The sequence below is a fragment of the Dipodomys spectabilis genome, unplaced genomic scaffold (assembly GCF_019054845.1).
Source record: "Dipodomys spectabilis isolate Male_0828 unplaced genomic scaffold, ASM1905484v1 ptg000026l, whole genome shotgun sequence".
Lineage (NCBI taxonomy): Eukaryota > Metazoa > Chordata > Mammalia > Rodentia > Heteromyidae > Dipodomys > Dipodomys spectabilis.
The window spans coordinates 5,268,374-5,412,552 of record NW_024870703.1 but is presented as its reverse complement, the minus strand read 5'-3'; the positions used below and the strand labels follow the sequence as shown (position 1 = coordinate 5,412,552).

Genomic DNA, 144,179 nt, shown 5'->3' with positions numbered 1-144,179 from the left:
GAAAGCCTGGGCAGGTCACAGCTCCAGGGTCTCACTTCCTGCCTGGGCAGGCACCTGGATGCCAATCTACTTATTTTAGGCTTCCTGTCGGAGCTGGGATGACAGGCATGTACCACCATGCCCAGCTCCTTCTTTTTATTAAGATGGCATCTTGCGAACTTTTCTGTCTGGGCTGGTCTGGGAGGCTGTTAGCCTCCCAAATAGCTAGGATTACAGGTGTGAACCACCTGAGCCCAGCTTCAGTGCATCTTTTTCATGTACCCACACCCTTGTCTAGGAATGTACTGTGCTTTCTTACAACACCCATGCTTTGCCCACGAGACATGTCTGTTCTTTTTGCTTTACTTGCTAAATAAGCCTCTATCTCTTGCCCCGGGCCTCTGCCTGGAAATTCATGTTCTACATTTGGAGAACTGAAAGGGTCAAGGATCCTTATGTTCTTGCTTTAGAGATCTCCTTGCAACCTTCACCCACACCTGTGACAGGAGCAGTCATGGTCATGCAATCTCCATGCTGCCTGTTACCACTACAAAAACACCAGACTGAACATTCTGTAATACTTGTTTTTGTTTCCCTTGTGCTATATGTGAAAATGCCTGTTACACAAATCACTGTCTGTGTTGCATCATCAAGCACCACTGGCCCAGGGGCCTGGACAAGAAGCAATAATGAACACGGAACAATTTTCTTTACTTTGGTGGCTGATCTACCCCCCAGCCAGACTCTCATCTCTTGGAGTGCAGAAGCTCTGCACATCCTTCCCTTAACATCTGTGGCTGCAGAGGTGGAAGAGCCTCTCAGGACTTCATCACAGCCCACCCCCACACCCTCCTGCCACATGCTCCTGAGGAGGACTGAAGCTGAATGCTCTGCTTGTCTGTTCCTGGGATCTGTGGGCGGCTCAGCTGTCACGCCAACCTCCTTAATTCAACTCTTACCAACGCTTTTGGAGGAGCTACCTTTCTCTTTAGTCACCATTGCCTCCCTCCTCTAGAGGCCTCTCCCCTTCAGCTTTTTGTTGGTGTTGTTACTGTTGCTTTTAAAGTTGAGGAGGGTCTCTCCTGACCTTCAATTTAAAGACCCTTTCTCTTCAGTCAACCTCGTACCTGGCTCCCCTGGTTCTGCTAGACCACTATTCACACACTTTGGCTGCCTGGGACATTTCTATTTACACTGCACCACAATGCAGTTGGAGTTCATCATGTCTATGGAGCAAGGTGGGAACTAATTTTAGTTTTGTTTAGTGTTACTGGGGGGGAGGGGATCCTAGGGCTTGAACCAGGGCCTGGGCGCTGTTCCTGAGCTTTTCTTTTTCAAGGCTAGTGCTCTATCACTTGAGCTACAGCTTCAGTTCTGGCTTTTTTGATAGTTAATTGGAGATGAGAGTTTTTTTGGTGAACTTTCCTGCCCAGGTTGGATTAAAATGGTGATCCTCAGATCTCAGTCTGCTGAGTAGTTAGGATTGCAGATGCCATCAACACCGGGCTTGTTTAATGTGATTTTTAAAGGCAGGAAGGAAAAAAATATTGCGTGAAGGAAGAAGTAAGCATTTATTGAACCCAGAGTTCTTGAGATATATGCCTCATACATACACCTACTCGTCCTCACAGCCTTGTTGGAGGGGATGTTAACTACCTCTAGTTGACAGAGGAGGAAAGGGAAGTTAAATAGCTTAAACAAAATTTCAGAGAAGCTAATTGCTAATGTTCTTTTCTTTCAAGTTAATGTGAAAAATTAATGAAACAATTTTGAATTGCTTTAGTCCTTAACAAAAGGAAACATCAGTTTCACGATGCAGGCCAAATGAGCAGAATTCCCTAGAGCATGTCATTGAATCTCTCTGGGATACAGTCTGAACATATGCTCTGGAAGGTGTTCTAGAGAGTTCTATGAGCTTTTGACCCAGGGTGAAGAAAAAAGACAGTTCTAAATTGGCCCCATTTTGAACAAAAAAATGTTTCCAGTCCAAATTGCTAAAGAACACAAAACATACTACCTGGATAAAATTGATTGGTACTGGATATAAATAATAGGTACTCAGTAGCTCAGCAATGACCCTGCTTTTCCTTGTCAAGCTGCAACTCTCCCACACCAGGACCTGGGGGTTAGGCAGGATGACAGAAGATAGTGCTAAGGAGACCTGGGTTACTGTATCACCACACCCCAGTCCCAGGCACCGTAGCCATGTATGCACCCTGGCACTCACCCTGGTTAATCCATTCACCTCTGCAGCAAGCTGCCACCACCGGGGAGGGGCTGACACTCTTACCATGCATTGTCCCTGAGCAAGTCCCACTAAGACAAGCAGGCTGGACTTGCATGTCTTCGTCTGCAACCTGAGAAAGCTTTGCCCATACGGAGAAAAGAAGGTAATACTTATAGGAAACAACAAAACCTACAGAAGCTCATTCAGAGGCCATAAAAGGGGAGGCTATGTCCTTACTCCCCATGCAATTTGTACATGTATACGCATATGCATATATATGTATACTGACTATCTCCTTGGGATCTACTAAGCTTCATACATGAAACTTCACCAGCCTAAAACTTCACTTACAAACTCTTCTAATTCCACTGGAGCTTGCCAGCATTCCAAGGTCAAGTTGAGATGTTCAATAGCTGTGGACTATCTTCTGACCTCAGAACACAGAATAAGAAGCAGCCAGGAAAACTGGGTTAGGAAGGAAGCTAAAGCCTGTCCTTCTCAGCATCTATCATTTTCTTCCCTTCCCAGCAACCCTACCCCACTCATAAAAAAAAAAAAAAAAAAAAAAGGATCTTGTCCCAGGATGAGCAAGAACACAAGAGAATCAGTCACACCTGAAACTTTGTGTGCCTGAGCCTCAGCCTTGCTCTAGGGATGGCCACTAGGGGCAGTATTAGAGCTCAGGTCAAGTTCTTTGGCTCTCAGCATCTTACCCTCTTGTTCCTATCCCAACTCTCCTTGGGGACTCAGCCAAGCAGCTTTGTGCAATTCAACTAAATTTATAGAGTACTACATTGCTTGGCACTGTGTTAGGAATAGAGTCATTCTGGTATCAGGTCGGTTGCAAGCTCTGTGACCTTGGGCTTCTTCAGTGATCAAAGAAAGATGATGGCTTGGGCTTTCATCCAAAGACTGGCAAAGAAATGCACACCTGTGTATTTTAAGTTTGTTTGTTCCACTTGTTTGATTTGAATTTTTGAGATAAGATCTCAGTACTGTAGCCTAAATTGGCCTTGAATTCTTGATGTTCCTACCTCAGTCTCTTGAATGCTAGGATTATAGGCCTGTCCCACCACACTCCGCTGTGTTAAGTAATATGCTGAAGGCAGGTATCTTTCCTTTCCATTCCCTTTGTTCTTCCCCCCCCCCCCTCATTTTTCCTTCCTCCCCTCCTTTCTTCCTTCCTTCCCTTCTCTTCTCCTCCCTTCCCTTTTTCCTTCCTCCCCCTCTCCCCACTCTTCCCTTCTCCTCTCCTTTCTTTCCTCTCTCATTTCTTCCCCTTTCCTTCCCTTCCCTTCCATTTTTTTCTTTTTCTAGACAGGGGGTGGGCTATTAGTAATTACTATAGTCTGCACTACTTTTTCAATTAAAAATACAGTAATCCCTTTTAGCTGTAGTTTAGCTTTTCTCTGTTTTAATTGCCAGACATCAACTACAGTCTAAAAATATTAAAGGGAAAATTCCAGAAATAAACAATCTATAAGTATTATTGTAACTGTGTTATTTTATTGTTTGTAGATGTTATTTTTTGTGTCTACAAATTAAATGATATTACAGGTATGTATACATAGGAAAAGAACATTCTTATTTACAAGGTGTATTATACATGATCTTATCCACTAGGATAAGGAACTACTATAGTTCCAATTACATTTAGTGAGAAATTCTGTGATAATATTTTATTTTTATTGGTCATGGGCTTGAACGTGGGGCCTAGACACTGTATCTGAGCTCTTTTGCTCAAGGCTAGTGCTCTACTACTTTGAGCCACAGTTCTACTTCTAGTTTTCTGGTGGTTAATTAGAGATAAGATTCTCACATAATTTCCAGCCCAGGCTGGCTCTGAACTGAAATCCTCAGATCTCAGCCTCTTGAGTAGCCAGGACTAAGGCTTTAATTCCTATTTTTATTAGCATCATTGTACAATTACTTAAAATAATATATTTTTAAAATTAAAAAATTTCAAGGACCTACTCAGACATTGTGCTGAGCATCCTAGAGTGGTGGAGCTTAGGCCAGGCAGGTTAACATTTGGAAGGACCAGGCCTGGGCTCCTGTCTAGATGAAGAACCAAGTAAGGTAAGGTTGTCAGAACATAGAAACTGGCAAACGAATAAACAAGAAGACATAGTACTAAATAGATAGAAAAGAAGAAAGGAACTTTGTCTTTGCCTTAGCTAGTGTACCACATGATTCTATATCCTGTACATAATTTCTGTTAACCATAACAACCATCTGGGGAGAGTATAATTATCTTGATTTTCAATCAGGATCAAACCTGTGAAAGGATACCAGTGCAGCAACACTCAAGATAGAGCTGGTAGCAGAATTGCTACCAGGTTAAAGGTCATGCCTTCTCTTCTCTGTACCAGGAAAGCCTGGTTGTTTTCCTATACTGATACCAATTAATACTCACATCAATAGGGTTCAAGAAATACAGTTGCTTCATGTTTTTCCCAGCATTTGTTATCAGACATAATTTTTGCCAATCTGGAAAGTATGAAAAAAGCATCTCATTGTAGACTCTCATTTTGCTTATTACTGACAAGCACTATTTTAGTTACTTATTGATTATGTGTGAATACCTTTTTTTTTTAAAGAGCTGGTGCTAGAACTTGAACTCAGAGCCTAGGCACGATCCCCGACTGTTTTGCTCAAGGCAAATACTCTACCACTTGAGCCACTGCTCCATTTCTTTTGTGGTAATTAATTGGACAAGACTCTCACAGACTTCCCTGCCTGGACTGGCGCTGAACTGCAATCCTCAGATCTCAGCCTCCGGAGTAGTTTAGATTATAGGCATGAACCACTGGTGTCCAGCTCTGTTGATATCTTTTGTCCACTTTCCTACTAGGCTACTTCTGTTTTCTTATTGATTCATTGGTCTCCAGATATTTTGAATATATCTTAATATATTTTTCATATATTTTGAATACTAGTCTTTAACGGTTCCATATGTTGTAAATATTTTTCCCAGATTGTGGCAGATCTTTTCACTAACTTCATGATAAATTCTGATGAGTATGTTTAAAATTTTAGTACAGAAAAGTACACAAATCATTTGGTGTATGGCTCATGTAATTATCCAAGACATTCATCCTTAGGAGTTTATGAAGTTACTCTGCAGGGTTTTTTTTTTAAAGAAATTCATTTAAAATTAGGCATTTCAAATTTTGCTTTATTAGCTTATGATAGGAATTCATTCTAGTTTCCATCTTCATGGAAACCAAGGTTCTCGGGCCACTTACTGAATGGACTATTGTTCTCATTGGCTATTCTCAGTATCTTCTCTGTTTAAGTAGTATAGTTTGTTCCTGTGTCGACTCTTCTATCACTGTGTATATTTATATATATTAATATATCCCTTCCCTATTAACAGTTCTAATTTCTATCACTAAATATGCAGTATTGTTATCTGAAGAGATCCTTTATCAGTATCTGTGTATTTTTTGTTCTTAGCCCTTTCCTATGAAATGTTCTCAATTCTTAGATTCCAAAAACATAAGTGTCACAGGGAAACTGAAGGCTGGCGATGAACACCAAATGCAGAACAATGACACTGGTGAAGGATGGGTTCTAAACCACAACTACTGCTCTCAGAGACCACTTTTCAGGAGATTTTAGGGCCCAGGCCCAAATTCCTGTGTTTCAAAGGTCAAGTCCAGCCACTCACCCCAACTTGCCAAATAAAAGATGGTGAAGGGTGGAGAAATAAGGTCTATTAAAGATACTGGGCACTCATGGGAAGTAACTGCTTGAGCTCATCTACATTCTTCCCTGCACAGACACTTCCCTTAGGTTAAATGGAGAGAATGGGGGGCAGGAGGTGAGAGGCATGCATAAACAGTCCCAGGCACAGATGTGTTCTGGTGGTCATTTTCTTAAGCCTTGAATTGGGAGGGGTTGCAAAAAGAGTTGTCACTTCATCATTTGTGGGTAGCAGCCTGGAGAGGATAAATAAGTCATGGACAACTGGCAGGTAGTCTGGTCCTTCCTTGGTTCCAGGATGGCTATAAGGTTACAAAAACAAAACAATTAAAAAGGCTCAGAACTCTGAGACAAAATGGAAGCAGCGAAGACACCTAGCTCCCTTCCTGCTTTTAGTTAATTTGTGAGCACAAACAAGTAAAGAGTCCCAGTGTTTCTCAGAAAATGCAGTTTTTAAGCACTTGCTACAACCAGGCATTTTTGAGGCCCAGGAACCAATGTCTCCAGGAGCCATAATATGGCCATCCTCTACAGGAAAGCAGAGCCAGTGTCAAAGAATGGTTGTCACTGTCTCTACTTGCAGTGGAGCCCAGGGGTCCAAGGATATCACAAAAGTACTAAGCTTCCTTTGGAGATGTTTATTAAGAAACTGAAATTATTTGCTCTGAAAGAAACAAAACAAAACAAAAAGCAGGAATGATTTGTCAAATACTGCTCTAAGTTAAGGAGATATGAAAATGGACTTAAGACTCAGCACCATAAGGAGAAAGGCCTAGGTAGGTCACAATACCAACCCCTTTTCTCCCAAAGAGTATATATAAGTGTTTCTAGTCCAAATACATGTCTTTTACTGGGGTGTATTGTATTTATTTAAGGTAATGATTATCAAGAATTTACTTAAGCCTGGCTCTCTTTTATGCCTGAAACATATTATCTAACGTAAATACTATTCCAACTGCAATCACCTCTAGTTATGTATCCAACTTATTTACTGAAGAATTCACTGAGTAGAGCTTAATGAATTCCTTTCATATAGACCTTTGACAACCACTCCTCAAACTGTATATTGAGGCACTTTCCTTTTGACTTGTTTATTTGACCCAAATAAAAAAATATAAAGCCAGGAGCCCAGTTGTGCCATTTAAAAACAAAAGCACAGAGGATCAGAATCGTGGTGACTACATTTTCCCCATGGAGACAGGGGGAAGAGAGATACAGGAAGATGGATATTCTGAAACAGAACAGCCTAGAGTACTGCAGAGGCCTTGTGAACCAAGACTTGGCCCCTTGCTCTGGGCTAGGAAGTACATGGTCTCATATGCCAAGTATTAGCATCAACGATTTTCCAACAAGGAAAGCGGCCGCTGAAATCCTTTGTGGAGCAAGGTTATAAATAGATCTATAAATTTTTTTTAAGCAGAAGGCAACAGGCTTAGCACAGCTATTCTTCTCCTTTGGTTCTCCTCCCTGCATCGCCTTGCCTATTAAATCCCTGCTACCAGGCAGAGCCATCTGCCTACTCACCAATCCACTGCCACAGCCTCAGGAGACTGGGGTGGTAACTGGCTTCTATGACGACTTCAGGTTGTGACCTTACTTGTGGAGAGAAAGTAAATCTTCCTATCTTACCTCTGGCTAATTGGGCAGGAGGCAAAGGAGACATGAATTTATTGTACAATTTGCCACCTGCTGAGTAGAACATTAATGTATCCCTTGCAGAGGCAACTGTGGTTTTAGTGACAAGCTGGGGAGAAAGAAGCTGTGTCTTAGGGCTCTGGAATACTACTGACTTGCTCAAGGAAGCTTTGAACTATGAAAGAGAAGTGGGCTGTTTTTTACCAGCATACAGAATGTGTGTGTGTGTGTGTGTGTGTGTGAGAGAGAGAGAGAGAGAGAGAGAGAGAGGGAGGGAGAGAGGAGGGGGGAGGAGAAAGAGGGAGACAGACACAGAGAGACACAGACAAAAGATAGACACAGCAGACACAGATACACACACATGCACGCGCGTGTGCACACACATGCACGCGCATGTGCACACACATGCACATGTGCACACACACACAGTCTTTTCTTCTAGTAAATCAAAAGGCATGTAAGCATTCAAAGACTTAGAAATGATTTAGCCCTTGCTTTTCAGACTTATTTTCCATCAGAAACACCTGGAAGCTTGTGAGAGCACACACTTCTGGGCTCTACTCCCAGTGATTGATTCAGTAGAGCCAGGGTAGGGCCTAAGAATTTGTATTTCTTGTAAGCCATTGATGATACTGATGCTGCCAGTCTTAGGACCACATTTTGAAATTATGAATTTAGCCCCACCTCTTGATTTCACAAATAACTGACCTGAAAATACATATCCAAATAGCCACATCTGGTTACTGGCTACAGCCAGACTAGACCAGAGTCTCCTAGACTCAAGTTCTGGTGTTTTCACTCATACTTCAGTCTGGCACAAGACCAGGATGCCAGGGAGGTGCTATTCTAATAATAAACATGCTCTTCTTGTAACTGAGGAGGACCTGTCACCATGCTGTTTCCGCTTCCTCTGCCTTCCCTAGTCCAACATAACTGGTCTGGCTCCCTTAATACTTAAATAGCCCAACCCAGTCCATTAACCCACCACTCAGTGGGGCTTAGAATCAGATCATGTTTGCACAGCTGGGTACTCATTCCAAAGAGCCTTGTGTCTACTTTACTGCCCTAGTATCTTTGCTGGATTCTGGGGCTTCAGATCTGAGGGCTAAATCGGGGGCTAGATCTGAGGCTTCTGCAGAGACCACTGGGCATGCATACTGGCCCCGAGTTATAATTATTTCTATATCCTCCATGTTCACTGGAGACTTTGGACTTGTTTGGCATTTCATTTCAATGTGCTGCCTCTTATGAAGACAACACTCCACTTTGAAGGAGCACCCATGGTGTAGACTATACTTCTATGGTTCTTATTTCTAACTGGAGTGTTCACCTAGATTCAAACCTGGTGCTAGGTCCTACAACCCACAGACAATCTCCCACATAAAGTCTTTCCTCAGGGGGATCTTCTGAACCCTGGGCTGCCTCTTGAATTCTCTGGAGTTATGTTCTGCCTACCATATTGGAAACCTCAGGCTCAACTTGGTATTAAGCTTCTTGTCTACCTGGCATGGACACTTCCAGGGTCAGTTTCTGCACTGGATCTGTCCCCAGCCCCATCTCATCCTAGCCACACTCTTTTATTTTTCCAGGGACATCTGGCTTAAGATGTCCTACAGAGGGTAAGTTGCTTCAAGTGATTTTCCCTAGAGGAAGGAAGAGATAAGCTGGACCCACCTACAGTAATTCCTTGCCCGACTCTCCTGAAATGGAAAGTGGTGGTCTGAAAGAAGACAGAATCACCTAAATCATTTTGTATCCCAAACTCATAGATATTAGAGATAACAGAGTGGATCCTAGAGAAGGTAGAGAAGTTCATAGTAGCGTGGAGGGACACAGAGGTGAGGAAGGGAGACAATAGGAGATTATAAGGAGTGGCTAGAAGACTATCCCTGTTAAATTGTCTGCTAGGGGACTAGATAGACTCTTCCTTCTCCACATCTGGATATACCCAAACAGTTTTTGTGAAGGTGGCAGTGGGTAAGAGAACAAGGTAGCATACAAAAATGTGACCTGCTCCGCTCACCTCTGCTGAGACTTGTGTGTAGCTACTAGTGTTGTATCTGTTCTAGGCCAGCTAGCTAGCATGCTAGCTAACTAGTGTGCTAGTTCCATATAGTAAACATCAGCACAGTGACCAGTGGTTCAAAGTGCTGTGGGAAAATTCAGAGTGGAGCACTTGATACAACTACCTGCTAAGCTGACTTGGGTGAGGATATGGAACATACCGATTTGCCATGAATACTGGAGGCTTCAAAGGCAACTCAGAGATGATAGTATTGGGTGATTCTGAGACTCACCACTACTCTAGAAAGAACTAGTCTGACAGGAGACACAGTAGGTTCTCATTAATTTAGATACCACTAACTTGGAATCTGTTCCCTTGGTTAGGAATTGGGGCAAGGGGAATTATCTTTTTTTTTTCTTGCCTATTAACAAAATGTAGAGTAGCAACAAGAAGGTAGAAAAAATGTTTAAACTTTCTAAGGAAACAATTTAGGACTTTCTGCATACTCACAAAGTGTTTATCACCATAGAGAAACTAATTTACAGTAAACATACTGACCATTTTTTAGGGCTTATAGTTTTAAAGGGGAAAAATTTAAGCCTTCAATCCTTCTCTTTTTACAATTTGATTTTAGAATAGCTCTAAAATCTCTTCCCAATCTCTTCTTCCTCCTAGATTTTATTCCTTATTTCTCCCAAGCAGACTCACATAATGTGGAAAGAAGATGGAAGGCCAGGTTGCCATTTCTAAGACTCCCCAAAGCATCCTGGACTGGGATATGTTTTCTGTCTCTTTTCCAAGGAGGTGTCGATCATGGTGGCTGGAGTAGCGGTCAGTTGGGATGTTGCAGTGGAAATAAAGGGAGGTGAGGAGAGGCTCCTGCCGAAACCATTCTCTTCTTCATTTGTTCCTAGGCCAAGAGCTATGCACAAGTGTCTCTCGAAGTACACCTTGGTCTTTTTCCTGAGAAAGCCAAGTTTGGAAGTGACTAGCAGATCTAATTGTGCCTCTGTGGAATCCAAATTCTGGAAAGAGTCAAAGAGAAGTCTGGAGGCCTCTGTCTGGAGTGGCCTAATGGACTGAATCCAAGCCTCACATGGACCCAAGAAGCTGTCAGGGTGCCTGGGCAGTGCAGAGCCAGTTTGGACAATACATTCCAGATGGTTTGCTGCCTGAGTTGGATTTGAGGCCAGTTGGAGCTCCCAGGCAGTCTCCCAAGGTAGCCCCCCAGAGGGCTCAAGGCAGCTGTCCAGATGGGAGGGACCAGGCTAAGGATCTCAGTGGCAGGCTTTACAGTTAGAGGGAAGGGCCTCCTTCTTTGTGTTGAGCATCTGGATATCATTTTTCAAGCTATTAAAAACATTAACTCTACTCTGCTAAATAGAGCCAATTCATTTAAAAACAAAACAAAGAAGCACTTGGGGGACAATTCCAGGCCAAGCAGTTGCCCCCAAATGGATCCAAAATAATTTGGGGCTATATGATATGGTAAAAGCTCAGAAAAGGGGCTTTAAAACCACCTAATAGGAATCCAGTCATTTCCCCTACTCCCCAGCTTCACATGCTAGCAATGACGCCACTAAGAACAGAGACTCCAGGGCAATGCCAGGACTTTGCAATGTATTTTGCTGTTTGGTTTTATTTTAGCCTGTGCAAAATATACAAGGCAGATGTGGAAGATTTTCTTCCATGTTCAAGGCTGGCAGACTAGGTTATAAAAAAAAAATAGCATGTATCAAAAAAGGGACAAGAATATGTGAGAAAGAAGAGAGAAGAAACAGATTCCTGAGCCACTTGGAAATCCCCGGTAGACACTTGTGTGAATTTCCTCTTGTCATGATTTAAAAACAACAACAAATGAACAAACAAAAAACAGTGAACACGGGCTGGGAAGGTGGCTCAGTGATAGAGTGCTTGCCTTGAATGCATGAGGCCCTGGGTTCGATTCCTCAGCACCACGTAAGCCGGAAAAAAAAAAAAAAGCCGGAAGTGGCACTGTGGCTCAAATGGTAGAGCGCTAGCCTTGAGCTGAAGAGCTGAGGGACAGTGCCCAGGCCCAGAGTTCAGGCCCCACGACCAGACCCCACCCCCCCCAAAAAAAAAAAAAAAAAAAAAAAAAACAGTGAACAGTGGGCCTACTTGCCCAAAGTCCCTTTCACTACCAGTTGGCTAGATGACAACCTGAGTTCAGTCAGCTCACAGTGGCCTCTTCTCCAGGCACGTATGTTGGGAGATGCAGGAGGAGCCTCTCCCCCATCAGTTTCCATGTTTGAATGGGAAAGAAATCTTCTCTGCTCTTTAAAAAATAAATTGTGGCTGATGAGGCAGCAGGTCCCAGTGCTGGGAGCATCTGGCTCACCCGGAAAGGCATAATCACAACACAGCAGGTGCTAAGCAATTTCAAGGTAGAAGAGTCCATAAATATGGAAGGCACACAGTGAAGGAGTGAATGTATCAGGTTGGGGTCATTTGGAAGGGAAAAAAAAGGTTCCTAAATGAGAAAATGCTTTCCTTCCCAAAAGTCAATACAAAGGAAATCCAGGCCTATCCAAATCTATCCGAATTTCAATTCTGCTGCTTTTGAACTGTACTTTAATGAAATGTTATTGGACACACATCTAAAAATGGCATATTAGAGCCACTGAAAGGTACGAGAGCAAGTATCAGAACACTAAAATCTTTTATTTTATTTTTATTTTTTATTGTGAACATACTGTACAGAGGGGTTACAATTACATGGGCAAGATAATGAGTATATTTCTTATCAAGTATTGTAGCTTCCTCCTTTGTTTACCCTTTACATTCCTTCCCAGCCTCCCCCCCTCCCCGCTCCCCCACCCAAGCCTCCCCCCCCACCAAAGTTGTAAAGTTCGTTTTCGACATGACAACTTGTACTTCTCATTGTTGCAACGGGTCCACCTGTATCCTTATTTAAACGACTTGTTTTTCCCCTTCCCCTCCACAAATTATACCGACATCAAATACAGTGAAAGCAGGGGTTATACTGTGGGGGAAGGACATACAAAGCAACAAAGAAATAATCTTATAAATGCGTTAGAAACAAATGCATGAGAGAAAAAACATTTAAATACATATCTAAGGATTCATTTTCCTAACATCACCTTATCTGACCTTTTTTGCTTGATTCATACATATACTAGATATTGCAAATAAGGGAAACCATGGGACCTATGTTTCTTTGGGCTTGGCTTACTTCACTTAATATAATTTTTTCCAAGTCTTTCCATTTCCTAACAAATGGGGCAATGTCATTCTTTCTGATGGAGGCATAGAATTCCATTTTCTTGGTCCATTCATCTACTGAGGGACATCTGGGTTGGTTAAAATCTTATGTATCCTATTATTCTCCCAAAGCTAAAGTTATCTTACATATGTCATAGTCCCTTCTTCTCTAAGGTTGCTTTCCATGGTTTCAGTTCTCCATGGTCAACTAAGGTCTAAAAATGACAAAATTCAGAAACAACTCTTGATTCTGCAATGAAATATAGTGCCATCCATTCCAGGATATAAAGCTCTGCTGTCCCCAGTACATCTATGAATATATATATGAATATGAAATATTAACATATATATATATCCTGAAGATAAGTGTGGATGACTGAGCATATTCCAACTTCATGAACTACCAGCGATAGTATAAAATGTATTTCCTGAAATTGTTATACTGGTCCATACTAAGAGGAAATAATGACATTTAGTATATAAATGTCTGGTGTGTTTTATCTGATGTTGGTGTAATTTGGGGAGGGGAAGGAAAAAAAAAACAAATTGTTTAAATAGGGATACAGGTTGAGATGCACAAGACACTATGTCAAAAAACAAACTTTACAATTTAGATGGGGGGGTAGTGGAGTTGTGGAGTTGTGGAGATGGGAGGGAAGGGATAGTAGGGGAAAAACAAAGGAGGAGGCAACAATGCTTGATAAGAAATGTACTCATTACCTTGCTCATGTAACTGTAACCCCTGCTCTGTACAGTATTTTCACAATAAAAAACTTACTTAAAAATAAAAAATAAATGTCTGGTGTAAATATCATTATTCAGAAACAATCCATGAATATAAAAAGTATACATCAGCATACTGCAAACAATAGTAACATATCCCTATGCAGCATATCTGTTTACCCTGTCCTAACTACTTAATGTCTTCAGACTCATAAGATTACATGGTTATCCTCATTACTCAGAGACCTAAATTAGCCCAGTCTTCCTGTATATCTCACCATGCTATCTGTAAGTTCAAGGCTCAGATCCTCACCCCTCTTGATAAAGTCTTGTCTTCACTTCCAAACAACTCCTTTAACTCCCGGCTGTAAACCAGGGTAGTATTGATCTATGTTGATCTTGATTGTGGCAGCTCTGCAGTCATGTTCATAGTTCAACCTTGGGTTTTCTTCTGAACTAACCTCTACTATCATTTACTATAATAGATCATGAACTGACTTTCAGAAACTATGAATAATGCTCTTCTGAAACTCATCCACCTTGTGGTAGCAGAAACATGTCTTGAACACCCACCAATCCTTCTGAAATAATATTGTTTAAGTCACAGGCACTCAAGGAAATGGCAGGTATGTTTTTTTTTAATTGTAAAGATACTATACAGAGGGTTACAGTTACATGAGTAAGGCAATGAGCACACTTCCTATTGAGCAGTTACCCCCTCCATTGTTTTCCCCCTACCATCCCTTCCCTCCCTACCTTCCCCGAGGTTCTTTTTTTTTTTTTTATTGTGATTAAGTGATTACATAATTTCCTGAATTTCACAGTATTGTGGAATAATAATGCTCATTTAAAGTCACAAGTTCATTCTAACTTTCCTGCAGCAAATTGTCTATCACAGTCTATAACATAACGGTGTACACATGTTATACACCATACATATGATCAGCAGCATGGGGATATTTAGTAGTGGTTCGACCAGATGAGTGGAAGTTATTTGTTTCTTAAGTCCTGTTAGTTTTGTCGTTTCACCTAACATTTTCGATTTAGCATCCACTTATCAGGGAGACCATGTACCATTTGTCTCTTCGCTCTTGGCTTACCTCGCTCAACATGATTCCTTCTAGCTCCATCCATTTCCCTGCAAATGCCATTATTTTGTCATTTCTAATGGCTGCATAATATTCCATTGTGTATAGATACCACAATTTTTGGATCCATTCATCTGTGGTGGGGCATCTGGTTTGTTTCCATATCCTAGCTATTGCGAACAGTGCTGCAATAAACATGGAGGTGCACGTGTCCTTGTATATTGGTTCCTGTTGTTCAGGGTAGATGCCTAGAAGTGGTATGACTGGGTCGTAGGGGAGGTCAATCTTTAGCTTTCTAAGGACCCTCCAGACTGCTTTCCAAAGTGGTTGTATAAGTGTACATTCCCACCAGCAGTGTAATTGGGTTCCTCTTTCTCCACATCCCCTCCAGTATTTGTCATTGGCTGATTTGTGGATGTGGGACATTCTGACTGGGATAAGGTGGCAGGTATGTTTTTAAATAAGTTTTTTATTATGAAAATACTGTACAGAGGGGTTACAACCACACGAGCAAGGTAATGAGTACATTTCTTATCAAACATTGTTGCCTTCTCCTTTGTTTTTCCCCTACCATCCCTTCCCTCCAATCATGGCAAGTATTTTTGACTTACAGATTAAAATGAAGGTGTTTTAATAGTGCTTTCCAATCCTGGAGACTTGTATGGTAGAGAATTTTCCTTAACTTGATGTTTCTTTCTCATCTGAATTTTTAGGGATCCAGTAAAAGGATCTAGATAAGTGTTGCTCTGCTATAGTCTCCATTCTGTCTCTGCCTCTCTCTCCACTTTGACAAAGGTTCTTACTATGCAGCCTCAAGAATTACAGGCATGTGCTACCATATGTGGGACAATAGTTTTTTTTTTTTCTCCCAATGGAGCAATTCTTGCTGTCCTTATCTTGTCTATACCTGGGGAACAGCAGCACTGTTCCTCTACATGATACTAGTTACCTCCCCACTATGGATGGACGTTTCCTCTGACTCTTGCTTTCCTAAAAAATGGCCTAGCTCAGTTGAGGAATCACAGGATCTCCAGGAGACACCTGAGACTGCCCCCGAATGCCTTGCCTAATTAGAACAGAGCCTGTTGTGACATATAGTGTAGAAAGATGCATCTCTGCCTAGCCCCAAATTCCATGACCACTTCCTTTCCTACAACTGTCCATGAACTCTACCTAAAATGGAGACTCTAGTGTTTGCTTAGAAAACAGATGCCAGAAAACCAAAGAAAAAAAGAAAACAGAAGCCAGGGGAACTACTCTGTGACAGAATCAAGAGTTTTGGAGGCTTTGCCTCCCAGGGTTTGGCCCTAATTTTCTAGGAAAACTCATTGAACAAGTTTATGTGGTCACTGGCTTGACAGATGGCAGTGACTCTGATCAGGAGTGTTAAAGCAAAATCCTAGAAAACTGCTATGCCTCCCTGTGGGTTTGGTGGTTGTGCCTCATGGACAGATCTGTCTACCTGGTAGCCTATTCATACCCATCGACTGATGAAAACCAAAAGAAGTCAGTCTCTAGAATCTGCACAGGGATGTTTCAGCAGTCATCTGACCTGATTATGTCAGCAAAGGAGATTCTGTGAAACCAATTTTTGCTAGGAAAATGAAGAGCTGTTCTGGAAGAATCCACCCTGGAATCTAAGACATGAGGGAAAGTTACCTGAAAAATAGCAAGATTTATCCAAGAAGTCATGGGGGAAGCACACCCTTCCTGCCATGGTGGCCAGATGCCAAGACTGGCTTTAGGTAAGTCTTGACAGGGCTTCCCCCTGATCTACATGGGCAACCTGTGCTGCTCATAAGCTGGTGGAGCTAGGGGACTGTGTCAAACTGGAAGGACACCACGAGGCTTCTACGTGAGGACTGCAATTCTTATGACATCAAATTCCCTTCAAGTGGCAATGGAAGACAATTCAAACTCCTAGCAACATGTCTAAAAGAGAATTGGTGACAAAGGTGACATCTGGGCTCCTTTTTCAGCATTCTTGAGTACTCGCTATCAATCTTCCTGATTTTCCATTTATCCAATGCAGAAAGTAAAGTTTAAGGTCCCTACTACAGTCCCTATAGAAGAGACGGGCTTCTAATCTTATCTCCTACAGCCTCCTACAACAAGCCATCTGTCTAGCCATTCCATGATAGCACTGTGTTGTCCAGCTATGCACTTTGCTCCTGCACTTTTACTTACTTGAGCCAAGCTTACCCAAGAAATTTAATCATTCTTTAATCCTAAACTCAGCTGTCCTCTCTTCTACATGGTCTTCCTGATTATTGTAGCAGGAAGTAATTTATCTTGCTCAGAGGCGGTTAAGGGAGAAAAAAAGAGTAACTATGATGCCATCGCCATCATGCTTTGTCTTGGATAATAGTGTTTCATAGATGAAGAAGGCAATAATGTGTTTTGGGTGTTTTAGAGTTCTCCAGAGCCTTGCATTTGTTATAAATATAATGTTATTAAATCGGTAAATGAAACATGGAGAAGGTAAGTAGTTTCTTCAAAGTTGCATGCTATTGAGACTTGAATTCAGAACTCCAGATTCTGACCTCCATGTTCTTCCACCAGGCTGTGCCAAGAGCAACCCAGCTTCCATATGATGAGGTTCTCTGGAGGCTCAACATGGATGAACGCAGGCTATTTAAATGTAACCCAATGCAGACTGAGCCTTCAGAAAGAAAAGAACAGTTTCAACGGTTGGACTTGAAAAACTAAATTTCTGTCCATGTTGTTGTCTACCCTGAAATGAGTAGTCCCCTTCCAACCATAGTGTGTTATCTTCTTTCAACCACTTTTCTAATCATTCCCATAAGCACTGTCTGTCCACGCTGAGCTAGAAGACAAGGGTATGGAAGTAACACAAAATCTCTACCCTTGCAGTGCCAACCTAGAGACCATTCCTGCCAAAAGAACAATTTAAGAAAAAAACTCAAATTTAGAGAAAAAAAATTTCCCACTTTTTGTTTTAGCTAAAGAACTAAGTTAAGGGTAGAACTCCAAGTTTTAATTCTGTAAATGTATACACTGAAGCTGTAGTTACTGACTCAGTCAATATAATGAAATGTGATGAAAGAGACAAACAGGCTTCCTAGGAACATCTTAGGAAGCTGAGTGGGGATGCAGGGGGAGACTGAGGGTCCCCAGGGGCTTCAAGCAACAAAAGCCTTTCGCTCACCTACCTTTTAAAGAGGGTTAGGTATGGTTAACTACAGAGGTCTTGTTCTGATGACAGAGGGTCCAAGTTTGTATCAGAGCCAGCCTGTTCAAGCTAGCAGAGAAGGGACTGATCCTATCTTCCTTCCCTCAGGCTATTCAGGATATCTTTAAGTAAATAATGGACACATATTTAAATAATACAGGTTTGAAGTAATACCAAATTGGCCTATTAAGACATCTGTCTTTGTCCAACTTTCTCCATTTGTGTCCATTTACCTATCAAAGGGAATGAACCATTCACTGGTTGGTAGCAGAAGCTGTAATAGAACCCAAGATTTTTAACCCAATTTCTTATACTATATGTTAATATCCCATTGCTAATAGCATTCGTTCCATGTGTTTAATAATGAGAATTATACATGATGTTCAAAAACTTCCTCATCCAAATTAAGTATTAGATATTAGGTCAATAATATCAAAATTTTGGAAGGCAATACTTCTTAACAAAAGGAACTCAATAAATCAAGTAAAGCCTAAAAGCCTACTTCCCACCACATACTATGCTAGGGTGTCACAATATGAGATTTGTATGTTTCTTTCAGAAGACTACTCTGAAATGTCTGGTGGCAGAGTAAAATTAATATTCAGTACATCTGCCTGATGAAGTATGGGAGTATCCTAAATAGCTCTAATTCCCTTTAACAACTCATTGTGAGTAGTTTATCCATGCAATTATCAAAATTCCTGAAGCATTTATTTTGATCATGGCTTTTTGGTGATGTACTTATAACTCAAGAGTAAAGTAGAATATATTTTTATGTTTTAAAATTACTTCTTTCAAAGTTCAAGGACTCCTTCTTCTCTTTAGTTTCAACATTGTCTTAGCAAACTTAATGGTGTTCCTGCTCAATCTTCCATCTACAGTGCTTTATCTGCTACAGTAAGTCTAAGTCTATGAGTCATGTCTAAGGCTGGTATGGGACTTTTCTAGTTCTATTTTCATTGATATATTTAGTTATCAGAAGAGTGGACAATAAAAATGCAAGACATAGAATACTATGATCTATAGCATCTAGGTTGATGCCTATGTAATCTTCTAAGAAATCATAAGTCAGGATTTCTTTCACCTATGTTTCTTTTACTCTTTCTGTATGATGCTCTTTATTGGAAAAACAAAACAGCCCTCCTACAGCAAGTGTCTAGCTAGAGCATTCCTTTAAAACCTCTTCTCACTGGGCACCAGTGACTCATGCCTACAATTCTAGCTACTCAGGAGGCTGAGAAGTCAGCCTGAACAGAAAAAAATCTAAGAGATGTTTATCTTTAATTAGCCAGTTAAAAAGGTAGGAGACTGGCTCACGTGACATTTATTTTTTATTTAGTAAAATAAAAAATAAAACCCCCAGTCTACTGTTGCACTTTCTTAAGTTTGCCTCTCTCTATTCTTAATCATAGTGGTGACCAAAACCAAAACCAAAACAAACAACAGCAAAACACAGAAAGCAAAGTACAATATATTATTTCATCCTGCAAAGCTGAAAACAACAAATCTTCTCCTTATACTCTATATTTCTGTATCTTCTCTTTACCCTATTTCTACTAATCCTCATTTAATTTTCTAACCTCTTTAGGCTCTCACTCTCTGTCTCTTTCCTCTCTGCTCCCTCTCTCTGGTATATGTTAAAATATGACAATAAGAATACAAGTCCCATTGTCCAACTAATATGTAGCTAATGCAATGTGGAGTAAATAGATCTCTTACACAAAATAAACTTCAACAATAACAGTATCTCTTTTAGGGAACTTTGACATGTTGGTTTTTGTTTTTGTTTTTTATTGACATTTCATACTCTACAAATGGTAGTTACAAAACTTGTATTTAGCAATAATTACTTTAAACTATATTCTACAATGTTGGTCGTGATTTATCATGCTATCTTATGTGGAGGAAATATATGGTAAATGCTTGATATATAGTAAAGATGTTTTAAACTTTACTATGTTTCACTGTCCTTTACGTTGGGCTTAGTACAGATGTCTTGCAGGAGTTTGCTTAGCTCTATAGATGTTTTCAATGGATGAATGAGTTTAGAGAAATGTGACAGAGGGTATACACTTTAAATTTTTATGAGGTAATAGTCCTTTTAGAGCCACTTAGATTATATGCTAGTATTATGCTGAATTCATTTGAATCTAAAAACAATATATATTTGATTGAGTTCTCTAAAAAATGATGCTTTTGTGGTACTCAGTAGAAACTATGTTGAAAATTAACTATGTAACTTGTGAGTAGGGATGGAAGGGAAAAACTGGAAGACAGCAAGAGAAGGACTAACATTGTTCAAAAAGAAATGTACTCATTGCCTAATTTATGTAACTATAATCCCTCTGTACATCACTTTTATAACAATAATAAAATAATACTTTTTAGGGTTTCATTGGTGTATCTTCAAAATAAGCGCCATCATACTAATTCACTCAGAAGAAGCTAACAACAACAACAAAAAGATGAAAACTGATAGCGGGTGGGTACTGCAGAGGGTCTTCAATCTTTTACTAAATTGGTCCACTCTACACTCTGTCAATCTAAGCTAGAAAATCATCACTGACCTAGAACTTCCCAGAAAAAGTCTCTGGGATTTCTTTTGTCCTGAGTTTTCTACTGACAGATTCAATGTCAGAAGGGATGAATGGAGAGGTAGATGGGAACCTTGCCTTTATGTGATTTGGCCATTGAGTAGGTGGGATCACTTTTTAGTGAACACGAAATTCACAAGGATAAATATTGACTCAAAGAAGAAGACTTCTGAAAGCTAATACTCTAAAACACACAATTAGACAATGATTAGGGCTTGGTCTATATCCCAGTATGGAAAGATAAGTCAAATACGTAACTTTTCCTTTTTCTACCTTAGGTATCAACAACTGACTGGATATAGTGCTATGCCAGTTACTAATTTTAGAGGCCTTGAATTCATTTTTAATATATAAGCATAAACTAAACATGAGATCTGAAAACAAAGCAAATGTTTTTAGAACACATGTAGACGTCCCTATTAGAAGCTGCTTGTTGTTAACAAGAAGCCTGTTGAAAGAGAGAAGTAAATAAAGACCTACTGTCCTTCCTAGATGACTTGATTTTTGAGGAAATCTGAAGAAACACAGACATGTGACCTGTGGTTTGAGAAATGCTCAAATAAACTCTCCCAGAATATTTGGATCCAAACCGGGCCCAACAGAGGTCTGCAGTTTCTGTTTCAAAGATGCTATGACTTAGAGGATTCAGATGAATCTGTATTCTAATTGGACATGCAAAGTCACGGTGTTTTGCTGTTCTCCAACTGCATTAACCATTTCAGAGCAGCCTGTAAAGATTCTACAGAATTTTAGATCTCACTAATTCTCATTTACAAGACACTTTGATACCTGCTAATTGACTTTTGATTCAGACCAAGAATGCATAAGATATGCAACCTCTTCTGTTGTCCTTTTGCTGTTTAGAAATAGGAAGTCTATCCATTTAAAGAAAAGGCCTTTGAGAGCCATATCAGCCTCAAAGAAATTTGGCAATGCTTTTCAATTTCTTTTACTTGTCAAAAATGTATTAAATGATAAACGGTTATTTAAAATTTTTGTAAAATACAAAATTAGATTTAGTTATCTAATATTTGCATATTTGCATATGTCATAGAATCATTTTCATATTACTTAAAGACACAGTGGTGGTTGAAAAGAATGAATTGTAAAATGGACCCCGACAACTTTCAGTCTCCTACCTTCACCGAATCCAGTACCAAACATGCTCTTTTATGTTCCTCAGCTTCTTCCAAGTCGCTGAAGATCCGTCTATGCAGTTTCTAACCTGAACTGGAAATGTGAAATCTTCATGTGGGACTCTTGCAGGATTTGTGTGTGTGCACATGTGTGCACACTAGTCCTGGGGCTTGAATTTGGGACTTGGGTGCTGCCCCTCAGTTTTTTTTCTCAAGGCTCCACTTTTTGTTTTGTTTTGCGGACCAGTCCTGGGGCTTGAACTCTGGGCCAGGGAGCCGTCCCTGAGCTTCTTTTGGTTAAGGCTAGTGCTCTTACCATTTGAGTCATGGTGCCACTGCCAGCTTTTTTTTTTTTTTTGTAATTTATTGAGATAAGAGTCTCATGGCCTTTCCTGCAGATGGCTCTGAAACACAATCCTTCAGATCTCAGCCTCCTGAATAGCTAGGATTATAGGCATGAGCCACCCACGCCTGACCCACTTGTCTTTTTGCTGGATGAGATCAAAATTTCATGGACTTTTCTATCCAAGCTAGCTTCAAACTGAGATCCTCAAATCTTAGCCTCTAGGATTACAAACATGAGCCACCAATGCCCAGGCTCTGCCTGCTTCTTAATGGCATAATTCTCACCATGTTCAGCTTTCATCTTTTCAGTCTTCTTGCTCTTTTTGCCTCTTTTTCATACATGACTTTTCTTTGACCAATCTGCTAAATCTGTACTTGCATGAAGGCAGAATTAGGTAATATTCACTCTACATTGTTCACATTCACACACTGGAGGCACTACTATAACTGCTTCACTCTTGATCTTGATATACCTCATACAAGGGTTAACCATGGTCTCTGGAGTATGTGGGAATGCATACCTATCAAATTTTAAAATGAAAAGAAGATTTTGAACGTGGCAGAAGAAGCATTGTTTGAAATGTGCTGAGAATTCTTCACAAAAGAATAACTGAATATAAGAAAGCCAGACTTTCTGGGAAATACTTATGATAAAAATAGGTAACAATGTATATCGAGGATCTTCCAAACACTAGGAGGAGAAAGGCACAAGACATAAGTGTTACCGATGCCCATACAGGAAGAAGCAAAGGGAAGGAAGAACGTATTTAGTTGATCTGGGAACAGGAAAGCCCCCAGAGAGCCAAGATATTTAGCACACTGGCCAATGTGACAAGAGTAGTTTAATCTGGAAGAATTTTGGCCTTTTCTATAGTAGGCCAGTACATGCAGCCTACAGTAAGGACTGAGAGGTTCAGACAGTCTAATCCCTTTGAACTCAGGAAGCTGAGAAGCTTGGCACTTTTTTAAGGACAGGACCCAAGCTGGTGCTAAGGAAAAATTTTTGGCAGTAGACTCAAAACTGAGCTAGACTAGAGCAATAGAAAGAGGAATTTCAAATAAAGGTAGAGGGCAGAGCTAGGAAATGTCACAAAGCTAGCCACCACATCTTTAAACACTTCACAAAAATCTTAAAACAGAGACCTCTATGCCTCATCAAAGAGAAGAGACAACCACATATGTTGAACCTCTTACGTACTATCCATCGTGGTTGTGCCGAAAGGATCAAAGCTTAGTTTCACCAAACCTCCAAATACAGCTGCCAGTATGCAGGAAATATGGAGGACAGCAGAACATGTTGAGTGAGTCAGGAATAAGCAATCTGCCAAATCCAGACTGAAGAAAACTATAGGTCAAACACTCTGACTTCAACAGACGAGATGTATAGAAAAGTTTGGAAGGAAAATGTAAATTTAAAGAGATTTAAAAGTCATATTAATGGTGTTTTGTTGTTGTTGGTTTTTTTTTTTTTTTTTTTTTTTTTTTTTGTCGGTCATGGGGCTTGAACTCTGGGCCTGGGTGCTGTCCCTCAGCTCTTCAGCTCAAGGCGAGCGCTCTACCACTTGAGCTACCACGCCACTTCCTGTTGTTGGTTTTGATGCCAGTCCTGAGGTCTGAACTTAGGACCTGGACATTGTCTCTAAGCTTTTTTGCTCAAGGCTAGCACTCTACACTTGAAGCCATGGCTCCACTTCCAGTTTTCTGGAGATAAGAGTCTCATGGATTTTCCTGCCCAAGCTGGCTTTGAACCTTGAACTTCAGGTCTCATCCTCCTGGGTAGGAGGATTACAAGCATGAGCCACCAGTACCATTATTTTAGGAACCCTAATTGGAGCAAAGCCACAAGGAGTCTTTCTTAAGTCTGTATAGTGGTTACTTCCTGGCAGAGAGGAACAGTTGTGATCTCCACAGAGCTCATGGAAGGCTTCTGATCTAGTTTCAAAAGTTCTGTCTTGATCTGGCTGATGATTAAAATGGTGTTTTGTTTTCTGCATTTGTGTTTTATTTTATAATACAAAGACTCTTTAAAAGAAATAATGTGTATATTCTTTGACCCACCAATTCCACAACTGGGATTTGTCTATTAGACAGATTCATTAAAATACTCAAAATAGGCATGCCCATTGTAGCAATGCTTTTAATAGCTAAGGAATTGGCAAGGGATGGAAAAAGTGTCTATTAGATGATGACAACTATGTAGATCATGGTATACCTGTAGAATAGAAAATAATGCAACCACAGAAAATTAGAATAGGTCTACATATTATTAAATGATAATTATAAAAAGAACAAGGTATATACTGTTATAATACCAAATGTGTAAAGAAAAACTATATTTTGGGGGGGGGGGAAGGAGAAGGATTGGGACTAGGGGGGGAGGGGGGAGGCTGGGAAGGGATGTGAAGGATAAACAAAGGAGGAGGCTGCAATGCTTGGTAAGAAATGTACGCATTATCCTGCCCATGTAACTGTAACTCCTCTGTACAGTATGTTCACAAATAAAATTAAATTAAATTAAAAAAAAACTATATTTTGTATTTGTATAGAAAATATCTTAAAAGCTACCTAAGAAAGTGTTCAACTAGGCTGGGCACTGGTGGCTCACGTCTGTAATCCTACTGAGGAGGCTGAGATCTGAGGATTATGGTCAAAAGCCAGCCTGGGCAGGAAAGCCCATGAAACTCTTATCTTCAATAAACTACTCAAAAACAGGAAGTGGCACTGTGGCTCAAGTGGTAGAGCGCTAGCCTTGAGCTGAAGAGCTGAGGGATAGTACTCAGGCCGAGTTCAAGCCCTACGACTGACAAAAAAAAAAAAAAAGTGTTAAACTACCTTTGGAGTAAAATAGTACTTGGGACGAAGGCAAAGGGTGAGAATTGTCTGATTTTATACTTTTTTAAAGTATATTTTCATTTTTATAATTTCTTAAATGCAGGTTTAAATTTTATTTTTAATTTATGGTCCTTTACAGGCATTTTAGTCAATGAATGATAGGCCACAGGAAGTAAGATCTGCAAGGACAACAGGCCATTATCCCATTATGAGAAAATGGAGTTAGCACTTCTTTTATTAGAATCCCTGAGTTGTTACAAAATTGGTAACTGGCTGGGTTTGCTTTTGGAACCCTCAAGTCCCAAACATGTCTTTCTTCCCCAGCTATTTCTGATGCTCTATTTTTAAGGGCATGTAGTCAAATACACAGCATATAGTAGATCTACAATAATTATAGTTGAAGCAATTCATTTAATTTAAAATAAACTGGTTGAATATCTACTATATATGAAACCTTTTGTCAAGTACTGAAGAGAACAGAAAATGACAAAAATAAAGCTCCTGTCCTCATACAGCAGGTGAGAATAACCTTTTCAAATATTTGTTTTCAAATATTTTGTTCAGAGTTAGGATGCTCTGAACTTTTCACTGATGTCTGACTCATATAAGTAAACAAAGCCACTTGATAATGAAAATAGGAGATATATTTTGTTTTGTTTTATGGTACTGGAGTTTGAACTTAGGGCCCTGCGCTTGCTAGGCAAGTACTCTATCATTTGAGCTAGGCCTCCAGCCTTCAAAGATAATTTTGATCTTGTGACAGAAGTTTATTATTTCTGAGCTATAAAACTACGGTTGATATGACAGGATGTCTTGCCAATTGTTCCCAATGACCACTTCCTGGTATTTATTTCCCTATAAACTCCGCTCTCCTTGAGTGTGAATTTTTCTTAGTAATTTAATTCTAATAAAACAGTGAAAGTGATGGCATGACAATTTGGAGATAAGGTTACAAAAAGACTAAGACTTCTACCAGCCTTCTACTCTCTCTTGGTTTTCTCTCTCAGGCTTGCCTGGAGAGAAGCCAGTTGCAATATACCTGGAAGCTGGGGTGTGGCCTTCATGGCAGTAGACACAGAACTGCGGCAGCCTCTGGCCAATAGCCAATAAGAATTGAGAAATTAAGCTCACAGGCTAAGGGGGACTGAAAACCTTATGGGAGCTGGGTAATGGATTCAACTGACCCTTAAGGCAACTTACTGATTTATAACCCTAAGAAAGAGCTCAATACTCAGTGGGAGGGGCCAGCCAAGCGGCACCTGGCAGAAAGAACAATGAAAGCTGTTGTATGAAGCACTGAATTCTGGGTTTTGTTACACAGCAGTTTATAAGTAACTGTAATACGGGTGACTGAGCCATCATTCTCCTTTGGAAGTAGACCATACAAAGCAAGCTATGTACTTTGGGAGCATATCTGCAATGGAGTAGATTACTCATCTGTGTCACTTTGCTTTTCTCAATTTCTTCCACAAAGTGTAGACCTTGATGCAGAAGGCTCTTAGTTCAGAATAGATTCTTAAATATGAGTTTTTCACATTTTCAAAAAAAGGGAAAGATTGAGGATACCATTTTACATTGTTTGCAAGTTTTCAGGAAGCCTGTTCGGCATGAAATACAAAGTGACCCAAAGATTTTGACTGAATCAAGACAATCTTTTTTTTTTTTTTTGGGGGGGGGGGTCTGGTCGTGAGGCCTGAACTCTGGGCCGAGGGGCTGTCCCTCAGCTCTTCAGCTCAAGGCTAGCGCTCTATCACTTGTTGAGCCACAGCGCCACTTCCGGCTTTTTTTCTTTTTGCTTATGTGGTGCTGGGGAATCGAACTCAGGGCCTCATGCATGCAAGACAAGCGCTCTACCACTGAGCCAGCTTCCCAGCCCTTGACTGAATCAAGAATACAGGCTTTCACAATAAAGAGGTGTATGGGATAGGTTAAGAGAGCAATTGAGAGGATTATTCTGATATTGTGTGTGTGTGTGTGTGTGTGTGTGTGTGTGTGTGTGTGTGTGTGTGTGTGTGTGTGTGTGTGTGTGTGTGTGTAATACCATAGTGAAGCCATTGGTACTTAAAAAAAAGAACAGGGGAGTAAAACACTCTGTTGGGGGGATGGGAGGAAGGTAAATGGAGAGGTAAATGAGGGTGAATATGATACTTGAAATGCATCTGTAGGTGCATAACATGAAACTGAGCTGAATTTGTTTTAAGAAGGGGAAAGGGATGGGAAAATGACAGGGAGTAAGTTTGATGGGATATATTAGATATATATATAGAAAAGTTACAGTGAAATCCCCCTTATACAACTAATGCATTCTAATTTAAAATTTTTAAGAGCAAGAGGGAGGGAGGAAGAGAAGGAGGAAAGAAAAGGAGGAGGGAGGGCAAGAGGGAAAATGAGTAACATAGTAGCTGATGATCAAAAAAATCCCAGCTTCTATAACATGAACAGGAAACTTGTTTTGTACACAGAAGATACTAGAATATTGTGCTAGCAAGACCAAAAGTCTGAATCTTTGAAGTGGTTTGTGTACATGTATAAAAATGTCACAGTGAAACCTACCTTGAACAATTAACATATGCTAGTAAAATAAATCTTTTTTTTTTTATTGGTCATAGGGCCGGAACTCTTGGCCTGTGTGCTGTCCCTTTAGCTCTTCAGCTCAAGGCTAGTGCACTACCACTTTGAGCCACAGTGCCACTTCTGGCCTTTTCTACTTATGTGGTGCTGAGGAATCAAACTTCATGAATGCAAGGCAAGCACTCTACCGCTGAGTCCACCTTCCTAGCCCTAAAATAAATTTTTTATAAAAAGAATTAGGAGCTAGAGGCCCATGGCTCATACCTATAATCCTAGCTACTCAGGAGGCCGAGAGCTGAGGATGGTGGTTCAAAGCCAGCCTGGGCAGCAAAGTCTGAGAATTCGTGTCTCTGGTTAACCAAGACAGAAATGGAGCTGCTATCCTTGAGCAAAAAAGTTTAAGGACAGTGCCCAGGCCCTGAGTTCAAACCATAGGACTAGCAAAAATAAATAAATAAATAAAAAGGAATAACAGAACAAACTATACATTTTTTTTTGTCCTAAAAAAAACGGAGAGGGGCTGGGAAGGTGGCTCAGTGGTAGAGCGCTTGCCTTGCATGCCTGAAGCCCTGGGTTCGATTCTTCAGCACCACATAAGCAAAAAGAAAAAAGCAGGAAGTGGCGCTGTGGCTCAAGTGGTAGAGAGCTAGCCTTAAGCAAAAGAGCTGAGGGACAGTGCCCAAGCCCAGAGTTCAGGCCCCACGACGGGACCAAAAAAACAGAGAGAGAGATTTGTGAAGTTGAGCTACAAGCCTTTCCTGCAGCACTTGAGTCAGCTAGAATGGAAAAAGGAAAGGGGAGAGAGAACATAAGTCCATATCTCAGTTTTTTTGTTTGTTTTGTTTTTGTTATCAGTTGTGGGGCCTGCTCTCTGGGTCTGGGCACTGTCTCTCAGCTCTTCAGCTCAAGGTTAGCATTCTACCACTTGCTTGAGCCACAATGCCACTTTTGGCTTTTTCTGCTTATGTGGTGCTGAAGAATCGAACCCAGGGCCTCATGCATGCAAGGCAAGCACTCTACTACTGAGCCACCTTCCCAGCTCTTTCAAACGGTTTTCTACTACATCTTTTCTAAAATGAAATTCCTTTCATTGTAGTGCCCATTTTAGAGTTGACACAACTAAAATGTGGTCACTCAAAAGCACACAAGTAGTTAGATAGGCTGGTTCTTTCTACTTTTTTCTTTTTAAGTTTCCAACCTGTTATAGTTAATTAAGACTTAACTCTCTGCACCTTGAGTTTTGGATTATATTTGGAAATACATTTTAAACATGTTGATAAAAAAAGGATTACTCTACCCTGGAACATGTCCAGCATGACAAGATTCAAGAATAACTCATACCGTGTTTTATCTTTCTTTTTTTTTGAGGGGGGGGAGGAGGTCCTGGGGCTTGAACTCTGGACTTGAGCTCTTTTGCTAAAGGCTAGCACTCTTATCACTTGAGTCACAGCTCTACTTCCTACTTTTTGGTGGTTAATTAGACGAAAGTGTCTCAGGGACTTTTCTGCCCAGTTGGATTTCAACAGTGATCCTCAGCTCTCAGCCTCCTTAGTAGTCAGGATTAAAAGTATGATCTACCAGTGCCCAGCCTGTTTCCTTTTTTTTGTTGGTCATGGGGTTTGAACTCTGGGCCTGGACACTATCCCTCAGTTCTTCAGCTCAAGGCGAGCGCTCTACCACTTGAGCTACAGCACCAATTCTGGTTTTCTGAGTGGTTTATTGAAGAGTCTCATGGACTTTCCTGCCTGGGCTGGCTTTGAACGACCCTCAGCTCTCAGCTTCCTGAGTAGCTAGGATTACAGGCGTGCCACCGACGCCCAGTGCCTGTTTCATTCTTAATCATAATACTTTGACACAGGAGAAATCAGATTTCTGGGGATGCACAGGCTCCAAAAGGCCATGCCCATGAGGGTCCAAAGCAAAGTTCCAGAAGTCTAGCTGCTCTCCACAGAAATCCCCATGATGGCCTTTGGGAAACTGACTCTTCCTGTGGTGATGATACACATGGACTATGGCATTTGGGGAAAAGAAGGTTAAATGAACTATTTGAGTGTATTTGAGTCTCTGTTCTTTTTCAGCATCAGCTGACAAGGCCATGTCCTTCTAAGATCTCCAGGAGGGGAAGAAGGAGTATTATTGCATCTAACTTTTTTGTGTATGTCGGTTGTAGGGCTTGAACTCTGGGCCTGGGCACTGTCCCTCAGCTCTTCAGCTCAAGGCTAGCACTCTACCATTTGAGCCACAGTGTCACTGCTGGTTTTCTGATGGTTTATTGGAGTTAAGAATCTCACAAACTTTCCTGCCCTGGCTAGCTTTGAACCACAACGCTCAGATCTCAGCCTCCTGAGTAGCTAGGATTACAGGCGTGAGCCACTGGAGCCTGGCTTGCATCTAACTTTGAAAATAATTAATGACATGTTCAAATGTCTAATTCAGAGAATGCTGGGCTGTCTAATTTTTTTTTGTACAATATAAGCATGACCTAGTATTTTCTCATACTCATTCTTCTAGTAAGGAGCCACAAGAGAACAGGATGTACCATTGTTTTATAATTCAATCCAAAATGATAACACAAGAATTATCTAATTTGATCTGACATAATTAGCTGCTTTTGTCTTTTTTTGGTCACTAGCCAATCTGGCAGCAAAGTGTTGGACTATTGTAGAAGTTGCATGAGCAACTTGAGCAACTTTTCCAACACTTTTCCATCCATTCCACTAACAGCAGAATAACCAATGGACCCATGTTGCTTCACTGTAGCACAAAAAGATCTGTGGTTGTGAATGTGCACAAAGTCCTATCATTCCAACACTGATGGATTAGTGCTGAAGTCATTGCTAGCTAATTAATGACCACTAGTCCTCAAATCCACCAATGATTCAGTGGATAAAGCCTAAGTTAAATTCAGGCTTCTATACACAGACCTCTCGTACAGTGAAGCACAGAGGTATGGCAATGATGGAGGAGGTGAAAGAAGTGAAGTCGCACAGTGCAAGTCCTCACAGTGCCATGGGTGCTGTTCTTCCTTGTGCTGCTGCTCCTGACTCTGCAATCACTATCTCTATGTGGTCACACTACCTCTGCAAGTTGCCACTCTCTTCTGTCATCATGGCTGCTCGCAGATTCCACTGCCTTTATAAGTGATTTCAATCTCTTTCTTCAAGGCGTTCTTATTCCGTCTCCAATGCCCCACTGCCCCCTTTACCTGTACACTCTACATTATTCTCTTTGTCTTTTTCTCTCTGCTGCCTTTTTTAAAAAAATAACTTCCTTTGTCTAGGTATGCACCTGTGTAGAGAGACAACATTCTAGATGAACTTTTTAAGAATATTTTAGTATATTCCCACAAATTCCCAACACAGGGTAGGTTGACTATTAAAGTCACAAGAATGTTTGGACAGCATCAAATTTAAATATTGCTTTTTTGTTTGTGATTCTTTGAGACTTATCCAAACAACTAATGGAAAATATTTTTAAGTGAGCTCTGGTTGCTCTGCTGTCAGCAAACATTGAATGCTGCCTCTTGCCAGCTTTCCATTTGGTAGAAGATACTTCCTTAAGATGTACTTTTGTGAAGCCTCCACAGAACCAGCATAAACTGGGCCAAATCAGGATTAAAATTCTTGCCGGTGGCTCTCTTTGCCAGTATAGTCCTGTGCTTTTACTTGTTGGAAATATAACAGTTTGTCAATTTGGAGAATGCCAGCACCTTTCTGATATTACAAATTCACAATGTCCCACTTCAAGAATGTCAGTGTTCATAAATTTTTAAACCTCAAATTTTCAAGAAATGGAAACAAGTGGATTTCACTGCTTTTTAAAGAAGAAATAATATTATATAGCTAGAAATTTCTATAAAGACTGTGAATAACACTATGCTTTTAAGATGGGGTTCCAAATTTATGCCTGTGTAGTAATCTCAAACTATGTTTCTAATACATTCTCTAACTTGAAACCACTGTGGGTTTTGTCCCAGAATTTTGGAATGATTGCTATGATGAAGAAATTTACAGAAGTTCAAACTGAAACAAAATATTTCAAAACTCAGGTAGCCATAAATTATATTTATTACTCTGAGGAAACCACTCTTGGTTGCAACATTTCTTACAGGAAAGACTTCTGATATTCTAGATATGACTAATAAAGGTTTATTAAGTATAATTTCACAAGAAAAAAATAAACATTTTGGCAAAAACCTTTTGATTTGGAGTTATCATAAAGAACAAAAAAGTAAATAGATGAACTTCTGTAGACGTTAGTAGATAAGTTATTTAAATTAGTGGAACAAATAAGATCCATTAAACTTTTGAAATTCAAACGTAGGATTATTATGTTTTCTAATATTGAGATTTTATGGTGTTTTTTTTTACAGAGCTGTATGTGGAATCTATTCTTTTAAAAACATATTATTTTAATATGGGCTATAAATTATTTGGTCCTGGTAAAAAGAAAGGTGGTGTGTAGCAACCAGATGGCCTAGGTTTTATTGTGACACTGCTACCAGGTTCGTGGTAATGGTTAAGTTTCTAACACTTTAGACCTCTGTTATCTGGTCAAGGAGGAATAGAAAAATACCTAATCTCTTTGCCTCTTAACAAGGTTGTGAGGCTCAAGTAAGGAACTCGTTGCTAAATCATTGTGAAACTATAAAGTGCTATATAAGACATTCTATTCATTATTATCTTGTAATTCCTCTCAGATTACATTGTCTCAAATGCATTATTTTGGAAAAGTACAAGCTTGAATGCCATATGGAGTCCTTGTTGACACTGCAGATGTTGGTTAATTTTAGATCTTAAAAGAACAAAAGAACAGAAGCACTACCAGGCAGATTAGCCTCTCTTTAGCTTTTTCTTCGAAGTCTCCTATTATCCAAATACTAAACTAAAAATGGCAGGCTAAATATTATAGAAAATTACATCATTTTGAGCATTGAAATTCTGTATATCCAAGCTCTTTTGCAGAACATGAATTTATTTCCTCCAAAGCATATTTGCCAATGATTTTGATCCTATTAAGATTATTTTTTTTTTGCAGAGAGCAAGTAAAGAATTTATATCTTAAATGTTAGCTTTGAATAGTAGAGTCAGAGAAATATTAAAGTCTTAGGCAGAATGCTGGTGACTAACTCTATAATTCTGGCTACTCAGGAGGCTGAGACCAGGCAGAAAAGTTCTCCAGGCTGGAGGTGTGGCTCATTGTGATAGAGCGCCAGTCATGAGTAAAAAAACTGAACAAAAGCACAAGATCCTGAGTTCAAGCCTCAGCACAACACAGACACAAACACTCAAAAAAGTCTCTGAAGAAGCACAGGTGGCTCTAGTTTCTCTTAAAACTAAATCTAGTCTCTCTTAAATGGAAATGGAAAATTGAAATGAGCTTATTGAACCTCAGGATCTGATTCTGAAGATCTGGACACATTAACAAGTAGGAATTTCTTTGCAGAAGAAAAGATACAATGGTTATATATGATGTTCATGACAATGCTTTCATGACTCAATCAATTTGGAAGATTTGTCCTGTTCACATGTGCCACCTGTATAAGACTTCTCTTTTCATCCTTCCATATGCATCCGACTCTGCTTAAACATGCCTAAGCTAGAGGTGTTGTTATACAACACAGATGACATCTGTCACTCTATCTTTGTTTGCATACAACCTACACACGAAAAATATCCTAGAACAAGCTGAGCATTTTGTCTTGAAATGAAAAAATTGTACAAGCATGGAACAAATAATATTCATATCAGAGCATATCCATTAGTTCACTCAAAGAATTTTTAAAATGGTCCAGTTGCTATTCTTATTTTGAGCATATTATATACATATATACATACACACATGTATGTATAAATTTACATGTATATATACTTGTGTGTGTGTGTGTGTGTGTGTGTGTGTGTGTGTATTGGGAGAGCAGGTCCTGGGGTTTGAATGTAGGGCCTTTCCATGAGCTTTTGTGTTCAAAGCTAGTACTGTAAAACTTGAGCCACAGCTCCACTTCCAGCTTCTTTTGGTGGTGAATTGGAGTAAGAGTCTCAAGGGCTTTCCTGCCTGGGCTGGTTTTGAACTGTAATCCTCAGATCTCAGCCTTCTGAGTAGCTAGGATTACAGCCATGAGCCATGAGTGCCTATCCTGAGCTTGTCATTTTCCAGAGGATAATTTGGTTCTAAGAGCAATCGCTTTAGTCTTAAGGCCTTAAGATATTACTAGAATACCACTCTAATGGGAAATAATTTTCAAATAGAGGTCATAAAGGTTTTGCCTACAAAAGGACTTGTTTTAAAAGAGGTAAAAATTACATCATATTAACCTATATTTTAGTAACTTAGTAGACACTATGTGTTTCAGTGTGCTAACATGAACTAAAAACATTAAAAGCAAATCCAAGATGAAGCTTTATGATACTGCTTTATGATACTGCTCATTTTGGATGCTGCCTAGAACAACTTTTTAGTGTCAAGAATATCATTAACCAACCTCCCCTTACTTCCATCCCATATGCTACCTTTTATAGTACAAAAAGCCTAATAAGACAGGTGTATTGATTCCACATTGCATAGTTCTTTCAATGAAACTGTAACCCTCCAAATACATTTCCCATGTGAACTTTGAATCAATTCAGATGATTACAGACTTGAACCAGAAATTAATTCAAGCCAGGCACCAGTGGCTCACGCCTATAATCCTAGCTACTCATGAGGCCAAGATCAAAAAGCAAGCCTGAACAGAAAGTCTATGAACTCTCTAAACAGTAAATAGCCAGAAGTGGAACTGTTGCTCAAGTGATAGAGCACCAGCTTTAGGAGAAGAAACTTAAAAGGACAGTGCGCAAGCTCTTCAAGCCCTAATAGTGGCACAAAAAGAAGAAAAAGGAGAGGGAGTAAATGGATTCCAACAACTTCATTTTAAGTGAATTGTTACCTTCAATATAAATGGGCTTGATTAGTTCAGATTGTTATCTGTTCTCTTCCTTCTTAACTTCACCAGTGGGCTAAGGCTTAAGCATAGACTAGACTAGGTGAGTCTTCAGGGATAAGGAGAAAAACTCTGGGTTGATGATCAGTCCAAAGTATAGTACAATGGTAATATCACCCATACCAAGAACAGAGAATTCAGGCAATTAATGGAGAAAATCATTAGTTAAACCATGCGAAAAACGTAAGTGGGGTTTCTTTAATTTTGACTAATGATACTGTATCAACTAAAGTCTTTTAATTGCCAAAGAGAAAAATTATAATCCAGACTAGTTTAATCAGTAAGGTAAATTTATTGGCCCACAGAACTGAATAATTTAGATTATCTACCTCAGGTGAACCCTGATCTAGTGTTAAACAGTATAATTCAGGACTTGAATTCACTCTCTGAATATTTCAATTCAGCATCTTTAGTATTAGTCCTATTTTAAAACATTTCTCAATTAAGCATCTTCTATATTAGTTCCTTTCTTAGGCAAGCTCCCTCTGTGTCCAATAGGATGCAAGCTGATTTAAGGGCTCTTAATATATAGGTCCAAATCCAAAGCTGACTTTTTCTAACAAGCCTAGATTCAATTACTATGCCCAGGGAATAGAATATTCTAGACAGTCTAACTAAGATCACACGCTTTACCCCCTAAAGAAGGGAGATGGGTGCTTGGACTGGGATACCGCTGACCTCCTCAAGTTCATGGGCTGAAAATAAAGAGATCATAGTTCCCAGAAGAAAATAAAAGTATAGTCAGAAGACAGCTGTTTGCTACAGGCACTGAGGGACTAGGAGCACAAATAATATTTATCAAATATAATTTTCCACCTAAGAAAGAATTCTGGACATATCTTAAGGTTGGAGTCCAAAAGTGAGACTAGCATCTTCAAAGAAGATACTTTTAAAATGGAAGAAGTACTGCAGCTAGGACTAGATATTCTTCAGAGTTTGGATAGTTCTACAAATGATCAATTTTGTGAGAATATAGAATTATAATAAAAACAATTATACTTACAAAGGTGTCTCTTCTAGTGGTGTTTCTGAGGTTATTTGATGTACCTTGTTAATTTCATGTTCTATTTTTAAGTATTTTCACTTACTGCTCTAGGTTGAAGTGTTCTCCCAAAAGACTTGTACTGAAGGCTTAATATTCAGTTAGTGGTGTTCTTGAGAGGTAATTGTCTCATGAGGGTGTTACTTTCCTAAACAGATTCTGTCATTCATGGTTTATATCTGAATAGGCTATTAGGAGGCAGGGCTTGCTTGCAGGAAGTAGTTATGCCTCTGAAGAACTTTTCGTGTCTGTCAGTGCTCCTTTGCTACCATGAGATAAGCAGCTTTCCTCTACCATCCCCTTCCACCATGATGTTTCTGGCTTGCAACAAGCCCAAAGCAAGCTGATCATGAGCAGAAATACATGAAACCATGAGCCAAAACAAATCTTTTTCTTCCAGGCATGAAAAAAACGAACACACTTATTCTATAATTAAACAAGAAAAATAAAACAAAACAGAAACCCTACACAGACAAAGAATGGAACCAAAGGGAAATTTTAATGCAAAGATTATTTTTTTTTAATAATAGGACTGTGGCTGAGGTAGCTTTTTAAGATGTATTTATTTTTGCCAGTCTTGGGGCTTGAACCCAGGGCCTGGATGCTGTCCCTGTATTTATTTATTTATTTATTCTCTCTTTCTCCCCCGCCCCCTCCCCCTCCCTCCCTCCCTCCCTCCCTCTCTCTCTCTCTCTCTCTCTCTCTCTCTCTCTCTCTCTCTCTCTCTCTCTCTCTCTCTCTCTCTCTCGGTCCTGGAGCTTGAACTCAGGGCCTGGGCACTGTCCTAGAGCCTCCCTGTGTTCAAGGCTAGCACTCTACCACTTGAGCCACAGCACCACTTCTGGCTTTTTCTGTTTATGTAGTGCTGAGGAATGGAACACAGGCTTCATGCATGCTAGGCAAGCACTCTACCACTGAGCCACCTTCCCAGCCCCTGTATTTATTTTTTTTAAGTAGCAGTTCTCACTGCCACAACACTAGTCTGGATTTACACATCTGCATTTAACCTCTTCCTCCTGCCCAAAGATCTCATGTTAATTTACTGCCCTCTGAGTCTTCCATTGTGTTGAAAAAATCCAGAATCTAATAAATAAGAAAAGGTCATTTGAAGTGGGGGGCAAAAAGAGTATAAAGATAGAATACCTACTCTATATAGTTCAGATACAAAAATTGTACAATAGTCTACCCTTCTTACCAAATCCCTATGCCTATTTTTCAAAAGCAGCTATGAAAAAATAAAGAACTAGTGGAAATGAAAAAGCGTGACAATAAAAGAATGTCCAACGTGTAAGTGACCCCAGAGGAAGGGCAGAATTAGTGCTGTTTGGATCAGGGTTCCTCTCACAAGTTCTCAATTCCAACCCATCATCACTTACACTTAATTCTAGAGATGTTTCTCCATGATGAATTAAAAAAATTTCAGTATTTTCTAGAACTTGCAATTTATTAACTGAGATATAATTTTATTTTTTCTTTTTTTAAAAGCACTGTTCCAACTTTTGTTGGTTGCTGAAGAGGCAGATAAAATATAAGAAAAAAAATTATTGGAAATAAAAAGAAGTCACTTGCAGGCCAAGAATGAGGAACTATTCTTGACGGAATGTGAAAGTTAATCCTTGGAAAGCTGAGGTTCTAATTTGGAAACCTGATCACACCATCTTAGAACATTCCAAAGGAGTCTCTGAAAGGTTTTTATTAAAGTTTATTAAAGTGTGAGAGACTTTTGGGAATTTATTCTAAGGATATTTTTGCTTACATACATGCCAGTTTATTCATTACAGCATTATTTGGAATAAACAGCAAAGACTGGACACGACCCAAGAGGTCGATGGAATGGTTAAATAAAATGTAGCATATCCTGCAGAGTGTAACACTCTACAGCTGTTTAGAAGAATGAGGAAGCTCTGTTAGTACAGGAGGATAAAGAAAGAGAAGAAGGAGGAGGAGGAAGAGGAAGAAGAAGCTGAAAAGGAAGAAGCTGCAGCAGTGGCAACAGCATTAGCAGCAAGCAGCAAAATGCAGATCAGTGGCCTCGGTATTCTACCTCTTATGTAAGGAGGGAAGAGAAAATATATAAGAATTGTTTGTATTTGCTTGAAGTCATGCTGGAAAGTATATATACAGAGAGAGAAACCAGTTTAAACAGTTGTCCATCTAAGAAGGTGGTAAGAACTGAGTGAGAGCTGTGGGCAGGTTGGAAGAGACTTCACTCTGCAGCTTTTAATTTTGTTTTGATTTGTAAAGCAGGAGCGTTTATCAGTTGATCATATGTAAATGCATACTAAAAAATACAACATCTTGAGAGAAGTCATTCAGGAGTCATATGGTCATTTCAAAAAAGTTGTACTATTAATTTTTTTTTTTAAACCAAGTCAAGTCAGGCAGTGGTGGCTCATGCCTGTAATCCTAGCTACTCAGAAGGCTGAGATCTGAGGATCTCAATTCAAAGCCAGCCAATTAACCACTAGAAAACTGGAAGTAGCGTTGTAGTTCAAGTGGTAGAGTGCTAGCCTTGAGCTGAAGAGCACAGGGACAGTGCCCAGTCCCAGAGTTCAAACCCCATGACCAACAAAAACAAAAAACAAAAACCTAAGTCAATGCTCAACTAAAGGGATCCTATTCATAGTGTTCAAGTAGGCACCTGCGGGACATGTTCACCACATCTTATTGACTCTTGTTCTCTTTAGCTGAACACTTTGACTCTGTCCAGTCCTTTGAATGCCCTGGCTATTTTTCCATCTTCTTCTCTCCTCTAAAATAAATAAGACAGAGAGCCTGAAGATGCTGCCACCAATGGTCATATTTCATTTATTCCTTTAAAGTTAAAGCTTTACCTAAAGTGGCTATCAAGAAACTTCATTTGTTATCTTCCCAAGAAGCTAGGCTCCTGGCCACTTCACTGGAATGAACTAGTGCTTCCTTTTTTTCCCCCCTCCTCCAGTCTTGGGTCTTGAATTTGAAACCTGGGAATGGACTCAGAGCTCTTTTGCTCCAGCACTCTACTACTTTGAGCCACAGCACCACTTCCAGTTTTCTGGTGCTTAACTGGAGGTAAGAGTTTGACAGATTTTCCTGCCTTGACTGACTTTGAACCTTAACCCTCAGATCTCAGCCTCCTGAATAGCTGAGATTACAGGCATGTGCCACAAGTGCCCACAGTGCTTCCTTCTTGATGCTCTCAGTTTTATCATCACACTTGAAGCATTCCATGGAAATTAGTGACGAGGCAATCTTTCCTACTAGTCTGCATTTGAAATTTTGTTTAATTTTGGGGCTCAGGCTTTTAATTTGTGGTCCTTCTGTCTCAGCCTCCTGAGTACTGGGACTATAGTTGTGCACCACACCATGCTCAACTTAATCTGAGTTTTTGAGTGCATGAACAGTGTTTTACTCAGTGAGTTTTATTCTGAGTCTAGCACAGTGCCTAGCATGGAACTGGTACTCTATACACTGAGCTTTCAACCATCTAATTACTCATCTTTAATAACTTTCCTTCACCCTCATTAAACCAGTCAGTAAGATGTCTCAGTTTTCCTTGGAAAATAGATCTTGAAATCATTTTTAGCTCCACCACCCATTCCTGAACACCCATATTGGTAGCATGGACCAAAGCCTTTGGTCTGCCTTCTAATCCTGTTCCATTGCCCCCAGAATGCATTCTTCCTACATGGTTAGAAAAATCAAATCATACCATATCCCTGCTCTTCAAAGCCTTCCTATTACAACCAGAATAAAATTCAAACTCTTCACTGACCTTCAAAACCCTACATGGCCCCATCTATTTCTTTTATTACCACTCAGGCTTCCTCCAATAAAGGCCTTATTCCAGAGTTCCTGCTCTTGCCTCAGGGACTTTGTCAGTGACAATCCCTTTGCCTGGAATGTTCTTCCACCTGATTTTTGGGTGCAACCTCTTGTATCTGTGATGCTCATATGCTGCTGCTTCTGAGAAGCTTACCGTTACCACTCCAGTTTCCTATCACCATTCTGCTATTTACAGTACTCTGTAACTATGTATATTATGATCTTGATTTGTGATTATTGTCTCCACCGTAATACAAGTCTTGAGATTTTTATTCGGCATTGTATGGCCAAGTGCCTAGAAGACAAGTGGGCATATAATGGCTCTACAGTTTGTTTCTTGGACAATACTGAGGTTTGAACTGAGGTGCTTCTACCACTTGAGCCATACCTTGAACACTTATTGCTTTACAGTTTTGTGTGTGTGTGAGTCCTTAGGGCTTGAACTCAGGGCCTGGACCCCTCCAGTCTAGTGTTCTACCACTTGAGCCACAGCACCACTTCTAGCTTTTTGGTGGCTAATTGAAGATAAGGTGTCTCATTGACTTTCCTGCCCTGGCTGGCTTTGAATTGTGATCAGTATTTCTCAGCCTCCTGAGTAGCTAGGATCACAGGCATGAGCCACCAGTGCCCAGCAAAATTTTCTTTAGAGACTTTTATGTGACCAATCATAGACAATAAACAATTACAAATAGAAATGAAGATTCATGGATGGCTTTTAAAGAAACATTGCAGAAAATTGATTAAGAGGCTTAACTGAAAAAAATAGGAAAATAAATTTTTCCCAAAATGGTAACTTTTGTTATAAGCCAATCTATGGAACAGGCAGGCATAAGCACTATGCTAGGGAGAAAGGAAAGACAACCAGACAGTGGCTTTGCACTCAAGGTACTCAAAATCCACCAAGATTGTAATTATAATTGTTTTTATAATAATTCTACAATGAAATAACTAAGGCTAAGATAGGTTTTGTGACTTGTATTGGACCACACAATAACTAATGAGATTTTTAAAAAGTGAGATCTTCTGATTCAGCTTGTCCTATTTCACAGTCCTACATATTTAGTGTGATAAATATATGTGCATGAGGTCGGGAAAGGCTTTACTGAGGAAAAGAAATTTAAATGGGGCTGTGAAAAATGAAGTTTTCAAATGGGAAAGAAGGTACACTTTAGGCAAAGATGTAATGAGAAGCATAGAAAAGTGATAATTATAGAGGATTCCATATAATGAGGAACAGAAAGGGAAACTGTCCAGAAAGGGCAATATTATAAGCAATTTTCAGTGCCATTTTGCATGTAGTTGGGCAGCCCACAAAAGCTAGAGATTAAAATAGTCAGATCTGGGTTTCCAAAAGAAAATTAGAGTGGCAGATTGGTAGATGAATTGGAGCATGAAGAAAGGAGCTAGGAGTCTTTTGCATTGTGCAAGCAAGATAACTGAGTAAGGACAGTGGAATAAAATGGACTTGTGTGCATTAGATTCACATATTGATTTTGGGAGGTAGGGAGGAAGAAAAGATTCCTTTAAAAATCTTCTAGAGTATATGACTTGATAGATGATGATGGCCTTAACCAAACTGGAGAGTACAGAAAAATGGTTTGGAAAGTAAACTGTAGGTGAGTTTTCTTGTTTGTGTTTGGTTTGAGATACCAATTTGTAACACTTAGGTAGAAATGTGAAACAAGTAGCTGAAAATATGCATCTAGAATTCACAAACAAGATACAATCTGAAGATCTAGGTTTGAGGATCATCTAAATACAAGTTGAGAGTATGGCCCAATAGTGGAGCACTTGCTTAGCATTCACAGGCCCTAGGTTTGATCCCTAGAAAGGGGAGGGTGGTGGGTGGGAGGAATGGAACTACAATTCCTAATGTAAGGAGGCATAAGGACCTTTTATGGGGTGATGGAAATATTCTATTTCTTCATTATGGTGGTTACAAAGAAATACGTGTCTCAGGCTGGGAAGGTGGCTCAGTGGTAGAGCACTTGCCTTGTATGCATGAGGCCCTAGGTTCGATTCCTCAGCACCACATAAGCAGAAAATAAAAAGGCCAGTAGTGGTACTGTGGCTCAATTGGTAGAGCTCTAGCCTAGAGCTGAAGAGCTGAGAGACAGTGCCCAGGCCCAGAGTTCAGGCCTACAACCGGATCCCCCCCGCCAAAAAAAGAAATCCGTGTCTCAAAATAGACCAAATTGGTACACTTAAAATGAGTATTATCTCACTGAATTTTAAATTTAAAAAAACAACAACACTAAAATACAACAGCAGTGAACTGCCTTATACATACAACACTGTAACTACTAACAAGTTTAAAATTTACAAGAAAGCAGTCAGGCGCTGGTGGTTCATGCCTGTAATCCTAGCTACTCAGGAGGCTGAGATCTGAGGATCATGATTTCAAGCCAGCTTGGGCAGAAAAGTCCATGAGATTCTTTTCCAATAGATTACTCAGAAAAAGCCAGAAGTGGTGCTGTGGCTCAAGTGATAAGAGTGCTAGCTTTGAACACAAAAAGGCTCAGAGACAGTGCCTGGCCCTAAGTTCAAACACTAAGACTGGCAAAAAATAAATAGAATTACAAGAAAGCAATGGGTAGTTTGGGGTTTTTTTTGGGGGGGGGTGGGTTTTTTTTGTTTTTCTTTCTGTTTTCATGCATACAGTTTTTGTTGTCGTTATTGTTTGGAGGGGAGAATTGGTTCTTTACACACCAGATACAACAAATGCTTTGGCAGCAGAGAAGTTGCCACAGTTTTGGTTGGGTCAGAACACAAGGGTGGATGTGCCAAATTACATTTTGCACCCAAAAATTTATTCCCTCCCCAAACAACTGGCCTCTACATTCAGTCAACCCTTTCTCAGCCTCATGCTTCCCAATCCCATACCACATGGGTTGATTTCTTCACTTGGAGTATCCGAGACAATAAAATTACTTGAAGAATATATGACTCATTTCTGAACAAGAAATCTTTCCTTATTGATTAACTTTAGGAGTCTGGCCAATTTGCCCTTCTTATTTGGCACTATTCCCTCAGAATCACTTCTGACATATCCTTTCAGTATTCAGCTTAAAATCTACTCTAATTTTTTTTATTTGAAAGAGTTGAAATCTGATACTTACATTCAGCCACCAATGTGGACAAATCCATTATGAGTATATAATTACCGAACTTATTGTTGGAATCTCAAATCTGCCATTTACCAAATTTTGGTAACCCTGCAGAAAATGATGGTAATGAAATCTACTTTCTACGGTGTTATAGATTAAGTCAGATAATCTAAAATGCCCGGCATGGCACTGAGTAGGTACTTAATAAATGGCAGACACTGTGTCAAACCTGGCTATATTTTCTGAATTATTTGGTCTGTAAGTTTCTTTAAAGTAAAAGCACTCTTTGTTTCTTGTGGCACCATCACCAATTCAGTGTCATATATCCTCAGGAGACATGTAGAATGATGGTTCAAAAGCAAGCAGGTCAAGGACAAAGTTGAAGATTTGTGCAATAAATATGTAAATGAGAAGAAACTCTTCTGGGGAGATTGAAAAAAAAGAAATTTGATTCAGAGATGGTGGCAAAGGTCTTTCTTTACATTTCCTCTTTCCATTCATTTAAAATTCTGTCTTGCCAAAAAGAGGACAGAAGAGCTGATCTTGATGAATGTAGAGCTGTGAAACTATGTGCCAATATACCTGGTACAGATCCATACCAGCTGGGAGAGGAGCTTGGCTTCTGTGTTTTACTAGTGTGGTTTTTTGGGCTGGGCAGCTGGTGCCTAATAATGATAAAAAACAATAATAATACTTCATAATTATGCACCACCATTTGCCAGAACTTGGATTTAATTACAACTATGATGGAACTGGCAACATCACTCTCTGTTGGGGAGCAATACCCAAGGGCCTAGAAATACTGCAACCTTCTCCTGCAGGACCTATCCTGGCAGGTCACCCAGAGTTCTCTGTGTTTGAAGCTCATCATCCGAAACAAAGAGTACTTTTAAATTGCTCATATGTATTTGGCACTGTCAAGTAAAGCGGTATTTATGTGGCAATGCCATCAAACATGGGACACAGTATTACAGAATGCCAGGCCCAGAAGGTACTAAAAGAAGTGATGTCATTCGTAGTGCTGTCCCCTGCATCCAGGCACCACTGCTACTGCACTCATGTAGGAAGAGTTACCTGACTTTGCCATTTTGATTTGGGCTGTAGAGGCTTTGGTGATAGACTGATTCAGGTATCAAGGAACTCATCAACTCAACTCATCAACTCATTTAACACTCATGTGTGAATACCTGTTGTAAGCCAAGACTCTGTATGGGCACAAAAATGTATTACATGATCCCAGACCTTAAAGAGTTTTTACCATCTAGTTGGGGGATTTTCACCCAGGCAACTGTAACAAAAATCTGGTTGATGAAAGGGAATGACACTACAACTCCAAGTGCAAGGATAAGAACAATCTCTCTAAAACCAAGAAAAAAAGGATAGGAAGGAAGAGGAGGCCTCTAAATGGCAGTGAAGGACTGGGCAACTTCAAGAGACTCTGATAGGCTTCCTGGTTTTATTATCTTCCTAACACTTCAGAACCCTGATTTATCTTCTTTAGTTATTAATTTACTCATGTACTGTTTGTCTTGCCCACTCAGCAACCTTGTCAGTTTTGTTCACAATGATATCTTGAGTATCTCAAACAATGCCTGGCACATACTAAAGTGCTCAGTAAATATTGGCCTAATGAATAAATAACACAAATGTAGCAGTTGCAGAGGAAATGGAGAGGAGAGGATACTCAGTGTAAATATAATCGACATAATAAAGTGAGGAGGGGGTTACTGAGTTAGCTTTCCCTGTAACAAATAACTATTTTTCATGAACTTACGATGAGAAAAAGTATGCTCACGTTCTAGATGTTCTAGTCCATGCTCCTGTGGACCAATTGTTTTCAGGCCTCCCTGAGGGGCAGCACATTAGGACAGGAACGTATGACAGAGCAAAACTGCTCATATGATGGTCAGGAGGTGGAAGAGGAAAAAAAAGGAAGAAATATGGTCCTACACTCTGCTTTAAGAGCTTGCTCCCAAAGTCTAACCCCCCTAACTCAGCCCCACCCTTTTAGTGCTACTACCTTCCAATCGTACCAAGCTAGAGGACCAAGTTTTACTGGCCTTTGGGTGGGGGGGAAGAACTAGTCCCAGTTCCAGCCTTGGGAAAGTGTCAATGGGCTGGGAAGGTGGCTCAGTGGTAGAGCGCTTGCCTTGCATGCCTGAGGCCCTGGGTTCAATTCCTCAGTACCACATAAGCAAAAAGAAAAAAGCCAGAAGTGGCGCTGTGGCTCAAGGGGTAGAGCACTAGCCTTGAGCTGAAGAGCTGAGGGACAGCACCCAGGCCCAGAGTTCAGGCCCCACAACTGGACCCCCCAAAAACAAACAAACAAACAAAAAAAGAAATGGGGCAGGTTTTGTGAACTGCAAAAGCTGAGTTTTAACTTAGACACGTTAGCAGGGAAGTGAACTCTCCAAAAGGCACTTACATAAGCAGTTCTGAACCTCATTAAATGTGTATTCAGCTGGTAACTTCATCAGAATAGATTACCTAGTGTGCTTTATTTTTTTTTAAGACCGTGTTCCTAAGAGGACAGAGAGGGGTCAGATCCTGGGGCTCTGAGGGAGTCAACAAAGAACAGATTGAGAAAAATTAACTGAAGAGAAAGGCAATCTAAGAGTATATGATGTCAAAAACAAAAACCAAAAAAAAAAAACAGGACAAAAGATACAAGGGGGAGTAGAAAAGCCTTCAAGAAGTATGCAATCCACAGAAACCACTACCAGAGATGACGTAAGGGCTAACTGTGACCCCTGAACCCGGTCATATGGATGTCATTGATAACCCTATCAGGAGCCCTCGCTCTGGCAGCACTGCAGCTGAGACATGAATTGAAATAAAGGTCACACCGGCAAGTCTTGGCAGACATCACAGCTCTCAGAGAAGCTTCTCTTCCTTTAACCTTCCAGCCATCTCGGGGAGGGGGTGTTTCCCCTGGAGCGCAGGCAAAAAGGAGACAGACCACGGTGACTTCCCAGAGGCGGGGATGGGAGTACCTGCGTTACAACGAGGCGCCCGGCTTCCCGCCGATCTCGGGATTGGGTGACTGGGTGACTGCGGACCGCAGGGCGCTAGGGAAACCCATTCACATTTTCCCGTCTCGCATTCACGCCTTTCATTCAGCATTTTCCTCTCCGTCTCCCTGACACAGTTGAACGCTGGGACGAGGAATTCTCCCAGCTCCCACCTCACGCTGACCTCGGGTCCCCACCTCCCAGCCCACAGCTAGCCCCTCCGGCGGTCACGTGACGCTCCGCAGCCTCGGAGGCGAGCCCCCACCCCCTCCCCTCAGGCCGCGGCTTGCTTTACCCCGCCCCTCCGCACCACGTGACCACCGTTCGCCCACCTGACTGGCTCTTCCTTCCCTCCCTCCCCCCCCAACAGACAACCCCCCCACCTCCGGGCCGGACCCGGCCTCCGTCGCAGTTGCCCGACTCCAAAATGGCAGCCGCGCACAACGCGCACCCAAACGGCCGGACCTCCCTGACTCCCGGGCCGCCCCCAGCTCGCTCCCTGCTTTCCTCCTACGGCCTTCACCTACACGCCTCCGGATTGGCCGCTGGGAATCCCGCCCCTCCAAAGCCCCTCCTGCTATTGGTCCCGGTAGGCTGCCCTTCAGAGAGGCGTACCCCTGCCCGCCCCCCGCCCCGGGAGGTATTTTCCATTCCGGTGGGGGCTGGGGGGAGGGGGGAGGGGTAGAGAGTGAAGAGGGGGAGGCGGCCGGGGAAGGGGTGGGGGCTGGCGGGGGCATCCGGCCCGAGCTGGGGTCCCCGAGCTCGGTCCGGATGAGGCGAGGCTGCGCCGGCTGGGCAGTCAGTGGGGACGGGACGCACCGGCGGGCGGCCGGACTGGCCCTCTCGGTGACTGCGCCGTCCGGCTCGCTGCCGTCCGCCCGCAGGTGCCCGGGCTGAGGCCGCCTCGCGCGTCCCGGCCGGTGAGTGTCCCCGCGGTCGCCCGGCCAGCTGCCGGCCCCCGGCCCCCGTTACCGTGGCCAGCGGCCGCCTCTCCTCCGCGCCCCGGTGCCCGCGCCCGGTGCCGTCCGCCTCCGGCCCGCGCCTCCGCACCCCGGCGCAGGCAGCACCGGCCCTCGGGCTGGGATGGGCCGGCCGGGACGAGGAAGGCAAGCCCGGGCCACGAGCCCGTGAGCACCGTGCCGCACGTAGTGGGAGCTTGCACGCAGTAGGCTCTCGGGGCGTTTCTGAAGAATTGCTTTTCTGGTTGGAAAAAGGTAGGGCGCCTAAGGGGAAAGGGGTCGTGCCGGGGTAGTGGGAAGGAGTCCGTCCCTGGGGTCATGGGGGGTCGGGGGAGGCCACGGCGCGCGAGCTGCAGGGATGGGGGGGGCACTGGCCAAGTCATTTGGGGCTCTGGGTGACCTCTCAGACTTGAGGGTCCTCAAGGTCGAGGAGAAAAGGTCCCCAGGGAGGTGACGGAGGGAGCCTGGGAGCGTGGATGGATGGGGGACGGGTCTGGAGCACCTTGGGGTTTAACCAACTAGGTGGTTAGTGTTGGATGCAGAGGCAGACGCCGGGAAGACCCCTGGGCTCCTGAGATTGTTTGGGTGCTGGGGTCTGGCGATCCAGGTAGCTGAAGTGAAGTGACTTTGTGGAGAGAATGAGTTGCATTAAAGAAGGATGCTAAATGTGCTAACACATCTTGGTTTGCTTCTGAACTTTGAATGCTTTGAGGAATCGGAGTCACCAGGAGGTTTTGGCTTTATTTGTTTTTGACATTCCAACCAAAAGGTTGCTCGATGCTGGACTTGGTCCGTGATCCTTTACTTGAAATTGGAGGTATATGTTTGATTGCATTTTTGTCATTGACTAGTTTTTGCTGGAAATTGGTATAATTGCACCTTGACATTCATTCTTCGAGCAACCTTTCCATCTACACTGATGGGCTACTTCCGAAGTTGCTATAGTTAATAATAACTTAATAGTCTGGACTTTCACTAAGGATTTACAAGTAAGTCATGCTTTCTTTTCCTTGCTTTTGTTTCTTTACAAGGTCCTGCACAATTGAACTACATATTCTATAGAAGTTTTAAGATGTTTTAACTGAGCGTACAACTGGAAGGAGATATTGGTAAGCTGGCAGCTCTAGAAAGCAATTCTAAAATCAACTTGAGTTTTCTAACAGTTGGAAATCTTTTGTCCACTATATACTTTAATTCTAATAGTTTTGCAGTCACATTGCCCTCTTGGGAATGGGTTAGAAAGAGGAGAGACAAGAACATCCAGGATTAGGCAGTGGTGATTTGTAGAAGTTTTTCACTTTACTGAAAAGAGTAAGCTAACAATTCGACAGTGAGATCTTCAATGTTTCCAATGTTTTCTTGGTCACTCATATATATATATAACCAATTCCTTGGATTCATTGAGTACAACTTATAAAAATAACATAATTTAGAAAAATTCTAGATTATATCTTGCCTTTCAATTCATTAAGGAAAATATTTCTGCCAAAAGGTACAACTTTTTAATTGGCCTTGCTTGGCTCTTGAATAACTGATAGGAAATTAAATATTTTTCCTCCTTATTGTCCTTGAATTTTATAATTTGTCCTTAGGGAGAATGTAGTGGCATACAAAACAGCAGCCTAAATATTGAAATCTAATACCTTTTCACATTATAATGGCTTCTGCATTCTTCACCTTGAGAATCATATGGCTAGTCATTTGTAAAGAAGGCTTTCTTCTCACCTTGTTTAGATTGGGCTGTTACCTCCTATTGTGGAACTAAAGGAAAATAATACTGGTGATGAACTAATTGCAATAACTAAACAGAAAGAGAATGGAAGCTCAGAAAAAAGGTGTATGTACATGAGTCACATTTTAAAGCTGGAAGAGTAAACCATGGATATAGTTATTTTGCAGATCAGGAAACCATGGCCCAGAGCATTTGAAGAGACCAAATTGGTAGTTAGTGCTGGAGTCCAGATTTGTGAGCTTCCTGAATTTTAGTCCATAGTTAGCTCTATTATATCACATTCATACTGTTTACCCCTAAAGCATTCTAGTGCCAAGTATAGATTCTGTATTATTTGTGGTATTGTTCCTTTTAAATAATGAAGACGTTTGAGATGAAAAACCATAAAAGAATGCAAAACTGGGTAACTTATTTAAAGTTTAAAAGTTTGCTGCATTGTTGTACATGCTGGTAGTCTCCCATTGTAGAGACTGTAATCCAGATTAAAATACTAAATGAGTATTTTATAGTAAGGCAGCAGTCTATAATTTTAATGCTAACATTAATTTAAAGATTTTTCAAATTTTAAGACTACATTTTAAAGAATGAAATCTAGAAAATTATTATTTTCCATAAGTGTGAGGATTTTGTTATGTTACAGTGGATCTTAGTATAATTTAAAAGCAGTAGCTGGGAAGGTGGCTCAGTGGTAGAGTGCTTGCCTTGCATGCATGAGGCCCTGGGTTCAATTCCTCAGCACCACATAAGCAGAAAAAGCTGGAGATGGCACTGTGGCTCAAGTGGTAGAGTGCCAGCCTTGAGCTGAAGAACTAAGGGACAGCACCAGTCCCAGAGTTGAGCCCCCACGACTGACCAAAAAAAAAAAAAAAAAAAAGCAGTAGATTTATGTGGTAATTGTGAAACACAACTTCTATCATAGTTCTGATTTTTAAAAAGGATTTATATCAACCACTTAACATGACTCTCAGACAGGTGGTTTAATCACTGTGTGTGTAGGGTTCCTCATCTGTGAAGTGTGGTTTTGAAGGAATCTGCCTTATAGGATAAGATGAGGATTAACTGTATCTAGAACATTAGAAGAGCACAATAAGTAATTACATTATTTTCTATGGTTAGGCATAAGAAGGCTGTTGTATGGTCATTTGTTTGTATAGGTTTTTTTTTTCTTCTGTTAATGATAGCATTCTCAAACTACAAAAAAAAAAAAAATCCCTAGATTAAATGCCTGATCAAATAATTGTCTCCCTTAAGGGGCACCTAATGCTCATGTTTTGCTTTGTTCTTCATCTGTTTACCTTAGTTTATGTGGACCTTAATTAGGTCCACATAATCAAGTTAGATAAGTTAATGTAGCCATTTTTAAGAATGTTGTGGGAAATGGCTCTGTGGCTCAAGTGGTAGAATGCTTGCCTTGAACCAAAGAGCTCAGGGACAGTGCCCAGGCCCAGAGTTCAAGCCCCACCACCAACAAAAAAAAAGAAAGAAAAGAATGTTGTGGATGATTAAAATGTGCCACCCTTCCAAACTTGAACTATCTTCCCCTCCCCCTTTTGAAAAACAGTGATTATTTTAGCAATGCTGGCAATGCAGCCCAGGACTTCAGGCATGCTAAACAAGTGCTCTCTATGTTAGCCTCTGTTTAACACACACACACACACACATTTACACATGGCCTTTTGGATGGTACTGGGGGTTTGGAGAAACTTTTTTTTTTGGGGGGGGGGGTCTAGTCGTGGGGCCTGAACTCTGGGCCTGGGCACTGTCCCTCAGCCCTTCAGCTCAAGGCTAGCACTCTACCACTTGAGCCACAGCGCCACTTCCAGCTTTTTTTTTTTCTGCTTACGTGGTGCTGAGGAATTGAACCCAGGGCCTCATGCATGCAAGGCAAGCGCTCTACCACTGAGCCACCTTCCCAGCCCTGGAGAAACTGTTTTTGTTAAGTGGTAGAGCATTTGCCTAGACCACTTAAATCTCCAGCTTTCTCCCTTTTTGAGTCTTTTTTTCTTTTAGTTGTTCATACACTTGCATATAATAAGTTTATATGCCTTTTCTCCTGCTTACTTGTCTTTTGAGAGGTTATAGGCTCAACTATCAAACTTTGGGGCTGGGGAAGAAAATTCCCATCCTCTATTCTATGTCATCTGGACACCATTGTTGCAATTTCATTATTCTAGAACAATAACATAAAATGCTAGTAATTGATTTGCAGTTATTCCAGGATTATAGTGAATTTTAGAAAGTCTTCTTGGTAAACTTAGCTAAGGAAATTTACAAGGTCTGTTATTAATCCCAACTCTCTTCTGCCAGTGGAACCATAAGAAAATCATTAAAGCTTATTTTCTATTAAATGAATGTTTTGATGACTTTCTTCATGAAACTATTAGGTTTCAGTGATAAAATTTGTATAACTCCAATTTTACAATGTAAAGTTCTTTTTAATGTGTTGTAACCTGGTCCAGCTAGTGTTATGTAACTCTAATTTTACAATGTAAAGTTCTTTTTGATGTGTTGTAACCCAGGTCCAGCTAGTGTTATGACCATGTGGTTTAGCATATGTTTCTGATGGTGACAGTTTGAGCCCTTAGCTCAGAGTAAGTGCTAATGATGTGTCACCTAAAGTATGATGATTTTCCTCTGGTGGTTTTTGTTTTGCCTTCTTAGATTATTCTATTACTTTTATGGAGCTCTTCTTCCATTGAGTCCCTTAACTGATATTCATTATTGTGATCTTTTGTCTCATGACATCTTTGTCTCTTATCACAACAATTAATTGCTTTTCTGTCATATCAGAGCTCTTATTTATTTATTTTTTTATTTTTTTGGCAGTTGTAGGGCTTGAACTCAGGGCCTGGGCATTGTCCCTGAACTCTTTTGCTCAAGGCTAGCGCTCTACCACTTAAGCCATAGCACCACTTGCAGTTTTTGACTGATTAATTGGAGATAAGAGTCTCACAGGGACTTTGCTGCCTGGACTGGCTTCAAACAGTGATCCTCAGTTCTCAGCCTCCTGATAGCTAGGATTACAAGTGTGAGGCACCAGTGCCCGGCTTACTTTTTATAAATGACTTTGTTGAGCATTTCAGTTTTTTGTTTGTTTTTTGGTCAGTCATGGGGCCTGAACTCTGGGCCCTGGGTGCTGTCCCTCAGCTCTTCAGTTCAAGATGAGCGCTCTGCCACTTGAGCCACAGCACCACTTCTGGCTTTTTCTGTTTATATGGTGCTGAGGAATTGAACCTAGGGCCTCATGCATACCAGGCAAGCATTCTACCACTAAGCCACCGTCCCAGCTCCATTTCAGTTATTTTTAAATGTAGCTAATACACTATTTTAACCAGCACCTGGCTTAATTTCTTTTTTTTTGGTTGGTCGTGGGGCTTGAACTCTGGGCCTGAGCGTGCTCTCTCAGCTCTTCAGCTCAAGGCTAGCGCTCTACCACTTGAGCTACAGCGCCACTTCCGGTTTTCTAGTGGTTTATTGGAGATAAGAGTTTCACAGACTTTCCTGCCCAGGCTGGCTTTGAACCGCAATCCTCAGATCTCAGCCTCCTGAGTAGCTAGGATTACAGGTGTGAGCCACCAGCACCCGGTGCTTAATTTCTTTAATGATTTTTTTTTAGCATTTCAATTATTTTTAGATGTAGCTCATACACTTATCTTAATTGACCTTATTTTAGAAATTTATAGAAGCAAGTCCATTTTACATGTGAAGGATTAAAATCACCACACGTTATTCAAAAGCATCTTAATGATGCTAGCAGTAGAGTTTTGATATTATTGTAGATCATAAGCACTGTGTTATGGGGTGGTACTTCAGATGGTAAGTGTATGAATCAGTTCTAGTCTGAAGTGATGCTAGTAGGGATAAGAGTTACATGAACTCCAGGAAATGGAAATAAGTTTTTTTTCTTCATTGGTGTTTTGCTTTCTTTTCTTTTTGTCTTGTTTGTCCATTATCTGTCTTTGGGAGGGCAAGGTGGGGCACACAGAAATGAAGGGACAAAGGGTGAGCAAATGCAGCAATGGGACTCACTAGGCATTATGTTGAAAATAAACTATACAACTTGTGGGTGGGGATGGAAGGAGAAAAACATAGCAAGGGAAGGAATGACATTGTCCAAAAAGAAATGTACTCATTTCCTACCTTATGTAACTGTAACACCTCTGTACATCACCTTTATAATAACAAAACTTTTTTTTTTTTTAAGAGTTACTAGCGTCAAAGCTACTGGGGTCATATTTTTCTTTCACTGTAACACAATTTTAGCGTTTGAAAAATGACCAACTGCTAATCTTTTTGTTACTATTATAAGGGTAATTAAGTTATCACAGTTTATTAGACATTTTTTTTGATTCACGACATGATTTTGACCTGTAAAATTTGCAAGTACTTTCTTCTGCTCTATTACATAATCCAATTGTATGAATAACTTAGTTAAATAGGGTTTTAGGAGACATCAGGAGGATATTGTCATAGTAAAATACTACCAACCATTGCTCATTTTTTATTAGGTTGGTGTTTCTTTACAAGTTAAAAGTAATTGTGACATTGAGAATCATCCATTATTCAGAGTACATGGACTGATTGACAAAGCAGATTATTCCTTAACTTCAGTGTAGTTGGGGATGAAAGGGGAAAAAAAATGAAGCATTTTTATCCACCTTAAATTGTATTTTTAAAAGGGGGAAACAGAAGTAATCTTTTCCCTCCTCCCCTATAATGAGGTTTGAACTTAGGGCTTCATGTTTACTTTGTTTGTTTGTTTGCTCAACCTGTGTTCTCTACCAATTTACCATGCCTCACTCTGACTTTGTGTGGTTATTTAGGACACGGAGTTGGAGACTTTTTTGCCTGGGCTGGCTTCAAACCAGGTTCCTCCATCTTAGCTTCCTAAGTAGCTGGGATTGCAAGTATGAGTACCTGCCAGAAGTAATCTTGAAAGAGGCAATTAGGATAGATTGTTGATACATATTAATGTTGGGTAAATTTGCATCTGAGAAATTTTTATTTTTTTTCCTTGAACAATAATTTTCTTCAATGTTTATAAACTTTTGTGATGACTTCTTTAGTTACCATGTATTAATTGTATAAAAGTTTCATTATGATATTTCCATACATGCATATGATACTTTGATGAAATTTACCGCCTCTATTGCCTTTTCTTGTCCATTGTTCCCCCATTTTTATTTCTATTCATTCATTTTTTTATTCATACATATTTTTGTCAGTACTGGGGCTTGAATTCAGAGCCTTGTGCTCTCAATTGGCTTTTCTGTTCACAGCTGGCTCTCTACCACTTGAGCTATAACTCCACTTCTGACTTTTTGCTGGCTAGTTGGAGATAAGAGTCTCACAGACTTTTCTGCCCACGTGGCAGTCCTCAAATTTCAGTCTCCTCAGTAGCTAGGATTATAGGTGTAAGCCACTTGTGTGGCTTACACTTGTGAGGCTCTCCCTCCATTTTTCACAAAATTTTAATGGGTTTCATTATTCTGTTTTTTAAGTACTCTGATCAAATTAGCCCTTCACTATCTTCTTTTGCCCTTTCCTTTCTCACTAGTTCCCTTCCCCCAAACAGTCCCCATTATACATTCATGTCATTCTTTTTTTTTTTGTCCAAATTCCACAGATGAGAGAGAACATCTGGTATTTATCTTTTTCAGTCTAGTTCATTTCATGTAACATGATGATCTCTAGTTCATCCATTTTCCTGCAAATGATGTAACTCCATTCTTTATGGCTGAAAAATACTCCATTGTGGATGTCTACCAGTTTTCTCACCTGTTCATTGGTTAATGATACTTAGACTGATTCCATAGTTTGGCTATTGTGAGTATACAGTCATAGACGTTAGTATCCTTGTATCTCTATTGTATACAGATGTAACAATTCCTTCAGATACTGCACCTGAGTAGCACAGTTGAAATCTTAATTACCAGCCTTTCTATCTAGGTGAAAATTTTAAAGGTATGATTTGATAGAAACTATAATGACACTACTATGAAATGCAGTATATTAAGAATATACTTCTACAGGTTCTTACATGGTATTCCACACTGTGGGAAAACAAAATATGCCACCACAAAATAACTTCTTTGGCATATTTCAAGATGGCTATTCGGGAAACTACAAGCACTGGAATAGTTGGGTTTTCCTTTTGTAAAAGAAATTTAAAATACAAATAGAAAAGCAATCTACATTAATAAACAGTGAATGCCAACCCTTGCCTGCCTAAAGAAGGATCTGGTAAAGATACTGTCACAGGGAAAGAGATTAGAGGACTATATACCTCATCCTGACAGTGGTAGTCACAGGCTGTTAACCTGTTCTTCTTAAGATAGCTCATATTACCTGGGCCTTTATATGCATAACAAGCCAACCTGTTATTAACTCTGCATTCCTTCTCCCACTTTCTTGCCTATTGCCACCTCACCCCTAAGAAGTCTCAAGCCTGTTACCTTCTTAAATTCAAGATACATTTCAGTTATCTGGCTTTTCTCCGTGCACATACATGTACATTCAGCCCTCCTTATCCACAGTTTTCCTCCTTCCTTTTTTCTTCCTTCCTCCTTCCTTTTGAGACAGTATTTTGCTGTGTAGCCCAGACTGAACTCAAACTTATGATCCATCTGCTTTGGCTTCCAAATGCCGCTGTGGTCATGCATCAACACATCTGATTGTTCACATGTTCTTCATCTGTGGACTCAACCTTGGATTGAAAGCATCTGTTTTGAACATACACTGGCTTTTATTCTCATGATTGTTCACTAAACAATGTAGTGAGCAACTGTTACATATCATTTGTATTGGAACAGGTATCATAAAGATGATTTAAGGTATATAAAAATATGTACATAGGTTCTGTGCAAATATTGTGAAATTTTATATAAAAGACTGAGTAGCTGCCGATTCTGCTATCTTGCCGATTCTGCTATCTTGCTAAAGAAGGATCTGGAACTAGTCCATCTCAGTGATGAACCAAAGTATATTCTAAAATGTAAGGTTCAATTCACTAAACACTAATATAATCCCTGAGAAGTCTAGATACTTTGAGGGGGTGTGTACGCTTGTGCATGTGTGTGCACACGTGTGCCCATGTACTGGGAGTTGAATTCAAGGCCTGGGCACTGTTGCTTAGCTTTTTTGCTAGAGGCTAGTGTTACCACATGAGCCACAACAGCACCACTTGTGACTCTGACTTTTTGGTGGTCAGTTGGAGGTAAGAGTCTTGAGGTCTTTCCTGCCAGGCCTGACTTCTAACTGTGATCCTCTGATCTCAGCCTACTGAAATTTAACTAGAACTTCGGCGTGAGCCACAGTCTCCCTGCCCCTAGATTAAGGATTAAAATAGGCATGTAGACAAAAGGAAACTGATTTATTACTTATTTAGTCTTTGACTTTGGCTATTTACATGAGACAGCAATCTAACTGCATTATCCTTGAGGTGATCATTACTTGGACCTGTTTTATTTAACATTTTTATAAATTATTTAAAGGACTGATAGTGAAAGTTGCCAGATTTGTAGCAGACTCCATGTACTGTTCCAGGTAGTTAAAAGCCAAGCCAGCAAGGAGAAGCTCCAGGAACATCCTCTGATGAGTTTTCATGTGGCAAAGACCAAAAAAATGCATTTAGGAGAATATATTTTAAATTATATTTATAGGACCTGAATAGTGACCCAGGAAGGGGATCCAGAAGTTATGCAGATGGCTTCCTTGAAGGCATTTATTGTAGTTGCTCCTGGGTCAGAAAGTCTAGGAATATATTGAGGACTGTTGAACATGGTTTTGAAAACAAAAATGGTGGTGTTCATATACAAAGTGTTATCAAGAGGATTACTATTTTTAACTTCATTATGTTCCCAGCTAAGTGATTTATTTACAGACATTTAAAAAATTCTTGTGTGGGTGTGTGTGGATGTCAATCCTGGGGCTTTGAACTCAGAACCTGGGCACGGTCCTTGAGCTTTTTTGCTAAAGCCTGATGATGCCACAGCTCCATTTCCAGCTTTTTGGTGATTAACAGTAGATGATAGTCTCATGAACTGCCTTATCCATGGCTTTTAACCTGAGAGAAAAGAAAGTTGCATCTTGAGACATGAGCAGGTAAAGAGGAGTTGTACACTTCTAGCAGAGGAAGCATCATATTATTCAATCAATGATTTTAAAAACCTGATTTGCAGTACACTCAAAATTGAGATAAAATAAAGAAGGTGCCAAGGGCAGCATTCACTATGTATTCATCTATGCATACATATACCTGCTATTATGTACTATTTCATTTTGTCTATGCAACCAGTTACAAAACTAGAATTGTTAGAGAATTATACTTCCTTATTCTTCACCTAGGAGGAATTTTGTTTTGTCTTGGAAATCCTGGTTTTCCTTCTTGGGCGAGTGAGGGGTGTAGGTAGTATGAATTGAAACTGAAGCTTAAAGGCTCCTCCCAATCTATCTAGACTAGAGCATCCCATAGCCACCATTTTTTGCCTCTTTCTTTCTACTTTCTTATCCCTTTATAAAGAGCTGAAGGCCCTGGCATCTCAAAGGGAAAAATAAAAATAGCATGAGCAGAAGTACCATGAAGAAAGCTGTAACTTTGTACTTCTCTCTCAAAGGTTCTCCTTAAGTTAGAGGATGGAGTTGGTGAGTCATTAAGATGAGATGTCCAGTTTCATAAAATAAATATATCTATTAAAGACAAGTGCTTGTAAGGAGTGTGGAAAGACTCTTAAGTTAGGTGGTTTAGCAGTTACTGGAAAAGATGAGTTTTTGGGTTAGCTTTAATGAAGGCTGAAAGACAAGACTGTGCTGAAGAAATTAAGAATAACATGCTTAAGAGGGAAGGAGGGATAGTACCAAGAAAGTTGAAAAGGAAGGGGAAACAAAGAATCTCTTGAACAAGATTCCATATCTAAAATTTATAGTTTCAGTTGGAATTAATAAGAACTTAGAGTGTTAGATGATTAAAGATGGTTTGATTTCCATTACTGTAACAAAATACTTGATTTAATCACTTTACAAGGAGAAAAGGTTTCTTTTCACTCATGGTTTTGGGAGGCCCCAATCTGTGATCAGTTATTGCCATTGCTTTAGACCTGTAGTAAGACTATGTTATGGTGAGAAAGATGGGGATGTGGGGGAAAGCAAAAAAGAAAGGAAGAGATCAGAGTGGGTCCTTTAATCCCCTTGGAGAACACATGTTTCAGTGAGTGACCTAAGGACTTCCCTCTAGGTCCATCTCAGATTCTGCCACCTAGCAGCCTTTAACACATGGGCCTTGAGGGATAGGATAGTCATCTAAGTGATAGCAGTTTGAACTATGACTAGGGATTAGTAAGAAATGAAAGGAAGTGGAAGTGTGCCTCAAGAAGTAGAATACCAGCTTCATGGCATTGAATTCAAGCGCCATTGTTGGGAAGAAGGAGGAAAGAAAGGAAAGGGGAAGGGAAAGGAAGAAAGACTGGGGAAAGAAGAGAGGAGATGAAAGGAAAAAATAGAGATGACTGAAGATTGAAATTTGGAATTAGAACTCCTTGAAGCACATAAGTAGAAAATTGAACATGAATAGAGATGGTTATGAAACTTAAATAGTACTTTTGCACTTACATGACAATTGTTATATATAGTTTGTAACGTATACAGTGCCAAGTGTATTTAGTTGATATACAATATAATCCCAGTGTCTTCTTGTTTTCTTAATATGTTCCCCTATAAAAATGATTCTCTAGAGGCTGGGAATGTGGCTCAGTGTTAGAGTGCTTGCCTTGCATGCATGAGGCCTGGGTTCATTCCTCAGCACCACATAAAGAGAAAAGCCTGGAAGTGGGCACTGTGGCTCAAGTGGTTCAGCGCTCTCCTTGAGCTGAAGAGCTCAGGGACAGCAGCCAGGCCCAGAGTTCAAGCCCCATGACTGAAAAAAAAGTAAAAAGATTCTTTTAACTGTCCTTGAATTATATGACTCTCCCATCTAAAGTATAGAGTTCTAGATCCCTACCCACACCTCAAAATTCTGGCTCAGTAATATATGAGGTAGGACGTATACTGTTCACAGACTGGACTTTGGGAAGTACTGATCTAGAGTAGACACAGTAAAAAGATAAAATGTTTGATTTTAGGTTGCTGTTATCCATTAAAAAATAAGATATAGATACAGTTTACATATAGTGAAATATATAGATGTTAAATGTACAGTCAAATATCTTGACAATTAATATATCCATTTAATTCACAATTTCCTACACTCACTCCAGAAAGATCTCTGTGCTTCTTTCCATTCATTCATTGTTCACTTTTCCTTTCATACCTGCAACAACTGTTCTGATTTCTTTGACTATAAAACTAATTGTGTGCGCGTGTGTGTGCGCAAGCACACATTCAGGAGCTTGAACTCAGTGCCTCACTCAATTGATAGTTTGCTTGCTTACAACTGGCACATCAAATCTGTCATTTTACTCTGATAGGTGAACTGTGATCCTCATACCTCCACCTCCACATCCAGTAAGAATAATTTTGTCTCTTCTAGAATTTCATGTAAGTGTATTAATGTAGTTTATACTCTTATACTCTGGCTTCTTTTCTTTTGCTTTTAAGGTTCATCCATGTTAGGTATCATAGGTTGTTTTTTTTTTTCCTTTTTAGTTTCAGGATAATATTCCATTTTACAGATATAGTTATTGTGGAAAATGTTGTTTACAGTTTTCAAATGTTACAGATGAAACTACTGTGAGCATTCTTGTGTACACGCGCTTGTGTGTGTGTGTGTGAGAGAGAGAGAGAGAGAGACGTTTTCTTTCTTCTTGAGTGAATACCTTCAAGTAGAACTGCTGGCTTATAAGATAGATATATAGAATATTTTCTGAGACAGATTTACTGTTTTATACTCTAATGGTTTTTGATTGTCAATGTGGTTGGATTGAAATACACTTGGAAGATTGTAAACACTTCTGGGTATCTCTATGAGATTGTTTCCAGGGAGGAATAACTAAAAGTTCTGAAGACTTAATTATTTTGTATGTGAGTGCCACCATCTTATAGGATAGGGGCCACTAGATGGAAGAAAGGGGGGAAAACCAGAGCCAGCTTCCACTTCACTATGCCCTTCTCACCATGAGGAACTGATGCCTCTAATGGAATTAAAATAAATCTTACCTTCCTTAAATAGTTTTCTTTAAGTATTTAATCATAGCCATGTAAAACCAACTAACACACTCCCACCAACCATCTATGGAGTTCTGTTTGCTTCGTATCTTTACCAGTATTCGTTTAATCATCTTATATCTTACTGTGATTTTGATTTGCAGTTTCTTGATAATTACTGGTATTGAACACTTTGTACTGTGTTTCTTGGCTCTGTGCATATCTTCTTTTGTGAAATACCTGTTCCAAACAGTCACTTGTCAGTTTTAATGGGTGTTTGTCATTTTACTTTTGTGTTGTGTTTTCTGAGTCCTGTTTAATAATCAATGCCACCCTTAAGATACTCTGTTTCCTTCAAGATGCTTTATAGGGATAGCTTTATTATTTTTTTTCTGGATGATCCACATTTATTACACTACATAATTCAGAGTGAAACATTATTAGTTAGGTTTTTCTACTTTATTCTTTTATTTGACAGCACTAGTTTGTGAACTAATATTTATGTTTAGTTCTGCTGCATTTATGGCACAAGATCTCCTTTTCAAAATGACACCAATTTTCCTTTAAGGACTATTTTTAGCAGCAATTATATATTTAAAGGTGAACAACTTACAGGGCAAATGCTTTAGCTATACCTTTTCTATTTCATACTTGCCAGTTACAGTATTTACAAAAGGCTAACAGTGGCTACATAAAAATGACCTTTCACTCTTCTTCATCCATATCTTAGTCAAAGGCTTTTTTCTTCCCCTTGTCTTTGATCCCATTGGAGAAGAGCATGAGATTCAGTTCAGGGACGTAGGTATTTACATGGGGCACCTGATTTTAAGGACGTATAAGACAAGATGGAATAATTCTTAATTTGGGTATATTCCACTACCCGTAAAAGTTCTGTGACAGAAAGTACTTAATGACAACCTAGAAGAGAGAGACCCTTGATTTTCAGCCTGTAACAGCTGAACGTCTGGAAGGCCACTCACTGTGATGCAGTCATCACTGACTGGCATTGAATGTTAGACTCCCAATTGTGTGATTATTGGTAAACATGGAAATTTAACTGAAGAGGTGGCACTAAACTAGAAAACTGAAAATTCATTTTTTTCGGGGGGGGGGGGGTCCAGTCGTGGGGCCTGAACTCTGGGCCTGGGCACTGGCCCTCAGCTCTTCAGCTCAAGGCTAGCGCTCTACCACTTGAGCCACAGCGCCACTTCCGGCTTTTTTCTTTTTGCTTATGTGGTGCTGAGGAATTGAACCCAGGGCCTCATGCATGCAAGGCAAGTGCTCTACCACTGAGCCACCTTCCCAGCCCCCTGAAAATTCATTTTAAGAACAATTTACATTGAGGGAAATATGTACTGTATAAACGAGGAAGTATAAAGAACTGACAATAAACTGACCATGCTAAATGGATTCCATGAGTAAGTTTTCATGATAGGGTATACTTACTACGCATTTTGCTTAAAAATATTTCCCTAAAACGTAACTACATAGAGTTCCATTTCATGTTACACTACTATTGTAGTTCAGGGGAAATAGCTATACTATTAGGTTGATACTGATATAATACTAGTTGTGAACATCCAGCCAAAGGAGCTGGTAAATTCCTGAAAACAGCAAATCAAAAATCCTTTTTCAGTTATTGGACTATACAGAAATATCTCAAGCCTGAAATTTAGGAATTAAGAATATGATCTTCTGAAGTTTGGGGATGGATGTTTCTTTATGTCAGTGTAGTGAAGACAACAATAGCTTAATTTTTTGTATCTATAAACTATCTTAAATTAAAACTTGTGTTTGGGATAAAAGGTAAATATTTTCTTTTCGTTAGCCAATTTCAGAATCATTTCTTCAAGACTTCCTTTTCGCCATTGCTTTTGTGTCTTGGTCAAACATCATTTGACCAGCAGGAGTGATGGCTCATGCCTGTTATTGGAGCACCTGGAAGACAGAGGCAGGAAGATCATGAGCCTCAGCTACATAGGGAGACACTGTTAAAAACAAAAACAAAAAAACTCAGTTGACCAAAGAAGTACAGGTCTATTTCTAAACTTTATTCTATTTATCTATTGGTTCTATCTTTATGCTAGTATCACAGTGTCTGAATTACCAAAGCTTTGTTTAGTCTTGAAATATGTGGAAATATAACTCCTATATTTTGGTTCATTTTTAAGATTGTTAGTTATTTTTACATATTTACATTTCTATTTAAAATTTAAAATCAGTTCACAAATAGCTATTCCCCCCAACCCCCCAAAAAAACCTTCTGAAATTTTGATTAGAATTGTATCAAATTTGTTAATTGGAGAAAAATTGATATGAGTGTGCAAATGTATGTGCCTGTGTGTACATATGCACGTGTACCCAGGGCCTGGGTGCCTAGCTTTTTTTGTTCAAAGCTAGCACTCAGTACTCTACCACTTGAGCCACAGCTCTACTTCCAGCTAAGTTTTTGGTCGTTAATTGGAGATAAGAGTCTCATGGACTTTCCTGCCTAGGCTGGCTTCCAACTGCAGTCCACAGGACTCAGCCTCAGGAGCTAGGATTTACAGGTGCAAGCCATCATGCCTGGCTAAGAATTGACATTATTAACAGCAGAGTTCTTCAGTCAATATATGTGATATATCTCTTTGTTTCAGTATTATGTAGTTTTCTATGGATGCATATTGTTGTCAAGAAATTCGTGAAATTTTAATTTTCAGAGTTCCTTCAAGTACCTCTTTTCTCCCCATTCTTCTCCAATCCCACATAGAAATAGCTGCTTAAAGCTAATGGATAGGTTACTAAGTCTCTATCCATTTTTCTACCAGCCTTTCTTTTTCATTCAGTTTGGCTGGTTACAGCTAATTTGCAGTTTACTATGGCTCTGTTTCTCTACCAACTTTTCTTTTCATTCAGTTTGGAAAGTTTGTGTTGTCTGGGTTCTGGGTTTTGTTTTGGTTATTTCTCCTTTGTCTCATTTGATGTATTACGCTCATCCAGTTGTTTTTGAATATTAAATATTCTTTCCTTAAACTTTTCTAGTAGCTGTTATAATATCTTTTTATTCAAAATTCTCTTTATCCCTGCTATTTTTGGGTTCAAATCATAGACTATCATTTCTTGTATTTTTTATTTTGTGATGTTGAATGTCTTTTTGTGGGGGCGGGTGTCTAGCTTGACATTGGGTTTTCTTCTGGCAGGTAGTTTATGTATCAACTTGATCTTTCAAGTTCTATTTTCAGGGTTCTTTGGTTTAAAGATTTTTGCATTGGCTTTTAGTTTAAGGCTAGCTCAGGCCAGGCGCTGGTGGCTAGCACCTATAATTCTAGCTACTCAGGGGCCTGAGATCTGAAGATCAGGGTTCAAAGCCAGCCCAGGCAGGAAAATCCCTGAGACTTTTTTTGGGGGGGGTCCGGTCGTAGGGCCTGAACTCTGGGCCTGGGCACTGTCCCTCAGCTCTTCAGCTCAAGGCTAGCGCTCTACCACTTGAGCCACAGCGCCACTTCCGGCTTTTTTCTTTTTGCTTATGTGGTGATGAGGAATCAAACCCAGGGCCTCAGGCATGCAAGGCAAGCACTCTACCACTGAGCCACCTTCCCAGCCCTCCCTGAGACTTTTATCTTCAAAAAACCACTCAGAAAACCAGAAGTAGTGCTGTGGCTCAAGTGATAGAGTGCTCGCCTTGAGCTTAAATGCGGAGGGATAAGCACCTAGACCCAGAGTTCAAGCCCCACGACCGACAAAAAAAAAAAAAAAAAGGCTAGCTCAGACTTGATAATGCAACATGCCTTTTCTTGTTTCTTTTATGATTTTTCAATGCATTCATCGTGTTGATTTATCCAAGTATAAGGGGACTGAATGATCTAGCTCTGATGAAACTCTCTTGAGAGCTCAATACATGTGATGTTCTTGGAATTTTTCTCTATTTATCCTTGTGGAGTGACATATCCCATGTATGCAAATTGTTATTTATCCAGAAACTCAAGAGCTCTCTCTTCTTCCTTTGTGGTATTCTGCCTTGTAAATTCTAGCTATCGTTTGTCCAGGCAAAGTGATAAACATCTGTAATGCCAGCATTTGGGAGACTTCAGCAGACAAATGGTAAGTTGCAGGTCAGCCTGGACTACATAGTGAGTCCTTATCTCAAATAAATAAATGAGTATATATTATGTCTAGTTTTCTGCTTGTTTTTAATAAGAGGACAGTTCTGGATCTTGTTACTGCCTCAAGACCAAAAGTCAGATTCTTTTGCCTTTTTTTTTGACAGATGTTTGCAATGGATGTAGAATTTGAAGTTATCAGCATTTTTTCTTTTTTCTCTTTTAACTTTCAAAGTCATCATTTCAGTCTCTTCTAGCCTAGCTGTTTACCTTTTTAAAAAAGTTAGTGTCAGAGAAGGAATGTGGCTTAGTGGTAGAGTGCTTGCTTGCCTAGCATGCATGAAGCCATGCATGAAGCCCCGTGTTCAATTCCTTAGTACCACATAAACAGAAAAAGCCAGAAGTGGTGCTGTGGCTCAAATGGTAGAGTGCTAGCCTTCAGCCAAAGAAGCTCAGGGACAGTGCCCAGGCCCTGAGGTCAAGCCCCAGGACTGGCAAAAAAAAAAAAAAAAAAATTAGTGTCAATGGTATAAAGGGATTTTATTGTGACATATCCATACATGCATATAATATACTTTGATCAAATTCACCCTATTACTCTTAATCTCCCTTTTCACTTTTTGAACCTTTAAAAAATTAAATTTGTTTATTTTAAGTAGTTGTACAAAGGGGTTTCAATTCAACATGGCAGTTTATTAGTATAATGCATCTTAATCAATATCACCCCATTCATCATTCTCCATCTTTCCCTACTCCACCTATCCCGTCAGTTTTCCTAGTTTCATTCTTACCTATATACATTGAATATTATTACTGTATTCTTCCATCCTTCCTCTCTTCATTCATCTGTCCTCCACCCCTTGATTTTTTAGTTTTTTTAGTTTGGGGTTTGAACTCAGGACCTGCAGTACTTGCTTAGGTTTTTGGTCATGGCTGGCACTCTCCCACTTGAACCATTCTTCTAGTATTAGCTTTTTGCTAGCTAATTGGAAATAAGAGTATCTTAGGGCTGGGAAGGTGGCTCAGTGGTAGAGTGCTTGCCTTGCATGCCTGAGACCCTGGTTTCCATTCCTCAGCACCACATAAGAAAAAAGCCGGAAGTGGCGCTTTGGCTCAAGTGGTAGAGCGCTAGCCTTGAGCTGAAGAGCTGAGGGACAGCACCCAGGCCCAGAGTTCAGGCCCCACGACCGGACCCAAAAAAAAAAAAAAAAGAGTATCTTAAATTTTTCTGCCCAGACTTGCTTTGAACAGCCATCCTCAGATGTTAGTTTTCTGAGTAGCTAGGATTATAGCATGGGTCACCAGCACCCAGTTTTAAACAATTTTTAATGATTTTAATTATCTTATTTTCTTTAGTTTCATATATCTATATGAAATACATCAATCAAATTTATTCCCTTCTTCCCATCCTTCTTCCCTCTACTGTTGTTTCTTAACCCCCCCTCCATTGTGCTATTTTAGACTCAATGATTTTTTAGATCTAGGTTCAGAGTATTATCATTAACATGATGGTGTCCAGTTTTACCCATTTTTCCTGAAAATGGTATAATTTACTTCTTTTTTGTTGTTGGTGGTGGTAGTGGTGATGCGGGGCTTGAGCTCTGGGCCTGGGCTCTATCCCTCAGCTCTTCAGCTCAAGGCTAGCACTCTACCACTTGAGCCACAGCACCACTTCTGGTTTTTTGAGTGGTTTATTGGAGATAAGAGTCTCAGGGACTTTCCTGCCCGGGCTGGCTTTGAACCGTGATCCTCAGGTCTCAGCCTCCTGAGTAGCTAGGATTACAGGTGTGAGCCACCAGCACCTGGCTTATAATTTACTTCTTTATGGCTGAATAATACTCTATTTGGATATGGATGTATATTATATGTATGTAATATATAAATTCTTTATGCATTCTTAGCTTGTTGCACACTTAGGCTGATTCTGTAGTTTGATGATTGTGAATAGAATACTATAAACATAGATATGAAGGTATCTCTATTATAATGCAAACTTATATCCCTCATATTTCCAGGAGTGTTATAACAGGATTATGTAATTGCTCTTCTTAATTTTAGTTATCCATACTGATTTCTATAGCTGTGTAGATTAGATTGTTTCTGGTGAAACAATTGGTGGCAATTCTTAGTATTATTTTCGTACTGTAATATGTCTCCTTTTCTACTCAGGCTACTGCTGCTTTAAAGTGATTTGGGGAGTTTTTGTTTGGTTTGGTTGGTTAGTTGATTTTGTTTTGTTTTTTGCAATTTTATTAATTCTAGGACAAGCCTAGGTATTCAGTAAGGTCTCCATACTCTGCTGCTTGGAACTTTAACATCTTCCAGACCTTTGCAAACTCAGGTTAGTTCAGCTCAAACTCCAGTTGTTCTTTCCTCAAAATATTATTTTTGTAGCTATCTGTGAATATGTACCTTAGTTTCCAGGAAATACTAATACAGAGTTCTGAAACTTTGTCTCTCTATGGCAACCTTTTAGGATTCAGACTCTCAAATTCCAGCAGCCTCGGTATCTTCAGAATTTAAGCTCTACTTCTACAACTTAGTGAGATTTCTTTTTTTCTTTCTTCTTTTCCTTTTAAAAAATTTCATTTCCCTTTTCTTTCTCCCCCTCTCCCCCCTCTCTCTCTCCTCTCTCTCTCCTCTCTCTCTCCCTCCCTCTCTTCTCCCTCTCCCTCCCTCCCATCCCATCCTCTCTCCCTCCTCTCCTCTTCTCTTCTCTCTCTCTCTCTCCCTCCCTGTCTTTCTCCCTCCCCCCCCCCCCCCCCCTTGTGTTCTGGTACCAGGGCTTTAATTCAGGGCCTTAAGCTCTCACTCAACTTTCTCTTTCTCACTCAACTTTTTCTTTCATGCCTGGCCCTCTGCCACTTGGGCAACACCTCTGTCCATTTTTGCTAGGGTTATTTTTGTGATAAGGTCTCACTTTTATTTCCCCCTGGGCTAGCCCAGACCTCGGTTCTTCAATTTATGCTTCCTGCCATAGCTGGGATCACAGGTGCAAGCCTATATAGGGAATAACAGTTATGCACCACTGTTCCAAGATACTGATTGAGATGGAGTTCCATGGTCTTCCTTACACCCCCTGAGTAGCTGGTGTTACAGATGTGAGCCACTGGTACCCAGCAAAAAGTTTGGTTTAATTTTCCCTCTTTTATTTTTTTCTTTTGCTTGATTTTTTGTTTTTCCTTCTTTTGGCCTATTTGTTGTTTGTTTGTTTGGTGTTTTTTTTGAGATCGGGCCTTGCAGGGTAGCCCAAACTAGCATTGAAATTTGCTTCTGCCTCAGACTCTTAATGTTTCTCCTCTTCCTCTTCCTCCACTTCCTCCTTCTCTCTCTCTTTTTTTTTTAATGCCAGTACTAGGGCTTGAACTACTAAGGATCTGGGTTCTGTCCCTGAGCTTTTTCACTTGATGTTGACACTCTATCACTTGATCCACAGCTCCATTTCCAGCGTCTTGGTAGTTAACTGGAAATAAAAGTCTCATAGATTTCCCTGCCCAGACCCAACTTCTAACTACAATACTCAGATTTTAGCCTCTTAAGTAGTTAAGCTACTGGCACCAGGCTTCTTGATAAATTTTAAAGTACTTTGGAGTATGGCTTTATTTTTTTTTAACACTAGCTTATCTTTTAATTTTTAAGCAATGTAAGAGAGTTACAGAAAAGAAATTTTGTTGTTTTGTTTTGAGACAGGATCTTACTATAGCCCTGGTTGGCCTCTTCCTCCACTTCAAGAAATTGGAATTACAGGCCTGTCACTGTTCACACTTAAAGAATGAAAAATAATTCCAATATTCCAGAACTCATAGTTTATGGAATTTTTTTTGAACATCATTTCTGATACCTTTATTGCAAATACATACGTAGAAAGATAAAATTGCAGGAAAAAAATCTAAAAGGTTAAAGACATTATATCATGTTGCAGTAGATCTCTCACATAAAAAGTCAAGTGTTGGCATTCATTGGTACAACTTTCTAAATGGCAGCTTGGCAATGTTCAGAATTCTTAAAATGTTCATGCCTTTTGCCCCAGATTTCATTTTCAGGAGTTACTCTAAGGAAATAAAAGACACACACACACACACACACACACACACACACACAAATGAGTATATATGTTATTTATTATGATAGTATTTATTATTCTAAACCAATTTGAAACTTTAAATGATTAAATTATTCTCTAGCTATATAACCAAATACTATGAAACTATTACAAATCATATTTCTTAAAAATTTTTGCATAGTATACTGCTTATAATAAAAACAATTACAGTCATGAACTTTAGGATATTTAAAAATATAAGAAAATATTCATGATAGAATGAATAGAAAAGCAGGATGATACTTTTGTGTTTATTAAACATTTTTTAAAAACATGATATAAGGAAGTGGTGCTGTGGCTCAAGCAGTAGAGCACTCGCCTTGAGCTGAAGACAAGGACAGCACCCAAGCCCAGAGTTCAAGCCCCACAACCTACCAAAGGGAAAAAAAAAAATGATATAAAATGTATTGCCTTTGAACAATTAGATCTGGGTAATTTTTCAGTCATGCTATTGAGCAGTTTTGCATTTTCTACAATTAAAGTATATCATAATCATCAAAAAAATTTTAATTTTTAAAATTTTAGTAAAGTTAATTGAGAGGATAAAGAAAGGATTTAAAGGAGTTTTCGTTATTACCTTGATGCTTTTTTCCTTTTTTGCAAATACCGTATCTTGACTTAACTTCGTTATTGTAGATCTAATGTGACATGTGTCCTTTTATTTATATTATATATCCCATACATTCTGAAACTAACGCAGCTTACCATATTTCATGATGTAAAATTCTGGGTTTCTATCAAATACTTGCTTATTCACTTAAAGAGATTTAATTATTTTTTGTTCCTCCCCACTCCCCTAGACCAGCTCTTTCTAAGACTTACAGTCTTGAACCAGGCGCCGGTGGCTTACACCTGTAATCCTAGCTATCCAGAAGGCTGATATCTGAGGATCATAGTTCAAAGCCAGCCTGCCAGCCTGGGCAGGAAAGTCTGTGAGACTCTTATCTCCAATTAACCACCAGAAAACCGGAAGGGGTACTGTAGCTCAAGTGGTAGAACACTTGCCTTGAGCTGAAGAGCTCAGGGAAAGCACCCAGGCCCAGAGTTCAAGCCCCATGACCAACTTAAAAAAAAAAAAAAGACTTAGAGTCTTGCTTTCCTAGCCACTGTTCCTACTTGTACCTCCCTAAAGGTGCAGGTACCCTTATGTTGAAGAAAGAATGGAAATCATAATCTTTGCTTTTCTAAACCAAGTATTATATATGCTGTCTCTGTCTCTGGGCACCTTAATCATATGGACATGGTGCTCTTTAGAAAGGCATGATAATGACTCAGCTATCTATCTATGTATCATGTTAGAAATCCAGGGAAGAAAAGTTACACTTAAGAGATAAAGGAATAAAGGAATTTTGTAGTTTATGAAGAGCTATAGACTCCAGAGTTACCATTCATACATCATACACTCAGAAAATGAAGTTAATATAAATATTTTAGAATGTTTTTTCAATTTTAATAATTATAGGTCCAGAGGCTCAGTGTGGTTGGAAGAATTGACTTCATCCTAATCCAATTTAGAAAAGACTAATATAGAAATTTACTAGCTTCTAAATTTAAAATTGATATCAAGCCATGGTAGTCTACTAGTCTACATTTTTATTGTAAGGCTGTATCTACTGAAAAAAAAAAGTGAGCTATTGGAGCTATTGATTAAGCTTGCTGTTGTTGTCCTGATGGTTTGTAACAGTAGTTGGTTCTTTATTATTTTAGTATTAGACTTTGTGACAGGCTCTGTGGCCATGAGCAATTATTTATAACCTGTACCTCAAACTTTTTCATTAAAACAGTAATAACTAGCTGCCTTATAAGATTGCTGTGAGAACTCATTAAGTTAATCCATGTAAAGTAAATAGCACAGTACCTTGCACTTTGGTATCATCCAGTAGTTGTTAAGATTATTTGTTTACTTATACTTAGAGCTATCTTAGGCCTGGAACTTAAGAAAATAAATTTGATCTTTTCTTGCCCCCTGATGATGTTTCTGGGAGCTCTACTGTCTTGGTGTCAGTGGTTCTAAAATTACCTGATTGATAAGAATAGTATTGTTTTGAGTTTAATTGAATGATATAAAGAACTATGATGACTTTTTGCATTGATTGTTTTACTATAAAATCTAACCATTTGGGTTGGGATGTAGCTCATTGGCAAAGCACTTGCCTAGCAGTACAATGTCCTAGATTCAATCTCCAGTACCAAAAAAAGAAAAGACAAAGAAAATACAGTTAAAAAAAAAATCTAGCCAGGCACTGGTGGCTCACACCTGTCATCGTAGTTACTCAGGAGGCTGAGATCTGAGGATCACAATTCGAAGCCAGCCCAGGCAGGTTTATCTCCAGTAAACCACCAGAAAATGAGAAGTGGCCCTGTGGCCCAAGTGGTAGAGCACTAGACTTGAGCTGAAGAGCTGAGGGACAGTGCCCAGGCCCAGAGTTCAAGCCCCATGACCAACCTCCTCCCCCACCCTCAAAAAAATCTAGCCAATCTAATATTTAAGATAAGAATTACTGTTTTAACGTCTTAAGTAATGCTTGCTTTCCCAGTATGACATTTTTTAAACAGCTTAATATTTCTTGAAAAACGAAATGCTAGATAGCAAACAAAATAAGAGTGCTAGATAATAGATTTAATAAACTTTTTACTTATGTCTGACCAACCTGTAAGGTTTGTGTTCTATGGTTAATATTTCTAATTTAGTGTATTAGTAGATTATGATTGTGTAAGGGATCTGGTTCAGTTTCCTGGTTTTCAGAATGACTTAACTGGAACCAAAGTGAAACTAAGCCAGACAGACAGTGCATCCTAAGGGAGTCCCTGGGACTATAGCATACCAGTGTAGCAGAGCCCAGGACAAGCAGACCCTTGATACAAGTGCGTGCTCAGACTCTCAGGAAGCAAGGACAACGCCAGCCCTTCCTTTTGGGTGTCATTGCCCTTTTTTCCACATGGATGTGGGAAGGTGGTATTGAATCAAAGCAGCTGTCCTGAAATGCAGACATTCTGAATGAGTTCCTTCTAGAAGGAAACTCTGCTTGCCCTTACTTTCTTATTTAGTCAAATCCAAATCAAAGGTGAATGAAAGAAAAGTCTTTTTTATGGTACATGGCAGTTTGGACTTAGCAAAAAAATGTTAATGACAGAGATGAGAGGGGGCTCTGAACTAGCAAATCAGTTTCTTCCTATGTCAGATGAGTATCTCTTCGGTGGGAAGAGACAGATATGGAAGATATATGAAATAATGATCTGATGTCTATTTAGATGTTCCTTGATTCTATTACATAGTCCTTTATTATTTGCAGTCTAGTGTCTAAACATCTCATAGGCCTGTGTTGTCTCCTTGGCTAAGTCACTTTTATGTAACGTTTAGAGTTTGGAATATTTTGAGCATTCAGTAATCAGTTTGTTGATTGGCAGGTAAATATTTGTTGCCAATTTTTTAATTGTGCCAGATTTTGTATTTAACATAATAGAAAATGGCTCACATCCTCAAATTTATGATTAACATAAGCATTGTTGTTTGAAACTAGACCTAATGCTCTCACATTAAACTTATGACCAATGCACTAAGATTTCTAAAAAATTAGGAACAGTAAGATAGGTGACTAATTTAAATAAATGTCTTAATCATCTGATTTTATTTTAATTGCTATCTTTTAGTGTACTGATTTGACTGTGGGAAAAGAAATCTTTTGTGCTTTCTTGAAGTAGTTTCACAGAGTAGTGCAATGATGACCAATTTTAGTTCTTTGAGTCTAGTCAGCGTTCTTCAAAGTACATAGTTTGCTGTTAAGAGAATTCTGATGACAATAAATCTGAAACTACTATTAGAAACAAAATGAGGCAACTTTGTAATAATGGACAACATTGTCATTTCTATCCTAAAAACCAAGTGAATACTATGAATATGAAATGTTCATTTAGAGTTATGTATTGTATGTTTTCATCTCAAATTTTTTCTTTTTTACATGTTAATATTTATAGCAAACTGATATTCAGTGTTAATAAATTTTTATGTGTGTGTGTGCTAATACTGGAGCTTGAACTTGGAGCCACTTCCTTGCTTACAGCTGGAGCCCTACTACTTGAGCCATACCTCCACTCTGGCATTTTTACTGGTTAATTGGAAATGGAATCTCACAGACATTTCTACCTGGCTGCTTTGAACCACAGTCATCTAGGTCTCAGCTTCCTGAATAGATAGGATTACAGGTATGAACCACCAGTGCCCAGTAGGTGTTAATAACTATTATGATTGGTTGAGGCATTGTGTTGAACCATTTTAGTTACTCTAACAAAACACTTGAGATAGTTTAAAAGAGGGAAATGTTCGGGCTGGGAAGATGGCTCAGTGGTAGAGCGCTTGCCTTGCATGCATGAGGCCCTGGGTTCGATTCCTCAGCACCACATAAGCAAAAGTAAAAAAAGCCAGAAGTGGCGCTGTGACTCAAGTGGTAGAGCGCTAGCCTTGAGTTGAAGAGCTGAGGGACAGCGCCCAGGCCCAGCGTTCAGGCCCCACGACTGGACCCAATAAATAAATAAATAAATAAAAGAGGGAAATTTTCATTCAGTTTTAGTGAATAGGTCTTAGTGAATACCAGTTGCCCCCCTTGATTTGGGCCTCATGGCAGCATGTCAAAATGAGAGCATGTGGCAGTACAACCTGTTCACCTCCAGGGACCAGAGAAAGAAACCGGACAGAGTCCCCCACAGTCTCTTTGAGGGCATGCTTCCAATACTTTAAAATTCCTCACTAGGTCTTACCTCCCTAAGGTTTGTTTCTTCAACCTTCAAAGCACCAGCCTAAGAAACAGATTTTTTTACATATGGGCTTTTGTGGGACATTTGAGATCCCAAACGTAGCAGAGAGTCATCTGAGATCTGAAGATTGTGGTTTGAAGCCAACCTGGGCAGGAAAGTTCATGAAATTCTTATCTCCAATTATAACCACCAAAAAGCCAGAAGTAGAGCTGTGGCTCAGGTTGTAGAGCACTAGCATTGAGCAAAAATGCACCCAGGCCTTGAGTTCAAGCCACAGGACGGACAAAAGAAAAGAAAAGGAAGGAAGGAAGGAAGAGATGGGAGGGAGAGAAAGGAAAAGGAAAGGAAGGAAGGAGAGAAAGAAAGAATAACAGATATATAAAATATGTTTAGTTTGGTAGAGGTAGGTAAAAGGTCCCAGTGGGAGAGAAGTAGGTCAAAAGGAAGAGGTTATGAATTTGAAAAAAGTTACACACATGTATGAAAATACAACAATGAAACCTGTTGAAATCCCTGGTATAGAGCCTTGAACTAAGTTCCTCAAGTTCTCTCCTTTATTGCTCAAGGCAGCTACTCTCCAGTCTAGCTTTTTGCTAGTTAGTTGGTGGCTTCAAACCACAATTCACCAGTTCTCAGCTTCCTGAGTAGCTAAGATTACAAGCATGAGGCACCAGGTTTGGCTTTGTCTCAAGGGGGAAAAGAGGATAAGTAGAAGTAACAGTGGGTACTCTATCTGCATGTATGGAAGCCCCTTTGTAAATCTATGTATGCAATAAAAATAGAAAAAAATTAAGTTTCCTCAGTCTCCCATCTATTGATAAACACATACTTATCATTCACTTTTGAGCCTTAATTTGTAAAAAAATTTAGAAAGTTCTAAAATACATTATATACTATGTACTTTTCAAGGTTTTTACATTTTAATTAGCATACAGAAAAATGTACTATTTGGCATATAAAGTCTATATGTTTTAACTAATACATGAATCCACCTTATTCCACATATTCCACCACAGGCCGAATACAGACCCATACTGTTACCCCAAAATACTACCTGGTTGTACCTTTTTTAACCATATTCATATACCCTGGCTATCTCCCTATACTGTGAAACTACTGATGTCTTCTCAGTGGAAGTAGTGTTTGTTACCTTTTGAGATTGGCTATTTTCACTCCCCATAATGCCTTTGAAGTTCTTTTCAGTTACTGAACACATCAATGGTTGTTTTATTGCTCAGTAATATTCTATTGTGTGGCTGCACTACATTTTGTATATTCTCCACCTGTTGAAGGACACATGTTATTTCCTGTTGGGAGTGATTATGAATAGTATTTGTGTACAGGGTTTTGTATCAATATAAGTTTTTATTTCTCTAGGATAGATACCAAGGTAGTGATTGTTTAATCATATGGTTAATGTATGTTTAACTTCATAAGAAATTACCAAACTTTTCAGAAATGACATTTTTTGCATGCCTTCCAGTGATGTAGAAAAGTTCAAATTGTTACCTTAGCCAGAATTTTTATTTTTGTTTATGTTTTTTTGCATATATCTGTGATGGAAAACAATGTTGAACATACTTTCATGTAATTAGTTGCATGAATGCTTTCTTTTTGATGAATAAACTCTCTGTTCAAGTCTTTCCGCTCATTTTAAAACTGGGTTTCATTTTTTTTTACTGTTGAGTTTTGAGAGTTCTTACATAATCAGAATACAAATTCAGTGCTGGGTGTATCATTTGCAAGGTTCTTCTAGTCTGTAGTTTGCTCCTTTATTTTCTTCAAGTTTTATGGGTTTACAGTCTGTGATGTATTTTGAGTTCATTTTTGTTCAAAGTGTCAAGTTCAGGTTGAGTTTCACATTGTTACATATGAAAGGCAATTATAATACCATTTTTTGAAAGACTAATCTCTTGAATGGATTTTGTACCTATGTTAAAAATCAGTTGACCATATTTGCTTATGTCTCTTCCTCAGTTCTTCTGTTTTCATGAATTTATGTGTCTGTCCTTCTTGTAGTACCATGCTGTCTTATTGTAGCTTTTTAGTATCAAGTACTAAATTCTTTTAAGTTTTGTTTTAGTCTAGGTTTTTGTTTTGTTTTGTTTTTGCTTTGCAGTTTTAGAATCGGTTTACATCTACCAAAAAAACATGAAAGATGAGGGTTGATTAGAATCATGTTAAATTAATAGGTCAAATTAGAAAAATAGTCTGTACTGTGCTGAGTCAAGCCTTGACTATGACATTTCTTACTGAATTCACTGTAGGCAAGTCTAAGTGTAAATAGCTAAAATTCTATTTCCTTTTTTTATATCAAGCAAATGGGATTTGCATGGTGCTTATGTTGTACCCTAGTATAACAACTGCATTGAAACAAATTTAGGTTTTGAAAACCAAGATGATAACAGAACTGATCATGTTGGAGCTTTTTCTTCTTCTGGGAGCTGGGTTAGCTGCATACCACTGGAGTAGCCTGGAGGAGATTGGAAGCCTCTACTGAAAGATAGCAGTTGAACTGAGACTTGAGAAATGTAGTCTTTTGCCAAGGGTAGTTTTAAGTAAGTTAGGCATTCCAGACAGAACAGCACGTGGAAAAGCATGTCAAAGTAAGTCTGCATAAGTTCAGTCTTAAATCAGTTCACATTTGGAAAGAAAATTTCCATTAAAATTTAATGTTTAGGCAAGAATCAAATTAACAGTGACACAATATGCTAATTAAAATAATTTACATTTTTACCCCTCCAAGATTATATAAAGAATTGTATTTTCTAATACTGATTTATATGGTACTTTCTGATGACGGTGTGGAACATCTGGGTCCTGGGAATCTAGTGAGGTTAGGAGGAACAAGGCTTAAGATTATCTTAAAAGCTGTAGGTGTTGGGCTGGAAGGTGGTTCAGTGGTAGAGCGCTTGCCTTGCATGCATGAGGCCCTGGGTTCGATGCCTCAGCACCACATAAGCAAAAAAAAAACTGGAAGTGGCGCTGTGACTCAAGTGGTAGAGCGCTAGCCTTGAGCTGAAGAGCTGAGGGACAGCGCCCAGGCTCAGAGTTCAGGCCCCACGACCAGACCCCCCCAAAAAAAAAAAAAAAAAAGCTGTAGGATTTTGTCCTTTGTGTTCATTAATAATATACTTTCATTTCTTGATTTTGAGGACTTGGGCTATGCTATGTAGTGATGGATTACTTATATCCATTTTGACAATAGCTAGTTTCCCTATTAGCTTTAGTCTTAAAATATCAAAAAATGGTGTAATAAATCATTATTAGAGAAGTTTTTAATATCAGTCTTTGGGAAATAATACATGTAGTCCCTTTCTCCTTCCTTCCTTTGTTGAGACAAAAACTCAGTTTTCCTGCTTCAGCTTCCCAGGTGTTGGGATTATAACCATGCACCATGTCCAGCTTCATTTTTTTTTAATAATAAAAAAGAATAACCTGAGGGGATGGTAAGGTGGCTCACTGGTAGAGTGCTTGCTTTGCATGCCTGAGGCCCTGGGTTCGATTCCTCAGCACCACATAAGCAAAAAGAAAAAAGCCGGAAGTGGCGCTGTGGCTCAAGTGGTAGAACGCTAGCCTTGAGCTAAAGAGCTGAGAGACAGCGCCCAGGCCCAGAGTTCAGGCCCCATGACCGGACCCCAAAAAAAGAATAACCTGTGTAGGAGATGGAAAATATCAGCTGAAATTCAATGTTTAAAGAGAGAAAAAAGAGCAAAACTATAATCCTTCAAACAAGAAAATTATTCTTAGACACAAATGATCTGAGTAACAAGTCTAAATTTGGAAAGCCAAATATTCTATCCTTTAAAAATGGTTTTCTGACAGTGTTCATTTGCAAGCATTTTGCTTTTATAGAGTAAGGTACCAGTAACATTCATATGGTTTGAGATACCAGAGGCACACCAAAACCAGTAAAAAATAGAGTATCAGGTTAAAACATAAAACAACCTCTACAATTTTCAGCTGGTAAACTCCAATATCCCACACTATATTTTGGGTCTGATCAGCATGTAATAGTAATAGTATTTTTACTCATGTTTAAGAAGAATTAAAAATAGTGGAAACATTGCAGCTAAAAATTTACAAAAATTACATGATTGTTGAAGGAAAAAAAGAATACTGCTACAAAAAAATTGAAGCTTCTAATAACTTTTAATAGTACTTTTTTTAATATTTGTATGACTCTTTGATGAGGATCACATTAGTACTGTTCAGCTTCTTGTTACTTAGGACAGCCACTTGTGGCAAGGCACCATAGGTATGGCTATATCATAAAATGAAATCTATTTTCAGTTAGTGGTCATACTTAAACCATAATTGACAGACATTAGTTTACTTTAGAGGGCAGATGTTCTAATCCTTTAATCAAAACATTACCAAATTATACATATTTAACATACTTATCTCCCTTACCTCTCAGACGTCATAATCCTTTCTTCATGACAAATAGCATCAGCATTTACTAAAATCAGTATCTTTTATGTCATAGAAATGTTTTTCTTTCCCTCTCTCTACTCCCCAGTCCTCACAACCTCTTAATTCACACTGCTTTGTTTTCTGACTAGAATGTACATAGAACCGTCTGTGAAGTTATATATAGTTATTTATAAGACCAAATCCAAGAATAAAGTTATTCTTCTTAGAATGGCGTGTTAAGACCCTTGAGAATATCTCTTCTAGCCTTTTAAGTTACTCTTTCTTCAATGGAACCTCCAGTTCTTAGAACCCCTCCCCACTTTTTGATAGTGAGGCCTTTTAATGAGTCTGTGCCTTTGTAATGTCTGTGCCTGAAATGCTCTGCTCCATGATGTCATCAAGGAAGTAATTTCCAATTTAGGGCTTCAGAATCTCTTGAGTTTGACATTTGTCCTCCTGGCCCAAAATTGAGGTAGCATTGTTTGAAGCAGTATGATAAAGGAAGAAAAAGGGGGAAAAAAACCAAAACAACAACAGCAAAAAGTCTTTGGCTTAGGGCCAGGCCAATTGTCTCTTAGAAAAATGTTCCCAAAGCTCCTACTTGTAGATCTGCTTCATCTCATTGGCAGATATTGTCCAGGGCCTTGTACAAGGAAGAGTGAGAAACAGACTGTTTATTGGGATAGCTCTGTACCATCTAATGACAATAATGTAAAAGAGAGGAAAAAGTAGGTATAGGATTCAGCTAGCAGTCTGCCACAGTTTATCAACAAAGAGATAAGTTGCATGGTGCTTCATATTCTTAAAGCGCTAATTAAAATCCCACTTAGGTTGTATTCTGATTTGTTTGCCTTCTTTGCTGGATTGTAGACTTCTTAGACTGAGTATGTTTCTCAATCTCCAATATCTTACATAAAGTAAATATATTTAAGAAAAGTACAGCCAAATATAATGGACAGAAGAAAGAGAAAAGTCCGGGCTGGGAAAGTGGCTTAGTGGTAGAGCGCTTGCCTTGCATGCATGAGGGTTCAATTCCTCAGCACCACATAAGAAAAAAGAAAAAAGCCAGAAGTGGCACTGTGGCTCAAGTGGTAGAGCGCTAGCCTTGAGCTGAAGAGCTGAGGGACAGCACCCAGGCCCAGAGTTCAGGCCCCATAACCGGACCCAAAAAAAAAAAAAAAGAAAAAGAAAAAGAAAAGTCCTAGGGTGTTAGAAACCTCCTGAGTACCCTCTTGAGTCTCTGTTCCTCCTCGCAATAGACAACTATTATCCTGAGTTGTTTTTTGGGGGGGTGGGGTGGGCAAGGGCCTGGGCACTGTCCTTGAGCTCTTTTGGCTCAAGGCTAGCACTCTACCACTTTGGGCCACAGTACCACTTCCAGTTTTCTGGTGGTTTATTCCTGCCCCAGCTGGTTTTGAACTGCAATCCTCAGATCAGGATTACTGGCATGAGCCACCAGTGCCCAGCTGAGTTGCTTTTTATATTGTATTCTACATGTGTTTTGTGTGTATATAAACTATATTTTGGGGTTTGCTTATTTGAAAGGCAAGTTTATAATACCTTTCTGTAGGCATGTTTTTTGAGATTCATGTATATTGATGTAAATAGCTATAGTTTATCATTTTTCTGTGAAGTATTCCATGAGTGTATACCAGTGGGCTAATAGATATCTTTATGATAGCTGCAACTACATTTCAAAATTAGATTTAAGCCCAACTTGGCAGTACTGTTCTATCTCTTGTTTCCAACTTGTGAAATATGATACTCTCCTAACATTCCCAGTAATCAATTCTAAAGGCTTGACATATAAATATCTCATATTCATCTCTGTTTTCACCTTCCTAATCCAGCTCTTATTTGAACTTCTACAGGAGTCTTCATTCAGTTCGTTATCATTCTTGCTTTTTTGTCATGGACTACAGGGCCTATCTCTGCAGCTTTATCTTGATACTCTTACCCTTAGTCACTAGGCCATATTGACCTCAGCCATTGTTTATGCCCTGTTTTGAAGCATTTGCAAATGCTGTTCTCTCTGCCTAATTCTCTCACTATCCTGATTCCTTCCTACACACCGTTCAGAATAAAATTTTGAAATAGCACCTCCCCAGAAGATTCCTTATTCAACCAGCCCCTAAGTGCTAGGTCATATCTTTCTGTTGACACTGCTTTACACTTGAATTAAATGATTGTGGAGAAAAGCCTTTATGTGATAAAATCTAGATCAGTTTTTGGTAAGCCTAATAAAGCAAGAAAACCATAAAACCTGTGAATATTTTACTCTTAACTTTAAGAATACAAATGTACTGTTTATTGGTCAATCTTTTCATTAAGGAGCCAACATCTCTTCTTTGAGACCAGGCCAACTACTTAGAGACTCATATTGTCTGTCTTGCAGAAACTACCCCTTTAGTAGATCATGTAAGATTCCAGTTCAGATTTTTTTAGGCAAAAGAAAATTCTACTTCTTTTTGTCAGTATTGAAGTTTGAACTCAGGGCCTTGTTCTTTTTTTTTTTTTTTTTTTTTTTTTCAATTCTTACTGTGGTTAAGTGATTACATAATTTCCCAGATTTCACAGTATTGTGGAATAGTGATGCTTAGTTAGGTCACAAACACATTCTAACTTTCATGGGGCATATTGTCTATCATGGTCTATAACATGAGTTCTATGAGCTTTAACAGTACAGTTATTTCTTCTACATTGGGTGGTATGTACATTTCTTTTATTTTGCATAGCGTTAGCTGTTCCCTTTTTCCCACTCATTCCCTCCCTACCATCACTACCATTGAGTTGCTTAGTTCATTTTGGTCAATGTCCAGTGCAGATGATGGGTCCCGCTGTTGTATGTTTTTCCCTGATTCCCTCCAGTTCTGTGTCCTCCTCCTAGTTTCCCTCTGGTGTGCACATATATACCATATATGTGATCAGCAGCATGGGGTTATTTAGTAGTGATTCGACCAGATGAGTGGAAGTCCTTTGTTTCTTAAGCCTTGTTAACTATGTTGTATCACCTTACATTTTGGATTTAACATCCACTTATCAAGGAGACCATGTGCCATTTGTCTCTTTGCTCTTGGCTTACCTCGCTCGACATGGTTTCTTCTGTCTCCATCCATTTTCCTGCAGATGCCATTATTTTGTCATTTCTAATGGCTGCATAATGTACCATTGTGCATAGATAACACAGTTTTTTGATCCATTCATCTGTGGTGGGACATCTTGGTTGTTTCCATATCCTGGCTATTGTGAACAGTGCTGCAATAAACATGGAGGTGCATGTGTCCTTGTATACTGATTCCTGTTGTTCAGGATAGATGCCTAAAAGTGGTATGGCTGGGTAGGGCCTTGTTCTTTCTAGGAAGGATTTATACCTCTTGAGCTATGCCCACAACTGCTTGAGTTAATTTTACGAATGGCTAAACATGTATAAATGTGAAAGTTGATAATCGATTTTAATTCTAGAACTAGGGCAATTGAAATTTAATAATTGTTTTCATTCCTGTGTAACTTTATATAAAACGATGAGGTAATAGAAAAACAAAAGAATCTCAAGTAGGGCATTGTAAATACCAAGATAGTTGAAATAACTTGATTCTTAGGTGAACTATTCTGTGAATCACTGTTACTAATTTCTGTTTTCTAGTATTACAGCTGCCCACATAACATCCCCAAGGAGTGTGAAAGCGCAGTGCCTTTTTTTGCATTAGACTACTATGTCACCATACAATCTGCTAACAGTCCCTAGATTAGGAAGATGTATCTGTGGAACTAAACTAAACTAAGGGGTCAGTATTAGAAACTGTCTTCTGTGTACTGACAAGTTGTTTTCTTTTTTTTTTTTTTTTTTTTTTTTGGTCGGCCGTGGGGCTTGAACTCTGGGCCTGGGCACTGTCCTTCAGCTCAAGGCGAGTGCTCTACCACTTGAGCTACAGCGCCACTTCTTGACAAGTTGTTTTCTGTATGTTTTCTGTATATCCTACTGTTCATGTAACTTGCAAAGATAGTGTGTTTTTTAATATATATTTTTATTGTGAAAATACTGTACAGAGGGGTTACAATTACATGGGTAAGATAAAGAGCACATTTCTTATCAAGCATTGTAGCCTCCTGCTTTGTTTCTCCTTCCCATCCCTTTGTATCCTCCCCCGCGCCCCCCTACCAAAGTTGTAAAGTTCATTTTTTGACATAACGACTTGTACATCTCATTGTTGCAATGGGTCCTCCTGTGTCCCTGTTTTAACAATTTGTTTTTGCCCTTCCCCTCCACTTATACCAACATCATATATAGTGAAAGCAGGGGTTATACCATGGGGGAGGGACATACAAGGCAACAAAGACATAAAAGATAGTGTGTTTTAAGTTCAGTTATATTTTCTTTAACAGTCATTTTTCAGGGATAGTTTGATCATAAGAAAAATACCTTACAGAACAAAAGTTATTTTAGATATATGGAGAATAAAGCTAGACTTTTGGACTTCTTGAATATGGCTCTTCTAGTATCTGGAATAGTATACCATTTATTATCATATAAAACTGTACTAGACTAGAAGAGACTTGTTCCTTAAGATCACCTGAGCTCTGAGTGAGTAATGGTCAGTGCCACTGAAGGGCCAACTGTCTTACTGCCACCAAACACAATGCCTCACCTTAATAAGCAGGCAAAGTGAGACAAATTCTTGACCATATTACTGTGAAAAGGGCGCTTCCTTTGGTAGCTTCACATGTCACTTTGATTAATTCATTTTCCCCCCATTTTCTTTTTTGTCTTTAGATCTTATAATCAATGGATAAAGTGGGGAAAATGTGGAATAACTTCAAGTACAGGTGTCAGAATCTCTTTGGTCATGAAGGAGGAAGCCGTAGTGAAAGTATGGACATGAACTCCAACAGATGTTTATCTGTCAAAGAGAAAAACATGAGTCTGGGAGACTCATCTCCTCAGCAACAAAGCAGTCCCTTAAGAGAAAATGTGGCCTTACAACTGGGATTAAGCCCTTCAAAGAATTCTTCGAGGAGAAACCAAAATTGTGCTGCAGAAATCCCTCAGATTGTTGAAATAAGCATTGAGAAGGACAGTGACTCAGGTGTTGTCCCAGGAACAAGGCTTTCTCGAAGAGATTCCTACTCTCGACATGCCCCATGGGGTGGGAAGAAAAAACATTCCTGTTCCACAAAGACCCAAAGTTCATTAGATACTGATAAAAAGTTTGGTAGAACTCGAAATGGACTTCAAAGGCGAGAGAGGCGCTATGGAGTAAGCTCTGTGCATGATATGGACAGTGTTTCCAGTAGAGCCCTGGGCAGCCGCTCGCTGAGACAGAGGTTACAAGACACTGTGGGCCTGTGTTTCCCCATGAGGACTTACAGCAAGCACTCAAAGCCACTCTTCTCCAACAAAAGGAAAATACATCTTTCTGAATTAATGCTAGAGAAATGCCCTTTCCCTGCTGGCTCAGATTTAGCCCAAAAATGGCATTTGATTAAACAGCATACAGCTCCCGTGAGCCCACATTCAACATTTTTTGATACATTTGATCCATCGTTGGTTTCAACAGAAGATGAAGAAGACAGACTTCGAGAGAGAAGAAGGCTTAGTATTGAAGAAGGGGTAGACCCTCCTCCTAATGCACAAATACATACATTTGAAGCTACTGCACAGGTAAATCCATTATATAAACTGGGACCAAAGTTAGCTCCTGGAATGACAGAAATAAGTGGGGACAACACTGCAGTTCCCCAAGGTCATTGTGACTCAGAGGAGGACACAACCACCCTGTGTCTGCAGTCCTGGAGGCAGAAGCAGCGCCAGGTGTCTGGAGACAGCCATGCCCACATGAGCAGACAGGGAGCGTGGAAAGTCCATACGCAGATTGATTACATACACTGCCTTGTGCCAGATCTGCTTCAGATCACAGGGAATCCCTGTTACTGGGGAGTGATGGACCGTTACGAAGCAGAAGCCCTTCTTGAAGGGAAACCTGAAGGCACGTTTTTGCTCAGGGACTCTGCGCAAGAGGACTACCTCTTCTCTGTGAGCTTCCGCCGCTACAACAGATCACTGCATGCCAGAATTGAACAGTGGAATCACAACTTCAGTTTTGATGCCCACGACCCATGTGTATTTCACTCCTCCACTGTAACAGGACTTCTAGAACATTATAAGGATCCCAGTTCTTGCATGTTTTTTGAACCGTTGCTAACTATATCACTGAATAGGACTTTTCCTTTCAGCCTGCAGTATATCTGCCGTGCGGTAATCTGCAGGTGCACCACATATGATGGAATTGATGGGCTCCCTCTGCCATCAATGTTACAGGATTTCCTAAAAGAGTATCATTATAAGCAAAAAGTTAGAGTTCGCTGGTTAGAACGAGAGCCAATCAAGGCAAAGTAAATTCTTCTGACCCCAAGGGGCATTAACTGGGTCTGCTTTTATGTGTACTAGACAGTATACCTATAGGAAGCACAGTGTCAGTGCTAGGATTTTCACACGGGACGTAAGCTTAATGAGTAGCCTCTGTCAGCTGCGAAGTGCTTGACACAGACAGTGGTGCCTATTGCAACAGCAGGATAAGGCTGGTGTCAGTGAGGCTATGAAAACATTTGTCAGTTTAGCTAGCAGTTTGGTTTTAGTGGCTATAGTAATTGAACAAGGCAACTCTGGGGCATTTGCTATGAAGAGTTCTATTTCTTACTGAAGAACAAATTATTGGATGAGTATTTCAACAGTGTGACTAATGTTTTAAATTATTTTTTCTAAGCATTTTTCTATAACCTTCCAAAGTAGTGATGTTTGTAGTTACCAGAAATCAAGCTTTGAAAGTCCAAAAACAAGCAAACAAGCAAACAAATAAGTAGACTGCCTCCCTTTCAGGAAAAAAAAAAGCAATTTTCTGGCCACAAGGGCATAGTGCAGTTCACTTAAGTGTGGATGTAGTTTATAGTTAGTTTCCTTTTCTCTTCTGCAAAAGGTACTGTTAAGTAGACCAGGTTTTCTAAATAGTTGTTCTTAAAATTTCAGATTTAGAAAGATAGTAGTAGAATTTTATTTAAAGGTCCTTGGTATTTTTTAAATAAGGCTTCAACTTAAAATAGGCATTTGGAATAGCTGCTGCAATTGGAGAGAGAGAGAGAGAGAGAGAGCGTGTGTGTGTGTGTGTGTGTGTGTGTGTGTGTGTGTGTGTGTGTGTGTGTGTTAATAGGAGGTCTAAATGTTGTTTCATTAAAGTTGGGTCTTTTCCTATGTCCATAACAAGGTTGTAAACTATGAAGAAAATGAGACTAGAAGATGCCCATACAGTCAGACAATAGTAACTACAATGATTGTTGCTGTTGAGATTATTGCTAAACTATAATTAATAATTTGGATGGCAGTATTTATCTCTTTGTTGTAAGCTCTCATAGCTGAATTGCGTAAGTATAATTTATAGAACTTCAGTGCAGTTCATTCTTAATGGAAAATCTGAAAACTAAATTGCAGATTTAAAGGTACTATACAACCATGTATTTGTAAATAACTTTACTTAGCACCTTTTTGTCATTTAGAATAGTATATAATACAACTTGAGTGAGTGCTTTGGGAAGTGTTACCAAGTTCTAGTGTTTGCTTCTTAGTATTGAACTGACTTCAGTTCTGTCCTAGACACTTTGCACTACAGTAGCCAAATCCATTCTTGTCTTTTTGTTAATGTGTTCTGTGCTGCTGGTGAGTGCTTCTTAGTTTCCATACCAGCTGCTACAGAAGGTTATTTTATATTCCTATGGCTATTGCCAAGGCTACAAAAAAGAAAAGCTATATTTGTATGCAACACTAATCCTTTGACTGCTAATGTATGTTTCTGCTTGCTGTGCCTTGTTATGGCTGCTTCTTTGTGCTAATAAAGTATGTTTGGTGTTCTTGTATATCTGCTGTTTTATACATTTGCATCAGTTTTCTCTTACACATAGAATGGTTTGGGTTTCTAAAGTTAACATTACCCGACAACCTATTCTCTAGTTAATGCAGATTCATATACAGTCTAATACTGACTTATCAGAATAAGCTAACTCTAAAATTAATGCTCTACATCTTTCTAATCCTAATCTGTAGTTACTGAAATTATCATATAAGTTTAGGTAACAACAGATAATTCACAGAGAAATGAAAAACCTACTGATTTCTCTGCCTCTAAGTGAAAGATTGAAACTGTCAGTGACATTATTTTAGTAAATGAATATTTAAAGCATACAACTGCATCAGAAACAGGTTAAGTGAAGTCTGGTGAACTAGTTATACATCAGCACTATTTATTGGTTTGGGGACCATTTTAATAATAAATTCCCAAAATATAGAATTTTAACCAAAGACTCGTCCATTTTAATACAAAATGGGGATTAAAGGGACTTGGACTTACTTTTTTTTCTAATAGAAGTCCCTGAAGAACATATACCAAAGTATTTGAGAACTTCACCCAAACCTACTTTAAAATGTTATGTGCAATTAAGTTGTTAGACATAATTATATTGTGTAATTGTTAGGTCTGTTTTCTTGAGCTTATAATGTATCTGGAAAATAAACCTCTTGAGGAAAAAAAAAATCCCTACTGATTATTGAAGGACTATATATGCAAACAAGATGGTGTTGTAAAGAGGTAACTTGAAACTCCAAGAAAGCACTTGATGTTTTTATATGCTTGTAGCAAATTGATGTTCTAACTGTAGTTTTATAGAAAGTATTGATGCTTATATGTTTTTCAGAATTTTCATATGTTAAAGCAAATTGTTTTGAATGTGTAACTATTTGAGTTTATGTAAGCATGTATACACTGTGCTAAAAGTCATTATGTTTCAGTTTGTGTATAAAATTAATATGCAACTTTAGGTTTAAATTTTTTTCTTAAAACATTAGTGGCTTACATTTTAAAAAGAAAATCACCAGCATGAGAGTGCACATAAGTCTATATTCACTGTGTCTTTTTCTGAATCCATTGTAGTCTGTCAACTAAATTTGTGTCTTTTTGGTCCTTTTGAAGCGCGTTTTACTACAAACCAGGAAAATCATTAGAGAGTATGGCAAGTCTTCATAGTGAAATAATTAGCTCAAAGAAGGATTGCTTTGATTCATATCTTCATTCTTTCTCTTTTACCTATATATACACACCCACACATCTGTCCTTCTTTGTCCAACTCTCACTTTCCCCCCCTTTCTTCTACCTGTCTTTGCATTATATGTATACATATATAATGTGTACATTTATGTATGCATATGACATTTATTCATGTTTATGACAACAATATTCAGACATCTGGCTTAAAGTCATATAGAAGCCTTATTCTATCTAAAGAATATTCCTAAGTGAATCAAATCTATCTTCTCCTAAAGATTACTTAGTCTTATCTGTACTGCAGTCACTTAACTGAGACCATTTATCAGCATTTGCCTCACACATTTTTCTTACAGTAAAAGACAAGAAACAGGTTGCTTTAAATATATTGAGTCATGATTAAATGTATATTTCTTAGACAAAAAAAAGCAAGGCCGAATTACTATTCACAAAACAACCTGTGTTCATCTGGTCTTTTAGAAGGGTTACACAAGACTGGTTTTTCTGTGGGGTTTTTGGATTTTTTGTTTTTTGGTTTTTTTTGTCAGTTGTGGGGCTTGAACTCGGCCTAGGTGTTGTCCCTCAGCTCTTCAGCTCAAGGCTAGCACTCTACCACTTGAGCCACAGTGCCACTTCTAAGACTAGTTGTTTGGTTGGTTGGTTTCGGGTTTTTAGGTCAGGAGTGGGGCTTGAACTCTGGGCCTTGGTGCTGCCCTTCAGCTTTTCAGCTCAAGGCTAGTGTTCTACCACTTCAGCCACAGCACCACTTCTGGTTTTCTGGTGGTTTTATTGGAGATAAGAGTCTTCTGGACTTTCCTGCCCGGGCTGGCTTTGAACCGCCATCCTCAGATCTCAGCCTTCTGAGTAGCTAAGATTACAGGTGTGAGCCACCGGCACCAGGCTCATAAGACTGGTTTTTAACCATAAAATGATACTTGAATTACAAGTTCCATTTTTACAAAATCCCAAGTTTATGAATTTTATTTGACGTTTCGATCTGGTTGCTACTATTTTTTTTTTGGGGGGGGGAGGGGGTTCCAGTCGTGGGGCCTGAACTCTGGGCCTGGGCTCTGTCCCTCAGCTCTTCAGCTCAAGGCTAGCGCTCTACCACTTGAACCATAGCACCACTTCCGGCTTTTTTCTTTTTGCTCATGTGGTGCTGGGGAATCGAGCCCAGGGCTGCTCATGCATGCAAGGCAAGCACTCTACCACTGAGCCACCTTCCCAGCCCCTGGTTGCTACTATTTTTATCCCAAAGCTTCCTTTGCTCCCTGGTATGAAGTAGCAGTCAGGTAGGTTTTATTGGGATTGGCCTTCGAGTCTTTATAGCAAATAGCTATTTTTTTGTTTAAATTTTTATTTTTTTGTTGGTTGTGGGGCCTGAACTCTGGGCCTGGGCAGTGCCCTTCAGCTCTTCAGCTCAAGGCTAGTGTTCTACCACTTGAGCCATAGCATCACTTCTGGCTTTTTCTGCTTATATGGTGCTGAGGAGCCAAACCCAGGGCTTCATGCATACAAGGCAAGCACTCTACCACTGAGCCACCTTCCCAGCCCCAAATTTTTCTTTTTGGTAGAGGGGAAGAACCTGTGATTGAGTCAGAATCTACCAAAAAACAACCAAATCCATCTCTCAGAGTGATGTAAAAACACAGGGCAGATCACACTACTTCCTTCCCCTCTGTTCTACAATATAAAGAACTAAATGCATACAAATTAATGGCTGGTTTAACGGTTAGAAAGTCTCCAGAGGGAATGATGCCTGCATAAAATACATAATGTAAGAGGTTCGGGTTTTGTTCCATATTTCTTGCAGCAGCTGATAGGGAACATAGACATTTCAAGTAGTATGTTGTTCCATGGAGATTTGAGCCAAAATTTTTATGTAGAGAAAGTTGGTTGTAGGGGACATTGGGTGTGTTGAGTTTGCCATTGCAAGGTTTGATAAGTTGGGGCAGCTGTTTTCATTTGTGGGAATCTTGATTGAATAGATTAAGACCTTTCAGGTATTTGTTCATATGTTCGTTGGGCCCACTGTGTTAGCTGTTGTTTAAAGTAATAGATGTACAGTGGATACAAGACAAAGCATCTGCTGCCTAGAGATTATTACACTTCCAGGTAAGAATCCCAAACTAAACAAAAAAGAGGCAGAATATGGCACAGGGGGGAAAGAGGAGCAGCATATTTGATCACTGGGAATCACTTGAATGGTGAGGATATGATCACATCAAGATTCGAAGAAAAGAAAAAAAACATTACAGCTAAAGAGAAAATGAAGCCCAAGCCCCCAAAGCCGAAAAGTATTTATGTGCTGCAAAAGAAAAAGGAGCCCATTGGGGTGGTAGAGAGGGCAATGGCTCTGAGATTGGCAAGGTCTCTAAGGCTAGGAGCCTGGAGTAAGGCATCTATAGATTTCTTTTCAAGACTTCAGTGAGAAACCACCGGAAGATTTTAAGCAAGGAAGTTGGCATAGCCTGTTTTCTGTTCCTGTGGTTAGTAGGGACTGGTAGTGGGCCAAGATGAAGATTTGCAGTTGTGCAGAATAAAGGGGCTGGGTTGGTGTGTTTTAGTGACAAAGTTGACAGGATTTTGGAGAAATTTTAAATGACCCATATTTGAGATACCATGAGCTGAGATTTTGTTTAAACCAATGGAGGTCTGGGCATACGGTTAACATTCCTATAATCCCATTTGGGGGGCTCAGACCCAGGTCAGCCTGGGCTACACAGCAGGAACCTTAAAAAAAAAAAAAGACAAACGTAATTTGAGTTCTGCCTTGGAATCTAGAGATTTGAGATTCCAGTTATCTCAGACATCTAGGAGTGTAGTTCAGGGGAAAAGGTGAAATACCAATTCATGGCTGCTCTAAGACTGAGACGACACAACAGCAGCAGAGATTTTGTGTGGGATTTCATGAGGCCGGAGGGGGGGGAGGGTAACTATGGCAACATATAATTTGTTAATTCAAGTTTTTTTTCTATTATTAGACTTCTTAAATCTTTCAGAAGAGCACTTGCCTTTCAAAAAATTTAAAATACTGACACCCCTTACATTGAATTTTAAAACTATCCATGGCAAGATTTGGTTGTCTTGCTTCCATATCAGATTTGTTTATGCCTCTTTTAGCACAATTTTTGTGGGGTAAATTCAGATTCATTATGTTAGCAAGGACTGACAGTCCTGAAGAATCCTACCTACCCCCACCCAGAGTCCCAATGGTCATTTTCTCTACCACCTCCACTCCTGCCCATCCAGAGCCTGTTCTGTGATCTTCCAGAACATTTCTTACCTTCCATTACGTTCCTGTGAATTTTTAATAAACAATCAAATTTAATGAAATAGAAGATAGAGGAGAGTTATAGGCTTTGAATCGTTTCCAGAGTTTGACAGCAGCTGCGATGATCAGGTTCTTCCCCTGAGTCAGTGTGGGCCTAAGCTACATCATGTACAGATCTTTCAGGGGTTACAGTAAATGAGAAAGGCCTAGGTAGTGGGGTCCTTTTGAAATAACTTTGAGTAAAAGATGAGGACTGTAACTTGGGAATTTATAAACTGGTGGCTATAGAAGCATGTACATAAATATATACAATGAGACTATTGGGATAGATGAAGTAATTTAAAACTGGGGTCATTTGTGGTTTTAAAAAAGCAAGTGGAGTCAGAATGATTTGGGAAAGGGTTGTTCAAGGATTCACTTCACAACACTGTTAGTGTAGGAGTTTGATTTAGCAGAAGGTAGTAAAATGGCCCATGTGGCAGTTAAACGTCAGGGATCAAGTAGAAAAGGACAGGTTTGAAATGGAGAGAGTTTGCCTTCACCACCTTGGTTGTAGCATTTGAATATGTTGGATGTGAAACCAGATTCTTAGAAAAGGAATATAAATTAGGCCAGCAGCTCTAGAACAAACTACAACTAGAAGAAAAGTCAGGAAGTACCTAGATCAGCCTGAGTGCTGGAATTATATAGAGAAGTTACAAAACAAAAATGACACACAATTTTGAGTAAGGAATAGCAAACAACTTGCTGCCCTATGAAATTCCTAGTTAAACATGTTACAGTTTCTCCAAGTTTAAGCAAATCATACAAAATAACCAAGCTGTGTCTCCCACTTAATATAAAGAGTATAACAAATAATATATCCTATTTTTAAATTATGAATAATATCTTTAAAAGACACTTTTTAACAACAAAGTTTAACAGATAGCCTTATTCCTAGGAAAATTAGGTCAAATTGAAAATAGCATTTTTAAAAACGTCGTTGCTTGCCAGATCTGATGGCTCATACCTGTAATCCTAAACTACTCAGGAAGCTGAGATCTGAGGATCATGGTTCAACGCCAGCCTGGGCAAGATTGTCTATGAGACTTATCTCTAGTTAATCATCAAAAGGCTAGAAATGGAGCTATGGTTCAACTGATAGAGCACTAACTTTGAATGAAAAAGCTCAGGGACAGTACCCAGACCCTGAGTTCAAACTCCAGGACTGGCATGTACACACATAATGTTACTTGACAAAATTACTGAGAAAAGTAACAAAATTATTGAGAAAGAAGTGTTTAATCCTTCCCAAATGCTAATATAATGGATGTAGTTTCTTATTCCTCCATTTTCATGTGAAAACTGCTTTAAACTTTTATATTTAGAAATATAGACTAACTAAATATATTACTAACTCTCCTTTCTCTAGGTTGTTACTGGATATCTCCTAACTAGAAACTCAAGATTTTAGATTTTGTTTTACTAACAGTGTAAGTCTATCATATTGTTATTTCTTCTTTTCCCATCTAAAATTCATAGAATGATGCATTTTACCCTTTTATTTGTCTGTTTTAAAGGATATATTATTTTAAATTTATTCTACATTCTTAACTCCTTTAAGTCAGTTTTTTTTAGAACTTGAACTAGAGTACTTTAAAGCTTTATCACCTAATTTTATAAATATATGTCCTTAGGTATAAATGAATTTTAATAACATGAAGAGAACAGAGAAATATTTTGCTATCATCTTTCCAACAATGTGAATAATGTAAATTTGTAAATTGTACTTTTAAAATACTGTCTTAGTAACCACTGCCCTAGTGATAATAATTGAACTAGACAGCTAAAATTATTTTCTAAGTTTTACTATGCAATGTTTGTCAATCCTTTGATTAGTCAGATAACCTGAGAATACCATTTATTGTTGTTATTCACAAAAGAAATGTAAGGGCCTGTATTTTATCTATAAACAATTCTGTCAGAGGCTTGGCAATGTTCAAAAATAAACCCAGGAGGAGAGCTGTCAGAATAGTTTCCTGGCCCAGCAAACAAACCATATATAACCTGAAGTAGCAGGCAGATTATTATGTAATTCCTAAAAACTGCCTGGCTGCATCTAATCCTTTTCTTGTCTTTGATACCTGGCTTAGAGAGATTGACTTGTTCAAGGTCATAGAGGGAATGCCAGAGATTTCAAAAAAACTAGGAGCCTAAAACAGAGCAGAGCCACTTTAGTCCACTACACCTTTGGGGTCCTCGTTTTGTCAACCAATTTCTTTGTTATCTTATACTTCAGGATAATGGATTTCAAATAACTGATGAAAATAGGCTCTAAATCATTGATAAAAATATCAAAAGAAGGGGCTACTATAGTCTCCCTTGGTTTTTATTCCCCATGTTGCTATGTAAGGCATGCCTCTAGGTTTCTCCAGCTATATCTGACTGCTACCCCCGTCCCTTGTTCACTGATGTCCTTTGACCCTGGCTATCTTTCACATGCTCCAGCACCCCATTGTCTTTTTCATCTCAAGGTCTGGGCCCAGTGCTGCCTGCCCCTCCTGAATTTCATCTTCCCTCTTTTCCTCATAGCCCAATAGATTCTTTTTCAGTTTTTAACTTTTCAGAGAACTGTACATGCCCACTAAAGGAGGCACACATTATTTGTGTGTATTATTTGCATTAGTCTCAGCTCTGCCCTTCCTTTGTTTTCTCCACATCTTTATTACAATAGTTTGCAAGTACTTTATTGTTTCAGCTTTTGAGTTTTGGTTTTCCTTTTTTGAGGAGTCTGAAGCCAGGCACAGTGGCTTTTACCTGTCATCCCAGTCACTCAGAAGATGAAGACCAGTCAGATGATGGCTTCAAGCCAAAAGGTTAGTGAGACACAGATTTCCTTGACAAATAAACCAGAATAATGATGCAGATCTATGATCCCAGCTACATGGAAGGCCATAAAGAGGATCATTTCAGTCCCAGGCTAACCCACACAGAAAACATGAGAGTATCACAAAAATAATGACAGCAAAAAGCTGGAGCATGGCTCATCAAGCTTAACAAGCCTAAGGCATTGAGCCCAAACCTTTATACCACCACAAAGAAAAAAGAGAGATTACTCTCTAAGAACCAAGACCATTTCCAGTTTGCTTTCTAGAAAGTTTGCCCAGCCTGGCAATAATTTTTTAAATGAAAGGAAGATGTCAGAACTGAATTCAAATTATTAGAAAGGAATAAAAAGTATCAGAAATAGTAAACAGCCTGGTAGCTATTTCAAAGGTGTTTTTCTCTTGGTTTCCTATAGTTTGTCTAAAAAATAAAATCACCTGTGAGATTTATAAGATAGATGATAAGTAGGTAGGTAGATGACAGATAGATAGATAGATGACACAATGACTCAGCCAGGCACCAGTGGCTCATACCTGTAATCCTTGCTACTCAGGAAGTTGAGATCTGAGGATCATGGTTCAAAAGCAGACAAGGGAAGAAAGGCTGAGAGACTTTTATTTCCAATTAACCACCAGGAAGCTGGAAATAGAGCTGTGGCTTAAATGGTAGAGCACTAGCCTGGAGCAAAAAGCTCAGAGAGTGTCCAGGCCCCATGATCAAGTCCCAGGACTAGGAAAGAAAAAAAAAATAGTGACTAAAGAAATAGAGACTATTATACCACAATTACCAAGTTTTTACGTGTTGTAAAAGTTGATCTTGTATGTCAACTTGATTGAGCTAAGAAATGCTCAGAGAGCCAAAAAAAAAAAAACACGGTGATTTCTAGGAGAATTTCTAATGGTTTTCAGTAGGGAATGTTTGTAGGAGAGAGTGCCATTTAAATCAGTAGGCTGAGTGGAAGAATTTGTTCCCCCAATGTGGGCAGGCAGCATCCAGTCTTGAGAGCCTGAATGAAATGCAGAGGAAGGGAAAAATTGCTTCGTTTGAGCCTGGACATTTGTCTTCTGTGTTCGGCCATCAGCACTCCCATTTCTTGGGCCCTCAAACTTGGAGGGGGACTGATACCATTGACCCTCTGGTTCTCAGGGTTCTTCAGATTCATACTGGACTTACACCATTGCTCAACTACCCCATTCCCCACTTCTTGAGACATTGGGTTCGTACTGGAACCCTCTACTGGTTTTCCTAGGCCTGTTCATGATCTCATGTAAGTTAACCCTTCACAATACATTTCTTTTTGTTCTGTTTAGTTTTATTTTTGTTCTTATTGTGCTGTTTCTCTCAGTTACCCTGTGTAATGCACATGGGTGTCAGGTTACACCACAGCCCCATGCCAATAGAACATTTAGGAGGAGGGATTAGCAGAAGGCAGCATGAAAGGTGTCCGGAAGTAGAGGAAGGGTGAGGACGGTGGACGGCTGTGAAGGGGCTGGGGACAGAAGATTAGGAGCCTGCCTCTGTCAGCAAAGGGGATGGGCCAGGGGTCGCAGAAGGCCAGATCCCACCCATACACACAGTCAAAGCGGGTAGAGCTACAAATGTCATTTGCTGTTGGTTGAGCATTTCTGGTTTTACATTTTCCCCCTAGAATTTCCACCATCCTCACTCCTTTGAAGAGACTGGACTGATGTGGATGTTGGCTTTTCAACCAGGGCTGCCATTATACTTTTCAGTGCCTGGCCACTTACATGGCTCTTTCATCTTCACACTGATGAAATAGCATAGGCAAAACAAGGGCTACTGTTAGAAGTAAAGAACTACTTCTGAGATGTCATCAACGTGCTCAAGGTGACCCAGTAGTAAATGACATCACCCTATGAGCAGTAGCTGTCTGTGCGACTACTCCAATGGTGTGACAGCATTGGGGCTGTCAGCAGGACTGTGAAAGGGCCAGACCTGTGCTGGACAAGCCAGTATTGTGCCAAGAGTGGTCTGGGTTGACCCCCTAGCAGCAGAAAGCCAGGTCTGCCAATTGTTCACTCAGCCCCCACTGCAACTGGCCAGCCTTCTTAACAGAAAGCCCTGTTTCCAAGAACTTTTCCAAGTCCTGCTCCCCTCAGGTGGTTTTGGAGAAGGAGATTTAGCAGTAGGTAATGTTCTATTTGGGCAGAACATTGGGAACTTGGTTGGAGGCTAAGCCATCATGGCTGTAGGATGTAGACCTATGTGAAGCAGGGTGACTTAGTGATTTGGGCTGAGCTCAGGATCAGGTGATGCAGATCAAAGTCCATCTGCACCTCTAAAAGGCTGCACAAGTGGTCAATTCTTTGTAGCTTTGTATTGTGATAGCTTGCTGAGATTTCCAAATATGAGCAGATGCTATTTCTGTGTTACAATAAGATGAAAGCAATAATAATGAAGTGTGGTCTCTCCTCCACTATGTGATCAGGATCCTGTGTTCCCTGACCTTGAGTGACATGGCTGCTCCATGTCCATGTCAGGTTCAGCATAGGGAGAATTCTAGTGTGCTTCTAATGTCCCCAGCTCAGAGCCTTTTACTTGTTGTGTGCTAGAGGTGGTCACAAGCCAGTGAAGAACTCTACACCTTCGTGTCAAGGCTGGCCATGAGCAAGAAGTAGAGCTCCTACCCATCCACAGCAGGCTTCAGGCTTCGATTCCTTCCAGGCCTGATCCTGCCTGATGCATTGGGAAACCCAGAATTCCAGAGGCTCAGGTCTTCTGATTGGGGGAAAGGGTGTGCATTTGGTGCCCCTTCTGCTGGAACCGCTCCCTCTGTCATGTCAAACATCTCCAGAGAATTATCACCTTTTATAACCAGAACTTTTCTCTAACCTTCCCTTCTTCCTCCCAGGAAAGTAAAGATTGAATACAAGAGGAAAATCTTTAGCAAGAAAATTAATTCTGAAAAAATCGGCTATTTCTAGACCTCCAAGAGGGCAAAGAGGATCCAGGACTCATAGCTCTCAAGTCACAGTCTAGCTGGTGACTGTCTCTCTGTGAATTCTTTAACATTTTGGTTGCCACTGAATTAATCTGGCTTTTATCTATGACATAATTTCTTTCTACTTTGAATAGAGTTTTTGGGGGGTGGTCATTGTTAAATCCTTGAAGGTATGGTTTTTGTGTCCTCTGTCCCTTTCAAAAAAAATGTTAGAGGAGAAGCTAATCTTGTTTCATACTCCCTAGTCCATCCACAGGGGAATCTGCCTGTTTCTTTTCTGATCTGTGAGTTACAACTAATTAGATCAGGGTGTAGTCTCTCCTAATACCATTGAGCTGTGGCCTAGTGGAGAAGATGATTTCAGCCTCTAAAAGTCTTCCTTCAAAATAGAAGTTTGGGATAGCTGGGCACTGGTGGCTCACACCTGTAATCCTAGCTACTCAGGAGGCTGAATCTGAGGATCACAGTTCAAAGCCAGCCTGGCAGGAAAATCTATGAGACTCTTACCTCCAATTAACTATCAGAAAACTGGAAGTGAAGCTGTGGCTCCAAGTGGTAGAGTGCTAGCCTTGAGCAGAAAAACTTAAGCCCCACAACCAACAAAACTTCCTCCTCTTCCTCGGGTTCCTCCTCCTAATAATAATAATAATAATAAGGATAAAGACAGAAGTTTGGAGAACCCCACAGGCTGTTAACATTTGTGATGGGATCTATAGTAGAAGGGCTGTGATACAAGAAGGGGAGAGAAGCAGGTGATACCATGGCAGTCACATATAGGAGCCAGGAGCAGACACTCAGACAGCAAGGACAATGGGCCTTGGGTTCCTGGAAAGATGAGCATGTGGCCTTGAGTTGAGACATTTTTCCCATCTCAGTCCCAGCTCCCAGAAGAGCCATCTAGGCTAGGGCTGTTCTGAGTCACCATACCTCCCAATAGATCTATGCACAAATTATGCCTTTCCAAAGTCAGCTCAGGGAAGAGTCCCACTGGCTTGTCAAGGCCAGTCTACTAGGAGTCAAAGTCAATGCTGGACATGTGAATCATCCAATATGGCTGCCTCCAACCATCGTAGCTCTGAAGTACTGGAAATGTGACAAGGCCAGTTTGAGATATGTTTCAGCTATGAAGTAAACACTGCATCCTGAAGACTTAAGACCAAGAAAAGGTAAAGTATCTCATTAATGTTTATATATGAAATAGATGTTAAAATAATAAAATATAATATTAAAACTAGTGTCATTTGGGCTTTATTCACATTTTAATGTGCTACTATGTCTTACTAGAAATTTTACATACATATCTTGCTATATTTTTATTGGAAATTTTTTATTTATGCTGAAATGCCCCCAGGAAGCTATTTTAATCACAACAATGAATTCCCAAACTAAAACTGAAGCATCAAAGAGTCATGTCTAAGTCAGATAAATGGTGGCTCATGCCTGTCATCCTGATCTAAATGGGAGGCTGAGAGTGGGAGGATTACAGTTCCAGGCCAGCCCAGGCAAAAAAAAATGTCCAAGAGACTCCATCTCATGATAGTATGCACCTACTACTCATCAACCATCTGTGATTGTTTGAATATGGCGATGCATAACCTGTAGCTAATGAGATTGTTCTCCTGTTGAGCAAACTTAGATAAAATGAGTATTTTGAGAAAAAATAACCTAGAAGGTCTCATAGTGCCGAGGGTAAGACATTTGCCTGGTCTTCTAGAGCAGGTAAGCTATATAGATCCCCACCTGTAGTGTAGGACTCTCTCCTCTTTTATGTTTGTTCCTCTTGAAGCACCTGGTCTGTCCTCTTCTTTGTCAGCCAGCAGCTTCTACTTTCTTGGGGAAGCCACAAGGCTATAAACTTTCAACTCCTTTCTCAGAGAGATACCAATACTACTTTAGGTTCTGGAGAGAGATTCAGGTCTACCTCAAGTCAATCACTGTTTGAACCCCTGGGAACCCCACTATGACATGTGAAAATATGAACATTCTCACCCTAGAAACTATATCGTGAGGGCTGGGAAGGTGTCTCAGTGGTAGAGCGTTTGCCTTTCATGCATGAGGCCCTAGGTTCCATTCCTCAGCACCACATAAACAGAAAAAGCCGCAGTGGCACTGTGGCTCAAGCGGTAGAGTGCTCTCCTTGAGCTGAAGAGCTGAGGGACATGCCTAGGCCCAGAGTTCAGGTCCACGACTGGCAAAAAAAAAAAAGAAAGAAAGAAAAAGAAACTATATCGTGAAAAGAGATGGTACCAAAAAATAGAGAAGTCAAAACAATGCATTTCCTTGTTTATGATTATTATTTGTCCTGGTACGTTTTCTGCTGACATAACAGAATACCTGAGACTGGGTAATATATAAAGGAGAGAGATTTGTTTCTCACGGTTTTGGAAATTCAAGATTGGGCAGTCACCTCTGGTCAGGGCCTCATGCTGCATTATAATAGGGCAAGTGCCATCAGATATCAAAATGTTTGAGAATGGGAAGTGGAGGCATGGTGAAGAGAGAGTACTTGTACAAGAGGAGAGAGGCCAGGCTTGCTTTGTAACAACTCATTCTCAAGAGAACTAATTCATTCTTGTGAGAATTGATCCAGTCTCATAAGAACTAAGTCAGCCTTCTAAGAAAGATATTGATTCACCCATAGGAGAAGAATTTGCATGACCTGTATCATCTTAAGTACCCCATGACCCAACATCTTTGCATTGGCAAATCAAATTTCAGTGTGAAATTTGGTGGGGAAAATCACATCCAAACTAGTACTATTGGTTGCTTAATCAGGATCCATGGTTAATAAAAACTGTGCTGTCGCTGTACCTGTTGGAACTCTGCATGTTAGAATAACAGCTGTTACCTTTTCTCTACCTATTGAAATTTGGTGATAATGTGATCTATGAAATTTGACATGAATCTGAGCTTTGCCATTTGCCGGTGGCCCCACAAGCAGTGAGACAGCCATCTGAAAAAAAAAAAAAGTCACCAAATCACAGATACTAGAACGAATCTCTCTAATAATGCTGTCACAAGCACCTGTTACTGTTGGTCACTTCAAATTAGGATCAGAGAGAAGAAGAGTGCATTTTTATCTTATATGTACAAGTTTATAATTTGCATATAAATTAAACTTATATAAATATATTTAAATGTATTATATAAATTACAATGTGCATATAAGTTATAAACATAAATGAAGACATATACGGGTCATATCCATATATGCACACAAAAATGGATTAAAATCTGGTATACAACTCCTTTGAATTAACTTACAGTTTAATACAATGAATACTAGAAAGCTGGATTGTCAGGGGAGAGGAGATAAAGGGGAAGATGCCATAGACAAATGGTTAAAGGTGGGCAAAAGCAATCGTACTATCCAGTGTACATATGTGAAAATGGAGCAGGTAACTTGAAGGGCTAGGTGGAGTTGAGAGAGATGGAAGAGAATGATGGAAGGGGTGTTTGTACTCATACTGACCCTTTGTATGATTTATGTTTTCAAGAGAATTTAATTTACTTATGGGTACTTTTAAAATCAAATTAAAAACCAAATTGGTCATTTCAGTTTAACAAGGATGTGTTTCAGTAAACCTTATTTAACCTAACTCATGTCCACACCTAGGTTAAAAACCTTCAGTGTTATGATGAATTCATTCATACTTGTTGGCTATTCAATGTCCTTCTGCAGCCATCTGGCTCTGGCTAAGCCAAGACTGCTTTGGAGTTCATGTCACAGGCCCAGTCATATGCATAGTAAAGAGGTTCACTCATCATTGACTCATAGAATAAAGCCAACTTCCTGTATGTTGTCAAGGCTCTGTCTGCTATGAGTACACTCAACAGATCCAAAGTCATTTCTCTCACTGCAGTCTATGGACACTTATCTGACTCCCACCCAGCCCAGCCTCCCTGTTGTTCCTGCCCACACTGCATATAGCTCAAACTAGAGTCTGTCTCTGTAGTGTGTCGATGGCCTAACCAGATCAGTGCCCAGCTCTGCCAATGACCTGTCCATCTTTAGAAAGTTTCTACCTCTTTGAATAAAATTCAAGTAATTATCACCATCTGGCAGGGTTGTGCTAAAGATCAAATAAGACTTAAAGCACTTACACTGTATCTGGAATACTTCATTTCTTTAAAAGAACAATCTGAAGCACATATGGCACATTTTAGTGTGTTTACTGGCTGAATTTTCTCCATATTTTTCTATGCGCTTGTAGTACTTTATTTTCTAAAAGTGATGAAGATTGTGTTGGAGATCTGGGGACCAAATTTGCCTTCCAGTAACCAACTGCAATCATGAATAAACAATACAGCACAACTGCATTCAGATGTAAGACAACAGTCAACACAGGATTATGGTACATGAGAGAAGGGAAAGAAAGGAAGTGTGTTAGCTTTTTGTTAGTGTGACAAAATGCTTGAGAACAACTTAGAGAAAAAGTTTGTTTTGGCTCAATATTTGAGGCCAAGATTGGCCCACCTGTATTGTTTTGGGGCCTAAAAAATCCAGGGTGATGTTGAGTATATGGTTCAGGAAGCTGCTTGCTTACTCCATGACCACCAGAAAGGAGAAAGTGGCAGGGGGGGGGGGGGGGGGACGGAAGGGAGGGAGAGAAAGAGAGAGAGAGAGAATTGGGACAAAATATATCTTTCTTCCTACTAGGCCCCAGTTTCCACCACATTCCACTAAACACCCTTAGCTGAGGACTCCACATGGCCTACGTGGAACATTTAAGACCTAAATTATGAAGTGGGCTCCAAATTCCTGCCTGGGGGCATTTATTTCTGAGACCATGTTGTAGGACACAAGTGGTCTCGCTGAGTTCAGGAGATAAAGGTCAGAGTTTAGGGAGGCTGAAACCTAGAGTTTGTGTCACAAAGTACTGGAGAAGAGGGAGTAACACTGAGAAAGCTTCCAGAATCTACTTATGGATCATTGTGAATTTATTTGTGCAGCCAAATCTGTGTCTAAGCTGGTCAAAATTGTGTGAAATGCTACTAGACTAAGTAAAAAAACTACCAGGGAGATGTAAGCTGAGCAATTCCTAGCAGTCAAACTGGACTAGATAATATTTGAGTTCAACGTTGGACGCCAGCGGCTCACACCTGTAATCCTAGCTATTCAGGAGGCTGAAATCTGAGGACTGTGGTTTGAAACCAGCCCGGAGCAGGAAAGTCCATGAATCTCTTATCTCCAATAAGTCTATTCAAAAAAGCTGGAAGTGATACTGTAGCTCAAGTGATAGGGTGCTTGTTTTGAGCAAAGGAAGCTCAGGGACAGTGCAGGCCCAGAGTTCAAGCCCCAGGGCCAGCAAAGGGGGGGAAAAAAAAAAGAAAAGAATTGAGTTCAACCTTAGCAGAATGGGTATCAAAACGTAAAAATAATCTTCAACAAGGGAAAGGTCATCAGTGAGTTAACTGCTTGCTAGAACTAACACCAACATTCTTCAAAGGAACATAACAAAATTCAGGATAGAAAAAAAAGAAAATCTACAATGTTCAGCATCAGCCAAATATTACTAGACATGCAAAACAACAGAAACTGTGATCCAGAAAAAAGGAAGAAAAAGTGAAGGAAGGGGTGACATTGTCCAAAAAGAAATGTACTCATTACCTAGCTTATGAAGCTATAACCCTCTGTACATCACTTTTATAATAACAATAAAAAAGACTTTTAGAAAAGAAAATCATCAATAGGTAATAATAAACCAATAACCAGTAGAGATGATGCAATTAGTAAGAACTTTAAAATAACTAATATAAAGAAGTTTAAGCAGTGAAAGAAAACACGAACTTGAGAAGGAAATCAAAGATATAAAAAAAAAAAAACCTAACAAGACTTCAAGAGATGAGAGATAAGTAAGGTGAAAATTTCACTGGACAGGAAAAACAGCAGACTTGACACTAAAGAGAAAAATAAGAGTAAATTTGAAGACATACCACTAGAAATTATCTAAACTGAAGGAAAGAAGAAAATTAAGGAGAAACCATGCCTTAGTGATCACTGAGACAATATCATGTAGTCTAGTGCCCATGAAATTGGAATTCCATAAAGACAAGAGAGAAAAGAAAAACTAAAGAAATTATCAACAAGTTTCCTCAAAATTTGGTGAAAACTAAAATCTGTGGATCCAAATCTCTTACATGGGGAAGATCTAATAGCTGAAAAAGACTGACAATGAGGACATCCAGAGACAAAAATAAAACATACACCCCACTAAAATCCTTTTTAAAAAACAGTAATTTAAAGAAATTAATTTATTGTGGTGTTAACAACACACTAATAATAGCACCAAGTCTAGGAAGAAATGAAAGTATTTTGCTGGAAGATTTTTTTTATATTACATGTGAACTAGGAAAACATTGAAGGTGGATTGGGATATATTAATCATGCATATTTAAGAAACTACCTGGGGAAACTTTGGCAAAGTAGCAAGGCATAAAATTAACCTTCAAAAATCAATGGCTTTTCTCTTTGCCAACAATGAGAAGAAGAGCGCAGCTGAAATCAGGAAAGCAACTCCATTTGTAATAGCCCCACAAAAAAATAAAATACCTGGAAATTAACCAAAGTGAAGGACCTCTACGATGAAAAATTTAAAAACCTGAAAAAGGAAATCAAAGTAGAACTAAGAAAGTGGAAAAACCTCCTATGCTCCTGGATTGGAAGGATCAACATCGTGAAAATGGCAATACTTCCAAAGTCTATCTACAAATTCAATGTGATACCTATCAATATTCCAACCTCATTCTTCAATGAAATAGAAGAAGCAATCCAAAAATTAATATGGAACAATAAAAGACCCCGAATAGCAAAAACAATCCTTAACAGAAAGAACAATACCAAATTTCATACTCTACTACAAAGCCATAGTAATCAAAACAGTTTGGTACTGGCACAAGAACAGACCACAGGATCAATGGAATAGAATTAAAAACCCAGAAATGAACCCACAGACCTATAGCCACCTAATCTTCGATAAGGGAGCTAAATAAAACAGAATGGAAGAAAGACAGCCTCTTCAGTAAATGGTGCTGACAAAATTGGTTAGTCATCTGTAGAAAACTAAAGCTAGATCCTTATATATCACCTTGCACCAGAATCAACTCTAAATGGATCAAAGACTTCGAAGTCAAAGCAGACACCCTGAAAACATTACAGGTAGGAATAGGAGAAACCCTAGGTCCTTGGCACAGGCCAAAATTTTCTTAATAGAGACCAAGAAACACAACATATCAAAGAAAGGTTGAACAAATGGAATTACATGAAGCTGCAGAGCTTCTGCATGGCAAAGGACATAGCTAGCAAGATCAATAGAAAGCCCATGGACTGGGAGAAGATCTTCACTAACCATACAACAGACAAGAGTCTCATATCTAAAATATACTTGGAACTCAAAAAATTAAATCCCCCAACAACAAATCCTCAAAGAAACAACTACCCAATAAATAAGTGGGCTAAAGACTTAAAGAGAAACTTCTCTGAAGAGAAAATAAGAATGGCCAATAGACACATGAAGAAATTCTCAACCTTTCTAGCCATAAAAGAAATGCAAATCAAAACAACATTGAGATTCCACCTCACCCCAGTTAGAATGGATATAATCAAGAACTCTAATAACAACAGATGCTGGAGGGGATGTGGCCAGAAGGGAACCCTACTGCATTGTTGGTAGGAGTGTAAATTTGTTCAACCACATTGGAAAGCAGTATGGAGGTACCTCAAAAGACTTCACAACTAAGGCTACCAGAACAACAATGTTTATCGCAGCATTATTTACCATAGCTAAATATGGAACCAACCCAGATGCCCCTCAATAGATGAAGGATCAAGAAAATGTGGAATTCTATGCCTCCAGCAGGAAGAATGACATTGCCCCATTTGTTAGGAAATGGAAAGACTTGGAAAAAAATTATATTAAGTGAGGTAAGCCAGACCCAAAAAAACATAGGTCCCATGGTTTCCCTTATTTGCAAGACTAGTACATGTGTAGAACAAGTAGAAAAGGTCAAAAGCTATGTGAATATGACCATATAAGATGATGTTAAGCAAAATGAACCCCAAGATAGGGTCACACATTTTTTTCTTTCTTGCTATTGTTTCTAATGTATTTATAATGTACCATGTGATTTTTTTGTGCTTTGTATGTTCCTCCCCCCAGGTATAACCCCTGTTTACACTGTATTTGATGTCCATGCCCTGCATCTTATATATATATATATATATATATATATATATATATATATATATATATATATATATATATATATACTTCCCTAATTTGAGGAGGGGAAGGAAAAACAAAATGCTTAGATAGGGACATAAGCTGATCCTTTGTAACAATGAGATGTACAAGACACGTTGAAAATGAACTTTACAACTTTGTCTGAGGGTGAGGTTGTTGTGGAGATGGGAGGGAAGGGATGGTAGGGGAAAACAAAGGAGGAGGCAACAATGCTCAATAGGAAATGTACTCATTACCTTGCTCATGTAACTATAACCCCTCTGTACAGTATTTTTACAATAAAAAAGTACAAAAAAAAAGAAACTACCTGGGGGAACTAGGTGATAAAGTTAGTAAGACAATAATGGGTATAAGAAGAAATTAAAAAATTAAAAAACAACAAAGAAGAGATTAGACAAATAGGAAATAAAAAGCAAGATGGCAGTTGTACATTACTACACTGAAGTTCTCTAAATGCTTTAATTCACAAACATTTTGTCGAGCTAAAGCAAAAAGGAAGGAGAATAGATATGCTATGCACAAATACTAGGCACAACACTAATTGTGTGTGTGAGAGAGAGAAAGAGAGAGAGAGAGAGAGAGAGAGAGAGAGAGAGAGAGAGAGAGAGCTGGTCCTGGGGCTTGAACTAGGGGTCTAGGCAGTGTCCCTGAGTTTTTGTGCTTTAGACTAGTGCTCTATTACTTTAACAACAGATCCCACTTCGGCTTTTTGGTGTCAAACATCACAGACTTTCCTGCCTGGGCTGGCTTCAAACCACAATCCTCAGGCTCCTAAGTAGCTGGGGTTGTAGATGTAAGCCACCAGCACCCAGCTTACAACACTAACTTTTAAAAGCCAGACTAGCTCTATGAATATCCAAGTACATGCATATCAAAGAATATTACCATGGAAGAAGAGAAACATTTCATGATAAAAGAGTCAGTTGATGAAGAAAAAAAGGGGATCCAAAGTATATATGTACATAAGAAGAAAAACGTTAAAACACAATGCAAAAGTGGTAGTCCTGAAAATAAAACTAGGCAAATCCACAATGGTAACTGAAGACTTTAAAATTATTTTCAAAAGACTTCAAAATTTTACAAAATTTGACCATATTCCAGAATACAGAATACGTATCAAAAACAAAATAATTCAAACAATCCAGGATATTAATACCAATCAATATGAAGCACAATATTGAGAATGAGGAACCAATAGAAAGATTATTCAAATAATTATAAATTTTGAAACTCTTGTTTTTTGTTTTTGTTTTCTGTTTTTGTTTTTGTCTGTCATGGGGCCTGAACTTGGCCTGGGCACTGTCCCTCAGCTCTTCAGCTCAAGGCTAGCACCCTACCACTTGAACCACAGTGCCACTTCTGGATTTTTCTGCTAGGGCCTCATGCATGCAAGGTAATCACTCGACCACTGAGCCACCTTCCCAGCCCTTGAAACTCATTTATAATAACCTGTGAATCAAAGAAGAAATCATGGGCTTGAGTTTTAGCTTAGTAGCAGATCACTTGTCTGGCATACACAAGGATATGGATTTGCTCCCCTGTGCCATATGAAGGAAGGAAGGGAAGGGAAGGAGGGAGGGAGGGAGGGAGAGAAGGAGGGAAGGAAGGAGGGAACTAGGGAAGGAAGGAAAGGAGGGAGGGAGGGAGGGAGGGAGGGAGGGAGGGAGGGAAAAATCCCCAGGAAAATCTATTTGAACTAAATAAAAATGAAAATACAAAGTATCAAAGCTGGTGAGATGCAGCAAAGCAATGCTTGGAGATTTTTATAGTTTTTGTTGATTATATTAAAAAGAAAATAGCTTTTAATACCAGTAATCTACACTTGCAGCTTAAGCTTATTTCTCCAGAACTAAGCAGAGTTGGACATTGTCATGTGTCATTCCCAGCTTGGTGAATGTAGCAGTGTGTCTTGCTTCAGCCTTGGTTTTGAACTCAGAGATGAGTACTACTTTGAAAACTCATCACTGGCCACTATAAAGATACCAGGAGGAATCTCCCATGGGCCTTTGCCTGGGATGGAGTGTTCCAGCTTTGCTGAAACCTTAGAGGTCTCTTGCTGCTGGCCAGTGAGCTCCTGCAACAAAGAGAGTGGTCTAGAGAGAAAGTGTGGTTATCTGAAAGGAAGTGGGCTCTGGGTCCCACCTGTCCCAATCAGTCCTGCCTGCTGTTTATCTGTAAGGCTCTGGCTAAACTGAGCCATGGCTTCCTCACTGGTTCCATGGGTGTGACTGTTGGAGCGAGATGAGACTGTGTTGGTACTTGGCCACATCTGCTGCTCCTGAAAGCTGGGTGGATGGTATAGGTCCAAGCCCCAGTCTGGCAGTGGCTCATGGAACTGGCAGCCTCATTCAAGGGAACACCTTGATTTGCTGTGTTTTGCCAGTTGCAAATGCATTTCCTCAGAGAGGAGAGACACACAGGCCAGGCTTCTAGGCTCGGCAACCTTCACAAATGTTTGCTGTGTTTCCTCAGCCTCATCCACACATCTGGTTGTACTTACTGCTCTAAAAATGTATCCATCCTCCTTGCCATGTTTGCATTTCAGAATATGGAGCAGCCCCAGAGGGAAAAGCCCTCATAAATACCATACATTAAAAAAAGTAATACTGTGCATTTGCACACTTCCAGAAGATGAAGGTCTAGGACCAGGAGACCCAATCCCTGTATGCCAAGGTACCCTGGGCAAGAAAAATCCCTCCACAGCAGTGAGGACACTTCCAGGCAGAGAATACAGAATGAAAGGGCTTTTTTGACTGCCTGGAAAAGGTTAACTTCCAAAGCTGTGAGGAATAGCAAGGAACCATCAAGAGTCAGGACACCTAATTCTGCCCATCAATTTCTCAAGGGACCAAGAGCATGTCACTCAATGTCTCTCCCCCAGCGGGGCATAATTGCTTCTGTCTTTATTGCAGATATGGCTGTGGGAATCGCTGAAATTGATTCAGCCAAAATATTTGTGTATTTGTATCTGTGCCTGTTCTCAATGCCTAGAATGCCTGGCAGGTAGAAGATGCTCTACAAATGGTTTTCAGATAGATGAATATTGTAAAGTTGAAATCATAAGCCTCTGTTCAGGTACAAGCTTTATGCTTAATATTTGCATGTTCTATCCACTGTACTAACTGCTGTCTATTTACTTAATATCAGACAACTTAGTTCATCCCTGAACTGCACTTTTATCATTCCTAGAAGAGTGAGACTAATGCCTACTTGCAGTGAGATGAAATGTGGTTAAGCCCATGAAGGGTGTTGGTTGGTTGGTTTTGCAGGGTTTGTAGAAATGTCCCCTGTTCTTTGGTCTCTCTGTTCATCTACTTACCCACTTCCAACATGATGGGGTAGAGCCTAGAGTTTCTCACTTAGTGGACTGGGGAATCAGACCAAAGAGAACTAACCACTTTATGTTGGAGTAAAAAGTATGATCCATATTAGACCTAAGCAAGAGCTATCAAATATGGAGAAAAGTTCTGAAGAATGTGGGAGCCATTGCCTACTAGAACACAATAAATACTTTCACCTGTGTGGACCAATGAAAAGGGACAGGGGACAGGGGAACCTTTCACTTGATGAAAGCTCAGCTAAAGATGCTCATGTGTGACCCTTGGGTCTACAGGTTTGGTAGTTCTGATATGCAAACTCATGCTGCTTGAGCAGAGTAAGAAACAGAGCCCTCCCTAGTGCCCTAAACCAGCCATGAATGACTGTGAAAGAGGGATAGAAAAGGGCCCCCAATTAACCTGCCTGTCCAGGAGAGCCCATGTAACAGGTCCTTCAGAACTCACCAAGGGACACAGTGAAGCCTTCTCTGATTCCAGAACAATAGCTATGCCCAAGTCATGTTGGGCCAGATCAGGTGGGCCATGGGCCTCCAGTGATGCTCTCTTCTGTCCTCTTTACCACAGCTTCATGTGTAAGGAGAGAATTGTCACACTCTCGGCTAAGCTTAGTGTCCTCCAAGGGGCTTGTCATCAGAGCTAGAGGTCCAGACAACCACCCCTCAACCTTCCTATTCACCAAGGAGATGGATCGTGGGATGGAGTATGTGGAAACAAAGAGGAGGCACTTGCCATGGTTGATGGTGGGACAGAGGGAGAGAAAAAGTCCTCTGTGTGGCCAAGTGCTGGCATTTCAGTCCTGTAATCCTAGCTACTCATGAGGCAGGGATCTGAGGATTACAGTTCAAAGCCAGCCCAGCACTCTTATCTCCAAAAGGCCAGTAGTTGAACCATGGTTCAAGTGGTATAGTGCTAGCCTGGAGTCAAAAAGCCAAGAGACAGTGCCCACATCCTGAGTTTCAAGCCCTAATACCAACACATGCGCATGTGCATGCATGTATACACACACACACACACACACACACACACACCCTCGGTGCATGGCCTACCTGCTATACTAGCTTTGCCTGTGGCAGCTGGAAACATGGCATGTTGCTCAATGGCTGGCAGATCATATGAAGACTGAGATTGAACTGAGCTGAGCTAAGCTGAATTTGACTGAGTTGAGCTAAGAAGAGCTGAGTTGGAAAGACAAATCCTACCCTCTCAGAATCCTTGAAATGAGACATCCCTTCTGTACAGCAGACCTCTGTTGCTTATCTTACAACTGCTCTGGCAGCTAAGAAAGAGAAATGTTTACCTGTGGATGTGACAGGCAGTGAAATCACCTCCAATGTCTTCAGAGACCCCCTCGACCCTCCCCTCCTTCTCCACGTGGAGCTTCTCAATCCACTCACCCGGGACTGTCCCATTTCCTCAAATCTCCTCCCTTGTCTTCTTTTCCACCCTTCCGCTTCTTTCTCATCCTTCCCCTCAGCCCCCATCCTCCTCCCTGTGGGAATAACTTCTTGGGGCTTTTCCAAGGGCCTTTCCATAATAACCCTGCTCCATGAAGACCTTCTTCTAGCCAGATAGATATACATAATCTCATGCCGACTTCCCGTTCTCCACTCCTTGTGTTACTCTGTGAGTGCAATGGAGGAAAGACTTCTCTCTGGGCACCAGGGACTCAAGCCTGTAATCCTAGCTACTTGAGGCTGAGATCTGAGGATTGCAGTTCAAAGCCAGCCTGGGAAGGAAAGTCCATGAGACTCTTCTCTCCAAAAAACCACCAGAAAACCAGAAGAGGTATTGTGGCACAAGTTGTAGAGTGCTCACCTTGAGCTGAAGAGCTTAGGAATAGTGCCCAAGCCCAGAGTTCAAGCCCCACGACTGACAAAAAAAAAGGCTTTTCATTCTTTGGTGTTTCCAAGTACTGAGTCCAAAATCCAATAGGTTGAATAAATGGCCAGAAAGCTATACTACTTCAGACTTAAGATGCACATTTTAAAAGTTTGTCAAAACCAGTGTATACACTCTATTTATATCTTAAGTTATTTTAGTGAGAACATGGAACCAAGTTCCAGTGACTCACTCCTATTGCTACTCAGGAGGCTGAGATCTGAGAACTGTGGTTTAAACTGAGCCCAGGCAGGAAAGTCCATGAGACTTTTTATCTCCGACTAACTACCAGAAAACCAGAAGTGTCACTGTGGCTCAAAGTGGTGATGAAAAAGCTCAGGGATATCAACAGGCTCTGACTTCAAACCCCATGGCTGTGAAGAAGAAGGAGGAGGAGGAAGAGGAGGAGGAGGAGGAGGAGGGAAGGAAGAAGAAGAAGAAGAGGAGGAAGAGGAAGAAGAGGAGGAGAAGGAGGAAGAGGAGGAGGAGGAGGAGGAGGGAAGGAAGAAGGAAGAAGAAAGAAGAAGAAGAGGAGGAGGAAGAGGAAGAAGAGGAAGAAAGAAGAAGAAGAAGAGGAGGAGGAGGAAGAATGCAAGGAGAAAGGACATTAGGACTGTGTCCTATCCTGCCATCAGGATGTGTGTGGTTGGGAATAAATCATATGACCTTCTACTTCCCTACCTGCGTAGCAGGTCAATATTGAATATTACAGAGTTTCTCATGTGGTTGGGGGTTTCATCTCCCATCCTGAGTTATCACAGTGCCTGGAACACAGTAAGTACTAAATAACTGAACTCATGGTCTGGCTGTGTGTGTGGCATGAATTAAGATCATCATGTGGAAACATAGGACACTATCCCTGGATTATAGTAGCATGCAGCATCCCCCACAGAAGAGGTCGCATTATTACTCTTGAAAACAAGTCACATGACAAGCACCCAATACTCCAACATGGACCCAATTCTAAATCCAGCCTAACTAGTGGGCACCCAGTTTGCACATGAGTTTCTCCCATAGGACCATAGCCAGCTGCGGAGAATGGGAAGAATAGGTTTCAATGGCAAAAGCAGTCATTTCTTTATTTAGCAATACACGTGTTCTCCCCAATAACAGAGTTAAATAAAGTAAGGCAAACTGTGAAGATCCGTAGTTAAAAATGAAATGGGAGGGGTGAGAATCAGGAGCTCACCGGATGGCTGCTATGCCTCCCGGGTGACAGGTGGATGAAGCCAGCTGCCCCAGCACAGCTTTCATCAGCACGCTTCGTGGCATCCGGGAGAATGAGCCCTGGGTACACAGCTGTACGGTGAGCCCAGCCCTGGAAGAACACAGACCTGGCCTGGCCTCACATAGAACTGTGAAGTTGCCTCTCCCCAAAAAAGAAGCAAGAAGAGGTGATTCACGCCTAGTTAAGAACATAGAGATCTAACGAAAGATGAGGAGGGGCACATGAAGCTAGTCCTTAAGTTGAGTCTCAATATCTCACAGGCATGCAGTTACCACTGCCTCCTTGACCATCTTCCCAGACCTGTTCCTGGCTCCTGGCTTACTAGTCACTCTCTACCCAGATAGGGTAGAATGAATGCTTTGGGTAGCTCCTGGGAATGCTACCTGGTCTACTCCTAGGTTCGTGTAAGGGAGTCTTCTGCCCCCCTCCCCTGCTAGATGTGCCCTCCTTGGAGGCTGGCCTATGTCTGCCAGTGTGCCATAGCCAACCAAAGGCTACCTGCATCTGTCATGTTTCCATGGGTCAGCAGTCATACTCAGGAGCATTTTCCAACAAACTCTTTTGTCTGGGAACAGGCAGCCTGGTTGGGGTGCCCTGTCTCTAGCGTTTTTACCGCTCTGTAGTTCCTGCTGCATGGTGCAGGCTGGCGTCTCCCTGGAGAGTACTGAGGCTGGAAGGTCCAAGCAGAGTAGTGCCCAGTACTCTCCTACGAAGCAGACCACTTAGTGCATAGGCTACACCCTCCCCAACCCTTTAGATGCAGAATCATATTAACTCCTTAATGCATGCTATGAGGTGGTGTCATTATCATCATCATCCTCAATCCATACTTTATTATGTAAGAAAACTGAGACACAGAAAGGCAGAGATCTTGGTTAAGGTCACCAACTTAGAAATAGAGAGCCAAGTTCAAATTCTACCAGTCCTATTCCATGCTTTCTGCTCTGACCTCCATAAACCAACAGTACTGTTCCACTTACCCTGACCCCACCTGCCTCACACAGAGTCACAGGTAGCTGTGCGAAGCCCACAGGACAAGTTCAGGCTCCAATTAGAACATTGCCTCTTGGTCAAGTTATCATCCCTCCCTGAGCCTCTGGATTTTCATAGTAATATGAAGTTAATGAAAGAAGCTGCCTCATTGGGTAATTGGGAGGATTAAATATACTATACATACAAAAGACTTAGAATAGAGCCTGGAACTTGATAAATCTGCCCTGTTATTCAGTTCATCATGATTGTTCCAAGTAGAACGTTACAAGTCTTTCTATCTGACCTTGTCTCCTCTCCAGGAGATTCGTGAATGGACTTGTAACACCCACTCTGGTTTTCATTTATCCTTCCCCCTCCTTCTCCCACTTTCTCATTTTCTCCTTCCAACCTTAATATGCCATTAAATCTGTTTAATTCATTCCAATGCTCAGATCTCTGAAGGCAACAGATTGAGGGGGTGGAGGAGGGTGGAGAATGGAAATGCGGGTGTAATAGTACTTAAATAAACCTGCACATGCTTCTCTTTTAAAATTGCAGATTCTAGCCTGTGATTTGGGGAGGGGGCAGTTTTTTTACTAAGTGGAAAAATGTTTTATGCCCATACATTTCCCTGGCCCTAGTCCAGTATGCACCTGGTGAGTGTCCAGGCCTGTGTGTTTGGTTCAGTCCTGATGGCACTTTCAGCACTTATGCCAGGCACTCACTGAGGAGTTAGTAAATGTGAGCTCCTCCACTGTTCTGTTGCTCCTGAGGCCTGGAAGGAACAAGCACTCAGAAGTCTGGCTAATGAAGGAAACATGTTCAGTTTCTAACCTCTTAATGGACACACTATTTTAATCCCTGACTCCTTCGCTCTGCCTATTATTAGTCTTCCTTGCTTCTGGCATCTTCTTTGCTAATGTGTAGGAAGGAGGTTTCAGCACAAATTTTCAACATGGAGAATGGTGGGGCTGAGCAACTGTGACAAAGTTAAGCACAGGTGGAGAGAAGTGTCAGTGTTTTCCTACAGGGTTTGGTGAGAACAGATCTCCATCCACTGAAATCACATGGCTCTTACCACATCACACTAGGCCAGCCTGGGTCCCACGGGCCCAGGGTTAGTCCTAGTGCCACAATTTGCCGGGGAGATGCCTCAGCCTCCTGATCCCCAACTTCCACACTGACAGAGCAGGGGTGTGGGGGAGCTCACCCAGTCAGCCTCTGACAGTGAGTGGGCGCCTTCTCACACTGACTGCTAGCTGAGCACAGGCCACAGGGGAAAGGAGGCTCTCTAGGGAGAAGAGAGGGAAGAAAAGGAAGAGAGAAAGAGCCCAGGACTCATAGGCTGACACTGTCAGGCTGGGTGGGACAGGGTGGTGGGCGGAGGGTGGAAGGGAAGGGAGCCGTTTACCGGCACAGTCAACAAACAAGGACTGAGAACACAAAGCCAGGCATTGTGCTAAATGCTGAGGAAATAAAAAGGAATTTTTATTTATAATTTATACCCCCACCTACTTCCAAAGAGAATTTTGAAGGTGACTCACAATGAAAACCACACTAAGATCACTAAACTAGAAACCAAAAAATGAAATTCATGGGAATGAAGAAAGGATACCAAGATTTCTTATCACACATGCCCAAGTCTTGAGCCCAGTCTGTCCTTCAGTTCAGCAACCCCATTACACAGACACAAATGGCAAGATTGATGCAGTGTCCAAGATAAGGGAAGGACAAACAGGCCACGGTGGCTGGGACTCATCAGGCCATTAGAGGCTCATGAACATGTTTTCAAATTTTCTTTTAAACTCCAAGGAAGAAAAAAGAACAGTTAGGTTAAAGAGATAATGTTTAAATAGATTTTCAAATTTTCTTTTAAACTCCAAGGAAGTAAAAAGAACAGTTAGGTTAAAGAGATAATGTTTAAATAGATTTGGCAACACTAATAAAATAAATACATTTAATTTTTTTTAAGTGAGGGAAGTCCCACAGTGTCAAAATGCCAAACTTGTAATGCGGCCTGGACCACCAGTTTCATCGTCTACCTCCAAAGCCTCTGCCCTTCCCCCACCTACACAGGATTATTTGCTGTTAACTCTTAGCTACAAAGAGACCATATCAGCACTAGCGGCTCATGCCTATAATCCTAGCTACTCAGGAGGCTGAGAGCTGAGGATCAGGGTTTGAAGCCAGCCCAGGCAGAAAAGTCCCCAAGAGACTTGGTCTCCAATTAACCACTCAAAAACTGGAAGCAAAGCTGTGGCTCAAAGTGATAGAGAGCTAGTCTTGAGCAAAAGAGCTCAGGGACAGCACCCAGGCCCTGAATTGGAGCCCCATGCTTGACTGACAGAGACAGACAGACAGACAGACAGCAGACAGAGAAAGAGACAGAGGCAGAGACAGAGACAGGGACCATGGATGAGATAGGAATTCTCCATTTCATATAAAAGATGTAGAGTATGTTACTCTAATGTGATTATTGGGGGAGAAATGTAGTTTTTCTTTATAACAAATCTATTCATTCATATCAGTTCTACTGGGCAGTAGAGGGTAAGCTTATCTTATTTGGTCAATTCACAGTATGATTTAGTAGCAAAAACTGCCTTTCATAGGTAACAAGAATGATTCTTGTAAGTTTCAACCTTTCTTTTTTCTTTTTTTTTTTTTTTTTGGTCGGCCGTGGGGCTTGAACTCTGGGCCTGGGCGCTGTCCCTCAGCTCTTCAGCTCAAGGCGAGCACTCTACCACTTGAGCTACAGCGCCACTTCCGGTTTTCTCGTGGTTTATTGGAGATAGGAGTCTCACGGTCTCTCCTGCCCGGGCTGGCTTTGAACCGAGATCCTCAGATCTCAGCCTCCTGAGTAGCTAGGATTACAGGTGTGAGCCACCAGCGCCCGGCAAGTTTCAGCCTTTCAAGAATATTTTCTCCGCCTCTTGTACTCCTCATGTGGAAAATGGTTCTAAGCAGACATACGCAGCCATCCAAGGAGACAACTTGAGTTCCAGTGTGCACCCTGGACCCTGATTGCCTTTCGCTGTGAGGGATGAATGACCTTACTCCCTGAAGCCATGGTGTCTGCAGAGGGCCTCAGGTTTTTTTCTCCATTGCTGGAGCTCATGGTTCCAGCCAGCTGTTTGGTGGCCACTTATCCTGTGGCCAGGCCTCTGCCATAGCAGCCGCTCAGGTAGAATTTGTGCCAACCTGTGGGTGTTTCCCCTGCATCCAGCATGTTGGATAAAAGCCTCATCAGCCCTTTGTCCACACTCACTGTCACCTTCAGACTTTTGTGCACTTTGAAAACTCTTAATTTGCCAGGTAAGGTGGTTCACACTTATATTCCCAGCTATTCAAGAGGTAGGAGTAGAGGATCTTTCTTGGTCTGAGGCTAGCTTAAGCAAATAGCTTGAAACTCTATTTGAAAAACAAACTAAAAAGCACAGAGGACTGGGGGCATGGCTCAAGTGGGCTCAAGGCCCAGAGTTCAATCCTCAGTACTAGAAAACAAATCAACACAACAAAACCCACCTAACTTGACAGACTTGTGCTCTGATGTATCAGTGGGAGAGGTGAAGGAGGTGATAATCACAACTGCAGAGTGTTTTAGGACCTGATCTACCTGTTTTCTCTCTCCTTTCCTTTTCCCACAGTCTGTCAGGATGTGGGGCCTTCCTGTCATCATCTGGAAAGCCATTCAGCCAGACCTAGTGCTTAATATGCTAGATGAAACTCAAAGCAATTTAGAAATCCTTATCTTTCTAACCAGTGACTGGCTTTCCATCAGAGACTCAAGCAACAACAACAAAACAAATCCAAAAAGTGTAAGCTTATTGCAGAAACACACTATTTCAACTGGTGAGGCCCACTATGCTGATAGTCAATTCCAGAAGAACTGCATTCTGTGGGCCTTTTTATAAGGAACATTGAATAGCACAATGAACACTATTTTCAATACCTATTTTGCTGAGCTTCTTCTTACAGCTGTTTCTTATATCAGCTCTCAATAAAAGTAGGCTTAAAACATTAGGTGTGTGTGTGTGTGTGTGTGTGTGTGTGTGTGAGAGAGAGAGAGAGAGAGAGAGAGAGAGAGAGAGAGAAAAGAGGCAAAGAGTCCAACCACAGCCAGTATTTGGCTGGGGGCGGGAGGGGGGGTAGGTGCCCCCAATACTTCTTTCAGGAAAGGTTTGGTAAGAGCAAAAGCACTACCCATTTCTTCTACTCCATAGGAGGTCAGGAGGCTTTTGTAATTAAAAGGGATATGGCACAACCAAGCTCTCAGCCATCATAATATTTTTCTTTTTTTAGTTTTAATTTTCAAAGATTAAGTAGTTATAAATAGATATAGTTTTTTTGTTTGTTTGTTTTCTGTCTTTCGTAGGGCTTGAACTCTGGACCTCTGTGCTTTTCCTGAGCTCAGCTCAAGGCGAGCACTCTACCACGTGAGCCACAGTACCACTTCCTGTTTTCTGGTGGTTAATTGGAGATAAGAGTCTCATGGACTTTCCTGCTGGACAGGCTTTGAACCATAATCCTCAGATCTCAGCCTCTGGATTACAGGCGTGAGCCAGCGCCCGGCAAGTATAGATTTTTTTTTAATTAAAAAATCTTTTGAAATGGAGTTTTGCTATATCATCCAGGCTAGACTTGAGCTCATAATCCTCCAGCCTCAATCTCCTTAGTGCTGGGATTTACAGGTGTGAAACACCACACCTGGCGTCATCACAGTTCTTTTGACTTTCAATCATGAATGTCACATTGGTCAAAATGTAAAGGAGAAACAGCTTATGAATTTGTAAAGGAAATTACTCAAGCAGCATGAAATGCTAAAGAATAACAGCTCAGAGCTAGATTTAGGCCGCAGAGACAGAACTATCACAGGTCTAGAGATGTTTACACTAGGCCTGGAGAAAGATTCTAGAAAGCTGTGAGCAGCTGCCTCAGCCAGAAAGAAGACCATGAAGAAAATAAAGAACTTTGTATTAGAAGGGACTCCAGAGACCATTTTGTCCAGTCCTCGCCTATGAGCTGGAGAACAAGACAAAAATAGTTACTATTACTACTTTTGTCAGTATTGTCCTAGTATGTCCTGCCCATTTCAATAGAGAAAGGAAGCATAGTCTAAAGACTGAGAAAAAAAAACTTTAAATGTGTACAGATAATGTTATTAGTTGAATAGGAAATCTAAGCATATGACAAATATTAATCTAAGAGGCGTTAGTAAGATCACTGAGTAGGAAATTAATACGTAAAAAGTGTATACAGCCAGGCACTGGTGGCTTATGCCTGTAATCCTAGCTACTCAGGAGGCTTAGATCTGGGGATCAAGGTTCAAAGCCAACCTGGACAGGAAAAGTCCATGAGATTCTTATATCCAGTTAACCACCAGAAAATCAGAAGTGGCATTGTGGCTCAAAGTAACAAGGCACTAGCCTTGAACAAAAAGAGCTCAGGGACAGTACCCAGGCCCCGAATTCAAGCCCATGACTAACTGAAAAAAAAAGTATATATACTGCAATATATGAACAATAAGCATTGAGAAAATAAAACTTTACATTTATAACAAAAATGAAGTGTAAAGCTAGGTGCTGGCGGCTCATGCTTATCATCTTAAGTATGGCTGAGATCTGTGGATTATGGTTCAACAAGCCAGGGAAGGAAAGTCCATGAGACTCATCTCAAATTAACTGGCCAAAAGTCAAAAGTGGAACTGTGGCTCAAGTGGTAGAGCACTAGCCTTGAGTACAAAAGCTGAAGGGTAGCTCCCAGGCCCTGAGTCAAGTACCAGGGCAGGCACAAGAGGAAGGAAGGAAGGAAGGAAGGAAGGAAGGAAGGAAGGAAGGAAGGAAGGAAGGAAGGAAGGAAGGAAGGAAGGAAGGAAGGAAGGAAGGAAGGAAGGAAGGAAGGGAGAGAGGGAGGGAGGGAGGGAGGGAGGAGGGAGGGAAGGGGGGGAGGGAAGGAAGGGGAGGGAGGGAAGGAAGGAAGGAGAGGAGAGGAGGAAGAGAGGAGAGGAGAGGAGAGGAGGAGGAGAGGAGGAGAGTAAGAAGTGTGTTATAGAATTTACATTATACTTGTAAGAAAAATTATTAAGGCACTCATAAATGCAGAGGTCTTCTGTATTCATTGAAAGATCAAGTCAATCTTGTAAAAGATGTGGGCCCACTCTCCATTTTTATACAGATTCAAGGCATCCCAGGATAAACAGAGTCTACGACATGTTTAATGATTTCATGGTTAGGAGAATGCATTCTGTATTGTCAATGTGCTGTCGTGTTCCTGGCTAATTGTAGGGACCTGCCTTCCAGATGAAACCTACAACTTCTTTGAAAATCTCCAAGTTGTTCATTCTCTATGATCTCTATTCTTTGAGCTCTGCAGTGAGCAGTTTCTGACCATAGGGCAATGAGCACAGTGGTGACCTAGAAGTGCAGATGCTGGGAAGGCTTTAAATGCCAGACTGGTCCCTGATGTGCCCCCCTTTCCCTCCTCATGGGGGTAGGCATTCAGATGCTACTGCTTTGGTTTTCCTTCCTCATTCTCATTTCTTTTTTCTTTTCTGCTTATCACCACTGCTCCCTCCATTTCCCCTTCTCTCCTCTCTTTTGCCTCTTCCTCTCTGTCTCTTTTTACGCTCTTCCTCTTTCCTCTACATCTCTTTGTCACCTCTGCTTCCTCTTGTTCCACCCTTGTCCCTTTCTTTCTCAATTTTCTGCTTCCCAAACACTAGTGATCAGCAATCATTCTGATCCTCTATTTATATGCCTTGCTCTCAGTCAGATGGCCTAGTGGTAAAGAAATTTTAGTGGTCTTTTTCTTCCCTCTAGCTCTTACTAGATTTGGGGGAAGCTGAATTCCCTTCCTGCCTTTACCTCTAGGGACTTACCCATTCCTCGTCTCCTCCCTCCCCTGAAACCGTCAGATCTCTCTGGGAAAGCCAAGAGCCTGCTCCAGGAGGTGACTCTGAAGCCTCTAGGCTGGCCAAGAAGCCCTTTCCAAAGTTGTAACTAGGAAGACGCTGGCTTCTGACTTCCCGATTTATTCATTCTTAACTCCATGAGCAAATCCCCACCCCACCCCCCACTGCTGCCCCTTCCAGGACCCCACAATGAAAACACAGATTTTGGCTGCCCTCATTTTCACCCTTAAGAAGGCTGCTTTTGCAATAAAGGGCATTAGAAGATTGTCGTCTGCCAGGAATGTATAGATTTTTCTCCCTCCACAGTCTGGGCTGATTTGACCTGATTGACAGTAGAGATAGAGTTTGTGGGAGGAGAGAAAGGAGAAGAATGGGTGGGGGAGGCCTGCTGGAAGCAAAGACTGGAAATGTAGAGAGAAGCAGAAGGAAAGCAATGAAGCTCTAGAATTTTAGAACTGAAAAAGGAAAAGGAAGGGTAGTCTGCAGGACTGAATACACATACACCCCATCCATTTTCAGAAGTGGAAACCAAGTCTTGAAAACTCTGAGCAGTTTGCTCCCATCTTGAGATTGGTAACTGGCTGCACCAGCCTCCCCAGCAGGTCAGACTTCGGCCCAGCCCAGCACTGCCTGATGCCTTATTGAAGGCAAAGCAAGTTGACAGTCTTGGCAGCAAAATGAAACTTGGTGATTTACGAGGAATTCTGAGCTATCTTCCAGTTGACAGTCTTTGGAGAATTGCATAAGCCCACACTTTTGTGGGGGCAACATATAATGAAACGAGCACATGAGTTATTCATTCTTTATTAAGGGTGACATGCAGAGAGCACATGTTAGAATGAAAATGAGGCCCCTGCCCAGAGCTCCACAGTCCCACGGATAGGAGTAAGTGGGAGGGCCAGGGAGCACCCATCTCAAGATACAGGAAGGAGTGGAGAGGGAACGGACCCCTCTAACCTTTACTGCCATGTACATTGTTGCATGTAATTCCCACAAGGACTCGAGAAGCCAGATGCGTTGCTCCATTGTCACAGATGAGAAAATGGAGGCTCAGAGACATGTCACAAGTCACCTAGCTCATGAGTGATGGAACCAGGATTTAGCCCCAGGGCTTCCTGGCTTGGCTTTTGTCTGTGCAGGAAATGGCAGGCCAGCTGTGCAAGGCTGGGGGTCCAGCTGTATAGACAAACCTCTGAGTGGGGCCCAAGCTGCCAACACTTACTCCAGATGGATGCTCCAGAGACGGAGGCCTTGGGGCCTGGCAATGGGTGTTGGTAGTCAGCCAGGTCCAGCTGGATGATGGCTGAATCCAGAGAGTCTGGACTGGAGAACTGAAGTCCATACTCTATTTTTGCTACTTTCTTACTCCCCAGCCTTGGAGCAACCCAACATCTGAATCAGGAAGCCCTGTTGGATCTTTATCTCGGATGAAGTCTGGGCAGCACAGGCCTCAGAGCCAGGCAGACCTGAGCTGGAATCCTGAGGTTCTCCTATAAAGTGGCAGTCCACTTATTGAAAAAGTATACTTCCCTCAGTTCCCAAGGCTTATCCATAATATTTACAGAACAACACCTACCTCCTAGCATTGTTCACATAGTTTTAAAAGGTATTATTATTCATAATAGCTGTATACTAATAATTGAAATATATTGAGCGATTATGCCATCCACTGCTAATCCCTTCAGCTCCATCATCTAGGTTAGCCTTCAACACAACCCTTCTGATTACTATAGTTTGGGGATCCATTTTACCTATAGGAAACGGATACTCAAGGAAGTTATTCATTTTCCCAGGCCACCCTGTTAGCTAATGACAGGTTTAGAATTTGAACCCAGGCCATGAACCCTAGGTCAATAACACATAACTGTATAACAAAGTACCTGATAGGTCGCAGTCATTAACAAATGGGATTCCCAGAGCCCTCGCACTTCTAGGAAATGCTTTAGAGCTCTGCTACATGGGGTTTTCTGAATGTCAGGATAAAGCTGGGTGGGTAATAGGGGGTAGCTTTGAGGAGAATTCTGATCAGGCACCCCTCTCCTCCCTCAACCTTCCTTCCTTTTAGGGTTTGGCAAACACAGCCTCACTTGAGGCTCTTGTGGAACTGGAAACAATGCAAGTTTATTTTGGCACCACAGAGTGGGCCAGATTCCCCTCCTCCTGCCCGGTGCTCCGGGCCTCTGTGGGAAGAGGACTAGAGAATGTGCCGGCCACTCTCAGTTCCATTACTCTCCTCTGTCTCTCACTGTGTAGCTGCAGCCATCCATGCAGCCTGCGAAAGGAAACGAGATGAATGCTTGCTTTCTCCATTAGACAGCTCATGAGGTTTGCACACACACACACTCACACTCACACACACTCACACACACACTCACACACACCCTCACACACACTCACACTCATACACACTCACACACACTCATACACACACTCTCACACACACACACTCACACACACACACACAGAACTTTTTTTTTTATGATCCCCTTCCATAAAAAGTCCAGTGAGGACCAGGTACTTCCATTAAGTTGAATGCTCTTATGGTCTCCCATACTCACCCTGGGTATGGGGCTGCTTGTGGCAAATACCTCCACACACAGGGCCTGGGCTTTTGTACTTATCTCATAGTTCAGAGCCCCCCATGGCCTCTCTTTTTAGAAAGGCCTCCCCCCCCCACTCCATTTTTACAAATGTGGACACAGTGGCTCTGGAAGGCTAAATAGTTGGTCAGTGAACAGGTCAAACAGGATCTGGTGTTCCACCTCTGAAAACAAACTTCCTGTTCTCGGGTCCAGAAAGAGTCTCTTCTGAACCACTTCCAAACGCCCTCAATTCCAAGGAAGGTCTTGTCCACAATGTTCTTTAGGGTTAAGCTAAACTTGCCTCTTGGTCACTTCTACCCATGAGTCCCCTAAGTCCTAAATCTAACTCTGGACAAAGAGAAGAAGTCCAGATCTCTGCCTGTGGCTACATCTATTGACCTTTTCTTGTGAGGACAGCTTTTGTTCATTTGGGAAGCAGTTCTATCCCTCACTTTCCTATAATTTGTTACCACCTCCTCCCAAAATTCAAAGAGATGAGAGATGTCCCCAAGTGACACTGGTCCCTCCTGGTTGGTGTCCCAAGACCAGTGTTGATGGGAGTGTTCTTGACAGCTCACCCACCATGGGATCCCTGCATATGTTTCTTACATCTCTGGGCTCCCATCAGATGGGGAGGACTTGTGTCTACTTTGCTGGGTGGTTAGGAGATTTGGTTGGAGGATGTCTCAGAGCCCTTAGCACAGGATCTTGTCTGTACCCTACCCTATGAACTTTTTATGCGAAAAAGAAATAAAACTAAAGATAATTTTACAAACTCAGGAAAACAAGATAAGGCATTTTCCATGCCAAGTAATTTGAGATAAAAGGCATAGGTCTCTTTGCTCTCCCCCGTCATACCATTACCAATCTCTCTTTCCCTCCTAAAGAATAGGGAGGGACATTATTATTAGTATTATTAGTATTATGCCGGAACTGGGACTTGAATTCAGGCCTTTGCTCTCTCACTTCTCATATTTTTACTCAAGGCTGGTACTCTATCACTTGAGTCACAGCTCTACTTCCAGTCTTGTTCTGGTTAATTGCAGATAAAAGTCTTGGATTTGTCTGCCCAGGGCTGGCTTTGAACCACTGTTCTCAGATGTTAGCCTCCTGAGTAGCTAGGTTTAAATATGAGCCAGTAGCACCCTGCAAGGAGGGACTTTATCTGAGGTTCGCTGGTCTAACTAAGAGGAGTTCTTCCAATAGGACAATTATTGGGGGCTCCTTTCTTGGTGATTCATTACTTCACAAGAAACAAGGAGCAAACACCTTGTCCAGAAAGTTGCCACAATTGGCCTTTTTTTTTTTTTTTTGGTTGGTCGTGGGGCCTGAACTCTGGGCCTGGGCGCTGTCCCTCAGCTCTTCAGCTCAAGACTAGCCCTCTACCACTTGAGCCATAGCACCACTTCTGGCTTTTTCTGCTTATGTGGTGAGGAATTGAGCCCAGGGCCTCACGCATGCAAGGCAAGTACTCTACCTTCGCAGCCCCACAATTTACCTTTTCTTGTGAGGACAGCTTTTGTTCATTTGGGAAGCAGTTCTATCCCTCACTTTCCTATAATTTGTTACCACCTCCCCCCAAAATTCAAAGCCCCTATACCTTTCTGTAGTCAAAAATCTGTAAATTTCAACCATCTGGTCCTTCTTTGAGCCTCACATTTTTGTGACTCCTGCTCAGGTGTAACACACTTATATGTGTTTAGTCCTCTGAAACTACCTATTATCAGTTTATTTCAACAGGCTTGATTATCAAACTTTTAGAAAATGGAAAAGACAGTTACTTTGCCTCTTTTTTTTTTTGTCATTTTGCCATGACTTGTACCCTTGGAGTCAATTGATTTCTTATACCCTAAATGTTCTATCAGAAATAATCCAAACCCCCTAAACTGGGGGTGGTAAAAGTGAAGAGACAGCTAAGAGTGGAAGATGGACAGTATACATCTCAAAGACATACAAACAAGCGTAGCAAGGCTTGTAGGTGCAGAAGGAGTCACTAGTGGCCACTGGGAATCGAGAGCCTCTGACCTGGAAGCAAAAAGCCAAGTAGGAGGGAATGGAGGCAGTAGAAGGCCTCTGCCTTCATCAAGACACTCCAGCTGAAGAGCAGGGACTGATCAGCAAGACGCAGATGCTTGAAATCAAGAGAAAGTGGCAGCAATTACCGGGTTCTTCTGAGTTTTCGCATACAGTTGGGCACTGGTGGTTCATGCCTGGAATCCCAGCTACTCAGGAGGCTGAGTTTAAGGATCATGGTTCAAAGCCAGCCAAGACAGAAAAGTCCCCACGAGGCTTGTATCTCCAATTAACCACTCAAATATTGGAAGTATTGCTATGACTCAAAGTGGTAGATGGCTAGCTTTGAGCAAAAAGAGTTCAGGGACAGCATCTAGTAGGCCCTGAGTTCAAGCCCCAGGACCAACAGAAGAAAAAAAAATCACATACACAACCGACTTTTTACTTGAACAATCTTGGCAGGCTGCAAGGGAGGGACAGACCAGAAGTGTCCCTTTCCTGAGCTCCTTGGGTGCACCCATGCTGGGACCTGGCTATCCCACTCACCCCCTGGTCTTGCTGTAGGGGAAACAAGTTGTTCCTCCAATGGGTAGGTAAGGAGACTAGAGCCAGCCGAGTTACAGCTAGCTAGAGAACAGAGCCAAGACATCTGAATCCAGGTGTCCCTTCTCCATGGAAAGTACAGGGTAGAGTGGCCCAGAAAGACCTCTATGGCCTTGGCATCCAGAGAACCTTGGAATGGGAGGAGGTGGATCACACTTGCAGTTCCAACACAGGGCGTGGCTGAAACACTTATGGTTCCTATTTAAAACCCATCTCATTCATCATTTCAGCACCAACCAACAATTAAACCTGATTCAATCAAGCACTGACAACACAATCGGCTTGTCGCTGGCTATTTAAAACTGTATCCTGGCCTCTGGAGCCTTCAGAACCAGAACTGTTTGTCCTGCCAGCAGCAAAACCCCACCCACCTGGGCCCAGGATCCCCAGACATCTGTAGGGATTCAGGATCTACTTTAGTGTCCCTGGCTGGGTCTGTCTCTCCACCTGACTCAATGGAGCTGAGAGAAGGATCTGGGAGAGGTCAAGGGTGCCAAGGGAAGGGACCTGGAAGAAACAAAGAAAAAGCAAAACTTCACTTACATGGCAACTAAGACAATGTATACACTCGAGGCTGTCTGACTGGCTTTCCTGAGCTCTGAGCAGGTGCAGCAGCCTGGCGAGTGTGTTGGCCACCCGAACAATGAGGATAGCCCTGACTCTCTAATCCACTAACCAGTTCTGTGACCTTGGCCGCTCTCCTGACCTATCTCAATCTGGCTTTCTTCACTTGTACTGTAAGAGTGGGAGTAAAACATGTCTGTCCTCAAAACATCTGCTTAGGTGGTTAAGAGTTCTCTAAAAATCTGATGTGCCCTAGCTGAGTACCAGTGGCTTGTTCCTGTAGTCCTAGCTATTCAAAAAGCTGAGATCTGAGGATTACGATTTGAAGCCAGCCTGGGCAAAAAAAAAAAGTCCATGAGATTCTTATTTCCAGTTAACCATGAGAAAACCAGAAGTGGAGCTGTGGCTCAAAGTAGTAGAGCACTAGCCTTGAGAAAAAGAGCTCAGGGACAGCGCCCAGGCCCTGAGTTCAAGCCCCACAGCTGACAGAAAATGGAAGGAAGAGAGGAAAGAAGGAAGGAAGGAAGGAAGGAAGGAAGGAAGGAAGGAAGGAAGGAAGGAAGGAAGGAAGGAAGGAAGGAAGGAAGGAAGGAAGGGAGGGAGGGAGGAAGGAAGGAAGGAAGGAAGGGAGGGATGGAGAAAGGATCGATCTAATGAACCCAGTAAAAATGTTTAGAAAACCTCCAAGTTCCAAAGCATGGTAAGGAGGAGTACAAAGGGGACAAGGGAACTGGGGACAATAAAACAGATAAAAGATTCCTGATATGCCCAGAGCTCTCTAGGGCTGATGGAACACAGCATTGTGTCATACTGCTGAGAACACAGTGCAGTATGATATAGTCAGAGATGTCATCCTTGGAGGCAGTGGGCTTCAACTGAGCTTTGTAGACTAAGCTGGACTTGAATAAGCCTGGAGAGGGAAAGAAGCCAAGCCAGACAGAATCACTTAAAGCCTACAAAGAGGGGCTGGGAAGGTGGCTCAGTGGTAGAGTACTTGCCTTGTATGCATGAGGTCCTGGATCAATTCCTCAATACCACATAAGCAGAAAAAGCCAGAAGTGGTGCTGTGGCTCAAGTGGTAGAGGGCTAGCCTTGAGCTGAACAGAGAGTTCAGGCCCCAATCAGGAAAAAAAAAAAAAAAAGCCTACGAAGAACTCTGACAGCCAGTTCCCAGAACCTTCTGGAAAGGAAGGACATACACAAAAAGATGCTGCTTGAGGGTGAAAGATTATGGAGTAGAGAGAAGAAGTGGGGTGCATTGTCTAGGGGAGATCAGGGAACTGACAGCCATCCTATTACCATGGATCGATGCTGAGCTGATGGAATACGGAAGTCTTAGATGATAATGTCAGGTTTGGGGACAGCAGGAGCACGAACACCACCCAGGAGGTGGCTGAAAATACCCTGACTGCTAAGATTCAAGGGTCTCAGCAAGCCAACCAGACTGTAAGCCCCTGGAGAGCAGAGTCAGATAGGGGCTCAGAGAGTGAGACCTAGCCTAGGCCACGTTGGAGGCTGACTTCCAGTTCTAGCAATTATGTGCTATGTGATTTTAGGCTATCTCATAATCTCCCTCAGATTCCTCTGTGCAATGAAGATAAAAATAGGACCTAGCTCATGAAGCCCTTAGGAAAGGCAAATGAGTTCATCAGAGTAAACACTTAACTTCAAATGTCTCCATTTGATGTGTCCTAAAGCAGCAAGTACTCGACTCAGTGTATAGCCAAGGTTTGACAAGTCAGGATTGGAAGCTGAGGACATCCATTACAGCAGCATGAATTGAGGTCAGACCCCAGAAAAAGCTTCCTGGTGATAAAATGGAACATAGAAGTTATCTGAGGGAATTTTCCTTCCTCTGAGCCTTCGAGATTATGCCATCCTCCACACCAGTCTATCCTGAGTGTGTTACATACCCTCTTCCTCCTGGGGACATCCAGATCACCCAGAATCTGCCAGTGTTCTTCCTCGGGAGTAATAGCCACTGCCACATGGTTGGTGAGGGACAGTAGACTTGGGACTAGAAGAAGATAATGGAGCCCCTAATTTAAGACTCGTAGAGGTGAGATAACCTAATAAGTCCTAAATCATTTGCAAGACATGTCTCTCAAGCTGTCTGTGGTAAAGGACCATTTTTAAACTATCTAAATAGTCATGGTTCAATGCTTTTATGAAATACAATAAAAATGAATTTCTAGGAAAAAAATGATCACATACTTGGATATGGTAGAAAATTACAGTCAAATTTTCTAAGTTTACTCTGCATTACAGTACTTAGCTCATGAGCATCCAGACACGGTCTGTCTGTACTGGACCCACCATACCACACTCCGTAAAAGTTTATTTCCCTCATTTCCTTCCCAAGTCTAACCTCGACCTTGATGAGCTAGGAAGAAGGGTTCCCACAGCCGCTTACCATCTGTCTAGATGTTCCATCCCAACTCCAGGGCTGGCTCCCTGATCATCTAAGGCCAAGTACCCTGTAGAACAGGCCTGAGTAGACATATTCTGGTTCTCTCAATACATCCCAATTCTTTTTCTAGTGGCTGCCATTCAGTACATGTGTTCCTGCAAAGATGAGTCTGAGTTCTGCATTAATGTTCAGGAGAATGAAAGGAACTGGGTCTCGAGGCTGAGCCCTCCCTGGAAGGGATTCAGGAACATGGCTACTAGAGAGGGAGATGGTGTGAAGGATTCTGCTCCGAGTGATAATATAGTATTATTAAAATTGTTCTGGATGCCTAAAATATGCCAGGCTCTGAGCTCCACAAGTTATAACTATGCTTTTTTTTTTTTTTTTGCCAGTCATGGGGCCTGAACTCTGGGCCTGGGCGCTGTCTCTCAGATCTTCAAGTCTAGCACTCTACCACTTGAGCTACAGTGCCACTTCCTGCTTTTTCTGCTAATGTGGTGCTGAGGAATTGAACCCAGGGCCTCATGCATGCAAGATAAGCACTCTACCACTGAGCTACCTTCCCAGCCCATAACTATGCTTTTACTAACATTTTTACTAACATGGTAGGTATTAGTTTGGCTAGTGTAAAGTAACACATCTGTACTCTGTGAGTTCTAGAAGGAGCTACGCTACCTCACGGACTTTAACACAGCACCTTGCAAATGCTGGTGCCTGTGGGGTCTCTGAACATCCTGTGATTTTTTTTTTAATTCTTTATTGCGATTAAGTGATTACATAATTTCCCAAATTTCACAGTATCGTGGGATAGTGATGCTTAGTTAAAGTCACAAACACATTCTAACTTCCATAGGGCAAATCATCTATGGTGGTCTATAACATTTATGAGTTCTATGAGCTTTGCAACACAGTTATTTCTTCCCCATTGGGTGATATGTGCATTTCTTTTGTTTTTGTTTTTATTGTGAAAATACTGTATAGAGGGGTTACAATTACATGGGCAAGATAATGAGTACATTTCTTATCAAGCATTGTGTGCCTCCTCCTTTGTTTCCCCTTCCCATCCCTGCCCATCTCCTACCCCCTCCCTATCCTGTGATTTTTTTTGTGTGTGAAAATACCGTACAGAGGGGTTACAATTACTCCTGTGATGTTTTAAAAATTCAGATTCCCAGGTGGTGTCAGTGGCTTCTTCCTGTAATCCTTTAGCTACCCAGGAAACTGAGATCAGGAAGGTTGCAGTTTGAAGCATGGACTTTCATTGCCCTGACTGGCTTCAAACTGCAATCCTCAGATCTTAGCCTCCTGAGTAGCTAGTATTACAGGCATGAGCCACTGGCACCCAGCCCATAGCCTGCATTCTATTCCAGAAGTGCCTTCCCTAAGCTCCCCCAGGTTAATTCTGAAGCCCAACTAGCTTGTGAAGCACTTTCCTAAGACTGCCTTGATTTTTACAGACCAAAGAGAAACCCAGAGAACTCCAGGAAAAGGCGCATGAAGAGTTCCCAGCAACACACTCACATACACAGGCAATGTAATATCACAAGCCCATAAGAAAAGAGATCTGGTTATTGTTGGTGTTGGTTGTGGGGGTGGTGCTGGTTATAGACTTGAATTCAGGGCCTGAGCACTGTCCCTGAGCTTCTTTGTGCTTAAGGCTAGTACTCTACCACTGGAGCCACAGTGCCACTTCTAGTTCTTGAGTGGTTAATTGGAGATAAGAGTTTCACAGGGACTTTTGGCCTCAAACCACCATCCTCAGATCTCAACCTCATGAGTAGCTAGGATTATAGGCATGAGCCACTGGTGCCCGGCAAGAGGCATTTTTAATAGCATGGAGACATTCTTATATTAAGGGAACAAATTAGGTAATGAAGTTGTATATATCGTTTTTTACCTCAACTGTATAGCAAAAACAAAAGTACATGCTAAAAAAAAAAAAAAGACTGGAGCAGGAATAGTGGCACATACTTATGATTCCAGCACGCAGGAGACTAAAGGAGAAAGATGGACAGTTTTAGACCAGCCTGGGATACATTGTGAGTTCTAGGACAGCTTGAACCATATAGCAACACCGTATCTCAAGAAAAAAAAAAAAAAAGAGAGACTAGAAAGAAAATACAAAATATTTCACGGATTCTCTCCATATATGATATTGTATTTCCCTCTTAAACTTTCCTACTCAAAGCATGAGATACCTTTAGAAATAGAAAACTACTAAGTCCCACCTTTGAAAGAAAAGAGTCTCTCATCTCCACGTTATCCAACCAGTGAGAGTCAACTTTGACACCGTAGGGTTGGCAGCCATTGCCTCGGTGTTTGTTTGCTTATGAGACAGGAAATGACTATTTTCCACTGACTTTCCTGCAGGAATTGGAGGCCCCGAACAATTCTGGCTTGAGACTCAAGGTGGATATAAAAACATACTTTCAAAGCTCTTTGGGAAAGCTTTAGTCCATCTCTGTATCTCCTTTTTGCCTACATCTGCTCTAGAAGATGTTTCTGGGAAACATCATCATCACTTTGCTTCTGAGCCCTTTCCCTAGGTGACCCTTTGCCTGGAAGTTTCTTCCCGGTCCTCAAGAAGATCTTTCCTGGCTTTCCATTGAGCTCCAAGAACACGCATCCTCTTCTGTTGGCCCACATGTCATATTTAATTAGAATCCTGGGCTATTTCTACATATCGCTGCCAGCCTTTAAGCTCCATGAGAGTTAGGGCTCTGTCCTAGCATTTTTAAAGAGCCTGACAAGCAGTAAATATTTAGTACATGAATGAAGGGACCATGTCTGGCATTCTTGATAGCCAGTGTCACCCAAGGAAGTTCCAGGTGTCTGCTTCTCACACCCATTAGAGGAAAGTTCCCCTAGTACTTCTCTCTATGTGACCTTGAGACTGGGGACATAGATCATCAGAGCTATCTTCAGGACCTGACCAGGCCTGGGATCCAGCATGGTACTGGAAGAAGGGAGGCCAGTAACTCTCTGATGACTTGCTAAGAAATTCTGTCTCCTATAGGTGATGGTGGCTAGCTGACTAGTCAGGCAATTTCCTGGGGGAAAGACACATTGAGGGAAGCATTGTCCTCAAGGCTGCTGAGTTTCCTTCAGGCTCCATGGAAAGCAGAGTGCCTTCCCAGGCCTGAGAACTGAAGGTCCCTCTTTTGTATCCTGTGGGCCAAACTGAGGGCCTGCATCACAGAGGAAACCATTATCATTTTCTGGCTGCTCATTGGCCACTCTTGGCCACTGCTCTGGGAGTTGTTTCCTGTGCCAGACCTGACCCAGCTGGCCATGGAGGACACCAAGCGCAGACGGGCATATTCAAAGCTAGACGATTAAGTCACTATCCTGCTGTCTTGTCCCCAGGGCCACCCTGCCTGAAGACAAGAACAATGTGACTGCTCCTCCCTTACAGAAGTGAAATCTCCTGGCAGAGTAGAAACCTCCAGCACACAGCCAAACTATGGGGGAGCTACATGGAGGAGGGGGAGGAAAACAGAGGCCTGTTCTGCTGCTGCAGAGATGTCTGTGAGGCATGGACAACCCAGAAGGAAGGAGGCTTCTGGGTCTAGGTGGGGCTAACTCATGCTGATTGGCTCATATGAGCATCCTAAGGCCAGCCCTAAGAAAGTTGAAAGTTTGCCAGCGTTTCTGTCCCCCCACTTCTCCTCCCTTTATCATGTCTCCTCACTTCCTCGCTTGTCATCAGGGAGCCATTGTCCACATGCCTCTGGTGACCACATGTTCCAGTCTTTGAAGGACAACTCACATAGGAAATATGCTCACCCCACATCAGATGTGTGTGGCTTTGAGCAGTGGCTCTCCCAAAGCCACAAAAGTCCACAAAAGGCTGACACACTCATCCACATGGAAGTGTCAGGACCCGAGAGTGACTTGGGACAGGGGCTAGATTAAAAAGAGTATTCACCCTGTGCTGGGGAGGCTAACGCAGGAGGATCATGAGTTCAAGGCCAGTTTGGCTTACATAACAATGTCTTGTCTCCAAAAACAAAAACAAGTTCTTAGAGATGGACCAGTCATGTCAGAGAGACAAAGCAAGGGAAAGAAGTGACCCCTTCCTAGCCAGCACAGGAAGGACTGGAGTAGGGAGGGGAGCCCAGTGGTCAGGTTAGCAGACATCACTCCAGCTTTGGAAATGTGAGCTGCCTGGCCACCTGGGGCAGCAAGTTCAGACCCCTCTCGTTCTAGCCCCAGCTCTACCTCTGATGTCCCTAGAGTCTTGAGCAAGACACTCACTGTCCTCAGTTTCCCTACTGGTAAATGGAAATCCTCCTACCTGTTTGTCTGAGTTGTCATGAGTGCTATTGAGAGAAGACACAGTAGACACAGACAAGCCAGACTGAAGGCACTGCACGACGTGGGAGGGTCACAAACAGACCATCAAAAGACTCGTCTGTCTGTGGTTTTGCTAAATGCTAGCTCCTCTCTGTTCACTGTAAAGGCTGGGCCAGTCTGCCTAGCATAATTCACCTGCCACATCTGTCATTACCATCTTCGTTGATAAGGAACAATGTTGTTATCCCACCCATTTGGAAGAGAAACTTTCTGAGTCGGTGTTGAGTGACCTCTGCTTGTTTGTCCCCATGAACACTCAGAGTCTGTGCCTGGGGCCCTGTGCAGCACACCAACCTTCCTGAGGTTGTGGAAGGCAGCCAGGCAGAACTAGTGGGGCAAGGCCCAGCCTCTTCTACCTCCAGAGATCTGTGAGTGGGCTGCTTTCTTCCTCACCCCTTCTGGCACTCTAGTGGGAGTTTTCCTGCCCTAACATCTGTGATGCCCCTATAGCAGGGCCCCTGTGCACATGTGTGTAAATACATACAATGTGACTGCCCTGCCTGGGTGGGTGCTCTGAAAAAGCTCAGGCTTGGGTCCAAGAGCAAGGGCTCCCCATGGCTACTGGGAGAAACAGATGGGGCTTCCATTCCAGGAAAGTTTTCTCCTGTCCATGCCAGGCTAGGATCTGTTCTCAGGGAAGGAGCTGACAGGCACCTGCTTTGGGGGTGCATGTGATTCATACGTCTGGTTCAGGAAGACCACACTCTCCTCAGAGCTGTCATTCTGAGGGTGTGACTTCAGTGTGCTTTGTCCCTCATCCCTCAGGTCTCTGATCTGACGCCTTCCCAACAGCAGCACGGAACTATGACAGGAGGAACATAAAGGTCAGGCCATGTGGCATTGTTCATTTAGCCCAGGGACTCAGAGAGGCATAGGAAGTATCTGCTCCCATCCCGAAACCCATGAACCTGGCTGTTCTGGAGCCATCCGACCTGCTACCTGTTTGAAGAGATGAAAGGAGAGGAGAAGAGAGTGAGGAAAGGAGGGGAAAGGAGAAGGAATCAGACACCGAAAAGGCCAGGAAAAGCACATTTTCCATCAGCATAATGCAGCTGAGTGGCCTTGCATGTACTACAGGCCCTGGTGGTAGCTGCCACAGCCCTGACTCCCTTAAAAAAAATCAACCTCACCTGACTTCTCTGTCAGGCTAGCCCCTCTGCGGGTCCTGAAGGCACAACCCAACACAAAGATAGAGCAGGAGCCTCAGGACTAAGACAGGCCTCCAGATGGAGCCTCATCTTGGTATTTTGAAGCCCTGACCAAGGATAGGATGGTATCTGGATCTGAGGCTTTGTGGAAGTAGTTGGGTTTAGATGGATTCATGAGGGTGGAGTTCCCATGAAGCTATTAGAGAAAGAAACCAAAGCTCTCTACTTTGCCTTGTTAGGGCATAGTAGCCATCTGCAAGTCAGGAAGAATCCTCTCCATGATCTGGGACCTCTTAGCTTCCAGAACCATGAGGAACAATTTCCTGTGATTTAAGCCATCCCATGGACAGTATTTTATTATGGCAGCTTGGGCTAAGTTGATGTTTCATCCTGGTTGGTTTCTCTCTGAGCTAGAGACAATCTGGTTAGACTCCAGGCCTGACCTGGGCCAATACTGACCATTCTCTGCCCTCTGTACTCCTTTTCACCCTTACCTTCAGCTTTCCTGGCCACAGGATCCTACAGGATCCTGCCACAGCGGATCCTACAGGGATATAAAGGAGACATACCCTCTAGAAGGCTGGCCTTCCCGATCCTGGTCCAAACACAGGCCCCTAGGAACCTTGTAGGCTTGACTACCAGAGATCCTTGGACTGGCTCCGGCTAACACAGGACATGGACATTCTCACTTCCTGAAGAAGCAAGAAGGGCCACATCCCAATCCAGAAATATCCTCCCCTGTCCCTGCCTTGCATCCTAGGAGCTACATCTGCCTTACTTACCCCTACCTTTCCTGTCTACACCAGGGAACCAGCAAATGGGGGTAGAGAGTAGAAGCACACATTGCAAGCCCTCCCATTCCTAGCCTGGGCTTGTGTACTGCTGGTGGGTCCTTGCTAGTGTTTGAATAGCTCAAGTTTCTCAGAGCTTATTTACAAGGGCTTCCTGTTGCTTCATTGCATGGATTCCTCACCACCAGGTCATTACTGGGTAGTGTGCAAAGCATGAAGCCCAAGCTTGTGGAGTTGAAAGAATCCATATAGATCACACAGTCACAACTAGCTCAGACTGAACGAAACCTCTGCCTGACTAATACAACCCTGTTAGGTCTCAAGCACATCTAGTCCTTCCTGCCTTGTGGCCTTTGTTTGGTCATTCTTCCTACTCACTTAAATCCTACTCAGCTGTCAAAGTCAGGTCCAAGCCCCCTTCTGCACATGAGAGTTTTCCACTGCCATTGAGGAGCAAGCCCTGTTAGATTCCCCTTTGTTCTTGAATCACCATATGATAATTGTGATAGATCAATTGTAGTAGAGCCTGCCTCTTGTCTCCCACCATTCTCCTCTTTTTTCCGCAGTCATACAACTCTTGAATATTAGTGGGTCACATGCTATCCAGACCAAAGCCTCGATTTCCTAGATTCCATGCATTTGTTAAGTTCCGGCCAACAGGACATCAACAGCGTCCCTTATGACTTTTTAGATGAATGGATTCATCCATCCTACCAAGTAGAATATGAGCATGGTGGCTAGAGCTCAAGCAACCATTTGGGACCATAAACTGAGTCATAATGCCTTAGGAATAATCCCACATGACACACAAACCAGTCACAGCAACTTCTCACTAGTTTGAATTTTTTGCTGCTTATTCCAAGGGATTTCACAATTTTCCTGGCCTTCCAGCACCCCGTGTGCTACGTGACAAGTCATCTCCTTAAATGTATCTCAACAACAAACCATAATACAGCTTTGTCTATTTGTATCTTCCTTTCCTGTCCCATAAAGTACTTGGTTGTTACTTTGGAAGAAGTAAACTATGGTTACTTCTCTGATGACGAATTTTTACTTCATTAACATCAAACTTACGTCTTGCCTCTCTGTATCATGTCTTTCTTCATACTCACCAACTCATTCCCCTGCTGAATCACAGCATCCTGGAAGGCACTTTAGATGACCATCAGACCAAACACTGAAGAATGCACAAAACTCATTTGAAGACAATGACCAGAACTGTGTGTGCTCACACAAGCAATGGCAGCTGCATGGGATTGCTACCTGAGAAATAGTGGTTATGACATGCTTTTGATGATAAGCATAGTTCCATCTGAAGGATGGGGAGTTTGAAAAAGTATCTTCCAGGGAAGAATTAGGGAAGGCTGCTCACTGGTATGGAGTTTCCTTTTGAGATGAAACCATTCTAGATGATGATGGCTGCACAATAATGTAAATGTGCTAAGTATTGCTGATTTATATATTTTGGTAAAAATGGTACATTTTGATTTTCATCTCATTTATGGCCAGTGATACTGAGCATCTCTTTATGTGTCTATTGGTTATTTTTACTTCTTTTTCTGGAAAGACTTTCTTTAGCTCATTTGCTCATTTATTTATTAATTTGGGGGTTCTTTTGAGGTTATAATTTTTAAGTTCTCTGTATATTCTGGATATTATTAGGTCATTTTCTGATGTGTAGCTGGTAAAAATCTTCTTCCATTCTGTAGGCTCTCTTTTTAGCTTTTTAGCTACATCCTTTGCCATGCAGAAACTTTTTAGTTTAATGCAGCCCCATTTATCAAGTTTTTCTTGGATTTGCTATGCTTCTGGATCTTTACCCAGAAAGTTTCTACCTGTGCCCAGGAACCCTAGTGTTTCACCTAGTCTTTCCTATAATAGTCTCACGTTTCAGGTCTTACATCTAGGCAACCCTTTTGTACAACTACTTAAAGATAATAATAATTTAAAAAACAGAAAATAAAAACAAAAACAAAAAATGCTCAGAGAATATATGAACTCAAAAACATTCATAGTATATACCACAAAATTAAGAAAAGTAAGGGAAGAGGTGGGTCAAAGGGAGGTGGCATTTGAAGATGCATTGTATGCTTTGTTGAATGACACCTCCTTTGTATAACTACTTAAAAGATAATAACAAAATTAATTTTTTTAATTTAAAATTAAAATGGTAAATTTAGCCAGGTGCTAGTGGCTCACACCTGTAATCCTAGCTACTCAGGAGGCTGAGATCTGAGGATCACAGTTAAAAGCCAGTCCAGGCAGGAAAGTCTGTGCGACTCTTATTTCCAATTAACCTCCAGAAGAGTGGAAGTGGCACTGTGGCTCAAGTGGTAGAGTGCTTGCCTTGAGCTGAAGAGCTCAGGGATAGAACCCTGCCCAGAGTTCAAGCCCCATGACCAACAACAAAAAAGGTAAATTTTATGTTATGCATATTTTAATCTCAATTTTAAAATATATGTAGATTTGATTATAATGATGACTGCTCTCATTTAAAAATTACTTAGTTTAGTCAGTGGCTTATGCCTATAATCCTAGCTGAGGAGACGAGGTCTGAAAATTGAGATTCAAAGCTAGTTCTGGCAGAAAAGCTCATGAGTCCCCAATTAGTGGCTCAAGTGGTAGAGCACTAGCCTTGAAAAAAAGGCAAGTGAGAACATAAAGCCCTGAGTTCAAGCCCCAGTACCAGTAGACACACACACATACACACACACACACACACACACACACACACACACACACACACACACAGAGTTTCAAGTGAAAGAAACCAATCTGAAAAGGCAACATGCTATATGATTTCAACAATATGACTCCATAAAAGGTAAAACTATAGAAAGAAGTCAGTGGTTGCCAGGGTTTGGGGGAAAAAGGGGAGAAAAGGCAAAGCACAAAAGGCTCTTTTGCTAATGGTGGGTATGTTTCACATTTAATCCAAAGGCATAGAACTCCAAGAGTGAGCCTTAAGTAAACAATGGGCTTAGGTAACAATTATAAGGTTCCAGTGCAGGTTCATTGATGGTAATAAATGCGCAACTCTGGTGGGGAGTGCGGGTAACCGGGAAGCTGTGTATGTGTGAGTCAGAGGATAGTTGGGAATTGCCAAATTTTTCTTCTCAATTTTGCCACAAATCTAAAATTGCTCTGAAAAAATTACCATTTAATGCATTGTACTTGGTATGCCACATAAATACTTTTATGTAATACTAACATTAGCCCTGTGTCATAGCTAATAATGGCAAATATCTATGGACCATGGACGAACTCAGCTCACAATTTATTCTTACCCACACACCTCATAATGGCCAAAAGACCTAAGTTAGTTTTATGGGTTTTTTGGTATGTATTTTTTGGATTTTGGTTATTGCAGTACTGGAGTTGAACTCAGGAATTTGTTCTTGCTAGTCATTTGCCTACCACTTGAGTCATGTCCTTACCCTTTCTTTTGCTTTAGTTATTTTTCAAGCAGGGATTTCAATTTTTGCCTAAGACCATACGTAGGCCATGATCTTCCTATGTCTCTTCTGTAGACGTGTGCACCATTGCATCCAGGAACTAACACGTTTTTAAAATGAAAATTTTCATCTACCCAATTGATATCTTAGGGAATAACGAAAGCCTAAATCAGACTTCACACTTGCTCTTCTGTTGATTCTTCCATGGAAAACAGGAGTTGGAAAAAAAAAAAAGCCCACAGGCTGATGGCCAGTTTTTGCAAATAAAGATTTACTAGGACACGCAGCACTCATTCATTTACCACTGGTGTGAGTCGGCTTTGACCGTAGAACTGAGGTAGCACAGCAGAAACCAGATGGCTCCACAAAGCAGAAAATATTTATCAGACACTTAAAAAAAATGTTTGTAGAAACTTGTGCTATGTGAAGCCAAATATGCAGACACAAGAACCTTTCCTGCTACCTCAGGAGGATTATGATTCAAAGCCATCCTGGGCAAAAATTTAGAAGACTCCATGTCAACTGATAGCTTGGTTGGTGGCACACACCTCTCATCCCAGCTATGAAGAGGACTGAGATTCAGAGTCACAGTTTGAGGCCAGCAGAGAGAAAACATTCATGAGAACCCTATTTCAACACAAAATGCTGGGCTTGTTAGTATATGCTTATCATCCCAGCAGTAACAGTACTAAGCATAAATAGGAGGATCATGGTCCAAGCTGGCCTGGGTGAAAAGTAAGACCTCCATCTTAAAAATAACTAAAGCAAAAAAGGACTGGAGAAGTGGGTTAGGTTGTAGAGCTCCTCCCCCACCTCCCTGGTTGGGAACCTCACCCAGACACATCTGTGTCAGCTGCCCTCAAGATGGTAAACTATTCTTCTTCATCTACTCTTGCACAACCCTCTCACCCTGCCAGATAGCTTCAGGGCTCTTTCAAAGCAGTGTTGCATTTACCGTAACACTTATGCATTTTTTTATCGTTTATTATGTGGAAAATTGCACTATCTCATGTAATGGAATTATGTAGTATGGATGGCTCTGTGGCTGGCTTATTTCACCAGTCCTCATGGCCTAAAGGTCTATCCATGATGCATGTGTCAGGATTTCTGTTAACTAACGTAAGTACTGCTATGGCTTCTTCAGTGCTTTGTCATGAAAGGATGGTGAATTTTGTCAAAGGCCTTTTCTGTATCTACTGGGAGGATCATGTCATTTTTGTCCTAGATTCTGTTTATGTCTATTACATGTATTGATTTGTTGAGTCATCCTCGCATTCCTGGAATTAAATGAATTTGGTCCTAAGTATTCTGTTGATTTTATTACTGAGGCTTAAACTCAAAGTCTTACACTTGCTAGGTAGGAGCTCTACAACTTAACCCACTTCTCCAGTCCTTTTTTGCTTTAGTTATTTTTAAGATGGAGGTCTTACTTTTTGCCCAGGCCAGCCTGGACCATGATCCTCCTGTTTATGCTTAGTACTGTTACTGCTGGGATGCTAGGCACATACTAACAAGCCCAGCACTTTGTGTTGAAATGAATGTCTTCTCTCTTTCTCATGAATGTGTTCTCTCTGCTGGCCTCAAACCGTGACTCTCTGAATCTCAGTCCCCTTCATGGCTGGGATGAGAGGTGTGTGCCACCAACCACAAGCTATCAGTTGAGATGGAGTCTTATAAATTTTTTCCCCAGGATGGCTTTGAATCATAATCTTCCTAATCTCTACCTCTCAACTAGCTAGAATTTCAGACACCAGTTAACTAGTACCTGTCAATCATGGGGCTTGAACTCGGCCTGCGTGCTGTCCCTCAACTCTTGAGCTCAAGGCTAGTGCTCTACCACTTGAGCCATAGCACCAATTCCAGTTTTCTGGTGGTTAATTGGAGATAAGAGTCTCATTGACTTTCCTGCTGGGGCTGGCTTTATATACTCAGATCTCAGCCTCCTGAGTAGCTAGGATTACAGGCATGAGCCACTGGTGCCTGGCTGTACTAGGAATTTTTTTTTTGGTCGGTCATGGGGCTTGAACTCTGGGTTGGGGCATTATCCCTCAGCTCTTCAGCTCAAGGCAAGTGCTCTACCGCTTGAGTCACAGCACCACTTCTAGTTTTCTAGTGGTTTATTGAAGGTAAAAGTCTCATGGACTTCCTGCCTGGTCTGGCTTTGAACTGTGATCCTAAGATCTCAGCCTCCTGAGTAGCTAGGATTACAGGCATGAGCCACCGGTGCCCAGCTTGTACTAGGAATTTTTATGGTCATGTTTATCAAGGAAATTGATCTATAATTTCCTTTTCTCTTGTGTCTGTATCAGGTTTTGGTTCCAGGGTAATGCTGGATTCATAGAATGAGTTTGATAGTGTTCCTTCCTTTTCTATTTTGTAGGATAGCTTAAAGCTCTGGTAGAATTCCATATTGAATCAATCTGATTCTGAGCTTTTTTGTTTGTTTGTTCATTTGGAGACAATCTCAATGCTTTTTATAGATCAGCTTAAGTGGTTTATACCCTGATGAAATGCATCTGGAAATGTACCATTTCTTCTATATTTCTGTTTGTTAGAATATAAATTTTCAAAATATTTTAATGAACCTCTGGATTTCATTAGCATTTGTTGTGATATCACCTTTTTTCATTATTATTAATTTGGGTCTTTCTCCTCCTTCTTTTGGTAATTTGGCTCAGGGTTTATTAATCTTACTCATCTTTTCAAAGGGCTAACTTTTTGTTCCCATCAATTCTTTGCACGTTTTAAAGTCTCCATTTCATTCATTTCTATCTTAATCTTTATCTTTCTGCCTACTAACCTGGAGTTTGGCTTGTTCTCGTTTTTCTATTAACTTCAGGTGTGTTATCCAGTTATTTAAGATAACCCTGGGTTATAATTTATATACTTATAGCTATAAAATTTCCTCTTAGCATGGCCTTTGCTGTATATAACATGTTCTCCTACTTGTGTTTTCATTCTCACTAGATTGAGGAATCGTCTTATCTCACACCTTACTTCTCTAAGGACTCACTGGTTATTCAACAATATATTGTATAGTCTCCATATGTTTAAATATTCTCTACAGTTTCTTTTGCAGTTAATTTCCAGTTTTAGTCCATTATGGTCTGATAGAATAAGCTTCAGTGCTCATATTTCCTGTCATTTTTCTGCTTTGTGATAGTTGCTTCTTTCCTTATTCAATTCCTAGAATATGGAGGATATTTCAATTTTCTTATACTTGATAAGAATTGTTTTAAAATATGATGTTTTGGGAAAAGTTCCATGTGTATTGTAAAGTTAGAAATGTTTCTTTAATACATTGAATACACCTACATTTGGTAAGTATATGCTAATAATAATCTCCCTTGTTGGATTGTTTTCCCTTGATTAATATGAATTGGCATTGTCTCTTCTGATTAATTTTAGTTTAAAGTCAGTCTTATCGGCTATAAATATAGATACTCTTGCCTCCTTTTAGGGCCCATTTGCTTAGAAAATTTGTATCTCTTTCACTCCAAACCAATGTTTGTCTTAGTTAGTGAGATGCATATCTTATAGGCAAAAAAATTGTTGGGTCTTACTTATTAATCCAACCTGCAATTTTATATGTTTAGAATGAAAACTTGAGGGCTGGGAAGGTGGCTCAGTGGTAGAGCACTTGCCTTGCATGCCTGAGGCCCTGGGTTCGATTCCTCAGCACCACATAAGCAAAAAGAAAAAAGCCAGAAGTGGCGCTGTGGCTCAAGTGGTAGAGCGCTAGCCTTGAGCTGAAGAGCTGAGGGACAGCTCCCAGGCCCAGAGTTCAGGCCTCAGGACCGGACCCAAAAAAAAAAAAAAAAAAAAGAATGAAAAATTGAGACCACTAACAATGAGTGTTAATTGTGGAAGAATGTCATATTTCCTGACATTTGTGGTTTTATAATGTTTATTTCTTTCCTAATTCTCATTTGCTAGTCTTCTTGTCTACCAGGGTTTATTTCTTGTATTTTCCTAGTTGTGTTTACTTTCTCTTCCAAGTATAAGGTCCCTACATTTAGTTTTTTAAGTATCTTCTGTCTTGATGGTTTAGTAGCCATGCATTCCTTTTGATTTTTATTGTGGAACATGTTTATTTCTCCTTCCATGACTTCCTTTAGATTTTGTTATTGTGGAAATTTTTATTTCTCCAGCTTTGCTGGAGGCCTTATTCTTGATCAGTAGTTATTTTCTTTCAGGGACTGGAATATCTTCCCACATCCTTCTTGCTTTCAGAGTTGCTGTTGAAGAATCTGCTATTATTCTAATGAATTTTCCATTATATGTAACTTGTCACTTCTCATTTGTAGCTTTCAGTGTTCTTTAATTGTTCTGTGTATTTAGTGTTTTAACTGTAATATGTCTATGGATATTATGTTTCTGATGTTGCTATTTGATGTTCTGAATGCATGTTACTGGATAACTTTCTTTTTTTTTCAAGATTGGAAGAATGTTGGACGTTTGTTTGTTTTTAATTGAATGTTTTCTGTTCTGTACTTGCATCTCTTCTCCTTCATACCCATGATTTATAAGTTTGGTCTTTTGATGATGTCCCATAGGTCTTCCATATTGTTTATATTTTGAGTATATTTTCTTTGTCTTTATCTGATTGATTTGGTTCTACTTTATCTTTGATCCTTGTTACTATATTTTTGAACTGCTCGATTTTATTAGTACAACTTTCAAATTTCTTATTTGCATTATTTAGCTTTTCATTTCCAAGATTTTGATCTGATTTGTTTTTCAGGACATGCGTATAAAGATATTAGTTTTTCTGTCCTATATTGTCATTCTTTCTTTTATTATTCAGTTGCTTATTTGTATCCTCTTTGAATTCATTTCAAAGAGGAAATTCATGAACTTATACTTGTTCTCTTTAATTTTATCTATTATTCTTATTAGTGTTATTTTGAATTCCTTGTTCAAAATTTCATCATTCAAGTCCTTCATTGTGGGACTGTTGGCTTTTAGAAATGATGTGTTTCTTTGTTTTGCTTCTTTTGTTTTAATATTACTTGTGTTTCTATGTTGCGATTTGTGCATCTGAGACCAAGTTATTGGTTGGAAGTTTTCATCACCCATATTCTTTCAGTTGTAATAGACCCAGTTTTCAGGCAGGATAGTGTAAAATTAGACTGAGCTAAGGTAGTATTTCAAACCACTAGATTGGGAGGTATGGCCCTGTAACCAAGAATTTCCCCATACACTCAGAGCCTGATCCCCAGCACTGCTCAGGTTAAGGTAAATTAGGTGGAACCTCTTGTAGAAGGGTCACTTGTAGAAGTTGTCCACTTCTGGGTTGCTTTCTCTATAGAAGCTTCTCTTCTTTATGTACTAGGAGCTTCTGTTGGCTTCAGAGAGTGTAACAGCTTGTGGAATGTTCATAGTTGTTACACATTCCTCCTTGGTTTGTGTCCCCAGGAGCATCAATAATCCAGGCCTTGGGGTGACCCCTGAATGCATCAGAAATGGGCAGAGCAAACTGAGCACTGAGTTATGTATTGGCTAAAGGAGAACTGAGGGACTCAGTCTCCCTGCCTTCTGGCCTTAATGCTTACAGTCTCCATTCAACAATTTTCCCCATTGTGCAGAAGAGAAAGCTGTGGAAGTTCTGTGATTCAATAGGTTGAGGCTCTAGGCTTTCAGTCCTGTCAGAAAATAGATACCATGATACAGTTCTCATCAGTGGACCTCAGACCCTGCTAGACAATTCATCTCCTTGGGAGAGGAGGCTATGAGTGTCATGTGACTTGAAGGAACTGGGCACAGGTACGTCACCCACCTAGCAGTTAACATACAGGCAGGAGCAAATCTTAGAGGCTAACCACTAAGCCAGCCACAGGCTCAGTGCTTTGTTTCCACTTAAGCTTCAGGTGATTGGCTTCATTCCTGACCACGGAAGGTGAGGTTTCCAACAACTGTGGTACCTTACATTGTCATGGAAATTCCTGCTGCTTCAACTTCTGTGCAAGACCTTGACAGAGCCTCTCTCTCTCCTCATTCATTTCTCATTGCAACATCTCACCAACACGCCTGTAGTAAGGTGTTTTAAGACTCCCTGATCCAAGAGTGACCCTTATTTTCAGGGCTCTTAGAGCGTCCCAGTACAATATGCCTTATTTCAAGATGGCATTTTGCTATCCATCATCCTCCAAGATAAGAGGAGTGACAGAATGTCTTTCTTCACCAAAGTTAGTCTTCCCCACCAGAATAGTCACTCACAAATTCCCTACACCGGATTCAAGTCTTGTGGGAGGTGATTTATCTTACAGCTAGAATTTGCAGTCTGTCACCAGGGCCACCCGGTTTACCTGTGATGGTGTCTTCAGCTCCTTCCCTCCTCTGGGGAGCCAGAGATAGATTTGAAATTATTTGTTGTTTTTCTCTAAGGCTTCAGTTTCTCTGTGCTTTTCTATTGTTCTTCTGCCTCTTTCATACTTCCAGACATCTTCTTTCTCTCTTTAGAATGTAATCTCTCCTGTGTTACCTGAGTCTTCTAATTCACAGAGTCAAAATTTTACATACTTCTAATTTTAATACTTCTATCTTACCCTGTTTCCCGAATTTTCTATTTTTTATAAACATGGTCTCAAGTGTCTTATGACAGCAGCACAAACAAACTAAGACATATGTATATACCACATTTTATTTATCCACACTTCCAGTGATAGATGTTTGAATTGCTTCCACCTCTTGGTTGCTGTGAATAGTGCAGCTGTGAACGTGAATGTGTAAATCTCTCTTCCAGACCCTGCTTTGAATTCTTTGGGGTATGTACACAGAAGTGGAATTACTGGATTATGTGGTAATTGTATGTTGGACATTTTAAAGAACCACCAAACTGTTTTCCACATTGATTTTAACTTTGTCCAATTCACCACCAATCACAAGAGTTCCAAATTCTCCATATCCTTGGCATCACTTGGTATTTTCTATTTTAGCCATCCACAAGAGCATGAAATCCTATCTCATTATGCTTTTGATTTTCCCTTTTCTTTTTTTTTGGGGGGGGGGGGTCCGGTCGTGGGGCCTGAACTCTGGGCCTGGGCGCTGTCCCTCAGTTCTTCAGTTCAAGGCTAGCGCTCTACCACTTGAGCCACAACACCACTTCCGGCTTTTTTCTTTTTGCTTATGTGGTGCTGAGGAATCAAACTCAGGGCCTCATGCATGCAAGACAAGCACTCTACCCCTGAGCCACCTTCCCAGCCCTGATTTTCCCTTTTCTGATGATTAGTGGTATTGAGATTATCTTTATATGCTTGTTGGCTATTTGTACATTCACTATGGAGAAATATGTATTTAAGCTCTTTGTGCATTTTAATCATATTATTTTGGTTACTTTTTATTATTGAATTGGACAGAAGTGATAAAGTCAGACATCACAGCCACAAAGTACATAAAGTCTATCACAATTGGGTCTGATGTGAGCTGTGAGCTTTTCATAAATGCACTTAGTCTGTTGAGGTAATTCTTTGCATTCCTACTTTGTTGAATACTATGTGACTTGTAGATTTTATTGTACAACCTTGCGTAGCATGGTGATTTTTTTGTTTGTTTGCTTTTGTTTTTGTTAGTCATGAGGCTTGAACTCTGGGCCTGGGTGTTGTCCCTGAGCTCGTCAGCTCAAGGCTAGTGCTCTACCACTTGAGCCACAGCACCACTTCCAGTTTTCTGGTGGTTTATTAGAGATGAGAGTCTCACAGACTTTCCTGCTAGACTGGCTTTGAACCACAATCCTCAGATCTCAGCCTCCTGAGTATCTAGGATTAGAGGCATGAGCCACCAATACCAAGCTCAGCACAGTGATTTTTTTTGTTTGTTTTTTTTGGGGTTTTTTTTTGGGGGGTCCCGTCGTGAGGCTTGAACTCTGGGCCTGGGTGCTGTCCCTTAGCTCTTCAGTTCAAGGCTAGCACTCTACCACTTGAGCCACAGTGCTACTTCCGGCTTTTTTCTTTTTGCTTATGTGGTGCTGAGGAATCAAACCAGAGCCTCAGGCATGGAACGCAAGTGCTTTACCACTGAGCCACCTTCCCAGCCCCCAGCACGGTGATTTTTAAGCATGCACACAACACATTATTTCAGAATAGACTACAGACAATAAGACCATTTCCAAGTTAATAGAGAGAAAACTGAGCTATAGGGAAAGTAACTAGTTTGCTCAAGATCATATAGTCATGGGAAGGCTAGATTTTGAATCCAGAAGCCCATATATCACTCACCTGTCTCCACTTTCTTAAAATAAAACTCAAGCCAGGAACCAATGGCTCATAAATGTAATCCTCACTATTTAGGAGGCTGAGATCTGAGGATCATGGCTCAAATCCAGCCTGGGTTGGAATGTCCATAAAACTCTTATCTCCAATTAACCACCAGAAAACTGGAAGTGTTGCTGTGGCTCAAATAGTATAGCACTATCCTAGAGCAAAAAGAGCTCAGGGACAGTACCCAGGCCCTGAGATAAAGCCCTACGACCAACAAAAATTAAAATAAAATAAAACCTACCTGCTGAGCACTGTAGCTCAAGCCTGTAGTCCAGCTACTTGGGGAAGTAGATTAACATTCAAGCCCAGCCCAGACATTTTAAAAAAAGCTTGTGAAACTTTATCTCAAACAATAGCTAAACATAGTGACATTTGCCTATTATCACAGCTACAGAGGAAGCACAATGGCTGGGCCCAGTGGCACACAGCTGTCATCCCCAGAAACACAGGAGAGCACAAATACAAGGGTCACAGCCCAGGCTGGCTCAAGAATAAAGCAAGACCCTGCCTCAAAAATAGCTAGGCTAAAAAAAACAAAGGTGCTGCAGCTATGGCTCAAGTGGTATAGAGTACCTGCTGAGCAGGTATTCAGTTCAGTCCCCTAGAATGCCAAAATACAAAGCAAAACAAAACAACCTTACCTTAATGAAATTAAGAAATTTGCTTGATGTCATCCAGCCACAAAGTTTTCCCAGGTGTGTGAGTGTGTGTGTGTGTGTGTGTGTGTGTGTGTGTGCGCGCACGCGCACAGGTGCACGCACATACACACACACACACACACACACACACACACACACACAAAAGAGAGAGAGAGATGGAGGGAGCGACAGACACAGAGACACAGAGACAGA

The 144,179-nt window shown here is 40.8% G+C and overlaps 1 protein-coding gene across 6 annotated transcripts; it reads left to right on the top strand.

The window, feature by feature from the left end:
• The first annotated feature begins 45,707 nt into the window (after positions 1 to 45,707).
• Socs5 (suppressor of cytokine signaling 5) lies at positions 45,708 to 85,381 on the top strand. Of its 6 annotated transcripts, none has more exons than XM_042675447.1 (3): positions 45,708 to 45,811; positions 47,213 to 47,290; positions 81,170 to 85,381. In XM_042675447.1, exon 3 carries the CDS (start codon positions 81,182 to 81,184, stop codon positions 82,790 to 82,792), a length of 1,611 nt encoding a protein of 536 aa, XP_042531381.1. In that variant the 5' UTR covers positions 45,708 to 45,811; positions 47,213 to 47,290; positions 81,170 to 81,181; the 3' UTR covers positions 82,793 to 85,381. The 6 variants fall into 6 exon arrangements, 4 of the variants coding, with proteins under 4 accessions (XP_042531381.1, XP_042531379.1, XP_042531380.1 ...); XR_006146950.1 differs by lacking the exons at positions 45,708 to 45,811; positions 81,170 to 85,381 and adding exons at positions 46,238 to 46,436; positions 66,819 to 66,892; XR_006146951.1 differs by lacking the exons at positions 45,708 to 45,811; positions 81,170 to 85,381 and adding exons at positions 46,238 to 46,436; positions 66,815 to 66,891.
• Positions 85,382 to 144,179: the final 58,798 nt, after the last annotated feature.

What these genes read in the sequence shown, in the direction of transcription:
- Socs5 (XM_042675447.1), top strand. Translation starts at nt 81,182, where the DNA reads ATGGATAAAGTGGGGAAAATGTGGAATAACTTCAAGTACAGGTGTCAG.